General features: G+C 41.1%; 5 protein-coding genes across 12 annotated transcripts; 1 reads left to right on the top strand and 4 right to left on the bottom strand.

Annotated features, from left to right (window-relative positions):
• Positions 1-8,830: 8,830 nt before the first annotated feature.
• Positions 8,831-40,212, bottom strand: LOC133124594 (abl interactor 2-like). 7 transcript variants are annotated; one of them, XM_061235920.1, is made up of 12 exons: positions 40,061-40,212; positions 33,485-33,652; positions 31,606-31,782; positions 29,529-29,546; positions 27,033-27,130; positions 21,640-21,756; positions 19,643-19,764; positions 16,219-16,464; positions 14,410-14,571; positions 12,694-12,780; positions 12,057-12,230; positions 8,831-11,953 (listed from the first exon to the last, which is right to left on the bottom strand). In XM_061235920.1, exons 1-12 carry the CDS (start codon positions 40,175-40,177, stop codon positions 11,778-11,780), a joined length of 1,662 nt encoding a protein of 553 aa, XP_061091904.1. In that variant the 5' UTR covers positions 40,178-40,212; the 3' UTR covers positions 8,831-11,777. The 7 variants fall into 7 exon arrangements, with proteins under 7 accessions (XP_061091904.1, XP_061091905.1, XP_061091907.1 ...); XM_061235921.1 differs by having other exon boundaries at positions 19,643-19,761; XM_061235923.1 differs by lacking the exons at positions 12,694-12,780; positions 16,219-16,464 and having other exon boundaries at positions 19,643-19,761.
• Positions 40,213-44,946: 4,734 nt separating this feature from the next.
• On the top strand, positions 44,947-54,512 carry LOC133124408 (small ubiquitin-related modifier 1). The gene is made up of 5 exons (XM_061235600.1): positions 44,947-45,119; positions 48,192-48,266; positions 52,418-52,495; positions 52,930-53,001; positions 53,299-54,512. The coding sequence occupies exons 1-5, from the start codon at positions 45,108-45,110 to the stop codon at positions 53,365-53,367; spliced, it is 306 nt and encodes a 101-aa protein (XP_061091584.1). The 5' UTR covers positions 44,947-45,107; the 3' UTR covers positions 53,368-54,512.
• A 907-nt stretch (positions 54,513-55,419) lies between these two features.
• LOC133123469 (uncharacterized) lies at positions 55,420-71,292 on the bottom strand. Its single transcript, XM_061233935.1, has 22 exons — positions 71,188-71,292; positions 70,740-71,000; positions 69,291-69,417; positions 68,506-68,670; positions 67,472-67,630; positions 67,147-67,274; positions 66,497-66,734; positions 65,874-66,263; positions 65,365-65,532; positions 65,064-65,186; positions 64,677-64,739; positions 64,535-64,599; positions 64,297-64,377; positions 64,147-64,210; positions 63,327-63,543; positions 62,889-63,045; positions 62,697-62,799; positions 62,055-62,602; positions 61,667-61,872; positions 60,308-60,480; positions 58,989-59,196; positions 55,420-58,352 (listed from the first exon to the last, which is right to left on the bottom strand). The coding sequence occupies exons 1-22, from the start codon at positions 71,290-71,292 to the stop codon at positions 58,175-58,177; spliced, it is 3,927 nt and encodes a 1,308-aa protein (XP_061089919.1). The 3' UTR covers positions 55,420-58,174.
• A 4,431-nt stretch (positions 71,293-75,723) lies between these two features.
• On the bottom strand, positions 75,724-94,029 carry LOC133124717 (thrombospondin-type laminin G domain and EAR repeat-containing protein-like). The gene is made up of 12 exons (XM_061236145.1): positions 93,902-94,029; positions 89,417-89,637; positions 88,277-88,503; positions 87,547-87,637; positions 87,055-87,211; positions 85,034-85,165; positions 84,472-84,704; positions 83,200-83,389; positions 82,126-82,358; positions 78,576-78,754; positions 78,207-78,308; positions 75,724-78,127 (listed from the first exon to the last, which is right to left on the bottom strand). Exons 1-12 carry the CDS (start codon positions 93,990-93,992, stop codon positions 77,974-77,976), a joined length of 2,010 nt encoding a protein of 669 aa, XP_061092129.1. The 5' UTR covers positions 93,993-94,029; the 3' UTR covers positions 75,724-77,973.
• A 9,219-nt stretch (positions 94,030-103,248) lies between these two features.
• Positions 103,249-121,154, bottom strand: ube2g2 (ubiquitin-conjugating enzyme E2G 2 (UBC7 homolog, yeast)). 2 transcript variants are annotated; one of them, XM_061236147.1, is made up of 7 exons: positions 120,955-121,154; positions 120,054-120,116; positions 118,379-118,414; positions 117,504-117,549; positions 108,298-108,416; positions 105,359-105,499; positions 103,249-104,682 (listed from the first exon to the last, which is right to left on the bottom strand). In XM_061236147.1, the coding sequence occupies exons 1-7, from the start codon at positions 120,995-120,997 to the stop codon at positions 104,570-104,572; spliced, it is 561 nt and encodes a 186-aa protein (XP_061092131.1). In that variant the 5' UTR covers positions 120,998-121,154; the 3' UTR covers positions 103,249-104,569. The 2 variants fall into 2 exon arrangements, with proteins under 2 accessions (XP_061092131.1, XP_061092132.1); XM_061236148.1 differs by lacking the exon at positions 120,054-120,116.
• Positions 121,155-121,989: the final 835 nt, after the last annotated feature.

Genomic DNA, 121,989 nt, shown 5'->3' with positions numbered 1-121,989 from the left:
GTATGCAGAACAGCATCTCTGAACACACAACATATCATAACTCTAAATGGATAGGCTACAGCAGTAGAAGTCCAAAGAAAAAAGTCTTAAAAATACCTAATAAAGTGCTCACTGAGTGTATATTCTCTAAGTTGATAGTGAACATGTCATATTAGTTAGTTCCTGTAGTTGACACTATGCACCTACAGTGATAAGGAAACCATGGCTCTGGTGTCGGTCAAAAGGTGAATTGATTTCAAAAAAGCACCAGAATATTCCATCCACAAACTTTCTTTCTTATCATTTCCAGTATGTCAGAGTTGTTGTGTTGTGTTGTCAGAGACCGATAACACGGTCACCAAAGACCTGAGAATAGTATGATAATTTCAAAAATGACATTGATAATGAAATAAACATGTTCCTACCACTTTTGTTCTCCAACACTCACCCGCAGTACACAGTGGAGTTGTCTGCCAGTTCCACTATGGAACCGTTAATCCAGGTGACAGTGTTGTTGATGCATGTTTTATTAGGGTCTGCCAGCTCCTGGAGCTCCAGCTCATAGGACACAAAGGTGTTGGTCATCATGCCATATACAAGGAGCATTAATGGGGAAGCTGCTCCGTGCACCAGGGCACACAACCCCCCCACCACCATCATTAACGTGTCCTTCCATGTTGCGAATCGGAACTAGAAAAAACAGATTATCAAATCATGGTCCCCAAGGTCCGAGAACTGCTGGTTTTCCACCCTCCCTTTGCCTGGGAGTCAGGTGTGAAGACAGTCTGGCCAATCAATATTACTAATTGTTCAGCTAATTACCTGGGAGAAAAGTAAACCAGGGCCAGATTTGGATTTGAGGTCCGAATTTGATGATTGCTGCGTTATGGCATCAGATTCTATATCTAATCATACTTTTATAAAAATAGCCTCAGTGTTTCACAACAACAGAGTTAATGAATATGTTAAATGATCACTCACAGCATGCAATAGCAAGCAGCCAAATGGGCTGTAGTTGCTTTGTTGTATTTTTAATAATTGTGCATTCAAGTCTGAAAGATGCTTAGCAAATGACAAACAAATTAATAATGAATTACCAGCTGAAAAAATCCAACAGATAGCCCTTTATCTTCTTTCTTTTCAATCCTAGAGGTACAATAAAGAAATACAAAATTGATGTAATTGTATTAGTAACTGCCAGATAGCATATCCATTAAATAATGTATGAACCTAATGGCAACAAAATAGCCTGTAAGCACAACATGTTGACACTAATGCTTTTATTGTGAACTGTCTGTACTAGTGGTGTAGTCATCTGTGATCGGTCATCGTGGAATAATTAAATGTTTTACAATAATTCTGTTATATCGGGTCATTCAGTGACAGAAGCAGTTACGAGTACAATTTGTTTTAGTGTGGCCGATTAACTCTCATCTGCAGAGGTAAAACTGAACTATTTCTGAAACCACCAGTTAAACTTAAAGTTAATTTAGAACAAAATTAATCAGACTTACTCTTCTGTAGCGGTCTTGTGATCTAGAAGAAATTGAAAGACAAAATCAAGTATTCCCACAAAAAGCCCAGAAACAGTTTCTGTACAAAACTGTATGTAGAGGCACCTTCAGATATTTAAACATTTTAGTTAATAAAAGTCACTAATCTATTGTCATGCATGTATGGTACCAAAGATACTGTTATGATGCACTTTACAACACACTCCACCTCCACATTCTGCCTTCTGCATTTCTGTTTCAGGCTCTTCATTTAGTGCCATTTTTTGAAGATGAATTTGCTCCTTCATTTCTGGTTAACTTGTTACTTGAAGTATTCTAAAATCAAAGCAAGAAAAAAGCCTTCATTACATAAAATAATAATATTGTGGAATCAACTTCAAATTACTTTGAAACAATGCACAACAGTCAATAAACTCTTCTCTCATAACAGTTTTTCGAGCACTGGAAGGGCCGGGAGTCCGGGAGTCTCTCTGGAATTTGGCACCTGCTCCCTAATACCCACAGTTGGACAGATGTCTCCCACAAATCAGCAATGTGCAACCCAAGCACAAGGGGTGACATTGGCTTTGGAGGTAAGAGCAGTCGTCTGGCAGTGGGAGGGTTGCTGGTTCGATCTTGCCCTGGGTGTGTTGAAGTGTCCCTGAGCAAGACACCTAACCCACAAATGCTCCTGACGAGCTGGTTGGTGCCTTGCATGGCAGCCAATCGCCGTTGATGTGTGTGTGTGTGGGTGAATGAGAAGCATCAATTGTACAGCACTTTGGATGAAGTTTAGAAATCCTGAGATGAGAATTAGAAGGTTCTGCATTCTGACAGTTTTGAGATAATGAGCTTCAAAGATTCCAAAGTGAATGGACTCCAAGCAGATACAACTTTTTAAATGTTTTCACACTTGTAAACTGTATTTTTATATATTTTTGATTTCAGAGACAATGTAAATGAAACAGGGAAATATTGCATATGCTGGCAGTAAGTGTGTGAGGTTGTTTAAATAACAGAACTTGGCTTCATTGTTTTATTGTGTATTTGAACTATTGGACTGTATAATTGTCCATATAATTACTTGCAGCCTTGAACATAATGCCTATTAAAGGACTGATTCAAGTGATATTATTTTCCAGCACCATCAACATTCTTCACATACCATGGACAGTGTTTTGTATTGCCCTCTAAAAACATACGTACATAGCAAATGCATGAAAATGCATTTAGCACATACATTCAGTATCTATTTGTTAATAGGTGTTTTTGGACCATTCATTCTAAGGGATTATAACAAGTTTAAAAAATGTAATGGACAAAGCAGGTCTCAAACAAATTGCCAGGCTCTATTACTTATTTTGAGAATTTAAGTTTTACTGCTCATAAAGCTAAAATTGAGTGATAAAAAATATCAATTGATTCTATTTAATCATATCAATTGATCTTATTAATTAATATAATAAGAACAAAACAAGGTAAAGCATTTATTCAACACAAAATGTGTTGTTAGTATTAAACAGACACTCAGTGATTTACAAACAGCTTATATTCTTTTTCTACATACATTCCATATCTGCAGCTAGATATTTACTTAAGAAATGTATGTTAAACACCTTGTCAAGAGAACAACAACAACAGTATCCCACCTGGAAAGTGAGCCTACAATATACCTGTGAAGTGGCAACCCCAGTTCCCTATCCACCTTTATGGCACTGCTAGTATGCTTACAGCAATAGATTATAATATACCGTATGTACAGGTTAACACTCATTGTACATTTGTCATTGTATACATCCCCATTGGAATTACTTATTGTTTGTAATGTTATTCTGTCCTCACTGTCTAGTAAACAAAAGACAATGCAATAATGAAAGGCATGCTATACCTTTTCTGTCTCCAGTGTCCTCCTCCTCCTTTCTGTGCCTATTGCCAAGGACGAATGCTCTTTCAAAGGCAGAAGGCTCTCATTCCTCTAATAATAATGGCTCCTTACAGGTCCCACCTCTATTAGACAGATTAGACAGAATCATAAACCACATGACTGAAGACATCACAGACATTGAGTTTGCAGTGTATATAACATATATACCTACAGTGCAGTCCGAACAGTGATACAGTTTGTTTAGCCAATTTTACACAACAAGAGGTGAATCAAGATCAATGTAAGTCATTTGTTTCTTGTACCACAGAGACAATTCTTAGCGTGCACATGTCAATGCACTACTTTGATTGAACATAATATAAGACAAATCTTACAGTTTTTTAAGTCTTCAAATGCTCTTCTTTCGGGGGATTTGAAAATAACAGAAAGGACAAAATCCTATACTTCCTAAGAAGAGTTTCCCAAATATTATATGGTATCTGGTTTGTTATATTCAATCAGGAGAAATACACTTTAAAACGGTAAATGGTTGGCATTTATATAGTGTTGTACAATTGATGCTTCTCAGTCACCCATTCATATACACACTCACGGCAATTGGTTACCATGCAAGGCACCAACCAGCTTGTCAGGAGCATTTTAGGGGCTCAGGGACACTTTGACACACCCAGGGCAGGATCGAATCAGCAACCCTCCGGCTGCCAGACCACAGCTCTTACTGTCTGAGCCAATGTCGCCCCCACTGGCAGGGTCATTCATTCACTGTCTCTGGGTATATCTTATTGTTCACAGATTTGAGTCATGTACTTTGTTACTAACTGGCAATGATATGCATTTATTTTCTACTGTTCTCGTAAGGTAAAAAATAGGCCCAAAAATAAGTACATCTATTATGAATCTATTATATGTAATGTGTAACTCTTTAAACTGAAAATATTTTAAATAATGAGGGTAATAGTCCAGTGTGAATCTGAGGCTTTGTGTATTTGAACAGGAAGCCAGTTCTCCAAGCACCCTATGATGTGGTGTAACTGAATGAGCTGTAATGTAGAATGTATGATAATGCCTAACTTCAGATCAATCATCCTTTGTCTGTTTGATCAACAGTAAAGTATTAAGGAACCACAGAGGCTAGTGTTGAGAGCACACTAAACATTAAATGAAACACATTGCAAAGTCAAGTCAAGGGCCCTTGTTGAAAATTTCAAAGTACTACTTATGTGTTTCATTCATCACATGGATTGAAAATCTGGCTCAGAGGTGTAGGATGGGTTCAGTGACCTCATGGCCATTGGCACTAATGCTCATTATCTCTCACACCCACAGCGATAGGGCTGCAACAGCCATAAATTAATGATATACACAGTACACAAAAAAAGCCATTGCACTCTCCCGAGGAGCCAAGTTGTTTTTTTATGTGTATTAACCCCTGTGTTGTCTTAAGGGTCAAAAACGACCCTTTAACAGCAGAGAAAAACCCCCTAAATAATATTTTTTTACTTGATGACAAAGTCTGTGATTAGTGACATGTTGTTTCTTCATGCAAAATAGATTTTGGGTTTAAAATTCAATTAAACTGCTTTATTTTAGGTGTTTAGTGAAGGCGGGTCATTTTTGACCCTTAGGACAAGGGGAGCTTACAGAACGTTAAGAGTACACAAGGGTAAAAAAAATAATAATTTGAAAAAAATAAAAGTGGGTCTGGCCTCAAAACCAATATACTTTGCAAAACATTTTATTGACAAAATGAAAGAGTTGTTTCATCAATTCATGTATTGCAAAGAGTATCTGCTTTGAGTGCAGACCCACTTTAATTTATTTTATCCACAGTAAAATAAATATTGATCATGGACGCGCAGCAGTCCCGGTCGATATTTCTCATCAGTTACCACACATAGATTGTAATAGCGTAAAACTGTTATAGTGGTATAGAATTCTTCAAACTGTATGAATACCACAATACAATGACTCAATTCACAGGACGAGTGAGAACAAAATGAACCATATTATTTGCAGATAACTGATAAAATGTCCGTTATCTACATATACTGCACTATTAAACTTTTACAATGGACCAAACATAAAAACCATTCATAAAAAATTTTTAAGGAGACAAAATGTCCGAGGTCATCCCAAAAATGCTTTGGAACAGTGACCATGAAAATAGCTTCCTGGACTTTGTACCCTAATAAACGTGCAGTGCTACCCCACCTGTACAATGTAAAAAAAAAAAAGCCTCTTGAAAATGTCTCAGGGTTAAGACATTTCCCTCTGTTTAATGTAAAGATTAATAGTAATGAGTTTAATTCAGTCTTTAACATAAAGAAGATGGGGAACATTGCAAGTCTGCTATCTGACAATCCAGAAGGACTTTGACATGGGCAGTCATGTGTAAAGACACGTGAGGGGTTGGCTTGAAGCACACAAATGTAAAAAAAAAAATGAAGAAAAAGAAACAGTTCATTATAATTATTAACTATTCAGAAAATCAATATCCAAAGACAACATACTCATGGGCAAAAAAAAAAAGTAGAACTTGCAGGTCAATGTTTGCTTGGTCAAAACTACCATTCAAATAGGAATTTGTACATTCTGAGTTATTAGTAATCAATTCCAACAGGGTCTGAATTATTTGATTGATAGACCCCCCCCCCCCCCCCCATCCCCCCCCCACCCCCTGAAGTGTGAATGGAACTTCTGTAATAAAGAGCAGTAGAAAGAAAGCAAATGGGAGAACCTCACTTATTATTAACTTAAACAAGCTTTACCCCATTGGACTTCAGAAGAGTAATTTCAACCTGTCGAAATGGGTGCGGTGTCAGGCAAAACACATATTAAAACAATCCAAAACTTATCGCATGTCACATTTATAAAGGGACAGCTGTTTTTTCCAGGAGTGCTGTCTCTTTTTTTTTTTTTTGGTTTCCCCAAATTTCAAATAAAATTAAGATGAGTCCTTTACAAACCTATTTTTCATATACCACTACTTACCAAATGCCATTACTTTTCAAGAAATAACTTCTGGGCCCAAGGTAGAATGACAACTCCCCTGCAACTTTACTTACTTTACTTTTCGAGTCCTAAGAAACAAGTGTAGTTTCGTCATTAGGAAATTCAAATCGGAATTTTATTTGAAGTCTGTTAAAGAGAATCTAAATAATCCCTCAAAATTGTGGAAATGATCAAACAAACATGCAGATTCAGACATTCTGGAACACATTTTGGTAAATTCAAATGAAATAAAGGACAAGACGGATATCACTGGATAGTAAATCACTAGGTGGTAAATGATTAGATGGTAAATGATTGGATGGTAACTCACTGGATGGTAAATGATTGGATGGTAACTCACTGGATGGTAAATGATTGGATGGTAAATCACTGAATGGTAAATCCAGGTGGATGGTTTAACCCACATGAGCTGCACGCACAATATTGTTGTTTTTACCTCATACTGTAACTAACTTATTATCCATTCATAACTTTACGATCACTTTTTTTATGTTCCCAAACTATTTAGCTTACAATATACCACTTTCAGGGGAAAATAGTCTAAATTCACTTATTATATTTCCTATAGTGAAGACAATGGGCAATTATGTTAGTTGACAAATATTAGAACACACTTTTCTGGAATAAATTGCTTGTAGTTTTTCTTTAACTTTACATTATTAACCATAGTGACATCTGTGGTTTTATGGGTCAAAATGTCCTGTTATTTGGCTGAATACTAATTGCTCAATTGAAGGCTTAAACAAATTTGATCTCTTCGCCAAAGGTTGCACAAAGTTTGATTGACGGCTCAAAATAATAAACTCCCTCACCAGCCCGGGTCTCCTGCCAAAAATTATATTTATAACCAGACAATACCAGATACAGGATTATCTTTGAAGAATCTCTTTACCACTGAAGGTGATGTGTCTATTTCTCCTTGTGTGTGTGTGTGTGTGTGTGTGTGTATGTGTGTGCTCTCTCTACCATATCATAGTCACAATCGAAGATATGATCAATAACCTTATAGACAGTGAATCTGTTGGAATAGACAGATGCTGCTGCAGAATGACATTGACAATAACTCAAACCAGCCTCATTGAAAGATGCCAATGTTGCAAGAAATCTGTGTAATGTTATTCATGCTACACCCCCACAAGATGATACTGTGCTTTAGCTTAGTGGCTAATGTGGCTAAGGTGACTGGTCTAATCAACTGTATGTCATTTGGATAAAAAACATCAGCAAAATAATAGTAATGTGCTTGTCTGTGAGACAAGAAAAAAAAGTTCTGGTGATGCTGTTGTTACAACCATTGGTAAATTGTAACAGAAAGGGAGACAACACAGCAAGGTACATTTAACAAAGAAGAAATGTATTGCACATAACAAGCAACAGTTGAGTGTAGTGTATTTATAAGTAAAGTGAGTGGACGCGAGAATGAAATGTGTGGTGTGAATCTTCAGGGCAAACCAGCAAAAAGGTGAACAAACCTCCAGCCGCCCAGCCTGGTGCAGGAGGAGAATGGAAAACGGGAGCCCGGAGCATCCCCCGAAAGCCACAGGGTGACCTTTTATAACCATCCAGCCAGGTGCTCACAATTCTAAAGGCAGTACCGCACCCTGGCTGACTCCAGCAAAAAACTAAAGTAAATACAACGAAGAGAAAATTGGGCAAGGGACGTCACACAGTAGGCCCATATGGGCATAATATTATGCAGAGGGGATGATTCTGTTGTGATGATAGACCAAAGGGTATTCTTTTTGAGTGTGTGTGGGACATATAGCTAGATAGAGAGCAGTAGCTAGATAGACGGATAGACAGATAGAGAAAGAGAGCAAGGGAGAAAGAGAGTGTGTGTGTGTTCAATTTAATTTTAGTGTGAGTACAATACATACTGTAAGAAAATAATTGTTCCTGGGGAGGACAGGGAGGGGTGGGGTGTCTAGAACCAATGACTAATCCTAATTGAGTCAAATTTGATCCACAAAACTACACACAACCTTTTGGTACTGCATGCCATACTATCAACAGCCAATATTATATGCAGGGTCAAATTTGACCCATAACACCACAGATGAAGCATTTTGTTTAGAGATCCTAATCTAATAAAACTTCCCATATTCTCTGTTAATATATATGTACATATACATATTTTAAATGCAAGTGTCCATTAATATTACAGTTGACCAACGACTGACCACTTCTGACTCATTTTTACATTATGTCTATTCATGTGAATTGAGCCTCTGTTTAAATCAACTTGTAAACTTGAGATTAGGGCTACTCTAAGAGTTCCTGTCAAAGGGCCCAGTAGACAGCCGCTTCCTTTCTTGATAGGAGAACTGTGATGTGCAATGAAGTGCACAGTGAAGTTCAGACATTGTAAAATTCCAGCAAGTGTATCCTCAATTTTGAAAACATGCCCACCCAAGACAAAAGAAAATAATGTAAAAAAAAAAAAACAACTGCACACATTGAGTTCCAATAACATTTTATTGTACTTATCTCAAAATATTGGTTTCTGTGCCCATTACTTTGACCTATGCCCTCAAGCCCTGGGTCAAAGGGCAAGGGTCACACATTTACAATCTGTGTGGACGAGGTAGGCGCTTGCAGCCCTGCCTGGTGTCCAGCTGAGACAGTGCTCTGGCCACTCTGCTGCAGAGATCACTAGGTGCAAAACCACAAATTAAGAACATGCAAGAGTCACAAGAATAGACCCACTCTCAGGAAAATCGTTGAAATACAGAAATACACCCTCAGCACATGGCTAAGCTCCATCTAATCGTACAAATGCAAATGCATATGTATGCACACACATACAGTCTGTGTAACAACTTATGATGTATATTTTTGAAATATGCAAAAATTTGATACAGCATGGAAAGTCAATGTATTCCATTTGGGGGGAGACTAATTTTTAAGGTATATTTTAAGTTAAATTAATTCTAATTTATATTTTATATTTCACAGAATCGTCTTAAATTGTCACTTCTACAAAAGAGTGTGCTTTCAGTTGAGAATGCAAATGTACACCTTTCAAACCATAACATTCCCCCCAGAATTACTGGAGCGAAATATAATTCTCCTTCAACTGTCTTATTATTAAAGTGATCAAATCTTAGGTATCAAAACAGTCCTCTGCAACATGAAATGTAACATTTATTTTATTTTCCCAACTCAAATTCATGTATAAACAATACTGGGAAGGTATACTGTAAATTTCCCATATTCTCTGTAAATATATATGTACATATAAATATTTTAAATGCAAGTGTCCATTAATATTACAGTTGACCAATGACTGATTCCAAACCACTTCTGACTCAGAACACTGGGACTCAGAACAAACAGAACAAAAAAGACTTGTGGTCAAAGTATCACAAACATATGAAACAATATTACAATATGGCACAAAATATTCCTTCACATCTTGAATATCAGACTGTATACTCTTTTTGCATGAATAGTACAAGCACTAGCCACTAATGATGAAAAGAAAAGCTGCTTCATAACACATCGACCAATGTGAAGTCAGCAGGTGAAAAAAACAAAAAAATTGAAATATCCGTTTTATTTCAGCATGCTCTGTATGTAGCACTATATTCATTTATCTCGAAATGAATTGGTCATTTTGGAGAAATCCACAACACGATAGCTTTGAACCAGAAAAAAAAATGAAAACAACAAAAAGAAAACCCTTATAAATGTACAAAAATAAGCATCAAAGCTAACAACATACTTTACATAATTTAGTACTGCATACTGGATTTGTGAAGGTTGACAGATACCCATCCCTTCAGAAAGAGACAAAAGACCCCTGGGTCGACTTGGGAGGCTGGGAAAAAGGCCATTACAATCTGAATCACATTCTCAATGCAATTCACATTTCTGCTTTACTTGGGTGGGAATACTCGACCGCAGGACCCATCTGGAGACTAACGGCATCTTCCGGGAAACTTTGAACGAAAAATCCAATCGGCTATAAGACCAGACCCTGACCTCCTGTATACTGTAAATCTGGGGTGATCCAGGACCACTCTGCCAGATTAACATGACTTAAGAATGTGATGTTATGAAACATGAAAGTATTTAATTTGCATGTCTCAGTGTTGTATTTAGACACTGGTACAATTTCCGTTCTTTTGGCTCTGTGCTCCAGCACATTGGATTTGAAACCATGAATGAGGTTAAAGTGCATTTAAGGGTATTTCCATCCATATCGGGTAGGAAATACATCCCTTTCTATAACACATTCCCTCCATTTCTTATGCCCTCAGCTCTTATACGTGCACTAAGGAAGTGATTGAATACACTGGAAACAACTGTCCGATTACTTTTGGTCCCCTAAAATGGACTATGTATAAAAATGGGTGTAATTCCTACACAGATTACCTGATATGGATGTAAACATCCTCAAATTAAAGGATTGCACTTTAACCTCACATTCATTAATTTGTTCATTTAATTTCAAATCCAATGGAGTAGAGCCAAAAGAACAGAAATTGTACCACAGTCCAAATAGGCTGTGTACTCTAGATACGCTTTTAAAATTTATTTTCAATATGATGAACTGTCGAGACAATGAAGCCTCAATTTCTGATAGAAGATAGTCAGGGGAGAAAAGGGTTAAATTGGAAATACTCCCACACTTTAGCTTCCTCTTTCATAACTAAAGCAGACTCCTCGTCAACCAAGCCAAGAATTCCACACGTGTTAATAAGGCCTTGACATTACATTTAATCTGACAGATTAAGAGAATATCCCACACATTTTAGTCTGAATGTCTGCGATGTCAGATTAAATTGATACGACAATAGCTTTTCATACTGTCATTCTCAACTATTGAACTATTGCAATGAGTCTCCGAAGGCCTACCCACAATGTTGCTGTTGTTCTACCACTAGAGTAGAGTCACACTGAAGCCATATTCACAAATGTCACGCTGATCCAAATCCCTGCTCCCAATTGTCTTCTTTGTTGTTTTCTGTAAACCCTGCGCACTTTGCATTTACCCCCCCATAACACACCAGCTATAGGCAGAACCAAATGCTGGCAGAGTATAGTCGTCCTGCATAACAGAACTCAAATGCAAAAAAAAAAGAAAAAAAAAAGGGCTAAAACACTCACTTCAGAACCTCACTTCAACCCATATCAACATAAGGATATACAAAGGGTTTTTTTTGCTTTATTACAACTATAGACTTCATTTGAAACATAATTATCATTATTTGATGGTTTTCACTTCTCACACCTCTCTCTTCCCAAACTTTACTCACCACTGTACTTATACAAATCTTAAATATATGTATATCTTATATCTTAAGCATGTGTGTATATACTTATATACACACACACGTACATACATACACATATATGTATAGTAGGTGTGTGGAGCTGGAGGGGGTGGGAGCGCCCTCTGGGCTTCAGTCAGCGTAGTGCATGATGGACTCCACGTAGTTGCCGGGGAACAGGCCCGTGGTTCCGCTCATCACACCTTCGTACCAGCCGTCGTCGTTCTTCTTGATCACGTAGATGATGGCGCCCTCCTGGAAGGACAGCTCGTCCTCCTTGTCCCTCGCGTAGTCGTAGATCGCCACCACTGAGGACGGGAAGGAGACGGAAGTGTCATGGAGGAGGAGGAGGAGGAGGAAGAGGAGGAGGGAGAACAGAGGGATGAGAAGGGGAAAGGCGGAGGAGGGTACCTTTCTCCAGGTACGTGCGAGGCGCCCACGGGGGGTCCTCCTCGGCGTAAGGGTCGCTGTACTCCACCACCGCAGACTCCTCGTCCTCAAACTCCTCCGGAGGCGGGGGCGGCGGGTTCGGCTCCTCGAAAGGCGCCTCTTCCTCGGGGGGCGGGGGAGGGGAAGCATCCGAAACTGGGAGGGGAGCAGAGCGATCGAGACGCATTGACAAACCCAGGAAGGGACGGTACACAGTCCCGACCCATACAAGTGACCGGTCCTCCCTTAACGTCTGACCACCTAGCTCTGCTCTCTACCAACCTGAGCTTTCAAATACCTGCCGGTACTTGGAGATCTTTGCATTTCTAAGGACACCGACAACCAGCTCTGGATTCTTAAAAGGCAGGTGAAGTACAAACAGTGCGTGCAGCGGCTAGGTGTGCCTCTCATAGTCGACCAGGGATCCTCAACTCCGGCCCTCAAATCCAAATCCGATTCTCGGGTATTTCGTGCTACCTTTTGGCCAGCCTGTCTTCCCACCCAACTCCCAGGTAAAGGGAGGGTGGAAAACCGGCCCCTGAGGGCCGTGAGTTGCTGATCCCTGCAGCAGACCCATCGCAGTGCGCCTGTGAAAAGGGTGAAGCTCAAAGCCACTTACTGGTCTCCTGAACCCGAGCCACAAAGCCCATCAGAGGGAGCTGCGGAGTGGCCTGCAGGACGGAGGGGGGAGGGGGGACGAGCGAGGCTGATCACACAGTCAAACCAGGGGAGGAGAGAGAGGAGGAGAGGAGGAGACAATATGGAGGATAGCAGACAAGGAGACAAAAGCAGGAACGTTGGGGTGGATGGGAAGAAATAAGGATTAGGGAGAGGAGAGAAAAGAGAGAACCCAGTTAGTTCGGTGGGCAGACCAACACCATGTGAGACGGCAAGCAGGAAGTGCAAATTCAGTGACCCCAGTTAGTGAGGGAAGAGGGAGTGAGGAAGGCTTTGCAATATCTTCTTAACCCACCCCCCTTCAACTACGTTTCCCATAACCCACCCCCCTTCAACTACGTTTCCCATAACCCACCCCCTTCAACTACGTTTCCCATGCATTCAAGGCACTGTCACACTGGACAGCTGCCTAGACTTTATGGTATAACCACCCCATGTCCATTATGAGAAATAAGCTACCACAAATCAGATTGCAGGAAGCCTTTGGCAGAAAAGTTAATTAAGCTTTCCAGATGATCGATCAAAGATTGAGAGTCTGGAATCAACAGTAGCAAATAAATAACCATCTGAACTTTCCATTTATTCACCAACTGTGGCATGCCAAATTGCAGTTGCAGCAGTGACAGGAAAGTGACATTTCATTTCTGTAATGGGTGGAGCTCTGACTAGCTGTCCATTTTTTATTCATTTGACCCAATCAATTGTGGCTTCTGGTAGCTCTGCCCACTTCTAGTTTTACAGGATCACTGTCACTAGTTTTAAGTCCATCCCACCAATGTGTGGGAATACTCTACCGCAGTACCCATCTGGAGACCAAAGGCAACTGAAGATGCAGGCTAGCATCTTCTAGTATCAAATGTATTGGCCCCTGACTGTCACTGTAGTCCAACAGCTAAGCTGTGCAGAGGACATGCTGTACATTGCTCAGCTGGCTAAAGCATCAGAGGAGTTGCTACGAGTGCAAGGAGCTGGGCAGTGGAATATTTGGTCAACAGAAACCTTCTCACCCTGGGCATTGCTACTGTACTAAAAATGATGCATCACCCACAGCACTCCCAGTCACAAATGGCACTATTGCAGTAAGGACCCAGTCGTGGACAGAGGGGCACCCCGATGCATTATTTCTCTGTCTGCTGAAGAGAGGCTAAGAAGCTGTAATTCATCATACCTTCTAAGACCAGGGGATCTTTTGGGAGGCTTGGTTGTCCACGATCATGGAGAGTTGTGGCATCTTCTGGGATGCCATTTTTATGTTGTTACCAAAGTAACCACTAGATTTCCCTTTAATGAGGGAGTATTTCAGCATTGACATCAACTCAGTGAGTACTGACTGGAGTGGCTAATCAAAGGTGGTGGTGAGTCACCCAACATGAAAATGAAGGTCGGAGGGAGATTCCATTCTAATATATTGATTATATATTAGATATATTATATATTCTTGGAGATGCTGCATTTTTATATTCCAACTTTAACTTTAATGTTCTTTACTCAATTATGGTACAATGCTCAGAATAAGTCTGCAAAACCATGGAGAAAAAGCTTTTACTTGAAAGCATGCTTAGCACAAAGATCATACGAAACATGCACCTGAGGCTCTCTGTAGGAATAGCAGGCGATCTGCTGTAATCTGCATGTAAACTGTAATCCATGGCCATACCTTGGCTCTGGTTGTAGTAAGGTCCTCCATTGAGCTGATTCTGAGGGAAGTTGGGCTGGCCCGTCACAGAGGGGGGGCGGCGGTACGGAAGGGACCCCCCAACTGTAGATGGGTTGTTCCGGGACCCCGGACGATTCATACTGTAGAACTGAGGAGCTGTGCCTGAAATGCAGAACCACCAGGGCATGCCAGAGATGGAATGGTCAGACTGGCCATGGTCAGAATCAGAGCGTCTTCCTAAAAGGGTCCATATTCCACTGAACCAAACGTTGTGCTGGTACTTTTCAATAAAAACTCAATCTAGACCAGGCAGACCAGTTCCTGGAGATTTCCAGTCCTGTAGGTTCAGTCCAACCCTAACAAAGCACACCTCATTCAACAGCTATAGAGATCTGATTGAGCTGCTAATTATTAGAATCAGGTATGCCAAGTCAGGTTTGAAACTACAGCTCAATAGACCTCCTGGAACAGGGTTGGGCAGCCCTGATCTAGAGTTGTTGTAAAGTGCAAAATTCAAATTTATCAGAAATTTACATTGTGGCTAATCTCTTCAATGTCTACATTGCTGTATTTTGTATGTTTATATGCCGGCTCCTGCTCAAAGCCGGAGGTTGTAATATTAAATGTTGAAAAAAATGTACATTACAAGAGCTTGGTCTCATTCTCTTGACAGGAATTTAACCTGTACAGTATTAATTTGAATTGAAATTGAATTGAATTGAATTGACTTGCATTGCACTGACATAAAAAGTGTTTGGTGTGAAACTGACTTTATTCGTCCTGATGAATTTTCTATTATACCATTACAATCTTGCCAGCCAGCCTAATCCCCACCAATCAACCCACCCAGTCAAGTCCTACATAGACCATGCAATGTCTGCATGCAATGCAGTGGGGAAAATGCATTACTGAGAATTGAGGACAAACACATTAACTGGCCCTGACATCTAGAATGAACAAAGCAAGCAGATGATCTGTGCAGGCAGCACAAACAACGTACAGATGGCCACATCAGACCGTGTCCCTTCCCTCAGTCACACATACGAACAGTACCCAGAACACATTCACAACAAGCGATGGCTCCTTGCCCAATAAACACGATGAATTTCACAAGGAAATTACTACCACCCATATAATTCACTTCCTGTAAATTTCAGCCTCACAAGATGCAAGTGTATTCCAACATATGAAAATCAGTGGCCAGAACACAGTGAACGTGAGGAGTGTACACACCGGATCAGGTCCCAAGGGAAACAGTCTTACCAGTCATGAAAGTTCACAGCACAGATGCAAAACTGTTTGAAAAGGGTTTGAGGCCTATGATACTTAAAATCTTGACTGAATTAATTACAATTCAATATACACAACACAAGCAAGTTTATGGAGACTGTTGCAATCTGGAAAGAAAGTAAAATTGGAGAATTCAGTAAATTATGAATATGCTGCAAATGTGTGTTCTAAAGCAACACAGACCAGTGAATGGCTTTATTTGCTTCTGAACAGATAATTGGTAACAGGTCCCTGCAACCTGCTTCCCTTGGGCCCAATGCATCATGGAATCTGTAGGCATGGACCTGCCATCATTCTGGAAAGTAGCAAACCAAACGACATCACTGGAACACAAGATGATTACCGGGGTCATTCCAGGAACGACGGTGAAAAGGAAGATGGAACACAGCATGAAATAAGGGTTCGGCCAGACCAGACCACAGCAGCGGTAGCGGTCCAGAGCTCGCGCACGTGACCGTCTATCTGGACAGGGCAATGACATGAGGGTCCGGTGGGGGGGTAAGGACAGGTTGGACTCACCTGGTGCAGGGGTGGCAGTAGTGGTAGAGGTGGTGGTGGTGGCAGCAGCAGGTGAGGGGGGCAGAGAGGAAAGGGGAGGGTTGGCGGGAGCCGGCTGGGCCTCGGCCGGTGGGGTTTGTGAAGGGTCAGGGGCTGGAGGGGGAGCTTTGGGCAGGGTAGAGGGAGCGGAAGTAGAGGAAGCAGAGGAGGGGGGTGGAGCATGGTTGGGCTGGGCCGGGGGGGTACCTGCCACCCCAGTGGCAGAGGCTGAAGAGAGAGTGCAGAAAAAGAAGGCAGGAGGTAAGAGAGAAAGAGGGAACCGAGCAAAGGAATAATCGGCTTTATGTTTCGGTGAGGGAGCGTGTCAGCAGGGGATCAGTTAGGTAGCTGCTCTTTAGACAGTGGAAGTTCACTTTTGGACACCGGAAGACTCAAAGGAATTGTGGCTTTTTCAAGCTTGTTTCTGCATCATTCCAGTCCGATACTGCTGTCCAAAGCAGGGCCATTATGACATATCCCAGATGGCCACTAAGAGCCTGGATGTAGGACATCCCTCCGTGTGGACCGAGTGTACAGTAGCTTTGACAAATTCTGCCATTTTAGGACATTTCACAGGACTACAATATCTGTGGAATTTATATTTCAGTCCTTTTTAATTCAAAGGGACTTTGACAAGTGAAACTCAACAAGTGATAAGCATCACATCTATAAATAGCAAAACACGCATGTAGAGCTATCATAAACAAAAACCGTCATACTTAGTGCAAAAGATATTTTAGGAGGGTATAAAAGAGGGATATCTGGGGGTACATCATGAGGGAGGACTAAGGTACAGTCTGAGTACATTTCCAGTCTGCATAAAAACATAGGGAGGGATTCTGCTGTTCTGACAGTGGTAGGCAGGTCATTCCATCACTGAGAAACCAGAACAGAGAACTGGCAGGAATGTAGAGTCCAACCACCTGGTGCTTATAATGAGGGGACCACAAGGTGACCAGAGCTGGCAGCCCGGAGTGGTCTTGCTGGGGGTGTGGGGAGCAATTAGAAATGCATGCATGCCGCTGATAAACATGTCTGGCCAAGTGACCCAACAATTAGGACAGGACCGCAGGCCAACATCTACTTCTACTGCTCTTGCGAAGGTCAAACTTTGCAATTCAGCAGGAAAACTGCCTTTTAATCATTGTCACCTGCAAGAGACATGCTTTTGTAGTTGGTTGAATGCTGCAGCTCATTAGCACATTTCAACTATGTCAGCAATACAGAGCAGCACAGCAAGGCAATTATCCAGCTAGACTGGGGAACACCTTTTACAAACTTGGCATAAATGAAGCTAATGTTGTAGCTAACGTACCACAAATAACAGTTCAGCTAGCTAATATCACAGCAGCTAGTTGGGCAGTTTTGCAAGACTACGAAGTGCCTCGCTGTTCTCAATCTTGAATGCCTGCAGGAAAACAGGACAAATGTAGCGCTGGGTCAGGTAGGCATTACTACTGCCAGATCTAGAGGGAATGGAGTGAGGCTCAATCTGGAACTGGTGCAGAGCAAGTCCAGTGCATATGAGGATTAATAATACATGGATAGGCGTTCTCAAACTTGGTCCTGGGGGGCCACTGTGTAAGCTGGTCTTCGTTCCAACCATAACGGCAAACCCAGAATTTTAACAAGCTGCTAATTTCTGAATTACACTTCACACTTAATTCGACCACAATACACACTATTTTCCACCACTAAAGATTGATACCATTTGGTTACCAAGTGTCTTTTTGGAATCCCGTCTAGACATACAGTAGTTTAGAAAAAACAGTGTTATTCAATTTGACTGTGGCTGTGGCTCAGTGTTTCTAAGCTGACCAGGCACAGGCACAAGCATCTGTATCCACTAAATCCTTGAACAAATCCTTCCTTTGCTTAATATTTAGAGTAACTGACTCTTGGAAAACAAACTGCCAAGGGCTATCTTTCAGAAGAGACCAGGATTATGCATGGAATTGCGGTTCAAAAACAATAACCATTTTATTTCGGGTACTTCCCAAAAAAAAACACATCACACTGTCATAGAACACAAAATTAATAGGTAGTAATTAATTGGTCAACTACAATAAGAAAATCTTGCAACTTTTTTGTATGAATAGTAGTCTGTATGTCTTGATCAGTTATATGCATACATATAATCGTATATAAATTTGCATTGCTTATTTCAGTTTTCGATATTTAGAACTTAAAAGGTTGAACTCTGGCTCTCATGTTTGTGGCAAAACATGGTAGCTAACAAAATCACACCATGAATGTATTTTACTTGATGTGGTCACTAGTTTTGCTTATACTATATACTATATACGAGATGCATTTCAGTGCTGAAAATAACATGGATCTACGATTATCAGTTGATGTGGCTTCCAAGCTCAATATAGTCCCAACTTCCTGCAAAGTTTTGAACGCACCTGGTTTGTTGTTCTTGTAGATCTATTCAGATCAGTCATTGGCTTCATTTAAGAAAAATAAGTGTTGTTAGTGGTGTATGGTTGTGTGTGTGTGTAATCGTAATCGCATCCAATTGGTTAAAAACTGGTTTCATTTCAGGTTTGAACTGCTAGGACAAAAATATATATATTTCCAGGGTTAGCGTTAGGGTTATACACCAAAAATAATTTATCCTTCACAAAAAAAATCATTATCACATGACTTTTTGGCTCCTACATCAACTAAATGTTCAAGGGGTTCAAATAAAGTTTAAATATTAAACTGAACAAAAATAATTTGGTGCAGAGTAAAACCATGAAGATAAATTAAAAAAGAAGATTAAAAAAAAAGAAGAACTATGAGTGTTCAAAGAGTGTTTCTAAATGACCTCCACAAATGTACATATATACCCCGGGTGAACTTCATCCTTCAATACAGTATTAAACACATTGAACACATATAACATAAGTCAGTTGCAGAACATAATGACAGGTAGCTAGGTAGGCCAATTTTAAATGTGGAAAGCTTAAAAAGTTGAAATCTTTCTTATATCTGTACCAAGGAATCGATTGAACACACCAAACTAATCGGAAACAGCTGAGAAACCAACTGTCCAATTACTTTTGGTCCTCTAAACTGGGACTATGTATAAAACTTGAAATAATTTGTACATTCATCACCCAATATGGATGTAAATACACTCAAATTAAAGGTCTGCATTATTCATTGCTTCATCTCAAATCCAATGTGCTGGAGTACAAAGCCAAAAGAACAGAATTTGAACCACCGTCCAATTACTGCACTGTAGATAGCCAAGCTCGGCCTGCTTCATGACATCATGCAGGTTAGCCAGGTCCAGCCGGGTTCAGAACCCTCGCTTTTCAAGCCATTCTGCGTCCATCAGGAGAGGAGCTGCTCGAACGCGAACCCCCCAGCGCAGTCGCAGAAGTGCCGGGGAAGCTGCGGAGGGGACTCTTACCTGGGAAAGAGCTGGGCGGGGAGGGCGTCGGCACGGCGATGGGCACGCCGATGCTCCCGCTCCCGCTGTTCTCGCGGCTGCTGCTGCGGCTGCTGGGGTGGCTCCCGCCGCTGCTGCCGCTGCTGGAAGAGCAAGAGCAGCCATGACACGTCACGCGCTCCACGGCACACAGCATGCAACCTCACTGCCCTGCCTGCCCTCCGCTGTAACCCTGCTATTGCGGCGCACCGTATTCCCAGGACTGCACCGCACGCCGCCACCAACAAAAGTAAAGATTGACTTGTTAGTAGCTCATACTGGCTGTGACAGTTCAGCATTGTTGACGCTCGCCTTAAAAATCCTGAGTTTCTAGGACCATCCTTTTAGTGTGACCTTAGCTGATGATCTCAGAGCTGGTGACACACAGCACAGTAAACAAACGAAAACAAACATAAGTGAAGCAACAGTAGTGGCTAGCGAATGTACATTATGGGAAACCCCTTGGGGAATTTTACTCCGATCTGAAGAAATCAAACAGCCATTTCTGCAGCAGAGCAGTGGTTAGGAGTAATCGGTGCATATTTAGAACCGCACACAGCAGTTCACCAGGGTCATGGAGATTTGCAGAGTAAACAAATCTTCATACCGTATGAGAATGCACTGGGCATGCCAATAACAACCTTGAGCATACGTTTCATTATGCTCGTCTTTAGCTCTGACGCTACCGTGCCGGTCACGCTTTGTCCTCCTACGGTCAGAAACACCACCTTGAGCACACAATGGCGAAAAATGTGAGAGAAAAGTGAGAGAGGATTTTCGTTAGTGACGGTCACTGGAATGGAGGCTATTACTAAGCAGAGAGAGAGGGAGGGGAAACAGGAAGGCACAGGGCCTCTGAAATATGTCCCAGAGAGGCAATGCCATGCAGCACCAAGAAGAAAAAAAGACAGGCGAGAGACAAAAACAACAGGTCATAGGACAGAGGAATGAGGTGGGATGAGGGTGGATTCTCACACGGGAAGGGTACCGTACGGCTGGCTTACTGCGGACCAGTGACCAACGCAACTCATAACTGAGCAGCGGAGAAATGATAGAAGAGCTGGGGGTACGTGAACACAGCGTCACTCTCAGACGTTATGTGTACTGCGTCGTCAGTGAGAGCAGACGTCCCTTGTGGATTCGTTCTCTTGAAGACCCTTCTTCGCGCCCCATTCCCGGGGCTCGTCTGTTTGACATTTCGAGCGGGCTGTCACGCAGCGCTTCTGCACGCGTTTAGCGTGGAGCTGACGACAGTGCGCTTCTCCCCACCCAGGCTTCACATGAAAGGGGGATATTCAGACGCGCTGCAGGGATTCGCAGCAGGGTACGTGTTTCTTCCGAATCTCCGGTTTTGTGTGCTTCTCTTCCGGGTGGAGGGAAGAAGTGAGTGCTATTGATAGGGGACCTCTTGAGTGCTTAACAACCCTCTCCAACTGTCTCAGCCTCAGACAGGTCTGCGAATTAAGCAGTTTCTAGGTCAAGCACTTCCACTTCTTGTTTGACGCACGTTCTTGGAAGTCGTTCTGAATAGGATTCCTGTTAATGCCCGGAAACTCAAACTGCAGCGTTTCCTGGCTTTCACAGAAAAGATAATAAAATCTTTTCATTTGAAACCATTTCCTCGAACTAAAACACTTAAAAGGAGTCCCTTCACTGTCTTAGCTGCTGCAGGCCCACCGCTTCTGCAAAAAGTCAGCTCAGCTCGTCTTGAATTTTTCATGACTTCTTGTGGCAGATTACATTTCTTTCCACAACCGGAGGGGGTCGGCGAGTGCGTTAGTATGAGGAACAGAGAGGTGTTGAAGGGTGAGGGGGTTTTTTTGGTGGCCGGTTCACTTCATGACTTGGAATGACAGAGCTGAGCCTGTGATGGTTTGTCGATGGATCCCATGGGAGTGTGCGGCCCCGAACAGAGGTGTGTTAAGAGAGACGCGGCTTGCCGGGCGGGAAAGAGCCGCGTCTTGGCAGCGTGCGGGTACCTGTACGTGCGGTTCCTCTGGTTAACCGACACGGCGCTGCGTGTGGGGCTGGGGACATAGTCGTTAGGGACCACCGGGGGGCGCACTGGCTCGAGCGTCCTATAGGGGGAGTGCCTCCTGTGGGAGCGGGGAGCGGGGTACGACAGCAATTTAAACATCCACATGATGAGCAACTAAAATGGAAATAAACTGAAAGTGGAAGGAAATAAGGCTACTATCCCAATATTCAAAAAGCACACAAATGAAAAGGCAGGCGGCGTCATTGGAGGCTGTAGTGAGCCGTCTCTGCATCAACCTGTGGATTGGGAATGACGGAACCTGATGGCTAAAAATGCAGGAAACCCCCCCTCGCTAAAACTGCTAACCAGTGCTGAGCAATGCATATAAATGATACAAATGTTACATATCTTCTTGATTGTCAAATGAGGTCACGGTGAACAGCATCTAAAAAGTTGTGAAATCTAGAATATTTGTCACATCTAATAAAAACCTAATAGTACTCTGGGTAAGTGAAAACATACTTTCATTTCATTTTTGGGTGAACTGTCCCTTTAATATGTTACATTTAATGAAATACAAAAATTTCTCTAACATTTCATTTTTGAGGAAATTAATGTTCGGAAATCGCAAATTTGCTCATTTCTGCTGAAACCCTAATGCACAAAGCAAAAAAAGAAACATCAAAGTTTATATTTAAAAAATGTAGGCTGCCAAAGACTTAGTACTGTGCAGTAATTAATGTTACTACTGTTCATGAAAACATGAGCAGGCAGAAAGTTGTGATGACAGAAAAAGAGATCAGAATACAAAAAAATAAGAGAAAACCTAATTAACTGGCTTTAATGATTTTAAATACAATTTACACAGTAGGATATAACATTTAATAATTATTATTTTCCTTTTAACGAAAGTAAAGAAAAAAATAATCTTAGCCAAAGTTATATTTGAAGTTTAAGTATGGCTTTTTATGTTGTAGTGAAAACATTTAAATACCATTTTTAATTCCTTCAAGTTCCTCTGTGCTTTTTTAAAAAACCTCAAACTGAAAATGTGGATTATTAAAAAAAAGACAAAATAATACAAATAAATAAATCCAAATGTAGCTACATGGAAAAAACTGCTCATTGCTCAGCACTGCTGCCAATACACCCCACCACATATCCCTATCGGGCCAGAGACGCTGACGAATTCCAAATGCCAGCTGTCATAATTCAACACACATCATTACTGTCAGTATCAAGCAACGGGGGAGAGGAGCACAAACTGGACGGGAAAAATATTCAGGCACAATAAACACCAATGGCAATGCCTCTCTGCCGTGTCAATGCATTCTGCACGTGTTGTGCACGCCCTGTTCGGAATTTTGCATTCAACACTAGAACAGCCATTTTACACATCCCTTTAAAAGCACAGGCCTGGGAAGTGGCAGAAAGGATAAAACTATGTAAATACTGACTGACTAAAGACAACTAGACATCGCAGTATTTAAAACAAACGACCAGGAATACATCTTTAAATCAACATTAACAAGGTCTCAAGTGCTCATGTAACAAAGATCCCCACTATACATGTTTTTCCCATTGTTTCTCTGTACAATTAAACATATAACTTTAAAGAATACTCTGTACCGTGTTGTTTTTAAACTACTGTGCAAACTGTAAACAACTAGATCGAATAACGCCAATTTGCCCCAATTAACACTTAGTGACACAAAATACTATTATTAGACATATATTCATAGTGTCATTTTGTGTCGAGTTATTTAATGCATGTATAGAATGACTGTTCAGTGCAGAAAAAAAGATACAAAATCAAGACCTCATGCCACGGATCTAGATGCATACCGTTTCTGGGAAAGGGCATCAAAGGGAACCCACTCAATATCAAAATTTCACATTTCATTCAAAATCATTTCACTCAAATGTGCATGCAGTCAATTTAACCGCATTGGTATTCCTAGAGCTGCCCCAGCTTATATACAGAGTGAAGAATACAGGTGCACAAAACAAAGCAAATACAAAGCAAGACACAGGTTTATATTAAAAGGCAGTGAGTCTCATGTCAGATAAGTGGGACTCAGCCACAATATAATTAATTAGGTCAGACTGAAGATTCTGGCTGCTACACAAACCAACCAGAGTGCAATGCCATAATGATCATGGCCAGCTAGTACTTATCTGTCTGAATAACTCTCTGTATGTTCTTACTCATTGTAATAACAAGTAATAATTTGATAATAATAGATTAATTGCAAAGGAAGACCAGGATGATACATTTCCAAATTCAAACATAACCTGCTGAACATGACACTGAGATATGGAACCTCTCTCTCTCTTAATATCACAATAAAGATATACTCACTGAATATTAGGTTCAGGGATATTTAAGATCAAATTCAAAAATATTACCCATGGGAACTTAGTGATAATGGCTGGATTTTTTTTCTCCATTTGGAATAACCAATACCCTGTGCAGAGAGCTGCAGCTGAACCACATGGATTTCTAACAGACCTGGGTCAAATACAGTGCAGTATTTGGATTTGGACAGAGGTATATATTTGTTGTTGTTGTTTTTGCTCCGTACTCCAGCAAGCAAACACTTGAAATGAAACAATCTCTATATGGTTAAAGTGCAGGCTTTCAGCTTTCATTTCATCCATATAGGGTGAACAGTAGGAATTACAGCCCTTTTTATACATAGCTATACATTACGGACTGCACTGTATGTAATAATTTTCAGTGCTTGATTGCTCTTGCTTGGTGCAATTCAACTGAGAAGACCAGAAGGCGGGGTTTCACTTTGGGAGTACTTCATAGGTTCCAATACACCAGAGAAGCTCAGTAAAGCACAGAAAATTAATTGAATCAAAAACAATTACGTGACCCAGGTCTTTATTCCTATAATCGTCGCACCCAGATGCCGGTGACCGGTTTTGTCAAATGATTCTGCGATTCTGCGGCCACCGTGGAAATAGGTACTTAAACATGAACACCATGAACTGTTGGGGTAAACTGATAATGGATGTGGCATGTGAAGCCTCTGATGCGCCACAGGGTCAACCATTGTAAAAGTTAAAGGGCATATGCTGTGAGTCATAACCAAATAGTCGTCTATAAGCTAAATGATCAAAATCACGCACGCTAACCATGGTTTAATGCACAGTTTTCCAGACATGGAAAATAAAACCCTCAGCCTCTTCACATTAAGCGTCAATTATTGATGCAAAATCTTATTCGTATGACCTTTCAGATAGAGTCTATAAAAAATTCAAATGAAAAAGGTGATGGTTGCAAGCTACTGAACTGAATGCAGAATTTGGAGGTTGAATTCGATCCATTCATTATTAACAGAGGTGTAAACATCCATGAGATTCCCCACTGTAATACTACATTTTGTGGCAATTAGTTTTGTTTAACATGAATGAATGAATGAATTCTGTTTTCTTTTGGCAAGAACATCAAGCATAATGAACCATTTTCATTTAAATAATGATACCCGACATGTTGCATTCATTTCACCAATGACAACAGCCATGTCACATCTGTTGTTATTGGCTCCCAGTTATTGTTGCTTGGAGGTACATTTTCATTCACTATTTATAATTTGGATTCACTTTTACGAATAAAATGAATAACTGTAGTATGCGTAGTATTCTGCCTGGCATGATAGACATAACATCATAATAAGATCCAAGATGGTGTCCTGCAAGAGCCAAAAAGCCATGCTTTTCACAATCCAGATCTGCATGCACAGTCAAAAACACAATGTGAAAGCAATATACATTACATAAGACTGTACACACGAACACACACAGGACAAACTCTACACTACTGGAAATCTATGGTTCCGCCAACAAACTCATACCTCTTAGGTCTCTAAATAAAACAAACCTCAATCGTTTTAACAGAAAACTGAAAAAAAGGTCCTCTAAATTGAGAGATGATGATACAGCACACCCCACATGATTAGATGCGCTTGGGAACATTTTCATAATGCAGTGATCCCCAAAATAACACATTTTAATTATGCTGGCGAGCAGTTGGGGAAGCAGGGAGGTGCATGTGCTTTGATAATAACTACATGTCCTTCGGCGATACTAGTCCAGTCTGAACTGCTGCGGTGAATATGTCGGTTAGGTTTAGATTTGAAATTAAAATGAAAATTTCAGGGGGTGTCTCGGTGGCGCAGCCTGTAGAGCACTGACCGCATGCTCATTGCGAGCCGCGACGTCGGCGGCTCGAATCCGACCGTCTGACATTTGTTGCATGTCTTTCCCTCTCTCTCACTCCCATTCTTCCTGTCTCTCTATGCCATACTGTCCAATAAAAAGGCCTTTTTAAAAATATCTTTAAAAAAAATAAAAAAATAATGAACATTTCAATGTTTTATGTCCACTCTGAAAATGTAACCCGTTTAGCATTTCAAAGGATTATCACTTGATTCCTATTTACCCTCGTATCTCCGCAAGGGTGCGTGGCCCTGAATTTAAAAAATGACCATAGCTGAATAAAGTTCTGCAAGACGGTGTATGTATGGAAATTATGTATGGAATGATGTATGAAAAGCAAGCACCACTACCAGTTGACCAGAATCCTCTCGTGTGGTGAAAACTCATTGCACAAATAACTAAGCATTCTAGGCACTTCTGCTCAAACACACATTTCTTATTGTGAATGCACTGCGCTCACCTCTAACCAAGTGGACCATCTTGTGTTTCTGACAAATAATCTGTAAGATTTGTACTACTGCAAGCTGGCAAACTGAACACACAACGGTTTTTCAAGATGTTTTTTTACCACAATGTAGCCTATTGTTCCCCAGATTGTTTATACACAATGAGAATGTTGTGATCACCACTATAAAACAAAGGTTGAATTGTTAGCTAGACTGTTTTTATGTTAAGACATGATATTTGATATTTATATATTTCTGTTTACTTCAGGTCACTGTTACAAATGCTAAAATTCTCATTCACCCACAGTAAATAAGAGTAAACCAAGCCAAATGTCCGTCAACAATTTCTGTAAAGCATTGAACTGGAACGCTACCTTAGCCTTTGTGTTCTTCTTGCACCCCCTTGTGGAAGTAACATGCATAGACAGAGTTGCCAAAAGTATCCTATACATTTTATGGCAATTCAATAAATATGCTAATTTATCAATAAATATGCAAATATAATCAAATCGGTTTTGCAATGGTATATTCCATTTACATTTTTTGGTTCAGTTGACAGCCCTAATGGCGACTCGGATTCCAAATGAAATTAAAGGACAGGGTACACACGCAAACATCGATATCCATATCTCACATTATTCATGCTCACCAGCCTCCCACAGGGACAGCGTCAAACGTACCAACATGAACGGGCCACAATACCAGTCTGCTTACATACCCAATGGTTCCTTTCCCTGACACCGGAGGGCTCGGAGGCTTCTGGGTGGGCGGGGTGGTCCGGGGAAGACCGCCCATCTTCATGTTCTGGGCACTGACCTATAGGAGACAGCGAGTGGGTGGAGTCAAACACAGCATGTGACACAGGCAGAGCATGGAGGTCAGACCAGGAAGCAGAATGGTGTTTACATTTGTAGTTTTTAAGTTTTTACATGTGATGTGAACACAAAAAGAGGGGGACAAAGACAAAAACCAAGGTGTTCCCCCCATGGGAGGAATGAAACAAGAAGGTGAAGCCGACACACAACCACTAAAGGCCAGTTTATAGTTAAGACCGAACTGTATGACCGACGGACGGACATCGCAACATTGTCATCAGCGCTCGATTTTTGAACGCTGTCACTCATAGAAAGTATAAACTAAATAACGCAATGCCGAAGTGGAGTCATTGCGAGCTCAAGACATGGAAGATAGTCGATGCCAGTTTTCAAAAGATAATTACAGATGAGAAAGTTATATAATAAAATTGTCATGACAATTGAGCCAGCGATGGGGTTCAGTACAATTTTTGTCTCAGTGACAGACAAAACGATAATAACAACGACATCAAATTGTCCATTGTTCTACTACAAACAAAGCATCTTTGCAACCAACAATCAAATGTGATAATCGCTGGTGGCAACGATCACACGTCAGTGAACTATAAACTGGCCTAAAGAGTAAAAACCTCCCTGCCTGAGCCCCTCTCTCCCCGAACGCCCACCCGACACACATCCTTCCTGCCATTGGGTCTAGTCAGCGTCAGCCGTTGGCTATGTCTCAAAAAGTCCACAAGCTCCCCATGTAGTGGACTAACTAGGCTCTGCTATGTTACAGGGGCAGCCTGTAGCATAGTGGTTAAGGTAAATGACTGGGACACCAAGGTCGGTGGTTCTAATCCCGGTGTAGCCACAATAAGATCCGCACTGCCTTTGGGCCCTTGAGCAAGGCCCTTATGCATTGCTCCAGGGAGGATTGTCTCCTGCTTAGTCTAATCAACTGTACGTCGCTCTGCATAAGAGCGTCTGCACATTAATGTAATGTAATGTTAGTTACTACGGCGTCAGCAATTTCCTAGAAGTTGGCACACCCAATAAGTCCACTACATGGGCAACTAGTGGACCATTTCTGACACCGCCTTGAAGTTACTCTGTTCAACCAAACATCAGTCCTTACACTGTGACCTGTGGCATACTTCACCCGGATAAAGGCACACAGCCTATGCTGTTCTGGCTGGAAAATGGCCTGGCCCTATACACAGACCAACAATGAAAGGAGATACAAATCACTATCTAAACACTATATTATTACAATAATTAGCACAATGACCTTATATGGCCGTTGGAATTGGTTCCATCCATTTTGTTTGCTTTCTCGGTCTACTTCCTTATATGCCGTGCCTCCAGCATTGTAGCAGTCACTTCTCTGAAGAGAAGTCACACTTCCTACACAAAATTGCACATCAGACGTTTCTTCCTGTTCTCCCTGTTCCACATCCTACAATCGATTCATCTCAATCACTCCTTTCTCCTATACCCCTTCTATCTACTACTCCCTCTTCTCCTTCTGCCGTCATCCCTCTTCATCCCCCCATCCAACACCCACCCCTTGCGTCTCTCCTCCAGTGCCTCTCCATCTCTCTTTACCCGGCCCTACTCATTAAACTCTCCCTGTCAATCATCACTCTTTCTCCGTGCTGCTGCAGATGTTAGGTCATGTTAGGTCACAAAGTACTCTGGGCTCCGTCTGTTCATTAACAAACACAATTAAGAGTGAAGGCAACAGAGAGCAAAATGAGTGGGGCCCTTTGTGTATTTCAGTGTAATTCCTCCACGATAAGTAGGCTGTAACAGACTACAGCAAGAAGGTTTGGGTTGTGTACATGCGCAAACGCGGGCAGAAACACACACGAACAGGCAGGAGCACACAGACACACGCACAGTGAGCACAAGCATGCAGGCGAGTGCAAAAGTCAACACATTTTCTTCCAAGGTAAACTAAATAGGCACACGTAAACGTATTGAGCATGTCACAGACACAAGAAAAATATAATATACAGTAGCATGATATAGGAGAAAAGCTGAATGATATCTTTCATGTACTGCTCAGGATATTGTAGGGATTAGCTGTCCACATAGGAAATACAATTTCTTGGCATTGCTAAAATTTGAAGGAGGAATAATTCAGAATAATTCCTACAAGAGTGCAAAGAGCTGCTGTCTGCAAGAAAATTAACAATGTATTTGTCTATGTAAATTACTTCACACAAACACTTTGAACACATCTATTTTAGGCTTATTTAAACCCAGAATAAATGTTTGCTTGACTATGTTTGCCACTCAACATTCCTGGGATACTACAACTATTGACTGAGAGGAAAATGCATAAAAAGATATCATTGTGGCTTCCACTTATCATTAGACTTAACCAATTACAACAGCTCCAGGAAAATCCTTACCTTGAACCTAAGTAACCACTTAACGCAAAAATGAAGCAAGCAAAGGAGGCAAAGAAAAACAGCATTAGTAGACAAATATTTTAGAAAGAGAACCATAATGACGGTATAAATAATGTCCAAAAAATGTATTATTTTTTATAAATAGCTTTTAAGTTATTTGAATGCAGGGGGAAAGAAGATTTAAGTTGATTCAAATGCTGAAAAGTCCTCAAATGGCTTCTCCCTGATATAAATATATAACATAACATATTAGTGTTCATATAAACATACGGTATGTTAGTATGTTAGTCACGGTGCTCACAGTCACATAATCGCTAAACTAAGTGCTGAGGCACAGAAAATGCTGCGATATCTTTTCAGAGATACAGTGGTATTTCGGTTGTGTAACACTCCGAGGTAACCAGTGACAGAAATGCAGCAGCCCAAGACATAGCAGCTGTCTATACATAAATACAAAGTTTTATGCAAATGTAAAAAAACAAAATGAAATTGAGTTTTAAATGCTAATTTAGCCTGGAGAAAAAGGGATGCGGTCCACAAGGAAAGTGCATAGAAAACAACTTAATTGCATTTATTCATGAGCATTTGGATTACAGCTGGGTACCCGTGTTTGGACTCGGGTCTCTAGCACCCTTACTGGCTGTGAAAGTTCCAGTCCTCAATACAAGGCACTTTTCAAGATAACACAAGAAATATTAGCATGGCGCTAACAGGATTTTCATAGGATGAAGATGAGAGAACTAAACCAATACATATGAATACTTATGGCTAAACTCATAACCACCATGACATAATCAGTTATTTAAATGTATACATTAAAGAAAATGTTCCAGACATTCAGCATAATCATGAACCACAATACTGGGTTGGATGCAATTCTGCATTTGATATCCCTGGATGGCCCTTAAAAATCCTAGTCCCTTTCCATTTAAATTACATGAACCTTTGCATTAAAGCTGAGGCTTATTTCAGGCATGTAGCAGTGATCAGGCACTTGGTGGTGCTATAATACTGAACTGAATCTCAGTTTTGTGCATTATATGCTCTAAAACCATTAGTATACTGCAGGGCTCTTCAAATTACAACCAAAATAAGCACTTTTGCCTCAAAGGTCAGTGGGTTTTCCATAATTTTGAATGTTTTGGAAGATACTTAATTGTCAAGTCCTCCTGAGCTATCAGTCCTATAGATACAGTGTGATCCCTGGAGCATTTGCCAACCATTAGAGCATTTATAGTAATGTTCGGTCCAATTAATCTCCTCCCTATTAGGGACTGTGAAAGGTCAGTGAGCAATACTGCATGCCAACTGAATTACCATAGTTATTCTTCTAAGATTCCACTATAACCTTTGCCACTTAAGCTGACCCAGCCCCGAGAGGGGTTGTTTGCTCTGTGGCACCAGACAGCAAACAGAAGTCCTCAGGTGTAAACTTTAGATGTGCAGTGAGCAACAACAATAAAGTACAAGGAAGTGAAGGAAAATGTTTGTTCATGCTCAAAAACCGATCAATTTATCAGAATGAAAGTAGTTCTGCAAAGGAGAGTGGGCTAAAACAGCAACATGAAAGGCTGATATGAAATTATAGGAAGTGTTTGGTCGTAATTATTGCTGCTAAAGGTAGTGCAGCCAGTTATTATATATACAAGGAAGTGGGCGAATGGTAATATGGGTGTTTGATAGCCTTTTAATTAAGTAAATAAAATGATAATGTCAAATGTGTTTACTCAGGTTCCCTTCCGCTAAAAATCTGAAACGATTCAGTAATAGAGGAAATCAGGAAAGGACAAATGCATTCACGGCACTATACATAAAATAAAAAGGAACAAAATCAAATTATTAAACATTTAAATGTTTTTAAGTATAGAACATTATTAGTTTAAGTAGTCAAACAGCAATTTGAAAACAATTGTACATTCTTACTGTATAAATAGCACAGATTAACAGCACAAATGCAAACAGCCCTGCTCTGTACCCAATATTAGATCTACGTCCCTCTCTTTTGTCCCAACACTGCTTATGCACACAGCATATGTACAGAGTACTGTACCTTCAAGGCACAACTCCAGTCACCTACCTTCACCCCATGACCGATGTCATCCAGCACGCTGTAGTCCACCGGCTTGCGAATGTAGCGGACCGGCCTCTCCGGATTGGCTGGAGCGATGATCTTGTGTGTGCGGGAAGTGTTCTTATTGGTGGTCAAGATGCCAATCTCCCGCCTGGCCACCTTCTCTTTGTGGATGTCCACTGTCTGAGAATCAGAAGAGATTGGGGTGGATGGGTGGGGGAGAAGCAAGAGGAGTTTAAGAAAGTCTAAACAGGGCTCGAGAGATTGGATTTGAAATGAAACAATGAAAATGAGGTTAAAATGCTGTCACCTTTAATTTGTGAATGTATTTACATCAAATTGGGTGATCTGTGTAGGAATTACATCCCTTTATATACATAGTACCTCCATTTAGGGGGCCAAATGTAATCGGACAGTTGGCTTCTCAGCTGCTTATGATTAGTCAGGTGTATTCAATCGCTTGCTTAGTGCAGGTATACCTGTAAGAAACCTTTCAGTATCTAGTCTTGGGTGAGAAATAAGAAAGAAACAAACAGAGACATAGGCCAAACAATAGACTTCCAAAATCAACCATTTGGAACATCGTTAAGAAGAAAGAGAGCAAAATCATGGAAAGCACAAAAAAGTCATTTAACATGAAATGGTGAAAATGGCAAAAAATAAATACGGAAAGTCACAGAAGTGCCAAAAAAAGGGGGCAAAAATCACAGAATCCATGACACCTGACTTCCGTGACAAACAACACTTTATGGATCGTACTTAATATATGTCACAAACCATGTGACCTTGACTCTCATCTGCTTTGCCAAAGGACATAGAACTCAATGTATTTTTCCTCAGGTCAACTACAACGTATATAAATACAGCAATAACACAGATTGATTATGGTTAATGCCTGTGCAGTTTATGGTTGCTCAAACAGAGCACATTTTTTTGTTTGCCAAAGGGGGTTAAGAACAAAAACCAAAGGGAATGGAATGTTACAATATCATAGTTATCAAAGAATCTCTGTGTGTTTTAAATCTGTAGCTGTTGGTGCCTGAAGGCGTATTGTATGGCGTTTCATAAGGTTCACAGAGGATCCGTGTTTATTCGTTGACACGCAAATTCAAACTACCAGCAGACTGAACGTTGCTGAACATCCCTATAGGGGGAATCCATCGGATAAGTCTATTGTTATCCATTGGATATTGAAAGTAAATATTTCCTTAAATGGACCACATTAATCTCACCAACACGACTGCCCTGCACCATATAAAATCAAATACATTGGCAAAGTTTACCGTTACATAAACACATATCAAATTGTATAGAGATGTGTGTTGGCATACAAGTAAAATCATTAGACCAGTTGTCTATGATAAAATATATATCAGGCAAATATTGTGTGACCACAGAATTGAGTGCACACCTTGTCTGTAACAAAGTTATTAACAGCTGCAGATTAGACACATTTCATGCCAATTCAAGTCTGTCAGGTAGAAGCCATAGGGAAGAAGGATGAAAACATGAAGAATTATCATTTTAACTGACACATTTTTTAAAGAAGACACACGATCAACCAGCATGCCTGGACTTAAACTACAGGGATTTAACTACAGACTGCACTATGTCAATGTAAATCTTTAACTTGGCAAATCTTTAATAGGCCATTATCCGATTTCCAATGCTGACATTTAAATGAAACTATTAAGATGGCCCAAAATAAAGTTTGAAAATGCGATGACATTTGTCAGTGCTCCAGTTTTTATAAATAAGTCCCCCCACCCCAAGTGGTCATAAGCAGTATCGGGTAAACAGTTAACCACTTACAAAACATGATGGTAAAACTTTACAAAAACGGATGACTTGTCACATCCCTAATTCAGACGTGCCCGTAGCTCACCTGTGAAATGTGGTTGATGGAGGACTCCATGCGCCGCAGCTGGGAGGCCTGGATGTCCAGCATTTGCAAGACATTGTTGGCTAAGGTGTTGATCAGGTAGGCCACACTGGCCAGGGACTGAGTGGTGTAGTTTTTGGTTTCTTCTAGGGCGGTGTGCTTATCCACCGACTGTGGAAAACAAAGAGAGAGACACAGGAACCGGATCAGTAAAAAGACAAAGATGAGGCTGGAAAAAAGTCAGTACTTGCTGTCCTTATGAGCGACAGGTCATTCACAAACCTTTTTATAGAGTGAAAGATTAATTTACTCAGCACCGTGTTTATTGTTATTGATACGACAATTTATGCGCGACCGCACAATACTCTTCGCCCACTTGCTTGAATGATTTAAGCGGCATTCACCAAGGCGATGCGCACTTGATACCTTCCGTATTATACGGGGAACAGTTCTGTGCGTTTCAGCCAATCAACCGCCATTGCTGAAAAAGAGCTGCGACTGACGGTGCTGAAATGACAGAAGTCAAAGGAACCAAACCGGTCTAAAGACCTGAATAAACTGAATAAACCCAGATTCAAATGAATAAAAATGAGCCAGAAAAATTCAACTACACCCAGACAAGCGTGTGGATGGTTCACTGCAAATGTGAAAAACAACACCTATGTGTGTCTTAAGAATGTCTCCAGTTTTCATCACATTCTACTTACGCATATATTACTCTATAAATAGGAAATGGAAAATGTGTCATCTGAACCCCATGAAGAAATTGTTGAAGAGGCCTTTTCGACGCATATAGTCATTATCAAATTACTATATTTCTGAATCCTGTATTTCTTCATCAACGATAACCCTTGCTTCCATGATAGCTGACTATCTCAATGCTTGGGTATAGTCTGTGGGTAGTTTTGCAGGTATAAGTGAGATTTTGCAGGTATAAGTACATTGGAGCCAACAGCCCTGGATTGCATTAGTCAGCCAAAACGTATATGTACCCTATGGAAGGATGAAGACAGAGAGGACAGTATGGTTCTGAGTCCTACCGCGACCATACAGATACTGTTGGAACCCTTGAAGAATACATCAACTTACAAAATAGCATACCACGGTTGGCAGCTAGAACACCCCGAGTACAACAATTCAATATCTAATACAATACAACAATATCTATATATAACTATATATAATTATACAAGAATAATCATGGTGGTGAGGTATGGGGGGCTAGGTGCAGCCTGAAGAGATGAGTCTTGAGTCTGCGTTTGAAAGTGGTCAGAGACTCTGCGGTTCTGACATCCACAGGAAGGTCATTCCACCACCGTGGGGCCAGGACAGAGCAGTCGTGACCGAGACCTGCAGGTGCGGCGAGGGGGAGATACCAGGCATCCCGAACTAGTGGAGAATAAATGAATAAATAAATAAATAAATAAATAAATAAATAAATAATTAAAATAACAATTTGATTTAATTTTGTTAAAGCTAGTGAGCTCAACAGCAACGGCTCTACAGTTCAGTGCAGAAGCTCATTCACTGAATGCTTCTCCCCTGAATAACTGAGCCAGAGGCCGATTACTCATTACCAACACACCGGAATTACCCCTGAATGAATAAGAAAATCCATTCAACAGTTTCAGTGAAAGGAGCCAAAAGAACGGGCTCCCAGAAAAAAAGATAAAAAGCCCACTTTTACTTTCCTCCTCACCGCCTTTTTTCTTTCTGTACAAGGTACCTAAAAATGAAAATTATGAACCACAGTTTTCCCAAAAAGCTCCCAAAAATGTGGGCGGCAAGACGGCAAATCATGAAGTGATCCTCAGCTTTCCACCAATTTAATGAACTGCAGCTGCACAATAAGGAAGCTCTTGTACGTAGAACGATTAATGCTCTCACTGCATTAATAAAAATATATTTTTTAGATATAATCCATTGTCAGATAAATCAAACAGGCCCTAGTCCTTATCTTTGTTGTAGCCTTAGCACTTGAAATTGTACTTCCCTCTCGGGTCTTTCAGCACACTTGTCCCTGGTTATGGGTATGCACTTTGCATTTTGTTGTACGTCGCTCTGGATAAGAGCGTCTGCCAAATGCAAATATATTGTGTTGTAATGCGATGTAATGCCATGTATTATTTATTCCTTCCCTTTAGAGCATATTCATGTCATATTTAGTCTAAAATGCAATATTTTTAGGTAAACAAGGCCACATAAATCAAGCACCAGGTTAACAGCTGAAACGTCTATGGAATGTATTTGGTGAAAAACACTGAACATGGCTCAGAACATCCCCCAATTTATACTCTCAAAACAAAGCAAAATCATGTAAAATATGAAATACAGGAAACAAATTCCAACTGGCAAGGCTGGTTTAACCACATCAAGACTGTCTATGTAAGAGTGGACAGGATTACCAGATTAATATGGCAGCAGCCAAATCAGCTGCCAAAAAAAATCCTGTGTTAAAATTCTCAAATGAAACTGCAACAGTCTCTCTGCTCAATAAATCTCTATCCCTGCGAGCACACTAATTCCCCAAATGCATCGGAATGCGTGTGGCTATTGACGAGGCCCTTCTCTGTCGACAAAAACAAAGAATTACCTTGGCTTCATAAATAATATGAAGCCAATGTAGAGCCAACAATATTCGTAGTTCAGCAGGACTTGCTGACGCTAAAGCCTGATTTATACTTCTGCGTCGAACTGACGCCATAGGCTATGCAGAGGCTACGACACGTAGTTACATTTCTGGGGAGGCGCGCCTCAGGCTACGACGTACGCTACAGCATAGGGAATGCGGCTACGTGTAGGCTACGACGTAGCCTCTGCATAGATTCGACGCAGAAGTATAAATCAGGCTTAAGGAGGACACTGTTGCTGCTATTCGCAGGGCAGAACTTGATGACCGAATGGTTGGACCACTAGAGCAATGGACAGCTACATCACATTCACAGCTATCAACGTGCCAACCTGGGAGAGTCTGATAACGATACATCGGCCGATATTCATTTTTATTATACATTGCTGGATCCCTTACTTGGTTATGGAAGAGAACTTGTGCACGGAAAAATGCACTAAAGGCACTATATTCTACAATAGAGCAATGGAATGTATGTTCAAAAATGGCAAATAAGAACAGATGCTACATCAAAACAAACAAGATATTTCCAACAAAGAAAGAATGAGGGAATGCGTTTTGCGGGCCCAGGCCCTCAGTCCTTTTTAACTCAAACCAAATGGGGGCAGGTTTTAGTGTTTGTCTGCATTTCCCTTTTTCTCTGTGGCCGCATTATAAATATTCTCAATAGAAATGCACCGGGAGGTGAACAGAATCAAACGCGTCTCTGTAACATGTTGTCATCTGCTGGAAAAGCTTGCTTCGCAAAAGTGCCTATGTAGCCTACATCCTCATCTTTTGCGGGAAGACACTCCAATCCTGTGAATACCTACGAGATAATCGGCTTCATTCTGTGGCTGTCCTGTCAACCCAGAATGTGGTTTGTAGGGAGATCTTACTGCCCACTCTACATCGGTTTCCTGCCTCAACATATCAGGACATGAAGCAGCTCAGAGTGTACCTGAGCATGTGAGAAGAGTCACCCCTCCTGCACACAGATCCTTAAAAAGGGGACGGAGGGGGAGAGAGAGAGACAAGAACAGAGGAGTGCGAAGCCTAAGAACTTCACAGAGAGCTGAAGCGGAGGAGGAACAGATGGTTTCTCCACCACAGAAGAAGACAGACAGCCCTGGAGGATCTGCTGGGCGGTTCCTTCATCGCAAGTGAGCCGCAGTTATGAGATGGAGACTCGAAGGAAAATGGAGTTGCGAGTGCAACAGCAGTCCCCTGAACCAGTGGAGACGATGCAGAAAAGTGCCCGCTGCTCGCTCCTCTGGCAAAACCATACCTCTCCATCCCTGTTAGCGCTGTACCTGAAGTGCAGGAGAAACTGTGACAGTGCTGCTGCCAGAGAATATGGACAAGCTCTCACAGCACAATACGACTGTCTTACATGAGTCTTTTTGGCCAACTTGTGGACAACTTGCTGCACTGGTTGTAGCTGATGTTTGTTAAAACATAGGCGATAACTGAAGAAAAGGTGATTATAAAAATGGGAGAATGCTTTATGCTATGCATCATGGAAATATTGTATTGTGAGCTCTATATCAGAATATGAACTGTATTGTGGGCTGGGTACCTCGTGCTTGGTAGGATTTTTTTTCAGTACCAGAACCCAAACCAAATCCTTTCTGGTACATTCATGAATAAATAAATACAACTTTATATTTGTTGTTTTGATGACCAGCATCAATAGCATTCATTGTTTCGTCAATAATGGCAATTTATCCAGGTCCCAAGGAAGCAAAGCAGTCCCACACCATCACACTACCAGCACTATGTTTGACTGCTAGTATGACGTTATAACTGTGAAATGCTGCATTTGCGTTTACACCGGACATAATGAGACCTGTGTCTTTGATAAAGTTCCACTTTTGGCTCACGAGTCCACAGAACATTATCCCAAAAGTCTACAGGATCATCCAAGTGTTCTATTTTCACAAATGAGACAAACGCTGATGTCTCTCTAGGCAAGCAGTGATTTCAGATTTGCGTTTACTGAGTTTCCATTAGTCTAATATAACATTTTGTCAAAAAGATCTGAAATCATTCAGTGCGACAAAAATGCACTAATAAATGAAAACAGAAAACAAATACTTTTTCACAGTACTGTATTCATTTACCTGAAGAGCCAACCAACAGCATAACAGCACCAGCTGGCACCCAAGCTAGTGCCAACTGCTGTCAGCAGACTCACTGGGCAGCAACTAACTGGCAGCCGCCTCACAAAGGAGGGATGGACGGAGCTGGCAGGAATGTGGCCATGTCAAAGCACACCAGCAATTTCTCTGTTTGTCTGGGAGCCTGAACTCTGACTAGTCCTCTGACGCTAGAACTGCACAGCTCAGCTGATTGAAAAGAAGCGGCAACTGACAGTACCGGCTCAGTGGAGAGTGAATGGCTGCCCGAGATCTTCCAAAATAACCGACTCTGCAGTAATGGGACAAGCCTAAAATGCAACTGGAATTTCCATACATTTAAAAAATGGTTTAAAAATGCTTATTATAAATTTGTATGACTTTATACTCATTGTCATTAAGCATCGCTGAAACTCATTGATTAGATCTGAATATACTGGACCCTTGCACTTGAATCTGGATCTCTGAAGCATTGTGTGTGCCTTAAATGAAGCTAGCCAGATAAAGGAAAACAGAGAAAAAACTCTTAGCAAAATTTCCCATTATAGCCAATGCTCTTCGTAATGACGTCACCCCCCCTGTCAGACAGATGTCAGAAATCAGCAATAATTGTAATATACTGTATTGGGTGTTACATCTAAAGCAATGCCCTGCACAATGAATATTTATAATAACGCTGATTGACTGAAGAGTGAGGGAATTCAATCATTTCCATTTTTAAACGATGAAAATACAAGATGTGAGTCAAAGGCCATTAATGAGAAGTCATGTCACAGACGGTAGTTAAATATGATTAGTAGGAGCCTGCGCAGCCAGCAGCCAGCAGCCTGCATCCAAGGGAAGGCGAGGGAACGTGGATATCCCGGAGACATGGCAGAACACCAAAAAGATATACAATTTCCCTGTAAGGGCATGAATCTGGATAGCAGAATCAGTAAGAGAATAAGCAAGGTTAAAGTTTTTTTCCTGCCCTGCCACGATTGAGGTTTGCGATTTCCGTGTCATGGCTGAGTTTATCAGGGGACCAAGCACTAAGGTGCACAGGTAGCCCGTTTTGCACTAAGATAATAATGTGGTCAAGTAACAGATGTAAACGACCCTGTTGTTTTGAATAACGTTTGCTTTATATTACTTATACGTGTTATGTCCTCAGCCGAAGGGTAAACTGGAAAAATGTCATAACTTTTTAATGAACTGCTGGAAGTGAATTCCGCTTTTTGAGCCTTGTAAACATCGCAAGTCTCTTCACGTTATTTCTAGCACCTATTGGTACTGACGGATCCAATGATTCGGTTGCAAAATCCAATATGGCGACTGTTTTTGTCATCATTAAGGAATGTCTAATAAATCATTTGTAGCTACGTCGTTTTGATGCGAAACTTTGCCCACATTCAACCTTTGACATAACAGCTAGATATTGTCAAAATGCGATTAGAACTGCTCTGCAAATAGAAGACAATGTTGCTGCTGCAAGGCACTAGCTAACCCTGTAATATATTTTCACGGTAACTAGTTAGCAACCTAGCCATCTTAATTAACGCGTTACGGTAAATTGAAAACAACTGATGATAAGGAACTGTATTATCACAACCAACTCGACAGCTAGCGGTGTAATGTCACATCGAGCGCGTCTGACAAGCAGGGCATTAACGACACAAACAGCACAGCTAACGTTAAACAGCAACAACACCAAAGCGGTAGCTTTCTGTAGCAACTAGCAATTCGACTGTATCAACTGGACTACCACAGTGGCATCACTGTGGATCACTTTGCCTGCCGCGAAACGGAGAGCAACGCATTATACAATTATGTTAGAAATGGGTATCTCTATACCTGTATATAGTTGTTCTCACAGTAATCCGCAACCCTTTCGAGATTAGTAAAACTGTCCAGCAAAGCTCTCCGACCAGCTGGAATCTCCTCTTCCAAGAGCATCTGTAGCTCCGCCATCTTTACATCTTTCAGCACACCGATGCACAGCACTCTTCCACAGGAAGCGGGAGCGAATCCAACTTCCTTTCGTTTGGAAAGAGTTTTTGCAGAACTGACTTAATACGTCACAAACATAACGGCGAGGAACAACTTTGTTTCCTATCATCTATGTTGCATCCGTGTTTTAAAAACTAACATTAATACTATAACATAATAGGAATACAGATGTGTAAGCCTTCAACATTTCGGTCCAAAATATTTTGTTATCTACAAGCTTTTAAAATGTATGCTCATTGACACCCTGTAACTGTAATTAAACGAAACCTATGTAATTTAGGCATGTAGAAGAAGTTAAAGTATTTTGCAATTATATCAGGATCCGTCCCGTCCAGTACACGCACATTTGTACTAAACTGCAATGTGTCACATTCAAAAATGAACAATTATCAGACCAGATTCTAGATAAAACAGCTGCTGTCGCAGAGATTTACTCTTCTAAAATTTTCAATTCAAGATATAAATCCATGGCTAGAAGCTAACTTATGAAAACTCCATGCATTAGAGTAGGGTTCAGCTGCAGCACATGGGGAAAAGCATTAATTGTGAATGAAGTGAATTGTATGTCTGTGAAATGTATTTTGCAATATATGCAAAAAAAAAATAGTCAATTTTCATAAGAATAATATTTGAAGGAGCAACACATATTTGCCATACATTTTTCTCAATAGTAGTACATCGGGCCCTGCCCCAACCCCAATCTGTCAGTGGGAAAACCCGATCTGTCAGTGAAAACAAATATTTGCAATATCTAACATTACTTTTTCTGTCTCCTAAATCGCATATTTACCGTACAGAACATCTTGAAAGTTAAAGAAGTAAAAGAAAAGTAAAAAGCCGTGGTTGCAGTTGCACACCGAGGATCGGGGTTCCATTCCCAGTCCTGCCAAAGCTCAGTTTAGCCAGCTCACTATGAGCAGCTTAATTGGCTCACCGCTCTGAGGGGAGGACTCAGTGAGGGTCGCTGCATACAACAGCACCCCAGAATCACGGTCACAGGTGGGACTATGCAGCTTGGAGAAGGTGTGTCATTCTCAGGATCACTTGAGCCTCTGAGGGATGGGGTGTATGCGGTGTATCCCAAGCTAACACCTAGGCACTAGGAATAGATAGGGTACAATTGGCTACTAAATTGGAAGAAAACAGGAAAAATCAGAAACAAAAATCCAGCGGGGCGCACTTTTTTGCGCCCCTGGGCCATAGATATGCTATTCCCAGAAGCCCAGAGGCTTTGCTCAAACTGCCAGCCATTTGTCTCCATCACGGATGTAGCGAGTACAGTAAGTGATCTATTTAATTCATGTTTAAATAGTTATTTACTTAGTTTAGCGATATGAAGCGGCTGGACCTGCCTTCAATGTTAGCTTATAGAGAATAATGTTTGTAGCTACAGCAACTTAACTGGCTAACTGGTTTATAAAAGAAAGATGCCGGCTACTGTGTGCTGCCAAGATTTAACCCGTTAACTTACAAATTGACGTATCCATTCCAAAATGTTAATTTGATTGCTAGTTATAATTTGGGAAAGGATACTCATGAGCATTTTTCATTTTATTACAATGCTATTCTGACAAGGAACCAAACAGGGGCATCATCCCAATCAGCAGGTTGGACCATTCATTTTATTTTAGGCTTTAGGAAAACAGTGTGTAAAACCTGCAACTGTGTTTTAATGCTGCTCCCCTCTAAACTGGGATTTGGAAAGGTGAGAAAGCCGTGAGAGACATTGCTGTATGTATTTCTTTGGCTAGATGGCAAGCTAGCCAGGCAGTTATTTCTTGTACTCCTTAGCCTGTAGGCGACTACATGTTCATACAAACTTAGGACAGTTGTAAACGTAGCCTATTGATGCACAGTCCGCGTTATTGTAACATAATGAAATTATTAACTTCCTAATTTGAGGAAGTAGTTGTTGTTGTCGTCTTTGTGTTCTCACTCCTGTGGTTAAGCTATAATTGTAAATACTGTTAATGTGTTCAGAATGACACATTTATAAGACATGTTTTGTTGTCTAATATATTAGATATATTAGATCTGTTAGATATGTTTTTATTGAAGACCATTTTTCACACTGTGAAAGAAATCCCTTCAGTTTAAAGAGAGGGTCCACTGTTGAAATGTATTTATCCCTTTGTGTATATAACAGTATCCTCCATGTCTGCCCTCTAAAGCCTCTCGCCATCTCGGGTAATTTTCAATTTGTTAAAAAAATGAATCCATGCTCCCAAGATTTAAACTTTTGAATTATTTTTTGTTTATTATTTTCTTGTTTTTCAGTGTTATATTAAGCCTATGTAGTTCATTAAGCCTCCAAGGGTAAGGTTGTTGTTAACTATATACAAAGACTTTTATTTTAATATTGCCGTTGCTTTCTCTATCTTTTGTAATTATAGAGGTTGGAGTTGAGTACTGGTGTGTGACTGTGTGCCTATGTGTGTGCCTGCATGGCACCCAGCCCAGGTAAATTTCCACCAGCCGCCACTGCCCATGAACTGTAAGAGGCATGGATTATTTCTGCTTTTGCCATATTTATTTATTTCTGTCTCAGGGGAATACCGTGTGCCCTCTGCTTAATGGGTGCCTCCTGTTTTTTATTCTGTGCTTTATTAAACTAGTGCTGTCAATATCGTAAACTAAAAACAGGGGTTTAAACTGGCTGAGTAGTTGGTGTTTGATGTTGGTGCTATTAGTCTAATACTACTACATTGTAATAAAAGGTTTGTAGCTTCTCCTCTCTCACACTACTCAGTCATTCCTCACACATGCATACCTGACATGCAACAGTATGACTGACATGCAGACCTAGGGGGAACCACTCATCATCAAAGTGGTGAGAGTAGTGGAACTGAGGTGATGGTGGCTTCAACATCACCCTAGAGCAAAGCAATACATCCTTGAGAAGTGCACAATCACTTAATCCTGAATCCTCTCTGCTGGAATGACTCCGGACATCACCTGGTTTTGCATGTTCAGCTCCTCTAGGTTCAACTGAGGCCACGACTGGCAAGTTCCTCATAAAACAGTGATTCATTTTCTGCTAAGATGAAACCATCTGGAGTTGGAAACAGTGCCCGAGCTGATTAATCTGGGAGCAGCGTGTGGAATGTGGGTACGTCAAAACAAACCAAGTGCTGTTTGGACTGAGGGTATTAAAAAGAAAGTGGTAGGCAGGAATCAGGAATATGAAGTTGAGAGTGTGTGTACAGGCAAACTGGAAGACAGACTCCTTGCACAGATTGCATTGGTATGACCAATCATGTAGAGTGGATGTTTGGGTTTCTATATTTTTTTGTTTGTTTTGTGTATGGGTTTGGTTTTTATTTAATTTAATTTTTTTAATTGGTTGTGTCACATTTCTGGGAGGCTGCCCTGGCAGCTACAGAAGGCAGAAATGTGGACATGGGAGAGGAAACCACCATCGGCAGCAAAGAGGCAGTGGCAAGTTGCAGTGTACTAGCGATCTCAGAGTATGGCAGTGGTGCACATAATACCTTGGGTTTCTCTCAGTGCTAATAGCAGGAGTGCATGTGCAAGTTGTGCTCCAAAGACTTCAAGCCATCAAGCAAGTGGATATATTGGCTAGCTAAGAAGACAGTTAACATTAATGCGACCACATGCGCTGCACTTAACCTCAAAACTATTAAGCTAGCTGTATGCCTACTCTGGTGGATACGAAAGTGAGCACCCCAGTCCAGACACTGTATATGACCAGCCACCACCTCTAAAAACCAACAATTACTTTGTATCACGTCCCATGCCCCTATTTCGTAGTTTGTCTCTGATTCTGTGTATTTCCACACTGAGACCTGGTTGGTATTTCATATATTTGTGTCCTGCTCTGTGTTTCGCCTGTTTCTCGGTGACCCCCCACACCTGTTACGTGCAATCACACTCACCTGAATCCCATTGTGTCTCATTACCTGTGTATATAGTCTGTCTGTTTCCTTCTGTTTCCTGCCAGATTATGTGCCCTGCTTTGTGCTTGCCATACTCTCCAGCAGTTTCTCCTGTTACCTGCTCCTGCATCCCGCTTACCTGTCTCTTAGCTGCAGCCCATGTTGCCCATTGGTTTAATGCGGCTGTGCCCATGAGGTTTATAGTTACTCCCTGTTGTTTTGGCTGAGGCAGAGCATTACATTGAACCTCAATAAATATTGCTTAATTCACTGTGAGTTGTCTGACTCTTAACTTTATTCATGTTCCAAGCCGCTTATAATAAAAATATTTTGGGTTTCATGTAGGTTATTTTGTTGAGTTATTTCAGCTATATATCACTATTTCTAGCATGCCAGTGTTGTGCTGTATGTGTTCTATGTGCTTCAGATTTGTGTACAATTGGCTCGCTACGCTACTAGGCTACAGTCAGCATTACTGTAAAATGTGTTTGAAGTATAAAGCTATAGTCACTTGAGTGTGATTATATCTGTTTGTGGTTGGTGAGCTACAGGAATAAACTGAGGGATGATGATTGTGAACTCACATTTGATTATCTGACATACCATCCATTGGGGTGCCCAGTGTGGATTCCTATAAAATAAAAATAAACCTTCTGCCCCTGCAGGTTCAGCCACCAACATCTTCCATTGACTTTGTGTATGGGAATGAAAGCAGGAAATAAGCGGTATTTACTTATTTTTAGCAGTAATATAAGAGGGATTTACTATATATTATAAGTTCGAGGCAGTATTTTCGGTGAGAATAGGCCTGAAACCGGTAAGCAGAGCGCCAGTGGTTGCTGCTGTGATGCTGTTCCTGCGGAAATCCCTCCTCTTTTTCAATGAGATCAGACGGTTTTTATGGGGTTGGCGGTGGGTCAGTGAAGAGTAGACAAGAATTCAAAATACACTAACTGCCAGCAAAGCGTGTTTGTTGCTTATATCAGGTGTAGAGCATGTCGGATACGGTAAGTCAGTTCGCTATCCTTAAACGGTTAAAAGGGATGGGAAGTAGCGTTGTATAGCTTGCCACTAATTACAGCAATAACGTTAGTTAGCTAGCTGGCTACCATCAGAAACCCTTGCTCGTAGATAGCTAGCTAGCTAGCTAGTAGTTTGACGATGCAAGAAAAAGGTCGCTAAATATTTTGTCCTTTAACAATATGTCTCTAGTTAGTTACCAGTCCGCAGCTTCTGTGTGGCATGTGTGTGTTGGATATTGTTTGTAAGCAAACGGGGAATTAATGTCTTTAGTGCTAGCAAGCTAATTAAGGTTAGCTGTGCAGTTAACTTACTGTAGCTAGCTAGGCACTTCATTGCTAGCTAGCTAGCTAACGCGTTCCTTTGAATAGTCAAGATTCGTTAGTAGTGCAGCTGCATAACTAAAACCAACAAGACAGCTTAGTGACGTTGGTTACCCCAACAGAATCATTAGCTGGGCTAACGAAGTTACTTGGTTGACTAGCAAACTTGGATGAGGTTAGCTATGTCGTTTACTACCATACGTTAGATTGGCCTGCTGAGTATATTGAAACCGAAAATAAAAACGTAGACCTAACTATAGCTAGCTAAGTGTTAGCTAAGTTATAGTTAGACATACAAGCCGACAAGATAACTATCTCGCTAGCTAAATTTACTGAGCCATGTAACTTAGCTAGCTACATATTGCTAACAGTGTCAACAATGTGTTGTAACACATTTGCATTACGTTAACGTTAGCTTCGTTATTTCATTAGTCATTTCACTGCCAGTCAAGTCCACATCCTCGGCTAGCCTAACAGAAACGGACAATTATGTTATGCTTGTTAGTACGGTGGCTAGTAAACAAGGTAACACCATCGCAGTAGCAGAAACTATCTTTGCCAATAATAGCAAAGTAAGCGAATCTTGCTACAGCCTCGTCTACGCCGTTATGTTGTCATATTACATTGCCGTTTAGTCACAAATTGCATGACGTTCATGGAAAAGCCATTCCAAGCAGTGTGTTATTGTGTCGGGACATTCCGTGTCAAATCAGATAAGATTGTTGCACCGTCTCAGATTTTCTTCAAACCATGTCTATATCATGAATGGGACCTAACACCATTTCTGTTCAAATCCTATGTTTTCATTCCTTGTTATTATTTCATTTTTATAGCCTCTAAACGCCTTATCTGGGAAGCCATGTTTGGGTATTAATATCTTGTCAAGTAGTTTTCCTAGCCTCCCCAAACTTTGAAGACAAACATGTATTCTGTATGCCAAAACCATTAAGCCTGTTCTGCATGCCATTTTGTTTTTATAAGGCTATTAGGTTAGTAAAAATGCAAATTCCTAAACTAGTGATATTGGGGGTACTACAAACCCACATTTTTGCGCCAATATGATATCAATCATTATTGTTCCTGCAAATACAAACTTATTCATTTTGTGCCAATATTTGCAGTCTCTACCACCAATGGACATGGGGATATTATGAATAAAACAAGGTATGGTAGCATATTTTGGTCATTTTCATAGGACCAAAATTGTATGTGGGGTAGCTAGTAGGAACAAAACATGTACATGGAAATTGCTTGATTTATGGTTATTAAGGGTACAAAGTGCCTTACAAAGGGTTTTTGGACCCGTTCATGAAATACACATGGTTGAACAAAATCTGAGATGGTGCTGCGACAACCTTATCTGATTTGACACGGAATGACCCTAATGCTCTCTTGTCCAGCAGTGCCATGTGATACATAACAATCCACAAATGATATCAGTACATACTACATATAAAGAAGAATCACAATCACACTGACAAAACAAAGATGACAAGATGTAGACCATAACGGAAAGAGAAACGGAACACATTATGAAACAAGAGCATCTATCCAGTAATTATTGAACCCTCAAATGATTTTGTTGATCCAAATGTACGATAACGTTCCCCCGATAAATCCCCAGCAGTTAATACAGTTCTTTGATTCTGAAAGTCCATCTCCATTATTTGATACCATCGATGGGTAATGTCTGCTCAGTAGCAGAGGCAGGGTAACTCCTGATAGTGGATTTTCCCTGGTGCTTTCCGGCCAACTGCACATTTTTTATTTGCCTTTCACAGATGGCAACTCGTTTCTCTTTCTCGCCCTGCTCACCTTCTTTCCATTCTCACTGTGTTGTCTTTTCTCCTCCTCCGCTTTTTGCCTGGTCGTGTTTTTCCCCTCACACACTTTTAATCGTTTACCGCGGCCCGTCTTCCACTGTGTGGAAACAGAAGTGAAAATGCAGCTTATGATGCTGTAGTCCTGCTCGTAGCTAACCAAATCGACACTCTTGTCCGTGGCAGATGTTCTGGGCTGATGACTATGTTTGCAATAGGGCTGTTACATTCACATTCAACGTGAAAGAAAATATTTGAAATATTTATTCAAAAACCCTATGGTTTTCCTTCTTTCTGCCACAAACTCAAACATCTAAAATAGGAAATAGGATTGGATAGATCATTTAGGTCCAATAGGTACGATTCCTATCGTTGAAAAAGGCTCTCTGACATGTTGACTTACCCTCTGCCTGTGTTTATAGTCCTTAAATTCGGGTTTCAAAATTTACAGTTGACAGACCGACAACGCTTGAACAATTTTTCAAGCTCATTGGTTGAAAATTGGTTCTAATTGCCACAGCCAAATGTTTGTTGCTGCAATTCCTCTCTTGACCATTAGAAATGTGAAATTACCTATTGTACCTTTAAGAGACAAACAAACAAATGCTTCCCTTTCCCTTCCTTTATCTCAGACGTCTTGAGGCAAGCGCCTTGCCAGCTGCACCTAGGATTGAAACTGTTTCTGTCTCTTGCTCTTGGGATCTTTGCTTACCAATGTGACATGCGCTTTTGTTAGTCGCTTTGTCTAAAAGCAGCTGATAAATGACTTATAAATTGTCACTGGTATTAAAAATCATAACGGTGATTGTGTTCATCTCAAATGTATCATTACAGTATGGGTCCCTGTTATGGAATATGGTTTTGTTTTTGCTCCAGGTTTCCATTAATACAGTATTGCTTTCTTAAATGATTACAGGAGACAAAGCCCTCAAGTAAAGATGCAGGAGAAAAAAAGGACGGGGAGTACATCAAACTTAAAGTTATCGGCCAGGTAAGAGGATGCTGTCAATCTGGAGACAATCAAAGAAAAGGTTATTTTTGGATCATTTGTCTGGACATATCCTGCATATAAAGTGTACTGGCTTAAATTCTTGGTTGTTGTGAAGTTCCATTTATGGTTGATTCTGCAAAATAGCATATGCTCGAGATGAAGAACTATTAAAGATCCTGTGAGATTTTTAAGTTTTAAATGCAGAGGATTTGCAGCCAAGTACTAAGTGGGAAAACTCAGATTATCTTCTTAATCCAATTACAAATTAAATTAAAGATGACCGTCTGCACTTTAGCCTCAAAATCTTTATTTGTGGAGTACAGTCAAAAATTGTGTTCCTGTACCAATATTTTTGTATTAAACTGTCTGTGACACCGATTTTGAACGTGCATTATGTTTCCGAGGCTAAATGGTAGATGGGTATGGTAGCTAGGACACGCACTTATCCAGATCAAATTGGCTACAATGCAAGAAGGCACACCAGACCATGTATGCATAATATATTCCTTTAGATTGTAAGTTTACTAATGTGTAAAAGAAATGCAGAAAAACAAAAACCATTGCTGGCAAAATGCATTACTTTCTAATTGGCTAATCAATATGAACCAAAAGTTATTTACAGTGCATCTGGAAAGTATTCACAGCACTTCACTTTTCCCACATTTTGTTATGTTACAGCCTTATTCCAAAATGGAAGAAATTCATTTTTTCCCCTCAGAATTCTACACACAACACCCCATAATGACAACATGAAAGAAGTTTTTTAGAAATTTTAGCAAATGTATTAAAAATAAAAAACGAAGAAATCACATGTACACAAGTATTCACAGCCTTTGCTCAATACTTTGTTGATGCACCTTTGGCAGCAATTACAGCCTCAAGTCTTTTTGAATATGATGCTACAAGCTTGGCACACCTATCTTTGGGCAGTTTTGTCCATTCCTCTTTGCAGCACCTCTCAAGCTCCATCAGGTTGGATGGGGAGCGTCGGTGCACAGCCATTTTCAGATCTCTCCAGAGATGTTCAATCGGATTCAAGTCTGGGCTCTGGCTGGGCCACTCAAGGACATTCACAGAGTTGTCCTGAAGCCACTCCTTTGATATCTTGGCTGTGTGTTTAGGGTCGTTGTCCTGCTAAAAGATGAACCGTCGCCCCTCAAGAGTGCTCTGGAGCAGATTTTCATTCAGGATGTCTCTGTACATTGCTGCATTCATCTTTCCCTCAATCCTGACTAGTCTCTCAGTTCCTGCCGCTGAAAAACGTCCCCACAGCATGATGCTGCCACCACCATGCTTCACTGTAGGGATGGTATTGGCCACGTGATGAGCGGTGCCTGGTTTCCTCCAAACATGCCGCCTGGCATTCACGCCAAAGAGTTCAATCTTTGTCTCATCTAGTCCTTCAGGTGCCTTTTGGCAAACTCCAGGCGGGCTGCCATGGGCCACTCCGGCTTCCGTCTGGCCACTCTACCATACAGGCCTGATTGGTGGATTGCTGCAGAGATGGTTGTCCTTCTGGAAGGTTCTCCTCTCTCCACAGAGGAACGCTGGAGCTCTGACAGAGTGACCATCGGGTTCTTGGTCACCTCCCTGACTAAGGCCCTTCTCTCCCGATTGCTCAGTTTAGACGGGCGGCCAGCTCTAGGAAGAGTCCTGGTGGTTCCGAACTTCTTCCATTTACGGATGATGGAGGCCACTGTGCTCATTGGGACCTTCAAAGCAGCAGACATTTTTCTGTACCCTTCCCCAGATTTGTGCCTCGAGACAATCCTGTCTCGGAGGTCTACAGACAATTCCTTTGACTTCATGCTTGGTTTGTGCTCCGACATGCACTGTCAACTGTGGGACCTTATATAGACTGGTGTGCCCCTTTCCAAATCATGTCCAATCAACTGAACTTACCACAGGTGGACTCCAATTAAGCTGTAGAAACATCTCAAGGTTGATCAGTGGAAACAGGATGCACCTTAGCTCAAATTTGAGCTTAATGGCAAAAATTAAAAAAAAAACTCATGTTGTCATTATGGGGTGTTGTGTGTAGAATTTTGAGGAAAATTGGAATAAGGCTGTAACATAACAAAATGTGGGAAAAGTGAAGCGCTGTGAATACTTTCCGGATGCACTGTATCTTTGATCTTTACTGCACACCACTTAACAAGGGTAGAACTATGCCACTTCTCTGTATTTAAAATGCAGTAGATTCTCAATCTGTTGTGGATGGGTGGTGGTTCAGAACTCTGAAATGCTTCTAACTTTGAAAGCGATGTTAAAATGCACCCATTTTGAAATGGATACTGTCAATCTGGCCTTTTAACAGGTTTTTTTTTTTTTTTGTAATTGTTTTTATATTTACAGTGGGAGCAATAATTATTTGATCCCTTGCTGATTTTGTAGGTTTGCCCACTTACAAAGAATGGAACTGTGTAGAAATCATAGGTACATTTTAACATTGAGAGACAGAATATCACAAAATAATCCACAATAACAACATCATATACATTTTATTAATTTATTATCGTATTTTTCCATGAAATAAGTATTTGATCCCCTACCAATCAGAAATAATTCTGGCTCCCACTGACCAGTTAGTTTTCTATTAAGAAGCACTCCTAATCTCAACTCATTACCCAAAACACCTGTGTCAACTCGTCAGGGCATCAGGGACAAAATTGTAGACCTGCACAAGGCTGGGATGGGCTACAAGAAAATAAGCAAGCAGCTTGGTGAGAAGTTAACAACTGTTGGAGCAATTATTAGAAAATGGAAGAAACACAAAGCCACTGCCAATCTCCCTCGGTCTGGGGCTCCTCGCTTCGTGGGATATCAATGATCATGAGAAAGGTCAGGGATCAGCCCAGTACTTCACAGGAGGAGCGTGTTAATGACCTGAAGGCAGTTGGGACCACAGTCACGAAGAGAACCATCAGTAACACACTACACCGTGAAGGATTAAAATCCTGCTGCGCGCGCAAGGTTCCTCTGCTGAACGAGGCACATGTACAGGCCCGTCTGAAGTTTGCCAAAGAACACCTGGATGATCCAGAGGAGGCTTGGGAGAAGGTGATGTGGTCAGATGAGACCAAAATAGAGCTATTTCGCATCAACTCGACTCGCCGTGTTTGGAGGAAGAGAAATGCTGAGTACAACCCCAAGAACACCATCCCCACTGTGAAGCATGGAGGTGGAGGTGGAAAATTTATTTGGGGGTGTTTCTCAGCTAAGGGGACAGGATGACTTCACCGTATCGAGGGGAGGATGAATGGGGCCATGTACCAGGAAATTTTGGGCGACAACCTCCTTCCCTCGGTGAGAGCACTGAAAATGGGTCGTGGATGGGTCTTCCAACATGACAATGACCCAAAACATACGGCCAAGGCAACAAAGGAGTGGCTCAAAAAGAAGCATATTAAGGTCCTGGAGTGGCCTAGCCAGTCTCCAGACCTAAATCCCATCGAAGATCTGTGGAGGGAGCTGAAGCTTTGAGTTGCCAAGCAACAGCCTCGGAACCTTAAGGATTTGGAGAGGATCTGCAATGAGGAGTCGACCAAAATCCCTCCCAAGATCTGTGCAAACCTGGTGAAAAACTACAACAAACGTCTGACCTCTGTGCTTGCCAACAAAGGTTTCTCCACCAAGTATTAAGTCATATTGTTCTATGGATCAAATACTTATCATGTGAAAATATGATATAAAATTTATATGATGTTATTGCGGATTATTTTGTGATATTCTGTCTCTCAATGTAAAAATTTACCTATGATTAAAATTCTACACAGTTCCATTCTTTGTAAGTGGGCAAACCTACAAAATCAGCAAGGGATTAAATAAATATTGCTCCCACTCTGTTAGCCAAGTTACAAGCTGATTCTAAGAATCTTATGAGCTTATATTGTATATCCTAACCCACTGCCTGTTCTAAAATATAACATACTGTATGAGCAGCATTCTCGAATCTGCATCAATATTTCTACTTTCATATTTCAGTTCAGTTAGACGTCTTGTAATTTTGGTTTTAAATCTTTTCTAATTATTCTTCCTAAGCAAAAAATAAAATGAGTGTTTCCATTAGTTTTTATGACTATGAAAATTAAAATGACAATGTGTGTATTTGCTCAGATAAATTAGTAATCCAAAATGTCAACCTTCCTCAGGACAACAGTGAAATCCACTTCAAAGTGAAGATGACAACGCATCTAAAGAAGTTGAAAGAGTCCTACAGTCAGAGACAGGTAACAAGTCTAAACACAGCTTCCAAATCTGCGACTTCCTTTTTTTTCACATTGGAAAAAACAAGCGCAAAGTCGTGTAGGTTATTAGCGGGCGAATCTGTCTACCAGTAGCCTAGCTGTTGTATGATGCTGTTCCTCAGCCTCTGTTGTCATTTGTGCTAACATAAATTCATTAATTTATTTCTTTCCATTCCCAAGTTTTTCCTCTTTCATTTTTCCTGCAGTAACATATCCAATGTGCTTAATACTGAATTTTATTGTTTTGGCTGTGGTCCAGTCTATTGGAGCATGCTTGTACAGCCTATTGCCGGGGTTCTAAGAGTTCTAATAGATTCTTAACCGGTTAATCGATAACATTTCGCCAGTTAACCGAAACATGAAAATACTGAAAATGCCCATACTAAAATGCTAATATATTCTTGCATTCTCTCCAGGGTGTCCATATGGATACCCTAAGGTTTCTTTTTGAAGGACAGAGAATTGCAGACAACCAAACTCCGAAAGAGGTGTGTTGCCTGTAGACTTACCGTAACCGCTCAGTGTGTTTGATTTATGTTTTTATTGATTAGCTAAAATGTGTCCTACAGTCAGGACTGTAAGTGTTTGGACAGTGACACAATTTTAAAGGGCTGTAATTCCTACATGGATTCCTACTTATGGCTGTATACACTCAGTGTGGACTGTCAGTTTTAAAATGGTCACTGTCCAAATACTTAAGAACTTCACTGTATGAACTGATGCTCAGTAGTGTTCTTCCCCAAGGTCTCCTCATTCTCTCTTGTCTCGCTGCCTTTCTTCTCCAGCTGGGAATGGAAGATGAGGATGTCATTGAAGTGTATCAGGAACAGACGGGTGGACTTTGGAGCAGTTAGACTTTCTGTATTATCTCCTAATTTTTTTATTTTTAAGAAATATTTTGTTTCTCCAAGTAAGAAGTGTCTGAACCCATCTGAGTCAAAGTGATGCACCACACCAAGGCTTCTGTGACCCCCCCCCGGTCTGGTCAAAGAAGAAAGGACGGGCAGCTCCCAGCCGTCACCCCTGTGTATGAACAGAAATGCTCGACCATGTGCTACAGGAAGGCTCCAGCTACAGCAGCTCCAGACCGTCTGCTTTGGCTCTTACTGATGCCTAATGGCAGTCAATGAAAAAGCATACCCCCCAGACTTACAATGACCGACTGAGTTTTATTTGCAATTCAGGTATATTGCTTTTGAAGATGTTCTTGTATTTAAATTAAGCAAGTTCTGGGTAAACTCACTCAGAGTCTTATGTGGAATAGCTTGGAATTAACAGTCTATTTGTTTGGTTCACATTTACTTCTAAAAGCAGTTGTCTTGTTGCTGCTTTAAACCACAATTGCCAATCTTGATCTTTGGATAGGTGATAAATATTGCCTCACAATGTGGATTTGGTCAATTCTCTACATAGGTACCACACTTCTCAGCTCATTGCTTTGTTGTCTATTCAATTTGTTTGCCAATCAATTTGTTCTAATTTAAGCATTGTACAGAAAAGGGACATTGAAGCTTTCAATACAATGATTTCATGATCCAGACCTTCCGAAATAAGGTCTGGATCATGAAACCAAACTGCTACTGTGTCCTGTCCTTAATCCTTAAATAGGCTTAAGCACTCATAATTGAAACACCAATAATGTATCCATGCAAGGTGGCCACTTCTATTGTAACCAAAATATGTTCTTCATATCTTTTTCTCTGTGATCCAGGACGCTTATTCATTTTGCGGTCCCACAGTATATTCTTTTACTGCATCATTACTACTAGAAAAGAATCTCATCAGCTTTTGATTAGTCAGGTCTTTCCCCATCTCTGTTGATTCATGGTGGTTTTGATATCACACTGAACTGCTAATCCTTGTTGCCACATTTGTGCCAACACTTGGTGATGTCATTGTATCCAACTTCTCTTTTGGGAGAATTGGTTAGATGGTTTTAGGCTGTAGGAATATTTTTTTTTTTTTTTTTTTTAAATAAAGTGTATTTCAAAAGACAAAAGCAATGGATTCTTTCACAACTATTCCCATTTTATTTATCCTGCCCTTCTCACAAACTTTTGCTTTTATAAATATGAAAATAACAGTCATAATATTATAATCTAGCACCTTTCTTAAACAAACAGCTCCAAGTAGTGAACACCTGACGGACAATGAAAGCAAATTAGGTAAAACTTTAAGGCAACATTCTGGGATGTTTCAGAAAGGTCCATGTTTGGTAACGTAACGCACAGGATTTGGGGGGACGCTTGGGGACATTCCACCAGTTATTAGCCCTGATTGGTTATATTTTTATGTTACCTTAGGGTTGTGCAACGTTATTCCATATTCAGAAGAATCGCTTTATTCGCCGAGTAGTTTTCACATACAATATTCCTAGACTTTGTTCAAATGCTTATGTTGTTCAGTCCTGTAGTGGAATAACATTCCTCTGTGATCTGCATTAGAGAAGGAAAATGTTCCATTAAGCTGGCATGGCACAAAAAGATATGAGGCCGTCGTTTGTTCAAATTTGCCCCATGGAGTTTGACAGAAATAAATATTTTTCAGAATCACAAAAACTATGGGGACATTATGACTAATGATCCCAGTATATTTTTAGCTGTGTAATGAGAAGTTGTGCCAGACTACTTTAATTTCAAAGCCTAAACCCTGATGTCTCTGATTGGTATCGGTCAGTAGAATAAAAGTATGAAAAATGACACTCAACCAAACAGTTGGGTGCATTTTGCTATGATGCTCAGTTGTTAAATGCAGCCTATATAACAGCCATATGTGAGATGGAAACTTATCCAGGGAGATATGGTAGTGAAATCATTGATTTTTTTGACGACACTGCATTGCACAACATATTTATCATAGATTAGGTGATACCCCTGGGAGGAAGAGAATTGCTGGATACAAGGAGATTCTGGTTTTCACCATTGTTTTATTTGCCGGTAGAGTGTGCACAACTTAATTCCACATTTGTCAGTGCGACCCAGCCTGTCACAGCACTATACAATGAATACTGCAAAATACCACAAAGAAATAATTCTGCCCTCCAATATGTCTCGCAGCATCAGTCTCCAGTTTTTTTGGACAAAATCCCTGACAAATTCATCTGTATCTAGTCTTTTGGTGATACATTTGCTGGAATAGGATCCTGTTTCTTGCATGTACAGTAGCATGGTGCAATAAGAGGGGGGTTAAGATTCAGGTCAATGTAGAGAAGGAGATTTCACATTATACTGAAGATACCCCAGTGTCCTAAGCAGTCACATAGATAACTGCCAGAAATACATCTTTCTAAGATCTAATGGTCTCACTGGCCCAGGGCTGGGCCGATGTGGGTTTTTTATATTCATTCCTTTTTTCACTTTGCAATTTTCAATCACTATGGAAACAGGATGTACCATTTGAAAGCATTAAAACTCACTGTTCTATCTGTCTAACCTATAAGGTGCCATTGCTTTAGCAACAGCAGTTCCTTGTTTTGTAACGTGGGTGGGGGGACCTTGCCTTCTCTGCATTTTGGAAAAACCATATGCTACATTAAATAAGTTAATGTTCGTGTCCTTTTCACGGCAAGGGTCCAGCAAACCAAATGTATAATAATGCTATTCTAAAAACGACCTGCTGCTGTCTGAGGAGAGGGGGGGGAAGGGGCAGGGTCACAGGCAGGATAAAAAGTGTTGTATACTTTAGTAAGCAAAATACAGTATTTTACACAAGACTCATAATATCATTTGGTTTCCATGTGTCCATTTGGAGTCTCCAAATGTTCATTTTGGAGCTAAGAAAAAGCAATGCAGAATGCTCATATTTGGTGATATTGTCCTCAAATCTTAAAGGGGATTTGTCCAGTGTTTTGGCTGTGACTCCATAGTGTTTTAAGTTGTGTAGCCACAATAATCTGTATCCACTCAAAAACAGAAAATCTTTTTAGTTTCTGTAACTTTGTTTCAGTAATACTTCAATATAAATCAATTATAACTCTTGGAACGCAAACCCCAAAGGGGACCAGGATTATGCCTGTAGTCAAAAGGGTTCAAGAATAGTAACCATTTTATTTTGGGTATGTAAATTTCAACCTTGTGTTAAGAAAAGCGGTGATGCTTAAGTGACACTTTGGGGAATTGCCTATGAAGCATAGTTTTCCCTGCATTAATTTCAATAATCAAGCTCTCAGTTTCAACACAAGCAAGAAGCAGGAAGGGTTTCAACCATCTATGATCAAGAAAATAGTGAGACTGGGGAGTAAGACACTGCACCCATGATCTCCAGATTCCTTTGAGAGAACAGCTGTGATATGATTAGAGCACAAAGCTTTCTCTTAGCTCTGTGATAAATGTTCTTCACTTTGGAGCAACTGGCTCATCACTGACATACATCCAACCATGACTGATCTTCCCACATTTCTTTTAAATTTGCACTGAAAATCTCACCAGCAGAGGCAATGTCCCCTGCTTGCCCTTGTTAGACTGCATTGGCTTGTTAAAAGATACCAAGCATCTTGAAGAAAGCTGCCTGTTCTAAAGAAATCATGTAATTTTGGCTATATCATCAGGCCATTGGTGCGCCACTATCCTCAGAGGCAGGATGGCCCTTTCCATGAGGCACTTGGTGACAGCTAGTCTGTCGAATGTCTAATCATTTTTAAAAGATTATACATTTGCATTTATTGTTGACCTAATGTCTGAGAAAAAAGCATGCAGATACTTGGCATAACATTCTGCTTGAAATACATGTACTGCTGTCAGGTGTAACTGATGGTTATAGTAATGGATATACGGAATCTAAGAGACAAGGTTTTTCCAAAGTAGTGACTGAACCATTTTCCTAACCCTGCTCTTGGCATCTACACCATCTTAGCACTGGCTGATGATGCTGTCAGTGCTGTAATCCCCTTCACCATGGTCTCATCTGTTTTTTAATGAGCGAAAGCATTGGTTCAGATTAAGTCAACCAATCAGGTGCTCCTCAGGTACTGAAATTGAGGCAAATCTCATAATTATGTCCCATCACTTCATGCAGAATGCTGCTGGGTCTGCATGGTCATATTTTCTCTTACTATCCTGAAGCTCCAAATTGGCCAGTGTGTCTATGATCTCATTTTGCAATTGCATGTGCCATTGTTTATGGTATATTGGAAAAGCCTGAGGAAGTCTTGCTGATATGTCATATCATCATCATCTTCTTCATTTTGGGAGAGCTTGGCGGTCTGGTAAAATGTTATCTTGGGTGTGCTTATGTTTGACAGGTGAATCACACAGTGGTAGTAACCTGCATGTCTTTGGATTGTGGAAGGAAGCTGGTGTATCTGGAGGAAACCTATGCAGATACAGGGAGTACATGCAAAGGCTACACAGAAAGGCCCTTGGCTGGGATTCAAACTTATCATAAGACCTACGTGTGCTCAGTGTAATATAAAGTGACCATGAATTAATGTGTGAAAGCTTAATTAATTCTGTGAATTCCTTATCCTCACTACTGCACTACTGGTTCAATGGAGAGACATGGCCTCCGGTGAAATATCGAATCTTGGTCACGCCGGTACAAACTGGCTGCCAGCCTTGCAGGGCAGTACAAAATTGCCCTCAGCATTTCCCAGAGTTTTTACAAGTGAAACCCGTAAGCCCAACCATGTTGTCAAGGACAGGTACAGGATGAAAGCTCAGCCCTTCAGTCATCGGCTGAGTCTTCTGGGGCTGGAGGGATGTCATGGACCCCCAAGATCTTTAAAAGTCTGTAGTATGAATAAACCCAGGGGCGTGATACGCTCTGTGCCAGCTCCAGAGCCCCTGCCTCCGCTTTCAAGGCCCGCCGGAACTTCAGCTTCTGCTCCAGGGCTGCCCTCTGTCTGAGGAGCAAAAACAAGAGCATGGCTACTCTGCTGCCGTGCGGACGTTCTCATCTTATCTCAGCCTACGCTTCACACAGACAAAAGCATCATGTTCTGCATGCGTATTGGCAGTATTTATATTCTTTCTCATATAATCAAATGCCATTTAGTGGGTACTGTAGCTAGCTGTACCACTGCAAATGCAAAATTAAGTTGAAGCATCTTGCCTGTGAATCAAGAAATGAAAAATGGAAATGATAAAGATTCTCCCCATCAAATATAATGAAACTGTTTAGATCCCACTGGAATAACTGTAGGCTACCTTTCAGGAATGATCTGTATACTTTTTATTCTCTATTTTTCCCCAATTTCTCCGCCTTCCCCATAATTTTCAATTGCAGTTGTACGGCAGGTACTTGAATGAGCAGGCTATTAAATATCAGAGCAATTAAAGCCAATGCCTTTGGATAAATGTATCTACTGACAGGAGATGTTGACTTGAAAACATTTGTGTCGATAAAATATTATCACTTGGACACTATTCAAGAACTCATTAATGGAATAATAAACCGCATGGACACAAATTACACAAAGCTGAAATTATGGGTACATTTGAACAATTTATGTTGAAAATGCACTTCACTTCAAAACTACCTGGCAAGCTGCAACATTGCCTCATGTCTGATAATCGCTGCTTCCCCTTCCTTCCCATTCCTCTCTTCAGCCTCTCTCCTCCTTTCCTCCTCCTCCTTCTGACGTTGTACCAGGTACTCCTGCCTCTCATCCTCATCCATCTCCTCCAGCTTCCTCCTTTCTTCCTCCATGCGCTCCTTTTCCTCCACATGGAGGCGCTGTAGCTCCGCTGCACACAGGAGGAGGCAGAGGGACTCATCATTGCAGTATTCTTACCATCTGTGTACTGGTGAATTGTTTTGGGAGACCAGTGTTAAGAGCCAAAAATCTTGAACACATTACAAACTTTTAACCCTAATTTAGCTCTTTTAATTGCATTCCAGTGTCAAATATATACAGCGCCCTCCATAATGTTTGGGTGGCCTATCATTTATTTATTTGCCTCTGTACTCCACAATTTGAGATTTGTAATTAAAAAATTGCATGAGGCTGTGTATAAATACAGCTGTAATTTCTACATGGTGACACCAAAATGTATAAAAATGCCCAGATCTGACAATGTGCACATTAACCACATGCAATTTTATTTATTATAAATCTCAAATTGTGGAGTACAGAGCCAAATAAATAAATGTTTGTCCCAAACATTATGGAGGGCACTGTATATAGCACACACGTGAAATTGGTGAAAATTGATGTGTGTAGTATATCTAATGAAAAACATTTAAATAATTGCTGTCAATAGGAGCTTTACACCAACCAATAAAACATGAAACAGAAACAAAATATTTTCTGTCAATGTAAAATATTTCAATAGCCACATATTATACTTCACAGGCTTTAATTAGAATATGGCTCAGTTAAAGTTAGTTAAACATGGACTGTACTGTATAACTAGACTATAACTAATACCAGATTCAGTATTTAAAAAATTGCACACTTATTGAATTCATTTTTCTTGTCATACTCTTCCATGTATCTACACTTTACAGTTGCAATCATGTCATTAATATAACAGAACATTAGTAAGAACAAAATAATCAGGATTTTGTTTATAACATTGAAAAATATGCTTCACAGTTCCCCCCATGCTGTTTCTTTAACATTTAAAACATTTTTATGTTTACTGTATTTTTGGTATGCCTAAAACAAATGCCTAGAATAAATGGCATATGCAAGTGGAGTAGATTACTTTAGTTTGTTCATTCGGTCAATATACCTTAGACCACAACACCACCCTAAAATATGTGCATTTACCCAAAGTATATAACACATTGGTTGTGTGTGTGTGTGTTTGTGTGTGTGTGTGTGTGTGTTTTCAAGTGGGTACAGGAGTCAACCTGCTCTATGCTCTTCCTCCTGCCGCCTAATTTTCAGGAAGCGCTCCATTTGTCGTTTCTTTTCTTCCTGTCTTCTTTTCTCCTTTTCTCTCTCGGCCTGCTCCTTTCTCACATGCTCCTTCTCACGTTCCTCATGCTGTTGGAGCTCCATCTGCTCCTGCACTTTCTTGAGCCTGCAGAAAGGACACACAGATAGTGGAGCTCAGAGCTTCCAGGAGCCGACCACAGACCATGACTTCTCACCCTTATGGGTTGTTTTTGCTGACCTAAAACCAAAATGTTTAATTTTGGTCTCCTCTGACCATAGCACTGTCTTCCAGTCATAATTCCAATGAGGTTTGGCAAACTCAAGATGTTTGGTTTAGTTTATTGTGCTCAGTAAGGGTTGTCTTTGTGCCACCCTTCCAAGGAGATTACTGGTATGGAGGTGTCATTATTTATTTTTTTACTAGAGTTGGTGACCCTAAGACACGACCAATTCTAAAACTGCGGTCCTTTGGTTACTTATGGCCTTCCTTACCATCCATAAGGATCATATGCACTTGCATCCTCTTCCTGGCAAGTTTGCAATCATTCCATATGTTTTAGACCTTTTTATTTTTAACCTTACAGTGCTAAGTGGTATGTTTAAGCGTTTATGTATTTTTTTATATCCGTTACCTGACTTGTGATGGTCAATTACCTTCTTCTGAATTGACAGTTCTTTGACTTTTCCCATGCTGAGGGTTGAAGGGATTTTGAATGCTTGTCACCTCATTTTTTTATACTCTAGTGAAACAGTGATTGAATTACACAATATAGGTAGTTCCTTTAGGCTGAGATGAACTAAATTAACGTAAAATTGTATTTACAATTTTATCTACAATAATTGTTTGGGGTCCCAATCATTTTGACACCGTTGGTTCTCATCGAAAATTAGATTGCTAAATAAAAAACATTGATATATAAGAGTAAATATATTGAAATAAAAGTATATAGTTTTCCTGTATTTTTAAACATCAAATACAAATCATTGTTGTTTATTATATTCACCCTTTTATCTCCATTTTTGCCAATAATTCTGGACCTCACTGTACATTTTTTGCAGAAACAAATTCCCAGTTCAAATACTTTGGTTATCATATGTGCTAGTTATTATCATTTTGTCCTTGGTCATCGGTAATAGTTCCATACAACTATATTTTATTTCCTTTTGAACTAGGTAGGCTTGAAAGTGACTGGGAGCTGTCAAAACACCTAATATAGCACTTATATTGCTACATGATACCATCATAACTGTTTCCAAACTTTGACGCTTCATAACAAATAAACCATAAACTGTAGGAGCCAAAAGCAGCAGAGTGGGGGTGATATATGTACCTGAGCTCCTCAGCACGGTGCTCGTGCTCCTTCTGTAACTCCTGCCTCATGCGCTCCTCTTTCTCCTCTTTCTCTTGTAGCCTCTTCCTCTGCTCTTCTTTCTCGGTCCTCTTCCTCTCCACCTCTATCCTGCGCTGCTCTGCCCGGGAAACCCGCCTTGCCCCCAGCATCTCCTTGTGGGCTCCGCTCTCTCTCCTGCTGCCATCCTAAAGACACACGTAAATATACGTCAATACAGCACTTACATACACATGCGTCTGTACACAGGCAGATCACGTTCATTCACAACCACAGGCATACAGGTCCACACATGCAAGCACATACTGTACCTGTACACACAAATACACAAACATAGCAGTCTCACACAATGTAATAAGCTGGTACTTACACTCATTGTATTACTGTTTCCACCCAAGTTGACAAGGTTCACATGAGATGCCTCTCTTTTGCCTCCCTTGAGAAGCAATTGGCTCTCAGTTAAAGAGAGAGTAGGTGATTGGCTCTTCATCATGGAAAAAGCAGGTGATTGGCTGTTTCTCATGGAGGTAGCAGGTGTTTGGCCCTTCATCATGGAAGCAGCTGATGATTGGTCCCTCATCTTGGAAGCAGCAGATGACTGGCTCTTATTTGTGGAGGCGGTCGGGGTATCAGGAAGGTCACAGCAGGCAGAATCATCCAGAAGCTCAGAAGAGCTCAGTCTACCAGAGCCCAGCGCCCTGTTTCTTCGTGATACATGGGTGTTTGACTTCCCCCCTGGTGAGTCACCACCATTCTGGCTTCCCCCAAATGTTGAGCTGGAAGCCCCACGTAGCTTCACTCGATCCTTGTCCTTCTCTACTCCATCAGGGGTCACCCCGTCTAGCTTATTACGTACACCTGGTGACCTGTCTTTCCTATCCTCTGCCAGTCTCTCCAATGCATTCTCCCGCACATTTCCTGAGAGACAGCACAGAGACACCATGATAGGGGAGGATTACTTTTTAGCATTTAGAACAACAGGGCCTCAGAATCAGCCACCCCAGAACCTCACCGACAACAAACGGAGCACGTTGCTTTCCCCTCCTTTTTTCCTTTGCCTGTGAACTTGAAACATTTTGTGATCGCTCTTTCATTCCTTTTGCTTTCCTTTCAGCCTGAAAATAATAATTGCATACGTCACATGGCAGTTTGCACACTTCATAGTGATATACCTGACAATGAGAAAGGTTGAAGTGCCAGTCACCTCAGTCAACATCTCGCCGAATGGGTCCTCCCCTTCTGCCACTTTCCAGTTTCTGATGTCACCTTCTTCCTGTTGCTCCATTCTATTCCTCTTGGCCTTTTTAGCATCTGCATCCATACTTGTTTTACCAAGGTCTTGACCAGACTGACTTCTCCCTCTTCAGGAACAGAAAGGAAAATAAGCAGAACATGTGAAGTGGGGATGAAACCAGAGGAGATATACTCCAGATGAATCTGTGCACTGCAGAGAATGCACAGACTAATGATGTAGAATATAAACAAACTCCAGAGTAGTGTGTTACCTCTGACTTGGGTCTTGCCATAAATTCTATAGACTAAGTGGTGGTCAGCTCTATACACTGAAAATTGATAGTCCTATCTTTCAACCATTAAAGTAGAAAATTAGGGAAGTAGAGTTGTTTTGGTATAGAATACTAACCCACTCATGGCTCCAGCTGTGGTTTCAGCAGACTGCTTATTGGACAAAAAGCCTCCTGTTGTGTTCCCTCCACCAGTATACAGTGCTGATGCTGAGGGGTGAGTACTGGAGGCCTCCTCTCCTCTCCCCAATAGTCCCTTTGAGCGTTTCTGACCCAGGCCCAGTGGCCCAGCCTGATGATCCCATGTTCCCTCCATCCCTTCCTCACTCTCCAGGTCTAAACACAAAAAAGGTGTACAGTACGTGTAAGCATGAGTGTGTGTGTGTGTGTGTGTGTGTGTGTGTGTGTTTGTCTGTCTGTTTATACACTCACCGAGAACATTATTAGGAACTTTATTACACCAACTTATTCATGTGATTATCTAATCAGCCAATTGTGTGGCAGCAGTGCAATGCATACCATTATGTAGATACGCGTCAGGAGCTTCAGTTCACATCAACCACCAAAATGGGGAAGAAATGTGATCTAAGTGACCGTGGAATCATTGTTGGTGGCAGAAATCATTGTTGGTGGTTTAAGTATCTCAGAAACTGTTGATCTCCTGGGATTTTCACGCACACTAGTCTCTCAGGTTTGTTTTTGGCCAGACTGGTCAAAGCTGACCGGAAGGTGGCAGTAACACAAATAACCACACAGCAAATAAATTACAACAGTGGTATGCAGAAGAGCATCTCTGAACACACAACACATCATAATTCTAAGTGGATAGGCTACAGCAGTAGAAGTAAAAAAAAATTGTCAAATAAATACCTAATGAAGCTCACTGAGTTTATGTTACTGAACTGAGGTCAAATGTTTAAAAATGTCTTGTTTCTTTACCTGTGTTGTGATAGGAGAACTCAGAACCAGTGCCCATTCCTCTGGGCCTCTTAGGGAGGGAGCACTGCGTGGCAGGACATAAAGAGTCTGGTCATGGTGGAGTCTCACAGCAAACAGTAAAGTACTTAAGGGAGTGTGGCAGAAACTTACTTGGTCCTCACTGATTGGGTATAAGCCCTGACTCTCTTCTGCCCCCTGTTGACCATAAGGGAATTCTCTCCCAAAGCCATCCTGCAGGCCACATTGAATAGTCATAACATTATTTCCTTGAAGCAGTAAGTACCACTTTAATAGAACATATTCTACATGTTATTGAAATTTGATGTAATTGCCACATGACTGAAAAAATATAGTGAGCTGAGAGGGGTGCAGTACACCTCATATGTACCTGTTTGTTCAGGGCAGATTGGTTCATATAGGCTTGGCCACCAAAAGAATCACTGACAAAGGTTCCTAGAACAAACCAAGGCAATGTTTAGAACTAAATTTCAACACTACTGTATCCTGTAGCCAATTCTGGGAATGCTGACCTCCGTTGGCCTGCAGTAGAAGGGCCCAGGGTTGGTCCTGCATCAGTTCTGAGGCATTGAGCGCTGAAAGTAGAAACTGAGATTCAGTCCAATCAACATTCCATCTCCTGTGTCCAATGCCCAAACTTTCCTCCTTCACCCCACCACTCCCTAAACTCTCCCCTGCCCTAAATATCTCTAATCCACCACCCCTTAAACTCTTAAACCTTAATCCACAAAAAGTAAGTCTAAAGTCCCCTCTTACTTAAATATATACCCCACTACTCCCAATCTCTCCTCCTTCGCTACCGCTCTCCAGGCTCCACTTCTTTCCTAAATCCAGACCCCACCACAAACCTTTGTAACCCAGTCCCCATTCCCTCACTCCTCTATGGCACACTCACATACCTTGTCCTCTAGCGATGTCATCAAGTAGCTTCTGGTCATTGGTGTCAGCAGCAGAACCCCAGAAGGAGAGTTGTATGATCTCGCCATCAGGGCCCATGATGACGGTACCCACGTTCTGCCACTCTTTATAATAAGAGAGACAATATTGAAATTCTTGCTAACATGACCAATAAAAACAAACAAACCCTGACATAAAAAAGTGTAATTTGATTGAAACAGAAAAGTATAGAATTTTCTTTATAAAAACTTAATTTAGCATCCGTGGTAAGGAAAATAAAATTATTGTTGATTGAGGGAAAACCTCTCAGTTCCACTGGAAGTATCCCACGGACAACTGCCGTCTGAAGGTCGTCAGGGTCACAGTCTTGGGGACCAGAGAGATCCTGTCTGAAGATGGCCATGGAGCTCTGCTTCCCAGGACCCTTTCGTCCGCCCAGAGAAGGAAGCATGCCCAGGGGGGAGATGTCCTCTGAGGGTGGTGATATAGAGAAGTCTTGTAAACACGTTATAGCTATTTCTGGGGAGAGGGCAGTATTATGTGTGTTTTTATTTCCCCTGTGCTCAAAGTTATTTGAACGTACTAGCACCACTACTGCAGGCAAAAAAAGTTCATTTAGAGCCCTGCTCAAATCACCATGTTGAACCATTTAATAAGTGTATGCTATTTTAAAAAAACTGGCATTCTTTACCCTCTACCCTATGCTTATTTTCTCATATCGCTTACGAAATGCGCTTATGAAACCCAGTCAGGGCTATCATTTTACTTTTGTTGTTGTGTGTAATTTTTCATAAGGAATTACATTTGCTTACCTTTCCCTGGTTCCAGCAGGCCAAGACCGTCTAAGTTGACCCCTTTGGGACGGATGACAGGTATGGGACTGGATACTCTGTTTTTGGGATGAATGGCAGGCATGGGACTGGACATTCCGTTTTTGGCTTCGATGGTTGAAGTGGAACTGGACCCTCTGCTTTCGGGTTCAGTGGTTGAAGTAGGACTGGACCCCCTGCTTTTGGGTTCAATGATTGAAGTGGGACTGGACTCTCTGTTTGTGGGCTCGGACTCACTGTTTTTGGGCTCAACGGCTGGAGTGGGACTAGGTCGCCTGTTGGTATGTCCAGTCTTAACAATCTCTTTATCCTGTCCAAATTCTTCACAGAAACCCCGCTTTCCATCCGCAGCTGGGATATCATGGGAACCACCTTGGTTGTAGTGAAGCATACAGAACACCATGAACATGGAACCTCTCATGTGGTACATTATCAAATGATTATTAGAAAAGTCTAAATGCTTTAGATTCTCTCACACAAACAAACTCTTTCCAATGCACACATATCCGTACATACTCACTAAATCAAACTTTGTTGAATGCACACACACCCATACAATCAATCACAAGTACATGCATGTGCACACACATAGACATAGACAGTACCATGTTGCTTCAGCACATCAGCCTTCTGACTCTGAGTATGTTCAAGCAGTGGCAGCAGTAGCATCTTCCTGTGCAGTTCTCTCTGCGGACGACCGTGGCGAGGGTCCTCGGTGCTTTGTGGAGGTCTGAGGGCAGGGGCCCCTGGACTATGTGGACGTGTGAGGCCAGTGGCCCCTGTGCTGCTATTAGACTCACACAGAGGAGGCAGGCGCACTGCCCCACCCTGCTTTTCTAGCCCCTGTGGACCCACAGATTTCTTCTGGGTGAAAAGATTTAAAAAAAGATTGTTTTGTTATTAGAAAAGTTTCACTTGCCATTATCTTCCAAACATATTAATTATCTTTTTTAAATGATGAAAATATTTGACTAGATGATCATATTCAATGAGTTTCCAAAGCAGGAACTGTACACTATCTTACCATCTAATTTATACGTAATTTATCTCTAATATTTTGGGGTTTGCAACATGAATAAGAAGTTTGCATCATCCCCTGAGTGCTGTTCATGCTGCACGGCCCTCTCACAAATAACATTTATTCAAAACACTGTGTCACTAACTTACGTATGTCTGATGTAATCATGAAAAGTATTTTCTTCTGTTCCTGTCTGTTTTGAAGATTTCTGGTGAAATGACCACTTGCCTGACTTACTCCTGTGCACCCTTTATCTGGGCCAGACCAAATAAGTGGTGTTGACTTGAGCAGGGGTCCGGATGGCACAGGGGGGAAGTGCAGGGTGGGAAAGGGGATGTCAGGGTCAGCAACTTTCCGGTCCACACCTACTCCACACAGCACATGCACATTTACACACACGCTCATGCACATACAGTATTATGAATATGAAAAATAAGCATATACGCATGGTAAACTGAATACTTTGTCACAGCTTTTCAGAACCCTTATGGAATTTCAGAAAACAACTGAGAGATCCAGATTGTGACGATTCCACAAACGGGCAGGTGAACACTGGACTCACAGCTGATTCCTAGCCGGCCACCACTAAGGTGACCCCCATAGTAGGTGACATGAGAGAGGCGACTGCAACTCCAGGACGAGTCCACAAAGGCTGTCTTCAGAGGGCGAGGCCTCTCTCCAACTTCCCCAGCTTCAGTAGCACTACATTTCCCATGAGCACCTATGTACCCAGGGCAGCCTGTCACATCATGTAGGACCTGTGCAGATTTAGAGACTTAGTCGAATAAAAAACATTTAAGCAAGTAATACACTTAACACTTGATAGAATTTTAAAGTTTAAAGTACACAGCTATTCACATTATACTACAGTTTAATTCCATGTATTACCGTTTATAACTAAAAACATGAATGTTTGTTCCATGACAGAAAGAAAAACAGGCTTCTAACAGAGATATAAAACAAATAGGTGACATATACTGTAGATATTTCCTCTGATAATTATACACAGTGAACTACTTCACGATTTTATTAATTTCCATTACCATTATTATTCATTTCATACACCATGTACCATATCATTTTATTAAAAGAAGAGAAAGATAAATAAATGATGTGGATCAAATATTACTGGGCCTTCTTGCCGATCTCCAATGTTTCTTGAATTCAACCCCCAATCTGTCCTCCCTGTTTCTGCGATAGGGCTCATTTGAACTCTGGGTGCATCCACCACAATCCATAGTTTATTGGACTTGTCCTGGTCCTCCACATTTCCTGTCCGCAGGACCCTTTGGTTTTCTGTAAATAACAAATAGCTACAGTAACCAGTATAGAGCAGAGGCATTAACAACAACATATTCACACCAGTAAGACACAGACATCTATTTATTTCATAGCAGGTCTCCCACTCTCCTGAGATGGCAGCAGCACACCATCAATATGTGGACAGTCATTTTGAGTTATTAAAACTGAATACAATACAGTAGTTCTAAGTAGAATTGATGACTAGATAACAGCGGATTATCTACAAATCTAATGCTATATTTAGAATGACTGCATTGAAGGGTGATGTTTGTGATGTTTTCTTTTACTGGTCACCTGTGTCGCCCCAGTTCTTGACTATGCCCTCAGGAATAGGAGGAAGGGGGCCTCGAGGTACTGTGTAGGGTCTCGGGTGGAGGAGGAAGACTGTTTCATCCTCACAATCACATGGGCTGGGATTTGGAGCGAGAGGCTGTTCCTTTGAGTGGTCATAGAATACACCTTTAAAAGGGCAGACAGTTCAGACAGTCAAAACAGCAGCAGTCAGCAAAGAGAATTTAAATCATGAAGCACTTAGGTATACATCTAGTATTTTTTCAATGCTAACATCCATTCCTCCATGTTAAAGGTAAAGATTAATCGTCAAACTCATATTTATGAACTTTAAAACTACAATTTACCTAACTGATTGAAGTAAACAACCTTCGGAAGGAACGCATCAGATATTCCTATATGTGTTGCTATTCATGATTTACTCAATTTGCTGCAATTTTCTCAGTAAAAGTCATTTTAGTTGTGAATATTTCTGTCATTCTAGCTTTGAATATTTCCAGCAAAATTTAAACAGTTTTCTTACTTTTAGAACGAAGGCATTGGCCTGTTTGGCGTTGAGCTGAATGGTCACTGCATGGTCTTTGCCCAGTATCAGGTGAAGCGGGTAAACAGTCGACGGATCGCAGGTCTTCAGTGTTCTCCTGTTCTACTGAGACCCGGCAGAAATAAGTATTTTAACAAAATACAAGTGTCTTATTTATTTTATGTTTAGTTAAGGTCCCTTGTAGTGTATCTTTGAACATGCAATATATGGCTCTTGAGGTTAAGACCAGAGAAGAGGATATTACCTGCAGGCTCTTTGGGGTCACATGGTGAGGTTGGGGGGTACCAGGTTTGGCTCAGTTGAGTGACAGGGGGAGGCATAGGGAAAGGCAGGGATGGTTGAGCATCTATAACATTACTGGCATCCTGTGTCTGAGAGGACAATAAAAAACAGAAAATGAAATACAGCTTTTAGTACATGCACTAATATATTGTGTGTTGAGCAAATATGCTGACAGAAATTGGATCAATCTGATTATCCATCCATCCATCCATCCATTATCTGAACCCGCTTATCCTGAACAGGGTCGCAGGGGGGTTGGAGCCTATCCCAGCATACATTGGGCGAAAGGCAGGAATACACCCTGGACAGGTCGCCAGTCCATCGCAGGGCACACACACCATTCACTCACACACTCATACCTATGGGCAATTTTAGACTCTCCAATCAGCCTAACCTGCATGTCTTTGGACTGTGGGAGGAAACCGGAGTACCCGGAGGAAACCCACGCAGACACGGGGAGAACATGCAAACTCCGCACAGAGAGGCCCCGGCCGACGGGGATTCGAACCCAGGACCTCCTTGCTGTGAGGCAGCAGTGCTACCCACTGCACCATCCGTGCCGCCCAATCTGATTATGTATTATTAAAGATACATATTCTTGTGTATCTTTCTTTTGTCTCGGTGTACACAACATTATTTGACAAATCTCCCTGAAATACTTTCGACAAATCCATAAATCCACCACAGTTAAATGATTTGTGGACCATACTATTTGAGAAGGGCATTCATAAGAATGTGGTTCCTAAGGAACAAAGAAAGCATTTTAGCCGACAAGCCATTTTTCTTCTTTCAAAAGATGGCAGCATATCAATCAACCACTCAGTTATTGTGTAAAGTTTTACAGTTCACACCCAAGACAAATAACAGAGAGAACAAAAGTGGTTCTTATCTGTCTGGTAGGACAAAGAATACGATAACTGTAGAGCACTCCATATCTCAGCTCAAGGACTAGGTTAACAATCAAGGTAGGAGACTCATGGTAAAATTGTCACAGCCACATTCTTAACTTTCCTTTATCGTGTTAATTTAGATAAATAAGAACATATAAGATACAGTCCATACAATAGTAATGTTTGACGATGAGAATATTACATTCAGTCCATTTAGCCCCATTGTATTGCCTATAGTATACAGTGAATTGAGCATTATGTCAAAGCAGGTTTGAGCACTACAGAATCTTTGCTTCAACAATGAAATGTGTTAAGACATTTCAAATATTAATAACCCAGTTCCTACTGTCTGTGTGAACAATTTGTCAGTGGTCTACTTTTTTTGTATATCCTGCCTTGGTGTCACATTATCTTTTTTGTTCATATTTGATTCTAATCCTTTATGTCAAATTCTGTTGAACAGTATAGGCACCTTAGCATTGCTGTCACAAGCAGTCATGGGAAAACTTGCCACACTGTACCTGCTTTTTGTCATAAGCCAAGATGGCCCCAGTCAGTGTGCGGAGTTGAAGTTCCACTTGCTGTACAGAATTCTGGTAGCCACGCCTCTTCCTGCTTGCGTCTTCCGGCTTGCAAGGCAGGGCCATGTCGGCAGAGTACAGCAAAAGTGGCCCCCTCCTGGTGCTGTAGGTTTTTGGAGGTGCAGGCTCTACCCCACATCGTATCCTTCCGCTGTCGGACAAGCGGAGCACTGGCTGACTGGATTTCCAGTTAAAGTAGTCCTGGGAGAAGTAATAAAAATTAATTGGCCTTGTCCATATTCTTAGACACAAAGCTGTGCAGTGCACTCTGAGGGAGCTTCAGATTCTCCCTTCCTTTTCTTCCATTCTTTCTTTTCTCTTCTTCATTGTTTACAACTGACTGCAAAATACACTGTGACAGGTGGACTATGACTATGACTAGTCTTACCTCAGGTTCAAAGCAGACCTCGATCCTCCCACCCTGGCTGTCCACCTGTGTCTGGACCACATGGCCACACCCTCGGCTCAGCAGCGACAGAGCAAAGTCCTTCATGTCCAAAAGGAACCAACTGTTTTCTTTGACTTTCTTCCTCAATTCTCAGCTCACCGATCTGCTTCCTCTTCCCTCTCCTGTACAGTGCAGTCTGTTGTGTTTTGACTGCTGATAATGGTGCCGTGATTCTCCTCTAATCACAGATGTGGGAGGAACCCAAATGCGAGGAAGTATCTGCAAAGATGTGTACAGTTGCATTAGCCTAACTGTCCTGTGTATGTACATGTCAACTAACAAATGATTATTGTGCAACAGATCTAATAAGACACATTAACATACGTACGTCGGTAATGTTGTTTCATTAAGCATGTAGCAGAAACATATTTATTGGCTTTGTGCGTACACACCTGTATTTGGTCAGCAATCACAGTAACAAACTGATGCTTTGTTTGTTAACAGGCACACATACAGTGGGCTACAGAATTATTGGCACCCCTGTTAAATATTCACTGAAAGTGATGTAAACTAAAATTATTTATGTAAACAATTATTGACATTAGCTTTATTTTTCAACATGGACAAGGTAGTGCACTTTATTAATGATTCAATGGAATCAAACAAAGGCCACTGTATGATTATGCATACAGATCCAGAGCGGCGTACAGTTGATTAGACTAAGCAGGAGACAATCCTCCTCTGGAGCAATGCAGGGTTAAGGGCCTTGTTCAAGGGCCCAAAGGCTGTGCAGATCTTATTGTGGCTACACCGAGGATCGAATCACCAACCTTGCGTGTCCTAATCATGTACCGTAACCACTATCCTACAAACTGCCCTGTCTATGCTTTCTTTGCAACTACCAACTGTGATAGAACATGCTTGACAGGAAGAGACACCTTTCATAAATGTCTCCTAAATCAAATGCTTTTTCAGTTGACCCAGTCAAGAGGGTAAAGTGGCTAATCAATCACCCCACAGGTTACAAAACCTTTCACAATAGAGGTCCCATTCAAGGTTTTTTCACTTGAGGCTAGCAGGGCAAGAACTACATAGAACTTTTTCACCTTTAGATAAAGGTTTCATTTTGTTTGTTTAATTTCTCTACATTTCCCAGCACTGCCAGAAGACATTACTGCAAGGACACAGGTATATGAATATGATATTCATGGCTATTCCATTTTATGAGCAAGGGAAAACAATCTGGAATAAAAACAAACTTGATTGCGTAGACCCGTGGAATGCTGAATACTCAATATTAAAATTATTCAGATAGATCTCACGGTTTACTAGCACTCTGTGCAAATTTCTAATGTTTTTTGAAACATTATTTGTTTTTATGCTTGTATTTAGTACACAGCTTAATTACTGACACTCATTATCTGGCAGCATCAGAATATTGGAAAATGGCATATATTGGCACATCTTCTGATTGAAATGTTAAATTTTCTCATTGTACAATTTTAATTATTATCAGCAAGGGCAGCCATTTTGAATGGAAATATCCGTAGATTCCATTTTCACTGTGAGATTTGTGTCATTAACTTTAACTGATTACCACAGTCACAGAGTGATCGGTGCCTGAAAACACAAATTCATCTAATTTGTCTACTATGCAATTACCACACTTCCTGTGGAGTTCTGGCAACCAGTTCAATTATACTGATGGGTGCTCATTTCTTAATAAGACCATGAGATAAAATGAGAAATAAAGACAGTGCTGATCAGATATACAAGTTAATGATCCTTAGAATACTTACTACTGTCAGTGGCTTAAATTACCCTCCTCACTACCTGCTAATGGCGGCACTGAAAACTGATTACCGTTCACATTTGCAAGGATCTTCTAAGTGAGCTGGGTCCCATTAAGAGCAAACAGGGAAATTCAAAACAATGTGCCAAATTTGAATAAACTAACAACAAAAACAAGAATGGAAGAGTTACATGCTGTTTATAATTATACATGTATATGTTATACATATACTGCATATAAAATAGATATACTGTATCTATACATATACACACTCACAATATAACATAGCTTAATCGATCAAAGAATTAAAAGTAGTAAATTATTTACCAATATTTAGAGACAGAAGAACAGACATGAATCTTAAAGTCACACAGTGTATTTGAGAGTCTGCACTACTGACATAACATCACACACCGGCACATTATCCTACCTGATTTTTACTCTGTTCCTCTTCACTAAAGCAGTCTCCAAAATCAAGTGTGTACATGTGCTTGTAAATGTGGGCGCAGGAGGTGTCACTTTGCTACAATAGACCCAGATTTCAGGGCCCCTGTCCTGACTTTTTTGTTTGACAAGTCTTTACAAGGTTCTGCTGTTGCTAGGTCCCACAGCGCTCCCTGGCTAAGCACAAAGACTTGTTGCCATGTTGCTATGGTAGCACCACAGAATTTCCCCCCCACCCCTTGCCGTCCAATCTTTGCCACCTTTCCCTCTCCGAAAAGCACAACACAATCAAAGAGAAAAGTACTGTATACGCTGAACACTCTCAGCTGAACACTGTCAGCTCTTGATCTGCTGGCAGAGATTTGATGTCAATTTGCCAGGAGACACACCTCTTGTAGGATCTCATCATGGAGGACATTAATGTAGTCGTGCTACAGTTCTCTTTTTTCAAAATAACAGCTTTCTCTCTCTCCCTCTTTCATTCGCTCAGGCTGAACTTTGATGTTCTGCATAGCCTGAACATAAATGTGTCCCTAATTATGAGCAAGAAAGGCCACAAAATTCTTTCATACTAAAACAGCATCAAAGTTGTGATATATAGTATCTTTTCGGAGTTCCTAAACTGGATACATTTACTTTACTGTCAGAAAGACCTAAATAATGTCTAATAATACTGTAGTATGATGTTTATTCATTAGTTTGGAATGAGAATTATATACTCAGTGACCACTTTATTAGGTAGGCCTGTACACCAGCTTGTTAATGCAAACATCTAATTTGCCCATCATCATTGCTTAATCACTCCCTACTCCGCAGTTAGACCACTCCGGTCTGCCAGCTCTGGTCCTTATGGTTCCCTCACTATGAGCACCTGGTGGTCGAGCTGCACGTTCACACCTGTTTTCCGTTCTGGTTCCTCAGTGGTGGAATGACTTGCCTACCACTGTCAGGACAGCAGCATCTCTCCCCCTATTTCGACGCAGACTAAAAACACACCTTTTCAAACTGTACCTTAGTCCTTCCTCCTGATTTCCCCCCTTTCCGATATCCCTATCCCTCTTGTCTAAAAAAAAAAAGAAAAGAAAAATTGAATTGAATTGTACTTATGATGACTGTATGTTTAGAACAGCACTTCATGTGTATTTTTCTAGTTATGGATGTGTTGCTTTAACTTGTGGACGAACCTATGCACTTGTAAGTCGCTTTGGATTAAAAGCGTCCGCCAAATGACTAAAATGTAAATGTAAATGCATAAACGCATGTACAGTACCAGTCAAAAGTGTCAAATGTCAAATAAAATGTTTTGTTTTTGGTTGCATATCCATTGCATACCATGACTTCCTGATGTCTTTGACCTATCAACATCACCAGAGTTTGGATATCTTGTTCTCAGGTTGTCCTACAAGCGATACTATAACTTGTTGCATTTGAATAGATCTCTATGGGAATTGGGGGGTGGGACTAGATTCGGCTGTAAATTATGCTGATACAATATGGAACACATTTGTTGGCTAAATGGCTTTAAGGCATCAAGGGCCAAAGGTATCAAACCAGCCTTAAACAACCGTGCTGCTATTAGATATACAATACATGCTTCAAGGGTTGTTTCTCCTGAATAATTCTTCCATTGAGTTCAACAGGAAAAATAGTCAGGATAAATGTCCTTTTTCTTTTCCATCCCATGGTTCTGGAAGGAGATAGAGGGTACAGTATTACATGTTGCCAAATGGCTGCTTATTACCAAACACACCTTATTTTCAAGAATAAGGCATTTAGATCTGTAGTTGTTACCTCAGTAGTTGTTCTTAGATCCAGAGAAAAAGGTGTCACTTTTTAGATTTTCCAGATAAATATAATCATTTACAAGTTCCTCTCATGAAACACTCAACATGTCAGGCTCAAATGGGTAAAAGGGACCTTTTCATGACACAATTCTTTTCCTTGATGTGCAGTAATGTCCACCTGGTGTACTGTACATACTTACGTAGATGCAACCTTCAGGTTTTCTCATCAAAATGTCAATCCATAAAGGTTGATACCAAATGTTTCAATGTAACATCAAAACATACGGTAATTATTTTTTCACTGTGGCAAAAGTTTATTTTTTTAGTTTAGCTTAACTAATGAACCTAAACTAATGACGAATGAAATGAAACAAAAATAAACCAGAATAGTGCATTAAGTAACATTGTGAGTGACAGCAGAAACGGTATTCAAGCCTTACAGTTTTCCTAAAATAAAATAAAATTCAATGTTAAACAATTTTGCCATTATTTTATTTATACAAGCTAGCCAATCTTCATCACAGTGTCTGGTTATTTCTGCCTCAAAAGTCTTTTTTTATCTCCCATATTTTCATGGGCCAAAACATTGCCCGCCAATTTGGCAAATGCAGTCAGACGCAGGTCTTTTTTGCCACGGGCAGTACTGGAAGCTGCTTTGTTTCCCTTTCCAGTCCTTGATCCAGACTGCACAGTCATTGTGTTGCAGGAATGTCCCTCATGAGCCACTGCAGTATGCGGCCCGCCGGCTCAAACCTCGTTTCCCATGGTGACGTTATGGCCGATTACTCACTGCCCAACGAGACGTCCCAGCCACACTCAGCACTGGCACGGTCTTTGTTCAGTTCCAGACCACCCGGTGCATCACTACATTGAAACAATCCCCGATCCACAGTCCTTATTTTCTCTCAAGAATGCAATACATTTTTAAGCCAAAACTCTCATATTCAGTGGCAGGTAAACATTAACGTTGCCATTCACAGTTTATACTCATGACAAAAATGAATGTTAGCACCCATGAGACCAACTTTGCATGAATATGCAATATTACATAATTGGTAACAATGAAATGATTATTTTAGATGACTCTTGTGGAATGATGGATAAGGATTTCTCAATAGGTGACTTGTATCTCAGCAGGGCGACATATGTACAGTATCTTGGCATTTTGCAGCTGGAGCAAACATTATTAACATTAAAACCCATATGGACGTCACAAATAGAGGTTGCAGGAATTACACCATTCCAAGTAGCTTATCATAGAAGGACTGCAGTAACACAGGAAGAATATACAGTACTTGTGTTACTCAGTGGGCACTTTATTAGGTATTATCTAGGTATGACCCCATTTTGCCTCCAGCCTGACTACTACTTGCAGTGCTGGAAACATTCCTTGGGGATTTTGGTCCATGTAGACTTGGTAGCATCAAGCAGTTCCTGCAGTTTTTTCAGCCTCATGCTGTGAATCTCCAGTTCCACTCATCCCAAAGATGTGCTATTGGATTGAGATCTGAGGATTGTGCAGGCCATTGCTGTGAGATAAAGTCCGGCAAGTTAGTGGATCCAGCTGGAGGTATTCTGTGCTTTGCAGCATTTTGTGCATTATCTTGCTGGAAGGAATCATATTGAGTTGCAACCACATTATGTGCTGTTTGGATGAGCAGGGTATGCATAAACAAGTAGGTATACCTAATAAAGTGACCACTGTGTGTGTGTGTGTGTGTGTGTGTGTGTGTGTGTGTACGTAATTAAATATTAGATCATATTAATGGAAGTATTCTTAATCAATTGATAAAAAAAAAAAAAGTCTTCTTTCAACATTGTACATTGCATATAATTATAAGAACTGGGGTGACAGATCCTCATTTAAAGTTTACTTCATTATTAAATAAAATATCATTATACTGTTACAAAAATAGAAATCCTAAAATATTATTTCATAATAAATTGAACCTATATCTTTCGACAGACAAGCGAGTGCCGCACCTTTTCTTATATTTAAACATAGCATTATTATTTTAAGGTTGCATGTTCGCTTGAGCACAAGCTTCAAATATCACACACAAGAGTATTCTCGTAAATTATTCCAATGGAAAAGGCTGGGCTGAAGTCATTTCTGTGTGAATGCACTGTTTCCCACTGCTCTCTGTCCTTACAGTTCTTACAGGGCATACATAAGCGTGAAAGAGCCTTTGTTACTTTCTCATTTATCTCCACTCCTGGGCTCATTACTCTGTTCAACATTCAGCTGTAGATTCCAATGGCTTCACTGAAACATGAAATATAGTATGTGTGATGAGACCCCCTGCTGTAAAATCCAAATATGCCAGCTTGACCAGCTTGAAAATTGAGCTGGTAAAGTTGGTCATGACCTGGTCTAGCTGGGTATGAGCTGGTCAACCAGCATGGCCAAGCTAGTCATGAAGCTGGTCTAGCTGGGTATGAGCTGGTCAACCATGCTACCAGCTGTTAAAACATAGCTTATGCTGCTCAAACCGTGTCAAGCTGGGAGCTAGTCTGAACTGGTCAACCAGCTACCAGCTGTTTCAAAACCTAGCTTGAGCTGACATGTGGTCCAAACCACAGGCATGGTACAGTTGTACAGTTTTGGGGTGGTACCAGCATATCAAGTTCCCGAGCGTTGCAAAGACTCCTCTTCCCTGCCAGTCTGCTCATAGTCAGTCCCAGGTCTCTGTCTCGGCCCCAGTCATGTGAATCACTGGCCCGGTTCGTTGGAGCGCACGGGGGAAGGGTGACCAGCTGACCTCCTCAGTACGTCTTCAGCCTGAAGACCTTGGAGAGGGGCTGCGTGGCACTGGAGTACATGAGGTAGGAGCCCTCCGTGGAGGTGAAGAACTCCCAGTCTATGCACCCGGTGGTAGGCAACCGGTGAATGGGAACAAAGCCCTCATATCCCTGCCACCTGTCAACGGCGATAAGAGAGTCAGAGGCGAGACCGAGTTACACTCATCAACCAGAACTCAGTAATTCGAGCACCTTACCTGTATATGACACTGTTTAATGAGTGGGAAGTCCCGTCGAAGGAATTGGCTACCACCAGAAACTTTTCATCTCCCATTGTAAAAAACTCCCAGTCAACCGCACTGATGAGAAATAAAATGACATGGCAAGAGAGAAGGTTCGTTGAGAAATGGGGAATGCTAAATTTCCAATAAAAGAATAGTTCTGGATTCAAGTTGGTTAGGGTCCCATATGAACCACTGAATTAGTGCTACTCCCAGGGACATGCTGTCTGATGGTAAATTATGGCCCACAGGCTTTTGGCAACTGCAGTAGCAAACTGAAACACTGGCTGACTAAATTATTTTTACTGCAAATTCACATTGACATAGACCTCCCCAGCAGCTCACCTGTAGGTTACAATATCCTGAAATTTGAGGAACGTCTTCGTTGTTGTACTGAGCTCGTAGATGGTGGAATTAATTGCATAGAGGCTGGGGACGTTTTCATAAAACTTCTGGCCATTAGCCACTGCCAAGAAGACCCTGTTCCCAATCTGGAACATCTCCCAATCTGTTGCTCCAAAGGTCTGTAAAGACAAATAGTCCAATTAATGGACATGAAGACACACAGTCCTCTGCCAGTCAATGCATATAATTTACCTTCCAATCATCACAGGTTCAAATACATGACAGAATCCGAATGAAACTGCATTACCAAGCTGGACACTGCAGAGCCACACATACAGATGGATAGCCCTAGTTTTTTAACATGAAATATTTGGACAACACATCATAGCTAGTTAAATAGTAATGGCTTAGTATGTTTCAATTCTGCTGGCTTGGGAACACTTATCTGATTGATTTAGTCTCCTGCCCAAATTCACACATCAAAAAAATACAGAAATGTCCGTACAAAATGAAATAATGCAGTATGAATATAGAAATGCAGATGTACAGTGTATTCTGTTGAAAGGGAAAACTCTGGTTGTGCAAGTAACAACAGGTGGTCTGCTCAACTTTCCAGCACAGTTTCAACTATGCATAAAACCTGTTGCAATATTTAGCCAGCAGAGGTCAGTAAAGATGTATTATCTACACTTGTTTATCAAATCATTTTGCTAAAGTTGTATGCAATCCTACATGTGAGGATGACGCATTGGTTATGGATTTCAATGGAACAATTTTGTTTTTGAGAGGAGAGTGATCTAATGACAAAGGTTTCGAGTCAAATGGGGCCCAGGGGACCACAGTGTCTGCAGGCTTTTTGTGGTTTCTATCAATCAGCTGCCTTGAGAACAAGGTGTTTGGATTCATTAGCCAATTAATGATTCCATGAATAACTGGAGCCAAAAACACCCCAAAGCCAGCAGACTTGGTGGCACTCCAGGACTGGAATTTAACATCTGTGATTTAAAGAACTCAAATGAAGTTTATAGCACCACCAAGTGGCAAATCCATGCCTAAATCATCCTCTGCTGATGTATCCTTATCTCACTGTGCTAAGTAAATGTTCACAATGAACCACGTTTATCAGTGTTTATGCCAATGGACCAGGCTACCACTAAAAGGAGGAAGAGGAGAAAGAAGAGAAAGAAGAAGAAGAAGAAGAAGAAGAAGAGAAAGATGAAGAATAATAATGAGAAGAAGAAGAGCAACAGGGTATCTATACACCTGTGGTGCAAGGCCCCTAATAATAAAACCAGCAAATAGCACTTTAGCACTTGTCGTGGTGGCTTGTCCTCACTGTCACTGTCAAGACTTGGTCACTGGATACCACCACACACTGCTGTGTTGCACAAGAGAGTGTGGAATTTGAGAATCAGATTACAGTCAAAACAGCATGAGCATGCTGGATGGAGCAATTATTTTTCAAATTAGAATTTTTATTTTTTTATTTTGATTTAAGATTTAATTAAAAAAATGGAATCAGTCTGGTCAGCACCTGAACCTGGACACACGCCCTGTGCTGTTCTGATGGGTAGTGTGAGTTAGCCCAATCGATCTGATGTGCCACACTGACGCAGTGCTGCCAGATGGAATTCCCCATTAAAATAAGGGTTTCCATGGCTGCTGGCCTGCCTGATTGAGTCTGTGCTCACCGGATAAGCGATTAAAACCTGCGTTTCATTATTAATCACAGCTTTCGCAGGCATGCCAGCGGATATGTGTCGACAGGTCCTTTCTATTTTTAGTCGTGCCAGTCCCACACTGATGACTGATCTGTGTTTGGAGGGCCGCCAACTGCTGTCAGTGCTTTCTCCCTACAGCGGGTTTGAACATCAACCTCACAGGGAATGGAAGTCTAATGGAAAGCCCTCAATATAAAATTCACTCTCTCGGGAAGTTCGGTGAATATGATACCCCTTATTAGATTCTTTTCACAATATAACTCAAATGCCCAATGGTGCGATCCAATTGCAAAAGGTATCTTAAATTAACTAAATGCGTGCTTGGTTCTTTGGAAAAAGAAGTTCCCATGCCAAGCCCTTGATTCAATGCGTCTCAGGTGAAATGCCAAACCTATTTCTTTTTTCCCCTGAAACTAAAAATTGTTACATTTACATTCCTTGTAATTGTTCAGGGATAATGGCAGGAAGTCAGAGAATATCCACAAGTGCCGTTTCATTTTTCAGAAGTTTCGGAAGTATTGGTGACAAACGTTATGTTTCATAGCAATCATTTCTGCAATCATATTAATTCCCTTCATCTTAAAGATTTACATGTTTTACACATAGTGGATATTGATGTAGCACCTTTCAACTGAATGTCTCAGTAATTATATCTTCAAAGATAACTCAAACAGCTTTCATAGTGATACAAAGATGACTGTTTTACTCCCAAGAAGTAGAAGAACTTTGAAGAAGTGTTGTGATGTATAAATCACCACTCCACTGCGATTGCTCTGGCCAAGGAAATGATTGAGTGAAGTCCTTGCACTTGTAAATGTCTGGGAGTTCCCATACAGGAGCTCCCTGCTTATAAGTTTCCCAAATGTCAAGTTTTGACATGACACGTGCATCTTACAGAACACCTCACTCATTTACACAAACCGTGTTTGATCTTCTTAATGCCTCTTTACAGGCTAGAGTCCCATACACCAGATGTCATGTCTGGCAGTTTCTGATTTAATTTGCTCCTTACACATCTTTGCCCTTCAGTTTTTCTGCAGTAGCAGGTGCTTCAGCCCGTAGGGGTTGGTGTATCATTTTTAATTGTTCCGGAAAACGAGACGCTTCCCACCCAGGAGCTGGAGCGAACCTAATATCTGACATGAATATCGCATAAAGTAATGAGAATAATAGCGGAACTGTACATTACTGAAACTGAAACAGACAGGATGATCTGCTAAGGCAATGAACAATGCATATTGTCAATCAAGTTGCTAAATATCTGCTCTACTGAAAATTCCAGCTACTGTAAGACCAGCTGGGATTCTGAGCTGGTTTAGAATGGCTTAACCTGTGTTTTTTTTTAAAGATATTTTTTAGGCCTTTTTCAGCTTTATTGGACAGTATATAGTATAGAGACAGGAAGAATGGGAGCGAGAGAGAGGGGAAGACATGTGACAAATGTCGGACGGTCGGATTCAAACCGCCGACGTCGCGGCTCGCAATGAGCATGCGGTCAGTGCTCTACAGGCTGCGCCACCGAGACACCCATTAACACTTCCAGCTGGTTATAGCTCGCCTGTGGCTAGTCAAAGCTGGTCTCTAGTCAGATGAAGCTGGCCGGAGCTGGTTTAGCTCATGGAATAATCTGGTGGATTGGCTAACTGTATAGGCTGATCAGCTGGTTGACCAGCGAAAAGTGTTTAAAACACAGCTTAAACCAGTTTAGGCTGGTTTAAACTGGAATTTTCTGCTTTACCGTCAGCTCTAGACTCCATGGCTCAGTGTTGAAGGGCTATGTGTTGCCAGTCCTGACAGCTAGTGTATTGGTGCTATGCCATGTGACTCACCGAGATGGCCTGGAAGGGCTTGAACATTCCTTCTAACCAGATGTAGATTATGGAGTCGACGTGTGTCGAGATACCGTTGAAAGTGTTGGCCACCACAAGGAAATGGTAAGGACCTATGGTAAAGAATTCCCAGTCGTAGGCCCCTGAGGTTTGGATTGTCTGGTTCACTTCAAACACCTTGCTTCCTGGGTTCCACTTGTAGATGACACTATTAATATTATGGTTGCGTTCCCCTATGGGCCAAAAAAAGTTGAATATTAAAACTACACGCAGGCTAAGATGCATACAAATTAATACAATTGATTTAGACTATTTAAAGCCATTTTTGTAAATTAATGTATAGATTAAAATATTAATATTTGTTTGGGTTAATCACTCCTTTGTGCTAGACTCTCCTGCCAGCTACCAGTATCTGACAGCCTGTCTCCTTCCCTGATGTCTGTGGGTGTCTGGACAGATCTAGAGCCTGCTGGCTGAGATCCAGCTGCTACAGGTGTGCATACTACCACTGCTACTGCAGGTGCACAGACTGTCTATCACCCCCCTTATGTTCTCAGTGGTGTCTTTGATCCTTTGTACAGAGCTGTTTCTCTGCACCGTAATGGGGAATCAAAGCAACATGATCTGTCTCCTGGAACACACTTCCTGGGGCCAGCCTGTAGCCTAGTGGCTAAGGTATATGACAGGGACATGAGCAAGGCCCTTGACCACGCATTATTCCAGGGGGGATTGTCCCTTGCGTAGTCTAAACAACTGTAAGTCATTTTGGGTAATAATATATGCTAAATAACAAAATATGATTATATTTTATAATATTTAATACAATTTGATTGCAGTTTGATTATTCCTTCCCAAAACAAGCAGCACTGGACACGACAAGTTTGCTGCGTCCACCATCTTGAAGCCAAGCCATAGATAAGCATTGATCTGTGGAGTGATTTTTTGTCATTTTTCAAGAATATCCTCTTCATTCATTTTCTCTCTGTTTATGAGACAGCAGTTCCTGAAGGTGCAATTAGCATGCCTGGATAATGGCTTTCTCATTTACATAGAGCGCGTGTTTCTGTTCTGTACCTTGTCTGTGATTGGCCACAGCGAGGAAGGCCTCTCCCTGGATGGTGAAGGCCTCCCAGTCCCGCGCGCTGTGCGTCTCCAGTGTCTGGTAGGGAAGGAACTTCTTTTTCCTTGGGCTCCACTTGTAGATCACAGACAGCTCCTGAGCCTCCTGATCCTTCCCTCTTGAATTGGCAACTGCCAAGAACATCTAAATCAACAATATAAAGAGAGTCTAGTTATGGTAATTATAGTAATCTTACTTACAGTAACTCCAGTTTTTTTGCCTTTTCATTTCAATTTGGAATGCCCAATTGTATTTTCGGGCCTGTCTCATAACTGCAGGTCCACCGCCCTGCTGTAAAATCCAGCTAGGCCAGCTTCATCAGCTTCAAAACTAAGCGGGTCAAGCTGGTGATATGCTGGTCTAGCTGGGTATGAGCTGGTCAATCAAAAAGTGTTAGTAGCTTGTCCAGCTCTTTCAAAACCGAACTTGAGATGTTTTTCTTTCTCGGAAAGAATGGCAACAAAACCAGGCTTTCCTCCAGGATGTGAAGTATCGGCCACTGCTTCTTTTCACTCTGCAGTCCGTCAGCTGAACCGTGCAGTCACTGCATTGGAGGTGTCCATTTTACATGCCTCAGAGGAGTGGCTTGTGTACAACGAGATGAAGACCAATTAAAATTATCTTCTTTCAAAAAATGTAATCAAACTCATAGAATTACTCAAATGTTTTGATGAATTACTACCAGCTGAATAGAACGCTGATACGTATCTGCTTATCAGATGTCAAGTCCATGTCAATTCAGTCAATTCAGGAAATCAACTGAAATTCAGTTAATTCATTGAAAAAATCTCAAAGAACATTATAGACATTTATCATTCATGAATGGAATTGCAACTGATTTCTAGAGTCTACTGAATTTACACAGAACTGACCCTAACCCTGTTGCTTATATACTATTGCATCAGTTTCCTCCATTGTGAATACATACATTGGGCGAAATGCAGGAATACACCCTGGACAAGTCGCCAGTCCATCGCAGGGCACGCACACCATTCACTCACATACTCATACCTATGGGCAATTTAGACTCTCCAATCAGCCTAAGCTGCATGTCTTTGGACTGTGGGAGGAAACCGGAGTACCCGGAGGAAACCCACGCAAACATGGGGAGAACCCAGGACCTCCTTGCTGTGAGGCAGCAGTGCTACCCACTGCACCATCCGTGCCACCATTGTGAATACATGTATACAATAAAACATACTGTATATAATTGATTAAAGTCTCGCCTTGTTGCCCACTGTGAAGTATTTCCAGGCTTGGGCTTGGAAGGTACTGATGTTCTGGTATGGTTCAAACTTCCCATCAATCCACTTGTATATCACAGAGCCAGGATTAGACTCCCAGTCTGCCATTGCAGCAAAAAGTCCCTCTGATGGGATTTGGAAAACCTCAATGTCAAATGTCTTGGAGTTTGTGTAGAGGTCTTGGTAATCCTCGACATAGTCCAGCCTCTGTCTCCCTGCAGATCACACACACACGTTAGAGACACAGGGACCTTGCTGTATCTTTTTACAGAATAAGCAGAAAGAAGAAAAACTGTGCTTCAAGTTGTTTACAATAGGTTCATGTGTTCCAATACAAAACATATTTTAATGCAAAACAATTATGTATTAGACCCAGGTCTGGTAGCAACATCAGTGATTCACTTAATAGTTTTCTTTTCTCCTACAACCATCACAAATCTAGCTTTGTACACTCAATGAGGGACACCCTCCCAATATGTGGCCACCATTACTGAGGCTGGTGAAAGGGAGGGAAAGAGCACCCATCAAAGGGGGCTGGTCTCACCTTCCAGCAGGGGAACCCAAGCCACACCATCACAGATGAAGAGGCCCCTCTTCAGTGTATCGAACCACAGCTGGCCCCGTTCACTCTTGGTACAGGAGGGCAGTGTTCCCAGAGTCACCCGCACACTGGCCTCTGTGTGAAGGACAGGGACGAAGTAGGGATGAGACATCCTTTTAAACGGTACGGCCAGCACTCCATGGATTCAAGTGCTGTTTCTGTTTGCAAGTATTTAATAATTAGACACATTTTTTTATTTTATAGACAAAATTGGTAACTTGATATTTGGGTATGAATTCAGTAATGAGATTACTCGGTACCACTCCGGTCTGGCAGCTCTGGTCGCCTTATGGTTCCCTCTCTACGTGCACCTGGCGGTCGAACTGCACGTTCACGCCTGTTTTCCGTTCTGGTTCCTCAGTGGTGGAATGTCTTGCCTACCACTGTCAGGACAGCAGAATCCCTCCCCCTATTTCGACGCAGACTCAAAACCCACCTTTTCAAACTCTACCTTAGTCCTCCCTCCTGATTTCCCCTGCCCCTCCTTTCTGATATCCCTATCCCTAACCCCCCCCCCAAAAAATAAAAAAAATAATAAAATTGGCATTTATGATGACGACTATGTTTAGAACAGCATTCCATGTGTATTTTCCTAGTTCTGGATGTGATGCTTCGACTTATGGTAGAACCTATGCACTTGTAAGTCGCTTTGGATTAAAAGCGTCTGCCAAATGACAAAAATGTAAAAAAATGTAAATGTCGGTAATTACTATGTTTGACTTCCCGAATGGAAGTAATCAAGACAGATACAGTGATTCAGTCTTTCCAGACATAGCTTATTCACTTTCTGTTCTGTTAGGCTAACCCAGATCAGTTCATCATTACTGTCTGATTGTGACCGTGAGTAATTGAAGTTGGAAAAGCTCCAAATGAAACTCAACTGCACCCTAAAGAAAACAAAAGCAAAGACTCTCTGCCAAACCACAATCAAGTTTTCATGAGGAAGAGTCTTCAATGTAAACCGACAGATGAAAGCTCAATGTCAGATACGCAACAAATTTAGATGTATAGTTTTGTTTTTCCAAGTGTGTGTGCTTGGCTTTGTTTCATAAACTAATTAATGTAAAATACTGATGTTCTGCACATAATCAATCAGTGTGTTTGGCGTATCTCGATAAAGAAAGCAATGCTACCTTTTGATGGCAGACAGCCATCTTGTTTCTATGTAACTGGGCAGCTATGCAGTCACGGAGTACCATGCCAACCCCAGCTTCTTTCGTTGTGCACCATGAGGTCAATTTCTGGACTAGATGTTGGTAAAATGTTATGATGTAATGCAGTGTTCTTTCCCAGCCTACGCAGAAATTACTGGATAATAACAGGGGAATGTTTCTATGTGGGAGGCTATGATTTTTCTAGGTCACATTTATGCACTATGCTGTAAATGAAGTAAGAAGTTTTAGCTGCCATCCCTCTTGTTACCATGCTCTCGTAATACAAGGTCAATAATACATTTTAAAGGCCCAAAAATGTCTAGTTGTTTGCATTCAATGTCTTGAGTGTTGTCTATGCATTCATATTTGTTTGATTCTGATTACACTGATAAGTGTACTTCCCCTGCCTCCAAAATGACAATTTCTGTAAGCATACATTCAAAAATATATTTTTTCTGTGTATTATCCATAAAAATTGGTTATACAACAGTATTTCGATTTCCTCAAATCTATGCTACATGTAATTTTGTCTCTTTTCTCAAGATATCAAAAATAAAATTCAGATTTTCAATTGTAGCAAAATAAACACAAAATTTGAAAAATTGCTTTTCACTGCTTTTCTGTAATTGTTTCTGTAACAAATAGCCTCCAGTTTTTAGTCAGATGAAGACACACAAATAACATGTACTTATGCATTAAAAGAACTCACATTCCAATTACATGCATTCCATACTAAAAATGAATCTGTTAAAACCGCATTTAAATAAATGTACTTCAGAATCTATTCACTGATTCCCTGCCCCAGGTTACCATAGGGAAACTTCAGAACTTCATGTTCGGATGGTTGGGCAGGCAGGTGCAGCAGGGCAGAGGGGACGGAGAGTATGGCAAGATTGGGGTTGGAAGATGGGCATATTCGTGAGGTAGCATCAGACCCGGGCAACAGAACCAGCTGTCGCATCAGCCCCTGCAACAGACAGCGATCAGACACCAGATTATTTATTGTCATGATTCTTCTAGTTGCTGTGGTTACGTTTTTTTTGTCTGTCATTGCAGTTTACACACTGCAATAAAACCACTGTTGGATAGTTTGTTTGCGTTGTTTTGAACAGCCTTGATGGTAAATATAGAAGTAGACAGAGGTCAAAAAGTCAGAGGAGGGAAACTTGGCAAAAACATGGTTAAGTGTAAACAGAGCAACAGACTGCACAGAGGTCATGCCAGCTGAATCTTGTGACAGGGCCAGGCCTCTTTGTTATGTCTCTGGTCCAACTTCAAAATCAATACTCCAATACTACTTACTGAAAACAATCCTTTCCATCGTCTTCGGTTTCCGATGTAGAACCTGGATCCCTCAGTACTGACAGTCGGGGGGAAAGGCCTCTCCTGCAGCCTGTGAACATACACCCTGATCATTCACATCCTCTGTAAAACACACACCCTGATCATTCACATTCTCTGTAAAACACACACCCTGATCATTCACATTCTCTGTAAAACACACACCCTGATCATTCCCATCCTCTATAAAACACACACCCTGATCATTCACATCCTCTATAAAACACACACCCTGATCATTCACATCCTCTATAAAACACACACCCTGATCGTTCACATTCTCTATACAATACACACCCTGATCATTCACATTCTCTATACAATACACACCCTGATCATTCACATCCTCTCTAAAACACACACCCTGATCATTCACATCAACTGTAAAATACACACCCTGATCATCCACATCAACTGTAAAATACACACCCTGATCATTCACATCAACTGTAAAACACACCCTGATCAGTCACATCAACTGTAAAATACAAACCATGATCATCCACATCATCTCTAAAATACACACCCTGATCATCAAAATCATATTAAATATTAGTTTAATCCAATTAATCACCACACATGAGCAATCATACAATGGCTTTCAATCTTCCAGAAAAAAAGAGAAAGTGAATTCAGGCTGATCTGAGATCAGTGCTTAGCCCAACTCTGTCCCTTCACCCCATTGACTCACAGCTCCAGAGGTATTCCACAGTCCATGGTGAGTGTGACATAATGGCCAGTGATTGACAGCACCAGGGTGTGCCACTGGTTGTCCACCAGCTGTACGGCCCTGAAGGTGAGCTTCTCTCGCCCGGCTGGGCCCAGGAACAGGAAGTGAAGCCTGTCTCGGGAGTAGCGTAGGCCCAGCAGCAGCCTGTCCGACTTCTCCTCCACCAGTGTGAAAATGTACTCATTCTTCTGTAGATGCAGGGAACACAACAAGGAGGGTGATCAGACATCTTGTTTTGTTTCCCAGGACAGTCCCATATTTCAGCTCCTGAGAAAATAGAGAGACTTTCCCGTATTTTTGTTGCAACAAATGTTAATGGGTGTTACTGATTCTGATTGCCATTGTCGTCGGTCTCATTGCATTGTATACACAGCCCTTAAGGGAATCTGGTCACATTACAACTAAGACATGTTGAGCTCTCTCACCTCAAACCTGTCGTCACCTTTAAAGACCTGGCTGACTGTCTTCCTTTATTTCATGTCCAAGCCAATGCTAAAGAAGGCCATGTCACTTCACCTCAAGTCAAAGTGTGAATTTAAGTCAGCATTACCTAAAGCACAGGGGCCTATATCACAAAGCAGACTAAGTAGCGTAGCCAGCTAACTTTGTGCTTAGTCTGAAGTTTATGGAATTACAAAAGTCACTCTAATTTGATCGAACTATGTCACCATGGTGACTTATGCTGCAGAGCTAAACTGTTCGGAGGCTGTTTTTGTTCAGTAGTAACAAAATCAAAATCTAGAAATATACACCATGGTTCAAACTGCAATATGAAGAAATGCTGTGCTTAAAATTGAGGAGAAATATTTCTTCCTCCTCTATTTCAAGCTCCTGAAGTGCTACTGTTGGACGTATGAAGTATCATTAGTATGAGTCTCAGATGGAATATAACAAAATAGAAACACTAAGTAAGAAAAGCACATGCAGCTAATGCAATCGAGCCATTACCAAATTCATGTTTTCATGACTGACATCTGTACATCATAAAATTCATGGTATCTGTGAGTTATTTGACCAACATATTGAGATCCTCACATTACATGTGTAAGGTAATATTGGTGTAGTATCTGTGCAGGATGGTGTTTTGCACACTTGCCTTACCTTGGGTGCTACGTGGGAGACCTTGAGCGTGACCACAATGGAGAACTCAGTGGGAAACAAGTGACAATTTATGAAAATCTGTGAGGAGGGGAAGCTGAGTGCCTCATGTGGCCCGGCCAGCTGCAGGCCTTTGGCCCCCTGGTCCTGGACCACACGTAGGCCACTAAGGGCCTTCCCGCCCCCTGGAAGAACCCGAGACAGGAAGTCGAGCGGCAACAGATCTGCAAGAAGAGGGGCAATCGTTTTCATCATTATTGTTTCTGCATACGGTATAAACATTCTGTTTACTTTGGGAGTGAAATACAGGGTAGAATTAGTCAATGCATGATGGATGAAAAAACAGTTTATGCTTAATTTGCCTTAAAATATACCAAGGAAGAACATAACATTGTTGTACAGGGCTGCTTCTGATATTGCGTCTGGTATTGATAATGAAAATGGCTGACTATGCAAAGTAACTGGAACAAAGAGGAAGTGAGGACGGAGTTTTTGGAGATAATCTTCTCACGGATCCATTTATCACTAATGGAGATAGAGACACCAGAACCTGGCTGACTGCTTGTGGACTGCTGTTTTCTCTACGGAAAAACTATCTCTGATAATGATGTAAAAGCAAATAGATTGTCTTTGGAAGTTTAATGCTTCGGTTTATTTGAAATTCCCCTTGAGATGGAGACAGTTGCTACCAGAAAGGATTGTTAATGTATGTAGAAATGATTAGCAACTGCTGAGGATTTGTTAGCATTATTCAAATTAACTGGCTTCTGAGAAAAGCAATGGGAAAGCTTTTAAAATCAGTTTGAATTATATTTAGTTTCAGTTCATTTTTGAAATCCCTCAGTTTTAGAATTAGTGTAAAAAAGTTTGGATCTGAGAGCCATAATTCCAAATTGCAAAGAAGAACTTTTTTTAAAGGTTTGAGAGGTAATTTAAATGCGTTTAATTTAAAAATAAATGACAAGCATTTTGGTATTTTTGTATTTTTATGTGTGTTCTCTTTTACTTCAATAAATAAGCTATGCATGGGGTTTTGGTCAAGTTCCAAAAGCAGAAAAGCTCTTATTTTTTTGATGTATGAAGAACTATAGTACTTGTCACTTAATGAGACTTTACAGTAAAAAATAAGTCTTGACAAGAGATGTTTTGAATTTCATTAAAATGTATATGCTGTGAATTCAAATACTGCTGACATAGTATAATGCTAAACATAGGTCAAACAATATAAACAATTCATGAGAGATAAAACTTATCTCTCAAATTATTATTTTTTTTAAACCAAAATCAAGAGTACTTTCCAACATTTTCAGTTTCAGTATACAAGATGTCCCACTAAAAACTGGCATTCATTGAAAATACTATACATAAAGCTTTGAAATCATAGACTATAATATACATTCCTATTGTAAAATAAAATATAAATGCATTACAGGATTGTTGATAGGTCCTGGGTGCTGTTGAACAACTGGGACCCAGTTACTCATTCCTTACTGTCCTCTGAGATAACTTTGTTCTCAAGATGCTGGCTATTTAAATAGTATATTTAAAATAACAATGGGAGGGGCCTGCTCTTATAGAGCTCCTACTTTATGGAATAATCTCCCCAGGCATACATTGCCTAGTGCCTAACATCCTTCTTTGTTCCTTTTTCCTGGGTCCCCCCACAAAGCTCTTGGACCACTCCAAAACGACCCCCGCCCTGAGTTTGTGGACCCTGCTACTCTCCTGGTTCATGCCCACACATTGACACATCGTGGAACAACAGATTCATCCTCCTTCCCTCTGAACTACCCTACATCCATCCATGTGGACTAGATAACCAGCTAGTTTAATACCTGAACTGTTACAGTCTCCACCTATAGGCCAGCAGAGGATGGGAATGCCTCTATAGCCGGGTTCCTCTCAAGATTTCTTCCCATCAGGGAGTTTTTTCTCGTCACTGTTTGAGGGTTTTTCTCCTACTAGGGAGTAATTTACCTCATATGCTATTTGGGGGCTTAGGGCTGATATTTCCCCTTCCCTCAAAGCATCTTTGGCATAGTCTGTAGTGAAAAGCACTATACAAATAAAATTGAATTGAATTGAACACTCCCTACTTTCCATTCACCTTTGTCACAGAATGCTTCTCATGTTTACAGGCTTTTGCTTGTTTTTGTTTTTAATTCTGTCTGTAAACTGTCTGTTTTTCCATCTTCAAAGGCTTTTAGTATCTACATTGTAACAAAAGGCATGACGTTAAGAGTGGAATGAACGCAGGTGTGTAAATCATGTTAAACGGAGCTGTTTAGCATCTTTCTGGCACTCAGCCCAGTGTGCGATAACAGAGTTCACTTATGCCCACAGGCACAGGGACCCTGCACATAATGTAGCTAAAGAGGGTCTAGCCTACTGTATCTGGACTAGCATACTGTACCTCAAGCAGATTCACAGTGTCTTTTCCAACAGAAATATAGAGATTTCAACAGCAAGTGATTTGTGATTAGCAAGGTTCAATGGTTTTCATTTGAGTCCAACCACTGCAAAGTATTGTTACAAGTCTAATATTCAGTATGTATTATGGACATACAAAACTTTCAATTAATTTGTTTATCTGTTCTTGTCTTTAAAGCCTCTAGCAGTTCATGAAAGCTTTTAAATTTGTTCCTTTTTTATCAGATTTTCATAGGCCTCCTTTAGGTCCTGGGAAGCAGGGCCTTAAAATGAGGCTATTTGTGTGTAGCCGACAGTATATATATGCATAGTCTTTTAGTCCATGTCTAAAAAACAGTCTGTTTCCGTATTCATCCCCATGTAAACAGTGAAGTGTGTGAAAACTCTGTTTGAGAGTTTCTGTTCACACAAACAGATTAGATGCTTCTGCATCTAATATCGTGCTAAGACCCAGCAATTTTGTCATTTCTGTCCTCTGTAAGGGACATGAGTCTCTGCTCTTAATCTCATTAACCATATATTCTACTATACTACAACCTACAGTACAAGGGACATTCAACAAAAATAGAATAAATAATATTTTTGAAAATATTGTTGCTGCAACATACATCCAAATGATGTAAAAGAAAAAAAAAATACTAAAAAAGAATTCTGACGGATATCAGTAGCATATATTACAGCAAATGTGTTTATGTGTCTATCCACTGACACATATTAAACATTGAGAAACATATTGCTTAAATATGTAATTGACAGTGATCCCTGCCAGTGACGACTGAATTCTAGGATCACGGTGATTGTGAATACACCATTCACAGAGACAGATACAAGGAGAAGAGCAATCTCAGAAAGACAGCAGCACATTTACCTGCAATCTAATCTGATCTGTCTGCCAGCATTATCAGAGGAAGCAATGAGGAAGTGTGTCTCCCAAGGCTAATTATGAGCGACTGTTGGCTCAGACACAGACAGAGGGACAATTAGCCATCTTTCATTTTTTAAGACTCTGAGTAGTTCAGGCAAATGATAACCAAAGCACAGATGGGAGGGGTCTTACTGTTACTTCATTAACTTTGACCAAAACTGCACATATCTCACCTTAATATGAGCAGATCTCTGTTAAAATGCCTGTTAAAAGTTAATCGAATGAATTTTGCTTTAAATTAGGACTGGGCTTTCAAAAGCAAAAAGCTAATCTCTTTACTTTCTGTCTATAAGGTTAATGCTACAGCCTTTCATTTAATCTCACAGCAATTTACAGATGAGTGTAACCATTACCAACATGGCTTACAAGGTAAGACATTTCTTCTGAAAAAGGTGCAGGTTATAGCATGTTCCGAAAATAGTCTTTTAACTCTATTCTACCGTCAATTAGCACAGGCATGTGTCCAATCAATTAAGGCTCTTCAGTTTTCATATTTGTTGCTGTTTTGTTCAAAAACAATACTCTAGCAATGATAACAATATTCAAAGGCTTATTTTAGATCTCCAACTCAAGTGAATAAATGGAAGTAATTCAATGAGCTGATTTTACCATTACTCATTACTTTTCCAAGCTCACCCATGCATGTTGCAAAATAAGTTGTTAAGTAAAGAACACACAGTTAATTTGTGGCTGGTTGTTGTAATATATACCTTTTGAGATGCAGTGAATCTAGACATATATTTTGTAAATATTTATCTTTGGCAGGGATCAGCAACTTACGGTCCTTGATGGCCGAGAACGTCTGGTTTTCCACCCTCCCTTTACCTGGGAGTCATGTGTGAAGACAGTCTGGCCAATCAGTAGCACTAATTACCGGGGAGAAAAGAAAACCAGGGCTGGATTTGGATTAGAGGACTAGAGTTGATGATCCCTGCTCTATGTCTTCTCCTCCTGATGGGGTTTGATAAAGCAATAAAAGCAATAACCTGACCTGTAGCCACGCTCCACGCTCCAAATTCCAAATCTTGTGTTTAATCTTATCAGCCAGGTGCAGAGAAAAGAAGTGCAGAGTCCGGTGTGTTTGTGAGCATGTGCAGAGTGTGAGAGAAGCAGGGAAGGGGTGAACATCCTACCTGTGCATGGCCTCCATGGTCGGGCCTGACCCTCACAGGTCCCGGTGAGAAGGCCCAGGAAGAGCAGCACCGACGTCCACAATGGCTCCATTCAGAGGAACCCTGCGTGATCCCTGCCGACACTGTCCCTCATTTCTCTACAGCGCCCACGCGTCACACCAATGACCGACGGTCCCGGACGATGGCCGGACATCTGTGAAAAAAGGTGGGCGGCATCCCCGTCGAATAGTCTCCCGCAGAAATGGGCCACTAAACAGTGACTAAACAGCTCCTCTTTTCTCCTCAGGTATCTTGAAGACTGGCCCTGTCAATATCCTGCTGTGTTAATAATTAACAAACAACTCATTAACAGAGCGGTTAATGATGGGTTTACGTCCCAGAAGGCTTTGTTTCCCGCGGATGCCTTGTGTTTCTCTCCCGATACGGCCCGGTGACCCAGCAGATCCAGTCTGTGAGGGATCTCCTCCAAACTCCCCCCAGCCTGTGAGTGAGAAAGTGAGAAAGTGCCCCTTGCACCCAGGACTTATCTGGAAGGATAGGCACCGTGTCCCAACTGACATTTAAATGAGAATAAGTGTGCTGCAGAGAGGAGGGGCAGTAGGAGGGGACAGGAGGGATAGAGGTGGGGTCAGAGAGAGAGAGACAGGGAAGAGCAATAGAGGGAGGGAGAGAGAGAGGTGAGTTTGACAGGTTTTCTTTCATATCCAAGTCCCTGCCTCTCTCTCTCTCAGATGTGTGAAGCGTTTAGGAATTCCCCGTCTGAGAACGGCGCTGTCCTCACTCTGAACTCCCTGCCAATCCAAACGGTTAGCTCTCTGAACACAGCTTATGCGGCCCCGCGTCAAGCGAGAAGGCCTTCCAGGCAAAAGAGTCCTCTGCTTCTGTGCGCCTCTCACTCGTTTTGCCCTCAGGCAGAGCTCAGCCCGCCTCGTCGAGCGACTGATATTTATTGAGCCGAGAACTCTCGTCACATCCAACCGTTGATCTGGGTCACTTCCCATCTCCAGCGGTTGCAGGGTTCAAACTGTCTAGCTCACCCAAACAAACACACCCTTTACGGTACCTGATGTACAGATTCCACTGTGACACTGTTCTATGGTTCTTTTCCGTATCCATTTTATTTTTGCGGGTTAACTTTGTTGCTTGGGAGGGAAAGAAGAGAGACAACCAAGAAAAGAGTTCTAGAAGAAAGGACTAGAGATGAACATACACGCTGAGCAGGAAATAAAAGGAAGCTTTTATTTGGGTGTGCTCGCTAGTTAATAGAGGCAAATAATAGTGACCGCACCCCTGCGAATGGCTGTGGAATCCCACTGGGCACGATTATGTTCGCAAACAAGAAGAGTAATAATGTTCTTACCTTTTTCTCTGCACAAATTCTGGAAAGGTACCGGACTCCTAGTGCACCATGGTATCCCATACTTGAACAAGAGTAATTGAGTACAGGAGTCAATGTTTTTTTAATTTTTTTTACTTATAAAAAATAATATTTTACTGACAACATAACATGTTAGTACAATTGCCGGCAGTTCAACATCTTGAGCTTCCATGCCGGAGTTAATGTTATATCCCCTGCAAGGTTGTCGCTGTATAAATTGTAATCAAATCATTCCCACTTAAACATAATTTTGATTGTTTGTCACTGTAAGAGAAATGTAATTTAATCATAGGTCACAGGGGTCAAAGCAAAGATGCCAACATACCCCCTCTGGTGGTAGAACTATCCCCATCCAGCTCTGTCAGTTCTCAAATCCTCAAAACAAAACTGTCACTTACGACAGTCAGCAGAATAAGAATAAAATAAAATAAAAATAAAAATAAAAATAAAAATAAAAATAAAAATAAAAATAAAAATAAATACAGTTATTCGGCTGAGCAGAATAGTGAGCTAGGGAATGGATGTCCTCGATACATTTCAGAACGACAGTTGTAGCATTAATGCTTTTATATTCTTAGGCCCTCATAATAGTGCTCAGCCTAGCTGGTGTAAATTCATAGATATGCATGCACACTAACTAGATGTGAGATGAAGTGATTTTAAGTCTATATGTAATATCTCTCTCTCTCTCTCTCTCTCCCTCTCTCAGGGGATAATATTAAATATGCTCTCACTCTCTCCCTCTCTCAGGGGTCAATATTAAAATGTGGTTTGGAAAGAAATATGTTTATATGATTAACAAAGCCCTGATTCTGTGTTTTTTAGCCATGATATTCAGAGGACAAATTACACATATCATTCATACTACATCCTAATATAGTTGTGAATGTATGCGCTTCATAATTAGTTCCTGTGTTAGTAAACTCAGCCTTTGATGCATTTCCCTTTTGTCAAAAATCGTTCCCTCTACACAGCAGCATTTGTTATAATTCTCCCCTTGACTTGCATGCATGTGGGGATAGAAAGGATTCAGGCTAGACAGACCACAAGCCTGTGCTATCAAAGCATTAAGCACTTAATTAATCAAAGCAAAAAGGAATTACAGTTCAATTATTTAAAATGTGAGCCACCGTTTAAACAAGGCTTTTTAAAATTATTAATTATCTTCAAGTGAAAAATGCCAATTGAACGCTTCCATCAGTAGGGAGATGCAGCAGTGGCATAATTACAGGATTTGTTGTGGACTGGCGGTGTTCGGGGGGGAAGGAAGTCGAAATGGGGAGGGGAAAGGATGTTATTTAAGGTCTTTTATCCTTTCAACAGGAAGCAGTTATACGTAGGTGGATGCAAATGAAGCTCGGTTTATACACAAAGGTGTAGTATTTACAGTTTGAATCCTTTATCAGCAGTTACAGAAAAGTTACATTGTGCTCTTACGATCAAGTCATGCTTTCTGTGACCATACAATTAATGGAAACAGATGCTTTTGACCATTAGAGCAACTTATGAGTTGAGAAATAATAAATCTGTTATGTCTAGCAAGGTGTGTGTATACAGTACGCTCCAGAATTATTGGCACCCTTAATATATATTCACAAAAAGTACTGGATACTTTCAACCAAAGTCTTACATTTTTCAAATAAAAAATGTATTGTCCCAATCCTGGTTCCACAATTATTGGCACCCCTGGATTAATACTTTGTGCAAACACCCCTGGCAAAGATCACAGCCGGGAGTTTTTTCCTGTAATGCATTATATGGATTTTTGACCATTCCTCCATGCAGAACTTTTCAGAATCATTGATATCCTTGGGATACCCCCCTCTTCAGTTCAGACCACCAGTTTTTCATTGGATTTAAGTTTGGCCTTTGCAGACCATTGTTTTTAATGAACCATTTCTGTGTGTATTTTGATGCATGCTTGGAGGCATTGCCCTGCTGGAAAATCTACATATGACCAAGGCTCAGTTTCCAAGCAGAGGCAACCAGATTTTCTGGTAAGATTTCCTGGTACTTTGTTGAATTAATTGTGCCATTGATCGTAAATGGTGCCCCTGGACCACTGTCAGCAAAACATCTCCAAAACCTCAATGACTCGATGACTGTATTATTGTTTAAAACAGCTCTTCATGTATATTTTACTAGTTATGGATTTGATGCTTTAACCTGTGGAAGAACCTATGCACTTCCAAATCGCTTTGGATTAAAAGCATCAGCCAAATGACTAAAATGTAAATGTAAATGACCCACCATCATATTTGCCTCCAAACATGTGGAAAGTGTATATGTACAAAGCTTTCAATTTTGTTCTCTGACCATAGCACTCTCTTCCAGTCATAATTCCAGTGAGGTTTGGCAAACTCAAGGTGCTCGGTTTTGTTAATTGTGCTCAGTAAGGGCCGTGCAAAATTCATTGTGTTGATCATTGTGTTATAAACAGGAGACCATTCCCACACTCAGACAATGCCTTGCAACTATTTTAGATTGAATAAAGTACCTAAATGTTTTTTTTGCTTGATCTCATATCTGAATAATCATAGTATATGAAAAACTGACAGACGTATTACAGAGTGTAGCTTTAAGTAGATATCAAAGTTGACACTTTTAATGCCAATCTTTTGAAAATTGTTATAGGTGCCCTGGGTGGCTCATCCTGCTAAGACACAGGGTTCAGTGTGTGGACAGGCCGCAGTCACCTGCAGACTGCCTGTTTCAGCTGCTCATGAAGTACACTCCTCTACCATCCTGACTGTGCAGTTCAGCAGGTACAGGGCACAGTGAAAACAAGGAGCGTATGTGCCTGTCTGCGCTCTGTCGACTGGAAGGTACTGCAGTCATTAAACAGGCTTATCCACACAATGGTGTGTTGTGATTTATGATCTTTTTTTTAATTATTACATTTTCAGTTTAAAATCGTGTACTATGCTAACTGTATAATCATTTAATCAGGACATGGTGAAAGCTAAACTTGATGTATATTCTAGCTGCGCTGACTTTGCTATTCTCGATAGGATAGCGTACATGTTGACATTCTTTGAAAGCTACAGCCAGCCGACACACAGAACGCGCCCTTGCTGTCCAATGTCACTGCTGGAAGCGAACGGCGCTTTGATTTCTGTTGATGTTTCATAATCAGCAGGAGGAGGAATTCAGACTTGTTTGGACATGAAAAAAATATGACTGAGCAGACTGCAATGAGAATCTCCTCATTTAATGTCCCCTGCGTAGGTTAGCGCATGATGCCACAAGTTGCTCCTTCATGGACAGAAGGCCCTGTTTTGCGTTACACCTCATAGCTCATCCACTGTTTATTTGGGAAAGATGAACAGCATTCAGTGGTCGTCCTTGGAAAAGATTGTATCCCAAGTACAACCATGGACAGTATAGTATTCCTACCATACTGCACAGACACATTCTGAGATCGGGAGATGTGGTATTCAAAGGGCTTGTGATGAAAAGCATGCTATAAAGTGTTCTTAATGATAATCTATATATTTCAGAGAAAGAATGTTTGTTCAGTTAAATATTTCGGTGTAATGTGATATTGTTGGGCTGTCAGATTAAGTCATCATGATGATTAAGAGTGTTGTTTTTCCACAGATTACCACAGAGCACAGCTGTACTCGGTGCTGGACTGCATTAAACAAGTTGTTCTCTAGCCCTCAGTCTCCAACACTACAGATTTAAAAATAGTGTTCTTGGTGTGTGTATGCATGTGAACATGCGTACACAAATGAGCGGGTGGTTTTTGAATGCAATTTTATTTATTTTTTCAAGACCAGCAACCTTTTGAGTGATTGAGGTGAAGTGATAGGACAGCAGACTGCAGCTGAATTTTCATATGGCAGCTTGACAGAGATCTGCGGTTTGGCTGCAAAGAGGCAGAGCAAAGATGCAAGCGTGCCGATGGCATGTACTGCCAGTCTGCCACCCAAGCTGGAATTACAAGCACAAGGAAACAGTATCACATCTCTACCTGACCGACACCACAGATAACAACAAGATCCCAACTCTGATTCACGGTGCCCTCAATCAACCTCTCACACTAACCAGATTTGTAAGATAATAAAAATTTGGAACATCATAAAATTTTAATGGAGACTATCCAGCAGAGCTGTATTCCATTTGATTTTAATTTGGCTGCAAATAGTTTATAGTTTTTGATACCAGTACATATCCAGTGTAGTCTGTAAGTATTTGGACAGTGGTACAATTTCTGCTCTTTTGGCTCTGTGCTCCAGGGCATTTGAAATGAAACAATGAATATGAGGTTAAAGTGCAGACTGTCACCTGTAATTTGAAGGCATTTACATCCATATCGGATGATCTGTGTAGGAACTACATTTTATACATTGTCCCTCCGTTTTAGGGTTCCAAAAGTAATTGGACAGTTAGCTTCTCAGCTGTTTCTGATTAGTCGGGTGTATTCTATCACTTCCTTAGTGCAGGTATACCTGTAAGAAACCTTTCAGTATCGAGCCTAGATTTTAGGCTGTTGATTGCCTTTGGAGTCTGTAACTGCCATTTGTCAACATGTGGATAACAGTTGTACCAATGGCTGTGAAATAATAAAAAAACAACAACAATATGCTTCCAAAATCAACTGTTTGGAACATCATTAAAGGAGTAACATGGTTGTTGAATGTGACACTTGCCAGTTGTCTTTTGGCAACAACAAAACAAATGTGCATCATTTTATTATTATTCAGTCATTTAAAAGTATTTTTCTAAGCCCACTATAAAAGTTCACCCAAACTGCCTGGGCATGGTAATGAGAACTGCCAATTAGCTATAATTCACAGACCGTGCTCCCACTCTCAACACACCATAGCTACCTCCATGATACATCTTGGGAGACAGAATTTAGCTAAGTTGATATACTAGCTAACTTAGTATATCAAATATCGGTAGCTAAGGTAAAGATGCTGACTTATTCAATAATGATTAACTAGCTAGCTAGCTAACGGTTGATCAATTTGAAACGCGTCTCCAAAACTAAAGAACAAACATATTTCATACTTTCAGTGTGTTTCCTCAAAGTCCTCTTGTGCAAATTGCAAATTGCATAGAAAAAGCTATGTTACTCCTTTAACACACAACAGGCCAGGTAGACCAAGGAAGACCTCTACAGTCAATGAATTCTGGTCATAATGAAGAAGCCCAAACACCACTCAGACAGATCAGAAACACTCATCTGGGGGCAGGGGTGGATGTGTCAGGGATGCTCTCAACAGAAGACTTCACAAACAGAGGCTACACTGCAAGATGGAAACAACTCTTTAGATGCATAAAACGGCCGGCCAGGTTACAGGAAATAGCCTGGTAAAAGGTCTTGTGGACAGATAAGACGGTAGACTTGTATCAGTGTGATTGCAAGAGCATCTTATCTGCTCAAGTACAATCAAATGCCTGTTAATAAAAGTCTATTATGGGGATATCGACCTTTGGCTGGCTGGTTAGCTAGCTAGCTTAATAGTCTATTTAAAGAAAACAAAGTCTGTGGTTGTTTAGGTGCTTGCAGTAGTAGTTAATAGTCTCAGGGACTAATATAAAACAAAAAGACTACTTTCTGGTAGTTAACTGGAAAGATCAACCAGCTTTTAGAACATATCCCCATCACAGTAAAAAAATTACCCAATACAGTAATAGAATGGAGGGTCATTTTTGAGGGTTGAGAAAACAAACCATCTCATAATGAAAAATGCAGTTTAGTCAGAAAAATTTACTTCCAGTTCCGCTGACTGCTGAAACCGCATATAATAATTGAATATAGAATATATTCAAAAGGTTTTAAGTTATCTTTTTTCATAGGCCAGGAAGTTCTGGAGCTCATTTCACTGTCTGGACACTGCTGCCCCCACACTCACCCATGCGCACCGATTTCATTACCCTGAAAACAGAAGCATATCCCATATCCCTCAAGCACCTGAAAAGCACACAGCCCTGCGTTCCCAAGTCAGCTTCTGCTCTTTGGTGTCAGGTCCTCGCCTGAGGGACCATCACAGCTGAGAGTACCCGCTCTAATCATACCTAAAGACTGATGTAATTGCTGGGTGGCGACAGAGTCACCCTATAATCACCCTCTGGGCAGCAGTCACCCTCAATCATCACCATGGGTACCGCCTTGCCTGCTACAGGGCTCATACTGTGACTAAGCAGTCGCATATTGCGACCATTTTTCTTGCCAGTGTGAGTACTTGATTTTGTTTAAGACTAAAAAAAAGTTAATTCTTTCAATTATGTTTTTTAATTGTTTCCCCCTCCCCAAATTATGCGACTTCCCAGTTCTGCAATTCACTACACTTCATCAATTTGTGACAATTTTTAAACTTCACTTCCGCATGTTGTGTCCCCAATACCATAAATGATTCAGCAGATACTGTACTGCAACACATATAGTTCTGATGACTGCATGATACAAAAATAATAAAGATAAATAGGCCAAAAATAAATAAAACCACTCGGAGAAAAAATAACAATAGTAGCCTATAGAAGGAAGAGAGAAAAAAGGGGTGCGAGTGTGTCTTGTTTCGAATGGTTCAATCTATGCAGTGTCTACTGGATCATTTATTGTATATTGGTTCGAATATTGGTTCAATGTACTGTATTCAGCTACATAAAAAAGAAAGTCATTAATAGGAGATAACATAGAATACCCTTTTTATTTTTGGTAGATGTCACACTCATGATTCCTGTCTGCTATACCATACCATTCCACAGCCCACCATACTCATGATGGTTTCCCCATCACAACACATCACTGTAACATCACTGGTAGGAGTCAGGCTTTGGTCTTCTCTTGACATGGTCATACTGGAAAAGGGCCAGAAATGTTGGTTGGTGCCTGTTTTCAGGTGTCAAAAAGGACCGGATGATGACCAAAAAAAATTGTATTTTGGATACCCTTCACTTCGGTGTCGATTCCATAAAGACACATTAGGAGACAAATTATCTGGCAACCCCAGCATGTTTTAGTTTCATTAGAACAGCAAACATGCAGGCAGACTGCATTAGCAAATGATTAATATGGTGTCGAACATAAAAGAGAGGGGAACTGTCGCAGACGGCTCTTTGATGAGAGACAAGAGACCTTCATCTAGACCAGAGGCCTGGAGACCACACCCAAACCACATTTCCCTTACACCTTTCCAGTGCGCAGTCACTCTAGGGGGAATGAAAGGCTTCATCATGTTCACCCAACATTCATTCCACTTACCCCTGGAATTACTCAGTTTCCTGATATGGTTCTACTGCAGTGATCCTTGATCCTGGTCCTAGAGAGCCGCAGGGTCTGCTGGCTTTTGTTGTTAGCACAGCAATTGATCAGTCAAAGCAGTTGACTACACAGCTAATTCAGGTCATCTGGATTCTTGGGTCTGGAAACTGCTGATCATAAGGCAAATGCAAAACACAGTAGACTCCAGGACCAGGATTGAGGGTCACCGTTTGACTGTACCGAGTATGCAGCAGTGAAAGGTGAATCTTTGAAATAGCCCCAGGGTGTAAAACATACTAAACTCAAAAGTAATGAGGTCGATGTGGAAATGTCACTGATCTTAAAACATTCCAGTAAAACTAGTGTAGCCTGTAAAGTATAAACTGAAGAGAACCCAACAATATGCAAACAAATTGCAACAATATGCAAATACGGTCTGACGCACAACAGATAGGCACAACAGGCAATTTGTTCCTTGGTACTCGGCCATTGGTCTCAGCTCCATAGAAATGTACATATTACACTGTTTATGTAATTGCAACACACACACACACACACACACACACACATACACACATATACACACACATACACACACATACACACACATACACACACATACACACACACACACACACACACACACACACATACACACACACATACACATACACACACATACACACACATACACACACATACACTACTCATTCACACATGCAGTTCACAGATCAGAAATAGGCCACCAGAAAATGTTCTGGCAGAGGAATGTCCTCTCCTTTATTTCAAAATCATCGCCAAATAATAAAATGACACAAGGCAATTTCTGTCATAATACCTCCTGTAGTTCCTACAAAAGCACTATGTGCAGTGTTAGAATGAAGGCTAAGAAATGTTGAGGAACGTTAGAATGAGTAAAATACAACATGGGATCCACAAGTCCTCTCAACCCAGTTTACACATTCTGAGTTCAGATCAAATTCTTAAAACACACATGAAAGGATCTAAAATGACTGAGAAATAAAAGACAAGCAAGCACTGCTGGCAGACATATGCTGGTGAGATATATTTGAAGCTGGAAACGACTATTTTCCAGTAATATGCCTGTTACTTCACTAACTTTGTCCCAGTTTAACCCAGAGTGCTGTCTCTGACACAGCTTCATATCCGGTTGGATCTCCATGATTGTCCATCAAGCGACAAAGATTACTCCAACATGAATGTTCAACTGAACCTGGGCTGGAAAATGAGCGCTTTGTAAAGTACACACAGAAAAAGCCACTTAAATATGACCGATCTTAACTATCTGTTCAAACGTAACATTTTGGTGACACCGTTACGTTAGACAGATGCATCCAAAATAATAGAAATTCCAGTGGGTAACCCCCCCCCCCCCAGTAAATTTTATAAGGAATAATCAACTCCTTACTAAAGCTATAGCGCCATATAACAATATAACACATTGACAGAGTCCTTAAAAGTACCTCCATTATGGAGTGATCCTTCCCACAGGAAAGCAAGTGTAAATGTATAGACTAAACAGTGGGAGAAAGCAGTTTGACTACAGAGACGCCATGAATCGCTGCAGGTTTCCCACGCCGTCTCTCTCGCCAAAAACGAAGCACTGGCTCGTCTAGATAGTCCTTCCCTACAAGATGGCAAAAGTCCTGGGCAATGTTCTTTGAATGAAACTGAAAACAAACCAGGTCAGTGTTGTGTTCTGTAAAGACAGCAGGAGCGGACTACATTGCTACGAAGTGTCCTTGGGAAGAATTAAAGTGCTTCAAGGAGAAGGGAAGAGGAAGAAACTAATGCTCGGGTCAGAACCGACACACTGTGCGCATCCTCCACAGCGGACTCCACCGGAAACACCTCGTGATAATAGTCCTAGAGGGAGGAAGAATTCTGATAAGCAAGTCTAAAGGGGGATGGGGTACTACTGTGATAAGCAATTGTGGGGGAGGGGGGTAGGAGAAAGGATGTATTCTCCATCGCATACGTTTTCTCTTCGGAGTCTTCACAGGAGTGAGTGACAAAAACAACTTTAAAGGAATTGGGAGCGAGAAGAACGTTATTAGAGACCCAGGGATTTGCGAACGATCTGCTGGGCGATGATGTAGAACTGCTCTCGCTCTTCGCGCCACATCTTGGAAGCGTCAACGTTGGCTCCGCTCTCGTCATTCGGCTCTGAAAAGAAGAAAATCGTCATTAATAAGTATGTGAAGCTCCAGAAAGAAAAATGCCCCTAAAACAGAGTAGTAATAAAAAAACTAAATAATTTGCTGTACTGTGGCTCCATTCTTCTACTTTCAGAATATTCATATCTGCTTCAGGAGATTGTAAAACTATAAGAATACCAATATCTGATTGAGGGATTTACTGACAAATTGAATTATGTAATTGTGATGTTCTATACCAGGGAAAAACAGACACGACTTATCAATAGAACTCTAACCATCCACATCCCATGGTTAAAAGAGAGGGTTACCTAGCTAAAGATGCAGTCCCGTGAGGTCTATGTTCACCCAAGACTCACATATAGCCATTTGATCACCTTTCCCCTATACAGCAGCCATCTGAATCCATCAGAGATCTCCCACCTCTACCCATGTAAATCCTCCCAGCCAGACCTGGGTCAGATACGCAATTGTTTTGGATTCAAATACTTTTCATTGCTCGATTTATCTTGCCTGGTGCAAGTGAGCCAACCAAGATGACAAGAAGGCATTCTGAGAATGTCTCATAGGTTCCCATACACCAGACAAGCTCAGTAAAGTATAGAAAAGTATTTGAATCTAAAACTATAATGTATAGGACCCAGGCCTGTTCTCTGCAGATCGGCAGGAGCAGGGGGGACACTCACCGGCCAGCATGCTGACCACAGAGAGGAGGATCTTCTCCACACTCTGTACGGGGCTCCAGCGTTCGGCACTGCTCTCGTAGCCCATGGGGTCATCTCCGGGGGCGTGCAGAATGGAGATGCACACGCGGCCGTCGGGGTATACTGCGGGTAAGAAGGAGCAGAGGGCCAACTGCACTTCAGGACTCTTTCACGCAACTGAGGTGCATCCAGAGAGGAAGTTCGGGGAGATCGAGTATAACGGCAGGGGGATGAAGGAAGTTAGCCAGCTGGGCCCAGTTTCCTGGCTGTGTGGCGGCAGCACGTGGAGAGCGGGTGTCAGCAGGCGTAGGTCAAATATGCAACAGTTTTGGATTCAAATACTTTTCTATGCTCGATTGAACTTGGTGCAATTGAGTCAACCAAGAGGACCGAAATGTGGCATTTTTGGAGAGAATTTACAAGGTCCCAATACACCAGACAAGCTCAGTGAAGTATAGGAAAGTATTTGAATCCAAAACCATTACGAATGTAACCCAGGTCTGAGCGGCAGACCTTCATGCACGAAGCGACACCTTGAACGGCATCAAAGGGCCGTGCCAACAGTTTACATCAGTCTCTATTCACGCTTGGTCTCAATACCGCCCCATACTTAGCGACGCGCTCTGGGCAAAATGTAAGGGATCGAGAAAGAGGGGTGAATGGAATCAGCCATGCCGGCATCAAAAACGCGCCCGCTGTCATATCGCCTGCCGCAGACCCACTGCAGATGCTATCTCTCCCCATCTGATAAGGCCACCATCTCACATCCCCGACGGGACCCAGCTGGCCGATAACCATCGCGGCAGGAAGCGCTTTATCGGGATTTGTTTCCCTAAGCGCGGAGCCCTTTGCGTCAAGAGTGCTCGGGCTTGCTGGGAGAGCGAAAAGGTAAGAGTTCCAAACGACCACAGCCCTGGGGAGGCATGGGGGATGAGGGAGGGAGGAGTGAAGGAAAGGGCCTCCGTCTGCAGGAGACCCAGAGTAGGCAGATGAGAACACTCATTGGTTTGGTGCCCTCTAAGGCAGTGGACACCAACCCTGTTTCTGGAGATCTACCGTCTGTAGGTTTTCACTCCAACTCTAACAAAGCCTGCCTCATTCAACAGCTAGAGATCTTATTGAGCTGCTAATTAGAAGTATGCGGTTGGGGGGATGTGCGAGCAAGCCGACAAAAATCACCACCTTTCCAAGGCTAGTTAAACATCACCATGACCTATTTAGAGGTGATCTCAAAGGCCAACATTAGTCTAAGGTGCTAATATGGGCTAGGCTAATAAGAGGAAGGCGGTTTCTGCATTAAAAAGCATCAGAACATTCAGTCTGAAATGACATTCACAGTCCTGATTGGCAAAATTAAAACAAATATGAAGTAATATTTCATCAGCATGCTTCTTCCATCCAGCACAAAAGGGCAAATCAACCATCAAATTAAAACAGATTAATCAGTCATCACAATTATGACTAGAAAAACATATATGCATATAAAGAGCCTAGGAAGTCCTGATCCCAGAAACTATTCCAGAAAAACAGACTACTGAGAACAGCCCTCGAGGAGGAACAAACTTTGCATGAAATCAGATCGGAGTGATATTATTGACAGTTTTCCTGTTCCTCACCGATATGGAGCCACGATTCTCCTTTAGAGATGACAAAGATAGTCCAAATGTAGAACATAAGAATGAACTGGCAATACCATGGCTACAGTAATATCAAGACTGGTATATGCACATTCAGGGTGAACTCAGAAAAACTAATTCACCCATCATTTAATTTCCTCCAGTTTCCTTCCAATCACATTTTACCCTGGATTTAAGATAATCTCTAGAAAAGGGGTCAGGGATTTCCTGTAATCTGCACTTGATGAAGCATCCTTTAGGTAATTTCCTCCTCTTGTCACGCTGGTGACTGAACTCCTTGGCATGAAGCAGAAGAGAGCACTGCACCCCAGTACTTGTCTCGGTGTCACACACCAACACTTTCCCAAATCCACAACCTGTTCTACTCAAATACCGCAACCGTAAAGCACAACAGCCTGACCAAAACACAGGAGTCAGTCTGACCGCAGTCTGACCACCACAGACTTAGTGACAAGTCCAAGTTTAAAGACAAGTGACGCCACAGTACTTTGGCTCAACACACAAAAAGACCGAGCAGCACCCAGGATTTCACCGCTTTGCAGATGGCTAAACGGGTTGGAAAACACGACGGTGCGATAAATTGAAGAGCAGGCCCGCGTTGCGCAAGGCCGAAGCTATAATTGGCACCTGCGCGTATCGCATGGCACCACCATTAGGATGAAGGGGTGAGAGAAGGCTGTTAAAGACGCTACAGTTCGGAATGCGCTAGCCGCCCCTTTCATTACCGCTGCCTTTAATGTGCGTCAATATCCTCGAGAGGCCTTCATGTGGGCTTTCTGCTATCGCCGCTCAGCCATCATGAAAGCCAGCCTTCATCCAGCTCAAATCCGACACATTATCCCTGTTTGGAGCCATTAGGCAGCATCACAGGAGGATTAACACCGGGGGAAAGAGCAGGAGCATTAACACTGGGGGAAAGAGCAGGAGGGCAGCAGAAACAGAACAAAAAAAAAAGAAGAAGAAAAACAAGACTGGGTCTGGCAGCCGGGTTCAGATCCTGGGCGAGGCAGAGCCTCTTAAGACCAGTGCTGGAAAACCTCTGTGGTGTCAGTCGATATATTATTTGCGGTATAACAAACCCAGAGGTTATTTTCTCATGTTCCTGCGCGAGATGAGCCCGGGGCCAAACACATGCAGGGACTCACTTCAGTGCCGTGGGCTGCGTACTACCGATACTGCTTCTGTCTTTAATATTCAAATACTTATCAATAGGGCACGCCCTTAACCGAAAACATTAATGAACCTCACTGAACCTGAGGTTTGGGAGGGGGGGTGGATACTTACTGTTGGGGTGAAACATTTCACAGGTGAATCTCATCTTGGGGGGGCTGAGAGGATAGTCTGACGGGAAACTCAGAATGGCTGGAAACACTCCCCCCTCGAAGCACGTGTCTTCGGGACCCCTGGAACAGAGAGAACGGAAACGCGGTGTGAGCGGGAAAGGTGAGCGAGCCGGCGGTCCAGCTCTGCAGGCATGCAGACGCTACCCTGCAGCGCCAATGTGGATAAGACTCCAGGAGTCGGTAACGCACCAACGTGAAAGTGGTTCCGCACCTGATTGGCTGACGCACCCGAAAGCTGCGCGGCCCTCGGGTCAAAGGGCAAGGCTTCAAATGGGCCAATCAGAGAACAGTACTACTATGGCAGATGCCAGGGCTAATTTACAGAAGGGCTGTCAAGTGTTCCAAAAACACTTGAATATTCTTCTCTGAAAGATTTTACCATTTTAATACATTTGAAAGCATATTACATGTAGTTAAAGTGAACAAGCTCCTTTAACAAGTAATTACAATGCCCAGGGGATTGAAAAACCCAACATACAAACACCACACTTCAATATGAAAAACACAGACAAGCGCAGAAGAGAATTACAGGGCCAGAGCAGGAACACAAACACAGGCTAGCTATACCTGTTCTCACCTGAAGCAGAACCATAAATCTTCTGTAGCCTGAGCAATTACATTAACAAACACTATTCTATGTACACTGTCCTGCCCAACTACTGACACTTTTTATTTTTATTTAGATAATAAAAGAAGCAAAAACCAAACTAATACAATAAGAAAGTCAGAAGGAATAAAACAAAGAACTTCTAGAACACATAAAGCAAGTCTTGCTTAGAGGTCACAAGTCTTGCCACTCGGGACAGGGATGAGGAAGCTCTTGTATGTGGGTGAGCAAGTGATCCCGATCAGCCGACACACAATCAGACAATCAGCCGACACACAATCAGCCGACACACACTGGCAACTGTGCCACTCCGTTAACATTCCCCGCTGACAGACAAAGACACAGAGACAGCGCAGAAGAACACAAAGCCAAACGTATCATTAAACGCTAATTCCATCAAAGGCATGCACGCGCTTACCAGGACTGTTTAGTGCAATTGGCTCTTGGCGCTCAGAAGGTATTGTGTGTGTAACAGGTAGAGAAAATGTGGTCACGCACGAGATTCAGGTGCCACCAGCTTGGTTATGGCCGGTGCTGTATGCAAGCTGCCGTGTGATGTCCGTGATCCATTTAGCAAATCCTGTAAACTACTGCAGCCTCCTGCTGAATCCCTGCAACAGCTGTATGGAATCCACCCACTTTTCATACATTACCCCTTAGATGTTCAGCAGGGATAATCTCTTCATTGGCTCATTTGTATACAAGTAGCTACTATGGCTACAAAGCAACCGAGATACTCAACCAGGGCAAAAGGAAGTGTTCAGCAGATAGTAGAGACTAAAGGGGGGCAAATTTAAAAAATGTTTCTTGAATTTTGTTCGAATTGTGAAATTTGTTCTGCCAGCCGTAATTTATATTCGTCATATATTTACCGTAAATCCTCAAATTGTGTCCGGGGTCTTTTATTTACTTAGGCTGCACAAAGCACAGGCCTTTATTTGGGGCAGGCTTGTATTCGAGGCAGGCCTTTATTTATTATTAGGCTTCTGTTGTAGAATTTTATTCTTAGAAATAAAGTAAAAGGCTACACTTAAAGTCGGCCAACACTTCCTGTAACCGTTCAGAAATCAATTAGTGTAGGCTAAACACCGTTTGGTAAGTCATAGTGTCAGTCTTAACAGACTTAGTTTATTGCAAATATTCTCAAACACAATAAATCACATACAAGTCCAGAATCCATAAAATAACAATTTGCCAGACACGCCTTCATGAACAATAACAAATTAGCGTAGATAACAGCAAGTTAAGGATCTTTTTCCTGAAGTGCGTTTTATTGTGAGACATGCGTTTTGTTTGGAGCAGCTATCAAAAGATTTTCGCTTTGGATTGGGATTTAATTTACTTTTGGACTGTTTGATTCTATTGCTAAATGTTGGGACTGATGGGCACTGAAATCTGGGGGGTATTTGATGGTTCACTGTTAAGTTTTATGTAGTTGAAAGAGTGTCGGGATTTCCACCCGTCTGTTTATTGCGAGCCAAGGAAGCCGCTTTCATTCATTCATTGAACGTGCACTGTGCTGTAAATACATGGAAACCTTATTGTGTAGCCAAGTAGCCTAAATTGAGTTTTTTGATTTTTTTACCTTGATTTTTTTGCCTGATTTACTTTTAATTAAATTTGTAGGCTGGAATGCCTTGCGGCAACAATTGTGTCTAAATGTATACTGCTTCAGCCTTTGGCAAGCTACTTAGAAGCGGGCGGCAAGCGACTGGTAGCTTGAGAGCAACGTGTTGGAGACCCATGGTGTAGGACAACGACTTTTCATTGGCAACAGTACTAAACCAACCAACAATATAAAATATTAAAAAGAGCTCTTTTATTTCATTGAGTTCAATCGAAACAATGTCTTCTAGTGCTCATGGACTGATAGCCCTACTTGTAGGCAATATTACCCCGGCTTGTATTTGGGGGCCGGCCTTTATTTGTCCGAATCGGCCACGCCCCCGGCTATTATCCGAGGCCTGGCTTCAAATAGAATCCCAGACACAATTTGAGGATTTACTGTATATGCGATTTGTTGAGTAGTCCTAGAAACGGTAAGGGTATTGGGTTGACAGTGGCAGGGTTTCTCTTGTGTAGAGGAATCTCCAGTGTGCACCAAAGCAAAATTTGTGATCACCAAAGTGGAAATATGGGGGAAAAGGGGAACACAGTAGACAGTTAATAATTCTAATAATGTGGAATGGCCATATGAGAAATGCTATGACCCAATGACGAGGAACACCCTTTTCATACCATGAGTGGGGATTCTTGTATAGTTGATTTTCCATCATCATAATAGCTTTCAACTGTATGACAAGGGGTGAACTTGGGCCCTCAATTCAACAAAGATTCCAATACATTTACCTATGCACAGGATGTAAAAGCATACTCAACCTGAGAACTATGGTAATGACCAATGCTCATACCTACCAGGATCTCAAAACCATTACGGAAGCCTCCACATCAACCAGGCCTCTATAGATTTTACTTGGAGCAGGGGGTCACCAACCCTGTTCCTGGAGATCTACCATCCTGAAGGTTTTCCACTTCAACCCTCATTTGGCACACCTGATTCTACTAATTAGCAGCTCAATCGGATCTCTAGCTGTTGAAAGAAGCAGGCTTTGTCAGAGTTGGAGTGAAAACCTATAGATGGTAGATCTCCAGAAACAAAGTTGGTGTCCACTGCCTTAGAGGGCACCGAACCAATGAGTGTTCTCATATGCCTACTCTGGCCTGTTCTGAGATCCACGGTCTACACTGCAAGTACTACAGCAGGGATCATGAAGTCACAGTTCACGAGGGCAGAGAACTGCCGGTTTTCCACCCTCCCTTTACCTGGGGGTCAGGTGTAAAAACAGTCTGGCCAATCAGTAGCACTAATTACTGAGGAGAAAAGAAAACCAGGGCCGGATTTGAATTTGAGGGCCAGATTGAATGATTCCTGTACCACAGGTTTCAATAAATTGGGCTATGTGTCTCATGGTCAGGGAGCTCCGATATACCTCAAGTTTTTTTTTTTTTTGTTTTTTGCTTTAACTAAACCAGGGGTTGGCAAACCTGGTCCTGGAAAGCTGCAGGGTGTGCTGGTTTTGGTTTTCACCTTAAAATCAGCTAGCAATTCAAACCCAAGAAAGAAGGTGAGGTGTGTATGGAATTAAATGCAGAGTAACAACGAAAGACCGCAAACCCTGTGGCTCTCCAGGACCAGTATTAATGACCCCTCTATTTTTATTATATTATATAATGGGGGAACAGGTTGTTTTTTTCTTCTTCTTTTTTTGGATCTCTCTTTAGAAATAAAGTGTGACAAAATGTTTCAGTTAAAGATGATATTCAGGATAAGCCAGTTTCCTTATATCCTTTCCGCCAGATCCCAAGCGCTTGGGGGGTTCGATATGATCAATGTATCTGTTAAAGATGGAAGGGATTGTGGGTACAGTACTTTACAATAAGGAGGCAACATTAGCACAGGAGGTAAGAACGGTCATCTGGCAGTCGGAAGGCTGCCCCACCTGGGTGTGTCAAAGTGTCCCTGAGCAAGACACCTAACCCCCAATTGCTCCTGACAAACTGCTTGGTGACACTTACAACACCACTTATGCAATTTTCACACAGTAGACAAACAAAGTGTCATTCCGTGAAAAATCAAACAGAGGTGGGGGGGGGGGGGTAACCAGCTCAATTTTGCTCAAACTTGTGTAAATGTTCTTGGATATTCAACAGAGAACATGCAAAAAAATATATATTTTGTAGAAAGCAATGATGAAAACATTACATTCTGTATTTAGTTATACTTTTTTCACACCAATATAATATAATATAAACATTTATTAAAAATGAATAATATAAGCATCATCAAAGCATGCAAAGGCATTACAGTATCAACTCCATTTCTTTTTGATCTAAAACTTTTCACCTCAACTACTTGGTTGAATATGCAACATGCAACATGCAACATGCAATCATTTTCTGGCCGGACCCAATTTTTAATTAATGTTCTTAACCAAAATATCTACTAGTCTTTGAAATTTGGAAGTTATACAAAGATGTAGAAAGCCATCAAATATTGAAATGAAACTGCCAAGTGGCAAAATTTTGCATTGAATGACCATGACATTTTTTGGAGCTGTATTATGAAAATGAGTTCAGATTCAGTAGACAGAGAATTATGTCAGAGTACATGTTTTCAGGTTTTTCCCTGCTTTAATATGAAAGTGCTCCAAAATCAACACAAACCCCCCCCCCCCCCTTTTTTTTTTTTTTAAAGTTGTTCTACCTCTAGAACAACTGATATAATGAGGCTCTCTATTAAATATATAAAGAACAATTAGACGAAATTAGAACAAAATTTGAGTTGCTACCCCCATCTCGGAATAGCCCTGAAGCAGGGGCCATTTCCGCAGTTCAGTCGTTAAATTCCAGCATGTAGCAAACATTTGTATGGATTTATTGGTATGGACATTGCATTCTAAGTTAAACAAAAAAGAAATCCCAGAAAACAAGTGCAACACAAACATGCTAAATATGACAGAGGAATTCAATTCTCATTCAGAGACAATTCACTGCACGAGTATACTGTTATCACAAGTAAAATATTATTTAGCATATCAGGCAAAGATCTTGTGTGGCCTCAATTTTCTCCATGGACATTTTGCCCACATTGTTTCAAAACCTTTCATCTCACGATGATATAGCCTCTCCGAATAAAAAATAAATCCTGAAATGAAAAGGCTCAGAGGCATAAGAAAGCTTACATGCAATAGAAAGACTGACCTCACCAAAGCTGTGAGGAGAAACCAGTATAAACTCTTAGCATATTACCTATAATACCAGACATTAGGTGGTCATTTTGTTGAGGTACAATGGTGTTATAGGGATTTAATCATAGAAACGGAGCAAATGAATACTGTGTGAGGAGTACACAAAGTGCAATGCAGTGTAAAAATCAGGCACTTTGTTGTATCAGAGAATCCTTAGCACATGTCATCTTCAATGCAACTCAGCATTCACTTACTGAGGTAAAAGGCCCAAACTATAATTTCCTATTTAATACTATGGCATCTACCACTTATTACATTTTTCATTTAGGTCGTCAGCCCCAGTGGAGATCTCCATCAGACCAGCTATGCACTACAGCTGAACTTAGTTCTTAGCACTGTGAAGTAGGATCCAGGTTGGGTGGATTTACTACTTATATCTTAATTGCAATTGTAATTTCAGCTGACATGCTATTTCTTTCTTATGCCATAAGCAGTTTTCAAATGTTAAGCAACCAAGTGTCCAATGCCAAGTCACTAGTAAGGACATATTTATGCTTTGTTTGCTCATTGACCCACAAAAGGCCTCTTGTGAAAACCGAGGCATTTAATAGACAACACAAATTTCCAAGGCAAGCTTAATACTTGGAATTATGAAAAGAGGAGAGAACATTTGGCGAGGCCATTTTAGAATAAATCCGTTGCTGGAGACTTCACAACATTTCACAACATTCATCCTCCTGCAACAGGAAACATTAAAGCTACTTCCAGGCATGTTTGTTAAAATTATTGGGCTTTTCCGACGTTTCTGCAATTTTGAAAATAAAGACTTTCTTTGAACAGCAAGGCTTGAGAAGCGCTAAGCAGTAAGCCTGTGTTGCAATGTTCTTCCAGAGATATTGGCATCCAATCCTTGAAGGAATGGCAATTGGTCCTGTGAGCGTGCCCAAGACTACAGTTCTGACAAACACAGACACTTTTGTTCTACAGCAAGACCAATCACAAGTCTCGTCAATCAAACAAGACCAATCACAAACTTCCCATGAATATGGTTTCACCAATAGTAGACATGCAAACCAACTTATTTAACCTCGTCTCCCAGGTAATGGTGCCATTTGCGTCTCTTGCAGTTACTCATACCTGTACAGACTGGTTGGAAGTAATTTGCCCCCATTTTAGAGAGGATTACGAGTGCCTTCATGCTAAGAGCAGGGTACGAATGCACACTTCAAGCCTACACCATTAATAACACGACAGCAGTTTGTGGACTGCAGTGCCACTTCCACAGATGCCTCTGGATCTCCCTCTACACCCAGTTTCACCTGACGAACAAAGCTGTATCACTGCGCTGAATCTGTGAGAGCCATACGTGTCCTGAAGGTACTTCTGCTAAGCCAGGTAGCGATAACCCTAACCCTGTCTCTTGGTACAAACCACAAGAAAGGTTGTGAAAAATAAATTAGCCCATTTATGACTAAAAAATTTGCAATACGCATTCACTTAGAAATACGGAATTGTAAATAAACAGCTCCATTATTATTTCTTATGAATATTTCCCACAGAGGTGCATCAGCCACATGCCATCTAAAAACAGTACGTACAAATGAATAGAACCCAAACAAGATCGACCACAAAGCGATGACTGAATTCCTTTGCTCTTCCGACACTCTCAGTTCCAAGTGCATGAACATTGCATGAACTACACTTGAACATTTCACATGCAAATGTATGCCTTTATGTTTCCACTGATCAATCTCCTGCATAGTGATATCAATCGCGGACATGATAAATCACTTGTGATATCCAATTTCCTACAAAGCTGAAACCATGAAAATGATGGAAAGCCTAACTCATCTTCCTTGTTTTGATTGGTGTTAATCGGCACGAAACAAATTTCAATCAGACCAGTAAATCAGTCTGTCCACTGACAGATTAACCACAGCTGGCAGTTATTCCACTATTACACATCCTCATCTCGGCTTCTCTTCTCCTTTGATCTGGACACACACTTCTGTCTGTAACCTAAAGATCTTGAAAAAATATCCACATATACACACACACACACACACACACACACACACACACACACACACACACACACAAAATGTACTCAATTTGTTGCTTGTAGAGACTAAGCCCACAGTTGTTTGGCTGAACTTGGGTGCTCAAATCGTTCGTTTACCAGTGGGATGCAAAGACTGAGGGCCCTGCGAGAGGAGACTTCCTCCGTGAGGCGTAAATATGAGGAACTGTCGTGTACACTGAGGAATGCGCTCCCCTGCATTGTCATTTCCCTTGGGACATTCCAGGCTACAGAGATTTAAATTGCAGGACAGAAAGGAGAACACAATTACAGACAGCTCAGAGGGCTGCTGATACATTATGCCTACAAAATGACTGTTGACTGTCTGTCAACAATAATAACAAACCCGTCTGTATTAACACGTACAATTCAGAATGCCTAAAACTCCCTTCAAAGCCGCAGCACCATGGAATTAGTGTTTTCACATTATCACATTACATTATTAGGCATTTAGCACACGCTCTTATCCAGAGCGACATACAACGAAGTGCAGATCAAACACAAGTACAAGTGTGAAGAGGATCTGAGAGGACAGTACGGTTCCGAGTCCTAGTGTGACCATACAGATACAATTGGAACCCTTGAAGAATACATCAACTTCCAAACTAGCATACCACAGTTTGCAGCTAGAATACCCTGAGTACAACAATACAATAGCTAATACAAAACACAACACTATCTATAACTATAAGGCTAATCATGGTGGTGAGTCAGGGAGTGTAAAATAGTGAAGAAACTACTGCAAAAGCACAATTGGCAAAAAATACAATCTATGGCTACTTGACTGGTGCAAATTATAAACTAAATTAAACTGGCCCTCTGTGACAAAGACGCCAATGGCTGATAAATTAGCCAGTGCCCTCACTTCACTTAAATTTACTGTAGCCATGTTCATACAGTCAGGTTCAAAATATAAAACAGTATTCTGCCACTTGTATTACATCTCTGAGATTAAACATTTGTATACAGCATTAAAAGTTTTGCATATTGTCAAATGTTAGTCATTTTAAACTTCATGGTGAGAATTTATTCTTCATTAGTTTGGAAAAGTGCACAGGGCAGTTAAAGTTCCCCACTTCAGGAAGCCCCCACAAAACATGTATGAAGATTGGTTTAGAACCATTTTGATTATTTTTGCAAGCTAAAACCCAAGAAACAGCTATCTGCAGACAACATGCACACATGGCCCCCTGCATGAGCTGGCTTTGGATACCTGACTCAAAGCAGGTTCTTCACAATCTTTTCTCCCTTTCACAGGTTGTGCCAGTGAGAAGATTAAAATTACCCATTACGTTAATTCAACTGGAACTGCACAAACAAACATTGAGAGTCATACACTGGATATGAGCTCTGGACCGAATGAGATGCTGCAAGTGAGCCAAGTCTATGCACAAGCAAACACCATGCTCCCAAGCTTCTCATTATAGGATCTGCACTGCTTCTCCAAATCTGTCCAGAATTCCACAAGGAATGTTGCCCCCTCAACTGCTGAATGCTGGATCACAAGAGCGACGCTTACATTTGCTCTCTTAGCATGGACGTCAGATTAAAGTAGCAGTTACACACATAGCAGCTGGGCCATAAATACATTTCGCTGACTGTTAAATCTTTCAGAGTAAGAAATGCATGTGACAAAGAAATCATGGTAGTTCATATGGAATTGACACAAGCAACATTCTCTTGCCAAACAGATAAGTATCAAGAGCACTTACATGATCAATGCTTCCCATTCAAAGAAATTCTCTTCATTAACAGGACCTATTCAAATGCAAGGGGAAATTGTATTACTTTGAAAAGATCTGTGAGATACTTAAACTCATAGCATACATTTCAACATTGAGCAGTGTCTTCATTGAAAGAGTTGAGAGCACTGTTCATTACATGACCAATTTGTTCTTAGGATTCTCTTATCGGAGGAGATTTTCTTTCAATGTCTACTCATTTACATGCAAATTGCTGAAGGATAAAACAGAGGTATGACTATGAATGAGTGCCTCAATTCTCACGACTTCACAATTCTGCCCCGTAGCATAACCTTAAAAGAAGTCTTGTGAGTTGGTATAAAATGTATAAATATACACTAGTTAGTTGGCTGACGCTTCAAAGCGACTTACAGTTGATTGGACTAAGCAGGGGCCACGGTTAGGGCCCACAGCCGCATGGATCTTATAGTGGTTACACTGCAGTTTGAACTACCAACCGCCAACCTTCTGAGTCCCAGTCAAGCAACTTAGCCACTAGGCTATAGGCTGTCCCCGAACAAACCCCAAACAGGAACTTCCTCATTATGCACCTTGAAAAATGTTACTCTCCAATCATGACCATCAATGTCTAGATCAGGGATCATCAACTCACGCTCCTCAAGAGCCAAGAACAGCAGCTTTTCCACCCTCTGACTGAGAGTCAGGTGTGAAGACTGGCCAATCATAAACACTACTTATGTAAGAGAAAGGAAAAAAAAAAGACAAAAAAAAAGACAAAAAAAAAAGCCAGGGCTGGATTTGGATTCGAGGGCCATAGTTGATGATACCAGGTCTAGATGGTCCATTTAAGCCCTACACAAGTATCAATATTATAAAGGGCTTACCTGCCACAATTCCTTCTGGAGGATTGAGAGTTAGCTCTGTGAGAAAACAGGGAACAGTAAACTGAACTTAAGTCACACTGTCAAAGACTGACATATAATATAACCTACCGAGACAAAAATGTAACCTGTTGAAAAAAATAAATGACCCAATGCACTATTGGGTAATTGACTGGCAGTTTAAAATCATTCATTAATTTTTCATAAATTGATTGCAGTGCAGTACGTAAGTATTTGGACAGTGACACACATATATATATATATATATATATATATATAAAAATAGTCCTCATGTAACTCTAACCTTAACAAAATCGAAATCTGAAAGTTTATTCCCTCCTCAATGTATGGATTGAATTGGAATAGTAGAATTAGTTTTTTAGGGTTTTTTTTATCCGTACAATGCGAGTTATACATCTATATACGGCAGGTTTTGTTACTTAGTCTGTTCAAAGTTATGAATGGTATTGCTTAAACTTGAACAGGAAATCAATTATATGTTCATTTACACTGAGAAATAAAACTTCCTTCTTCTTGGACATAACCTAGTGTGAGTTGTGATAACGTGAGTGGCCTCATGATTGATAACTATGTAAATATCTGAATGCGATCTTGCTACTTGCTTGCCAATGCCATACAAATACAGCACAATTTGTACCATGGTTGTTCAATACGAGGATCATTTTACAAACTATATATAGCATTATAGCCATGTCATTTGTTTTTGTTTTTTGTAACAGGAGTCACCAATATTAAATGTCTGCAAAAATGATACAAAAGTAGATGTTTGGGTTCTTTTTCTGTGACCTAGCATCTGTCATTGTCACATACCACTGGTGGAAATCTGCCTTCAGGGCAACTAGGCAACAAAATACCAGCATCAAAATGAAGTCAATATCTCATTAAATGTAACATGAGTTACCATGGAATTGACCATAAGCTGTTCTTATTTTTTCCACCACACCTCTTGCCATCACTCGGGTACAGTTTGATCTTCGTCTCATCTGTCAATAACACTTTGTTCCAGAATTCTACAGGTTTTTTTATGTACATTTTTTGCAAACTGTAACCTGGCCTTTCTATTCTTGAGGTTTCCATCTTGTGGTGATGCTGATCTCTGAGGTTATGTTGGCAAGGATTTTTCAGCCATCCACAACACTGGCCTTCTGTGGTCTACCAGGTAATTTGTCAATGCTGAGCTCAGGGGTGCCTTCTTACTTCTAAATGTACAAAACTGTTGATTTGGACAAACCTACATTTTTTAGTATGGCTCTGGTTGATTTATTGTTGTTGTTGTTTTTGCCTAATGATGGCCACAAGAGACTCAAAATGCAGATGGCACTCCTAGAATCAATTCTAGAACTTTTGCTAGCATTTTATCAATGAACCAACGATGAAACGTATGACACATAACCAAGAAATATTTGAGCAGCAAAATGTCCAATTACTTTTAGTCCCCTAAAATTGTGGGTACTTCTATGTATAAAAACGGCAACAATTCCTACTCTGTTCACACGATATGAATGTAAAAAGAAATAGTGATTGTTCCATTTCAACAGTTTGCCGGAGTAGAGATCGAAAAAAAAAGAAAGAAAAAAAAAGAAAAAAATGTGTCACTGTCCAAACACTTACGGGCACTGTATATTGAATCGGTAATATGCACTGCAGTTGAAGCAACCTGTAAACTCGGTCATGACGTTCTTGTTTCCCAGATCCATCAAACACAGTCCAACTGCTCCACCTAGAGAAGGTCGGTTTAAATGTTGTAAGATCATCTGCTAGCTCGCTAATATTATTCTTACAGACAGGCTAACTTAGCCTCCTATGCCCATTTCATATCGACCTAATTTTGAGAAGTATGGTTTGCTGCCTTCAAACACGCGAGACGTGTTGCCATTTAAAAGCACTGGGATACTCTTTGAAACTTTCAACAGCTATTTCATCAATACACTTTGCAATCTAAAATTACACATATAATATTTCACAGCCCGACACTGCGGGAAAGGAACCACGGGTACAAATTGTTTCCCCGTTTAACATATAAAAAAAGCGAACAAATATGTAGAAATCAGCTCGCAAGCTAACAAGTTAGGTTATGGAAATATCGGATGTCGTTCACACGTATAACAAAACTGAGCTAAAATATCTGAGCAGCTTACGAGTGGATTAATGTTGCTGAACGCAGAGACCACATACATCTTAAAGAAATTGTATTTGAAAAGGAGAGACTGACCGACCAACCACAATCGTCACACGTGAGCTGTCAGTATTATATACGTTTTCGCTTCGTAGCTAACATCCGGACAAAGTTAACTATTGGCTAACTAACCAGTTTACCGAAGTAGATATGTTTGCCAGTGCTGCTAGCTACGCTAACCATCTCACAAGTCTGGGAACCAACTAAAAGTGAGCGATAACTACTGACGACGCAATGCAACATAGTTGTCCTGACAGTCAACAACAAACGGAATTCATCTGTGATACTGTGACTTCAGTTACCATCGTAGCTTTAAGTCACAGATTAGATAACAACATTAGCTAGCTACCTAGCTAGGTAGCAATACAGCGAAGTTACTTACGTTTGTACTCGGCCATCAGCCTTTTCAACGCAGTACCCGCCATTTGCAAAGAATGGGACTAACAATGGCGTATTCTGTAATCAATGGTCAATCAAGTCTGATTTTTTTATATATCAAACAAGCTGGAGACCCAACTACGAAAGAGAGCTAACGGTACCAACTACAGCTGGGTCTGTGTTGTAATAGCACGTAGCTCTTCTTCTTCCGGATCAGTGGAAAACAATATATGTCAGTCGGAATAAATACAGCGCCACCTGTTGGAAATCTAACTCATTACATTACATTACATTACATTATTGGCATTTGGCAGACGCTCTTATCCAGAGCGACGTACAACAAAGTGCATACCCATAACCAGGGATAAGTTCGCTGAAAGACCCTAGAGGTAAGTACAATTTCAACTGCTACCTGTACAACAAAGATAAGGACAAGGGCCATTTTTTTTTTTTTTTTTTTTTTTTTTTTTTTTTTTTTTTTTGAACAAACAAACAAACAGAGCAAAAGTCACCAAAGTTAACTATCCAAACACTGCTTACCTAGCCAACTAAAATACTGATACACAAGTCACAGAGACAACAATTAAGGTTCACAGGGAGGTAGGGAGGGATGGGGAGAGGTGCTGTTTGAAGAGGTGTGTCTTCAGCTTGCGCTTGAAGGTGGGGAGGGATTCTATAGTTCTGACCTCAACGGGGAGTTCGTTCCACCACCGTGGAGCCAGAACAGACAGTAGTCGTGAGCGTGAGGTGGAGGTTCTGAGAGGGGGAGGTGCCAAGCGGCCTGTGGAGGCTGAACGAAGAGGTCTGGCAGGGGTGTAGGGTCTGATGATTTTTTGCAGATAAGCTGGGGAAGACCCTTTAACTGCTTGGAAGGCTAGCACCAATGTTTTGAATTTGATGCGAGCCATGACAGGCAGCCAGTGGAGGGAAGTAAGCAGGGGGGTGACGTGTGAGTATTTGGGAAGGTTGAAGACCAGACGAGCTGCTGCATTCTGGATGAGTTGGAGGGGTCTGATGGCAGACGCTGGGAGGCCAGCCA

The sequence above is a fragment of the Conger conger genome, chromosome 3, assembly GCF_963514075.1.
Source record: "Conger conger chromosome 3, fConCon1.1, whole genome shotgun sequence".
NCBI classification, from domain to species: Eukaryota; Metazoa; Chordata; class Actinopteri; order Anguilliformes; family Congridae; genus Conger; species Conger conger.
The sequence above is the reverse complement of the archived record's forward strand: the minus strand, read 5'-3'. Positions and strand labels throughout refer to the sequence as shown.

What these genes read in the sequence shown, in the direction of transcription:
- ube2g2 (XM_061236147.1), bottom strand. Translation starts at nt 120,997, where the DNA reads ATGGCGGGTACTGCGTTGAAAAGGCTGATGGCCGAGTACAAAC. An exon ending in GCTGATGGCCGAGTACAAAC is followed by an intron (nt 120,117 to 120,954) that starts GTAAGTAACTTC and finishes GACCTTCTCTAG; the next exon opens with GTGGAGCAGTTGGACTGTGT. An exon ending in GAATGGGAAGCATTGATCAT is followed by an intron (nt 108,417 to 117,503) that starts GTAAGTGCTCTT and finishes TCTCTGTTCCAG; the next exon opens with GGGTCCCGAAGACACGTGCT.
- LOC133124408 (XM_061235600.1), top strand. An exon ending in AACTTAAAGTTATCGGCCAG is followed by an intron (nt 48,267 to 52,417) that starts GTAAGAGGATGC and finishes AACCTTCCTCAG; the next exon opens with GACAACAGTGAAATCCACTT. An exon ending in AGTCCTACAGTCAGAGACAG is followed by an intron (nt 52,496 to 52,929) that starts GTAACAAGTCTA and finishes CATTCTCTCCAG; the next exon opens with GGTGTCCATATGGATACCCT.
- LOC133124594 (XM_061235920.1), bottom strand. Translation starts at nt 40,177, where the DNA reads ATGGCGGAGCTACAGATGCTCTTGGAAGAGGAGATTCCAGCTGGTCGG. An exon ending in GTGAGAACAACTATATACAG is followed by an intron (nt 33,653 to 40,060) that starts GTATAGAGATAC and finishes TGTTTTCCACAG; the next exon opens with TCGGTGGATAAGCACACCGC. An exon ending in CCATCAACCACATTTCACAG is followed by an intron (nt 31,783 to 33,484) that starts GTGAGCTACGGG and finishes TCTGATTCTCAG; the next exon opens with ACAGTGGACATCCACAAAGA.
- LOC133124717 (XM_061236145.1), bottom strand. Translation starts at nt 93,992, where the DNA reads ATGGAGCCATTGTGGACGTCGGTGCTGCTCTTCCTGGGCCTTCTCACC. An exon ending in TTGGGTTCCCCTGCTGGAAG is followed by an intron (nt 84,705 to 85,033) that starts GTGAGACCAGCC and finishes TGTGATCTGCAG; the next exon opens with GGAGACAGAGGCTGGACTAT. An exon ending in TGTGGCCAATCACAGACAAG is followed by an intron (nt 82,359 to 83,199) that starts GTACAGAACAGA and finishes TTTGGCCCATAG; the next exon opens with GGGAACGCAACCATAATATT.
- LOC133123469 (XM_061233935.1), bottom strand. Translation starts at nt 71,292, where the DNA reads ATGAAGGACTTTGCTCTGTCGCTGCTGAGCCGAGGGTGTGGCCATGTG. An exon ending in ACGTGCTCCGTTTGTTGTCG is followed by an intron (nt 62,603 to 62,696) that starts GTGAGGTTCTGG and finishes GCTGTCTCTCAG; the next exon opens with GAAATGTGCGGGAGAATGCA. An exon ending in GAAACAGTAATACAATGAGT is followed by an intron (nt 61,873 to 62,054) that starts GTAAGTACCAGC and finishes GTGTGTCTTTAG; the next exon opens with GATGGCAGCAGGAGAGAGAG.